This window comes from Stegodyphus dumicola, chromosome 3 (genome assembly GCF_044657685.1).
Source record: "Stegodyphus dumicola isolate Sdum_Otavi_A_Nest chromosome 3, ASM4465768v1".
NCBI lineage: Eukaryota > Metazoa > Arthropoda > Arachnida > Araneae > Eresidae > Stegodyphus > Stegodyphus dumicola.
This window is the reverse complement of record NC_140770.1, coordinates 226048467-226192645: the sequence shown is the minus strand read 5'-3', so window position 1 is coordinate 226192645 and position 144179 is coordinate 226048467. Positions and strand designations below refer to the sequence as shown.

Here is a 144179-nt window from a genome sequence, read left to right as displayed (position 1 = left end):
TGAAATAGCCAGTTCAGCGGCAGAAGGCGCAATGCTCAGAAAGCCCGCAAACCGTGACAGGTACAATATGTAGGCAGCTAGCTGATAAGAGGGAGGAGACCAAGATAAGAGAAGCCTTTTGATAAGGGATTATCTTTCATTGATTTTTCAGCGGTAATTTCCTCTTAATGAAATTTTTATATGTTGAAACTTACATTTTTCTTCATATTCTGGCTATTTTACTACATGCATAATGTTTAATTCCTATGTTCCCTAAACAATTTCTGCTCTTGCATTTGACATTCATTGCTTATTCGCAAATTGAACGTTACTTAATTTTAGGTGTATTTTTTTATGTTTACCTTATATTTTAAGCTTTATAAATAGTTTCTTATGTATTCTTAATTTAACTTATCTCTTACATTTTCAGTTTATAACAACATATTTATTTTCCGTAATCTTAATTGCATATTAGATTTTATTGTGCATTTCACTACACACAGAAATGTTTTCATACTTTTTAAATAACATAATGTCAATTTTATCTTACGTCTTATACTTTCTGATCATATACATAACTTTATTTAACTTTAAATGTAATTTTTAATTTTTTTCATACTTTTAGCGTTTGCAACTTTTAACATATTCTAAATTTTTAATTAATTTGTTATATTTTCTTAACTTATACTCGACCGTTTTAATTTTAGGTGCAATTTTTACCTTCTATCGCATTTTTCAACCTTCAACATATTCTATTCTTCAATTATTTATTATACAGAGTGCTCACAAATTAAAATCACCGGGTAACAAATTAAATTGAAACATAATTTTACAAGTAACCGGAAATAATTTATATAGATATAATCAATAGTCAATTTATATCGATATAGTAAAGGAACTTGATTTGTTCAAATTTTTGGGAATGGCAAGAGGGAACTTGTTTGTTTACAAATAAAATGTCATCATGCGGTGCAAAAACAATGAACGTTCTCTGGTTATGGGAAACGAAATCACCGAAAATAGTTCAAAGCGATTTCGACATGATTTTAATAAACCTGCATAAGAGGAACAATTAATTAAAAGATGGTTAAAACTGTTGCTAGCGCCCAGACATGTTTTATGGAAGGGAGACCAAAAGTCAGTGATGAAAAGTTTTCTGCAATTCCGAGATCTGCTTGTGCGCAGTCGCAGTAAATCTATTCACCATGCCAGCCTACAAATAGGAATTCTCAAGCCAACTGTACGCAAAATTATTCTTGAATGGTTGAAACTGACTGCGTATAAATTGGTTGCGAAGAATTTTCTGTAAACATGCTTGGCCGTATCAATAATGATGATCATTTTCTTCAAAACATCGTACTCAGTGACAAAGCAACCTTTCGTGTTTGTAAACATAAAAAATACACCTAAAATTAACTTAACTGTAGGATTTGGGAATCAGACAGCCAAACTGTATAGGGAAAATTGAGTGAGCTAGCCCTAAACTTAACGTTTGGCGTGCACTAACTCATAATAAAGTATTTTGTCCCTTCTTTTTCTCCGTGTCATCAAGTAATTTCGACATTTACATAGACGCTGAGATTCATTGCTGCACCACTACTAGAAAAACTTTTTTCCAACGAAATGGGACCCCCTGTTATTGGGCTACACATTTGCATGATTTCCTTGATGAAATAATCCCAGATCGTGCGATTGGTAGACATACACCAATTTCAGGGCACCCCGTTTTCACACTACTCGCCTTCTTTCCTGGAAATATCCGAAACCTGATGAATCCCTTTCGGAGTATTTAATTGCAATGTGATAAATAGCCAGTCGTGGTTCTGTTGACGATTCATCCATTCTTGATTATGTAATAAATGGAATACCTGATCCAATTAGCAAAATTATTTTCCATGGGTGTAAAACTATTTATGAATTTAAAGAGAAAATAAAAATTTATGAGAAAATTCAAGCTTCAGATATAAAGCTTAAGGGTTATTTAGGTACTAACAATATAAAGCAAGAGCTCGACCTATAGTAAGAGTAAAGAACCAAGGTGTTATAATTGTGGATCATAAATCGAACTCAAGTAACAATAAGAGTAAAAGATTTAAGTGCTTTAAATGTAACTTATTTTGACACAAAACTTTGGATTGTTCCAAAAAGTCTCCTGAAAATATCCAAAATGCCAAAACTGTAACTCCTATTACTCAGACTTGTCAGAAAGAAATGCATAAAACTGTTAATTTAGGTAATTTGCGTCGGGCAAAAACCCGTTCAAGAACTATGGTCCAGTGCAAGGTCAAATAATTAAAATAATTACAAGGCTAAGGACGTAAAATCAATCTAACGTTTATTAAGGAGAAAATAGTATGAATATATTTACATTTTAAAAATAGTGGCGACCGGTCAGCCTTATATCTGAAGAAACAACTGAAGTTTACATACCTTCTTTACAAATTTAACAATTCACATTTCCCATTTGAGAGGCATCAAACAAAATTTTGGGTACTTGATACAGGCGAAAAACTCAGATGGACACTGTCACGATGCATGTAATAACAATTAACGTTTGGTAGATACGGGAAAAAAAAAACAATATGAGAATTAATAATGTGCCACCCTTTTGGAGGGCAGGCTTTCCACCCTAAGCCGCTTCCAACCGGTAGGACTCCGGTCTTCCCCGAAACGCCGGCCATACTGAAGTCAGTCAAACTCAGGAATTCTTGATTGAATATGCCTTCCTTCTGTGTAGGTAGTATAATCGTTCATCTCACCAGGAACTCCCGACTGCTGGTCTCCGCTCTGCATCTTAGAAGTCACCTCTCGTTCCTTTTCTTCGAGAAAGTTTCCTTGGTTCCGTCAGAAAGAAAAGCGTGTAATCGAAAATGTTTTCCTCCTCTCTCCTCTCGAAAACACTGCGCAGCCACTTTAATAGCTGGCGCGTTTTTTGAAAATTTGGCGTAGAAGGGGATCAGCAGGAAGCCAAGTCCAGCAACCCAAACAGAAAAATCTTCACGAGAAGGGCTTTCCCGACTACCAGAAGAGCCAGTTAGCGCAGTTCAATCATTCGGCCTCCAAGACTACACCAATGTGTCAACAATCTCCGCAGACAAAAACAAGGGGGGATATTCTAGCCTCGCATCGAGGTCCAAGTCGACCATGTAGAGCTTCCTACCCAACGATTATTTGCCCCTCCTCATAATACGCTGTAGAAACTTTCCCTGCTCGCCTGACCAGCAAAACAGGGTCCTTTTTTCGGGAAACTCCAGATGGTGTATACATCCAACACGTCACCCGCACATATGATTTTTCTTTTGGGCGAAAGAATTTTCGGGGTGCAGTAAATCCTCTGATAAGGTATTCCGAGAATGAATTTCAAGCCGACGGTTGGGGTGTGCAAATTTTCACAACCAAGTCAACACAAATGACTTTGGGAAATTAAAACTAAACTACTAATTACACAACAATATAATTTACAAAAAAAAGTCAGCACTATATAAATTGTTTCTTCAGCAGGATTTTAAGTATACACGCTTATTATGCAGACTGAGTTTCAATTACAATTGATTTACCTTACCACCAGTCAGAAAATTTGAATTCGATTATCTTTAATAGAAAGAGGGATAAAAATTAAGTTACCTTAAGTTAAGAAACATTTAACACACCAAAAGTGCAGCAACAAGGCTTTAAAATAATTAGAGTTAAAAGTTAAACAACCTTAAGGGTCAAACAACAGCATACAAAAACCAAAAATCTTAAGTCCCTAAATTCAAATTAAAATTAAACAACTTCAACTCAAGAAAACTTTAAAGCAACCAAACCTAAATTTTAAAGTTTACAAAAGTTACAGTTTAAACTTACAGCCAATTTTAAACAACTAAAGCAAAAAAAATTTAGAACTTCAATTAAAGATCAAAACTGAAATAGTAAGCAAAACATAAGCTTGAAAATAATAGCGATTAATACATAACACTTTAATAGATAACCGTAGTCAAGTAACGTTAATCCGAAAAGATGTACTTAAGAATGCAGGTTTCTCTGAACTTGAATGGGAAAATCTACAGTTAACGGTATCTACAGTTAATGAGAAAAGTACACCTACAGGGAGATTTGAAGGTGACTTCAAAACTGATGTTATTCATTTAGACCAATTATTTGTGTTATCGCAGAAAGCGAAATGTTTTTACAAGGTATCATTGATGCTCATGTTCCAAGGCAAGGACAGTTAATTTAAAATGGGAAAAAAGTCAAAATTAAAATATGGAGTCAGAAAACTATTTGATGCGCTTTTGTGATATATATAATGACGAGTAAATCGATTTAAATCCCATTAAAAACGGGGTACATCCAGATGAAATACTGGCAATTATTAACAACTTATAAGCCGAATAAAATAAAAACATGATGAGACTGAATATGAGACTAATGTTGGTAGACAAACTTCTGGTTCATTGCACGCAGAGGCACTCCCCCCGGCAGAACAACATGAAATTGATAAACAATTTTCTGAGAGGTTGATAAACAAATCATAAAACCAAGCTGTTCCGATTAAAGTAACGTTGTGTTAAGCGGACAGAAGATGATTTATACCGACTATATGTGGATTATAGACGCCTGGATAAAAAAACCATTCGTGATCGCTTTCCACTATCATTAATTGGTGATGTCACTGAAAATTTAGAGTCGGCTATGGTATACACTACTGCTGCGTTTGTACGGGTTAGTTTAATGCGCACAGAACTGATGATAACTTGATAAAATTTATTTTGCCAAAAGAAATACTTCACATTTCTGGAACTTTCCATAGAAATAGACGTACAGCTCTTCACAGTATCGCAGATTACATTCAGTAGTTCTAAGAACGTTAAACACAACACAATGCAAAGCGCATTTTAGAGAAATTAATTACAATTATTCAATTACAATATCCATTACAGTTTTACAGGACCGAACCAAAATATCGCGTAAGTTTCGCGACTTTTGACGATTTCTCGCTAACTTTGGTAACAAAAATTAGTCTCCAAAACCGTTGCCAGCTTGGTGATATCTCGCTAAATTAGTGAAATAGCCATTTACGCAATGTTAAATAGACTTGCCCCTGTAATCTTATTTTTCTTGCAGAGCATAGTTTCTCTCAGATTTTCATGTTACATTATGCAGAAAAAGACAACAATTTCACATATAATTTCATTAAAATTATCAATGTATGTAGAAATTTCGTAACACTACATTAGACTTGATTTTTTTTTTCTTTTGAAGTAGACAAAGTACACATCTTCCGTTACTCAAAACTTGCAGTTAGAGTTTTTGAAAGTCCCATTTGGTTTTGCAAACAGCTTAAGCGTTTTCCATATACATACATATATATATGCGATGCATTTCGTAATCTTTCAAAAGATAACATTGTACTAATATATATGGAGGATATCATTATTCTTTTCGAAAACTCAAGGAATCCAAATTTGAAACGCGTGTTACAGAATGTTACGTGTTACGTGCATCAGAATATGAACTAGAACTAAACATTAAGAAATGTCAGTTTTCAAACGTGAAATCGAATTTTTAGGTCACAGAATCAAAAATGGGAAATTGTATCCTTCTTCTTCTGAAACTAAAGCAATAATTAACTTTCTGGACCCTAATTGTGTAAAAGATGTTCAATGCTATTTAGGCTTAACGGATTATTTCAGAATATTCGTACCTAATTATTCATTAATAACAAAAACACTTAGTAATTTACTGAAGAAAGGTTCTAAATATTAATTCGAAAATAAAGAACTTTATACTTTTAACGAATTGAAACCGAAAGCAAAAAACGAAATGCACCCCTATGTTAGTGCTGACGGTTACGGTTCATTTCTGCTATAGAAACCCTTAATTGATAACCAGATACATCCATTTTATTACAGGAGTAGGAAGACGACGGATACTGAGCGTAAATGTTCGAGCTATGAGTTAGAAGTTAAATCAGTGGTAGAAGCTCTAAAAATATTCAGGGTGTAGGTATGTACTTGGCATTCCGTTTAAAATCGTGACAGATTGTAATGCAATCAAAGAAACTATGAGCAAGAAAGCCATTTGTACTAAAATATCTAGATGGACATTAATGTTACAAGATTACGATTACACAATCGAATACAGATCTGGTACCCGCATGCAAAGTGTCGACGCTTTGAGTAGAAACCCTGTATGTATGGCAATTCAAGATGGTACAACATTTAAGGTAATACATGCTCAAGAAACTGATGAAAATATAAAAGATAAGCTGAAGTTTTGAAATCTAAGCCGTGTGAAGATTATTATTACGAAATGACATGCTTTACAAAATGGTGGATGTAAGTGAAGTATTAGTAGTACCGTAAATTATGCAAATTGAAGTAATTAAAGACGCGCATGAACGAGGCCATTATGTTACCAAATGAACCGAAGAACATGTGAAACAACATTTTTATATTCCTAAGTTGCAGGAGAAACTCTTTAAATGTATCGAAAATTGTATTACTTATATATTGGCCAATCGAAAATCTGAGAAAAAAAGAAGTGTTATTACATCTTTTATCTAAAGTATATAATTCCCTTAACACTTATCACGTAGATAATTTAGGACCTTTAGAAAGTTCTAGCAATAATTATACATATATTTTCGCAGTTGCTGATTCGTATACAAAATTTGTTTGCTTATATCCGACTAAAGTCACCTCTAGTAAAGAAGTAATAACTAAACTTGAAATTCAGAAATCATTGTTGGGAAAACCCTGCAGTATTATGGCTGATAGAGGAATGGCATTTACTTCTCAAGAATTTGCTAATGCATGCACTAAGGAAAATATTCGTTTATCTTTAATCACAAGAGGATTACCAAGAGCCAACGGACAAGTAGAACGCTTAAATTTCAGTATCATATCAGTTATTTCTAAATAGGCCGTAGATGACCCTACGAAATAGTATAAGTATGTAAATGATGTCGAATAAATTATTAATTAAACTTTTCAGAGAAACATAAATTCGACACCTTTCGAACATTTGTTTGGTACGAAAACGAACACAAATAACGACAGAAAGATCAAGCAGAAGCTGAAATCCAGAATGACTTCATCGAATCTAGAAATAATCTACGTAAAGAAGCGAAAAAGCGGATTCAGAGGATCCAAGAAGAAAATCGAAAATTCCCTCGTAGATACAAAATCAATTATATGGTAGCTATAAAATGCACCCAGTTAGGCCAGGTATAGAGCTAAAATCTAAGTTTTTAGGTTCATACAAAAATTATCAGATTGAAACCTAATGACACATACGACGTGGAGAAGGTTGAATTTACCAAAAGACCTTTGAAGAATAGCACCTGAACTGAATGCCTGGAACCATGGTCAGATGATCTTTAATAACACGATACCGATTTTGATGATTCCTGATTTAGGTTTTTTCCAGACTTGAAACATTTCTCCTAATTTGATTAAAGGCCTATTGTTTTAAAGACGTGAACTATTTGAAGAAGAATAAAAATTGGTGTCTAAGGATGAAATACAGCAAAGAAGACTGTTTAAAGAAAACGATGTTTGAGAAGAAAACGATGTTAAAAGACGTAACCAGGCGATATTTAAGAAGACGTAGGTACAAAAACGAATTCAGCGGACTCATACAGACGACAGTGAAAAGAAGATTCCATGACAATGACATTTTGAGACCACCATGACAATGAGATTCCAAGATGACGACGACGACTGAAGGAAAACTCAGCGAAACTCAACGCTCGGTAAAATTTAAAATTTTCTTTTTCTATCTGTTTTTTTATTTTATTTTATTTTTTATTTTTTTTATTTTTATTATTATTATTATTATTATTATATAGATAGATAGATAGATAGATAGATAAATAGATAGATAGATAGATTTTTGCATATTCCTAGATGATGATGACATTTTTCCAGCACGCGACGGCGCATGACAACAGAGGGATGCCGGGATGTGAGGATGTGAGGGATGCCGTCTTTCACGACCGACAGATGGCGCTGCACACCGTTGGATGGAACTATTTTTGTGAAATAAAAAACGCAGACGAAGCTACCATAATGTCCTGAAGAGACATGTACGCTTTCTAAAGATTAAAGAACTCTTTTCTATTTTTCTTTATTATGACAATTTTTCCTGTTAATATATTCATGTTCCTGTCATCAATTTGCACAAGATCTAAAACTTATGGATATCTCCATTAAATGTTCAAGTTAAATGGCAAATTGTCAAGTTATTATTTTCTTCAAGATATTAAATTCTTCAGCCATTTATGAAGTAAGTTTATAGACGGCAAGAATAGTACGTATCTAGACCTATACAGAGGCTGGACCAAAATGTCAGCAAATAGTCGCCAAGCAGGGGACTTTCTTGCGAAACTTGGAGACAAAATTTGTCACCAAAACCATCGCCAGCTTGGCTATATCTTGCCCATTTAGTGAGACAGCCATTTACTCAATGTTAAATAGACTTGCCCCCTGTAATTTTATTTTTCCGGCACAGCTCTGTCTCTCTCAAGCATTTGACGTTGCATTATAGAAAAAATACTACAGTTTCACATAAAATTCCACTAAAATTATTTAAGTACAAAATTCGCAACAATACGGTAATAATTACGAAAACGGAAGCAAATCCGATTCGATATTTAATATAAAACTGAATTTTTTATTAACTGAATTTTAATTAATCATATTTTTATTGGACTCGGCTTTTTAATTGCCTCCCTGTGGAATGGTGCTTGCTACACCAGGGTGCCTGAGCCTAGGCTCTGCCCCTTGTAGAACAGTTAGTAGCTTCGAAGGTTGATATATGATTAACCTATCAATTAAGGATATATTTATTATTATTAATAATAATTAACTTAAAATTGACATGATCAAAGGAAAATTAAAGACTAACAAGTATGAGCTGGAAATTTGATGAGCTGTTGATTAGATTAAGCACATAGGCTGTCGATCTGGTGAGAATGGTATAAAAACATACGGTGTAGGGTTTTTCTTAATTTGCATAACAAATTTTATTTTAAGTTTTCCTGTTCTCAACTTCTCAAACTTCCCCTCATATTCTCTCGCCAGAATGTAAATTTAAAGTTAAGTGAAGTACTATTTAAACGTGTGATTATCTCAGTTTATTCAGAGCGTGTTTCGCTAGCCTAGCGCAAGTTTCGTTGTTATTTCGCGGTCACTCGAGTAAGCCCTTTGGCCTCATCAGTTTAGTATCGCGACGGTTAGATTTCTGTGAGTCCATCTCGTAGGAGTAATTTTGAAATGCGTTCTTGCACTCATTTATTTTTCAGATTTGATTTCGTATTCTTGTCTACGTTTAAGTTATCGCCGCAAGTGAACGGTGATTTTGTAACGCACGAAGCCCGTGCTGTCTATTATTTTAGTTTGAGTTAATAAAGGGTTATTTTGCACCCTTCTACTGTGCTGGTATTTATTTGTGAGAATTCGCCAGGTTCATTGTAGGATCTAAGTCAGTGAATGTGGAAAAGTAGAGATATATCTTACAACGGTAAGTTATGCAAATACTAGTAGCCTGAATCCATATTAATAAATAATATGAAAAGATTATACAACGCAAAATGCATGATAGAAACTAATAACTAACTTTATATATATGCATACACAAGTACCTACATATAATACAGGGATACAGCAAAATGATGGTACTTAGCAACTAGTGGCATAAAGGGGAAAAGGTGAGGCATAATTCCGGTATTTAACTGGGTCAGGGGGCCTGTCCATATTGTTTAAATCGTTATAATCATAATTAAAGAATTTTATGCTGGTGTTGTCAATAATTTGCTGTCTATTAGGAAAGTTTTTAACAAGTTTATAATAATGAGTCCTAAGCAACTCCATGTCAAGTTTATTGACAGTTATTGACTTGTTAGAAATGTGTTTATTATGTTTATTTAAGCTATATGGCTGCGTAAGGAAAAACATGTATGATAATTATAAAATATACAAACACAAGCATTATTTTGTATTACAAAATATAGAAAACAAAGATGCAATATTTCTATCATTACATATATAAATAATCAGATTATTTCCGTTCATGAAAATTCTCTGTGAGCACAAAAAGTAATTCATTCAATAATGAAATTCTAATTTGCTTCCAGGATACAGATGATAGATACATATAACTACTAGTTAGCTTATAAACGTATTATAATATTGTTTTATTAAAAAAATCTGATGTGTACACTACATGAATTCTTTGCACGGAATATTAAATTATATTCATTTTTTCTTGCATGTCATTTAAACTTATCGGATTGAATTAAATCTACTTCATCGATAGCGCATAAACCACAATAAAATAAATGCACTCTTTAAAATTCACTGTATTTGTTTACCATAGCGACATTCTGGCGCTAGATTCACTTAACAGAGTTACATATTGTCCATATTAAAACTTATTACTTATGACTTGCTTTTTTCTGGTAATTAACTACTAAAGAGTTTTCGCCAGTAGGATCGCATTAAAGTGCACTAAGCAAAGATATTTCCAAATAAATGGTACTAGGGAAGTACTAACACCCGTGGGCGAAGAAAATTCAGCTGCGTAAGCAGGCATATTTTAATACTTACGAAAGTAGGCGTTCATATTATAACTCAGAATGCATATAAATTTATAGCATTTGAAGAATTCTCTAATCGTTACCACATGGTCTATTCAAATACTATAATAAATCTAAAACGATGTATAAAAGAAATTAAGCAAACAAAACAAAAAAGAAATAGTTTTTCACAGACGACTCAGTATTTCTCATTCAATTAATTTAGTTCTCACTTCCCGACAAAGAAAAAATACATAAAAACTCAAAATATTTATATTAAAAATTACGAATTCCAGAATAGATTAAACATGATTTAATTCGCACTAATAAAAGAAGGCGTTATCTTTGTTGTTGGGAAGCTTAGTTTCTCTTGATTGGCAACTAATCCGCTATTTTGCCAAACTTTAAAATGTAAACAAACATGTCAGCCATCGCAAAATTCATTAGGCATAACTGCACTTAAACAAATTTTGAATTGTTGATAACTCCACAAATATTCCATGCAGATTTACTAAAGGCATAAAAACCTTAACCGGAAGATAAGAACAACATATTTCAATCATTTTTAAAGCAAAAAAGTACAATTTACAAACATATAAGAATAAAGAAATTGAGCTCACTGAGCCGAGTAACAGAGTGGATATATATATATATATCTATATATATATACTTTTGGTGAGGCCGATTGCAACCAAAATACGAGGTGCACATCAACATGTTATAGCAGTCCTACGTACAAAATTTCGACGTTCTTGAGGCTACTCGTTTTTGAGTTATGCCAGATACGTATGTACGTACATACGTACGCACAGACACCATGAAAAATTCTCTTCAGAATTCATTTTAAATCAGTTTTATAATTTTTTGGGGGGAGAGGAAAAAGAGTCCTTTATTCTGTCCTTACTTGAGGATGTCACGCAAAAACATCATTAAATTGCAATGGGTAGCGGTCAAAATCGATATTTTCGTTGAAATATGATACCCGAAATTTTTTGCGATTACAATACTTCAGTTTTACTTCGTACAAGGAAGTAAAAGTAGCAGATATGAAGGAAGAAATATTTATCTGTCACTATTGAAGCTACAATAATTAATAGAAATAATAAAATGAATTACACACAAGCTTCAAATTCCAAACGTAAATAAAACAGTTAAAAGAAGGGTATATTGTGTCATTAACTTCAGGTAATGCGCAGCTCATCCAATATAACAAACTTCATTTGGCAAACGCAGAGCAGACAAAATAAAAACAGTAAATTAGTCATTTCAGAGTTAGTTTTAGAGTTTCAAAGTTAGTGCCTCTACCATAAGAAATTTTACAAATGACAGGAACGAAACTGGGTGTGGTTAGGTTCTGCCTCAAAGGCTGAAGAACGAGTCAGTCTTTCTAAAAGCCACGACTACTAAGGGCTTGCTTTAGCCCCTTTTGGGCTTCCCTTGGACTACGCAGAAAGCATCTCCACGTATTCTAACCTCCTTGAGCGTGAGTACTTTGGTGTGTAGGTCGCAGACCCTCTTTCGTCGTGAAGTGATCGGCCTTTAAAAGGCCTCGACTTCAATATAATCTCGCACTTCCATATGCATTCAAAAATAAAAGCAGAGTCAGTAGAACAGAAAAAAACATCAAAAGGTGTATACAGAAAAATAGTCCTTTATTTTTAAGGTCAGGAGATTCAGTTCCGAATTCGAACACAGAAAGTCCATAAGTGGAATTCGAACCCTTGATCCCTAGTTCAGCAGTTCGGGGCGTTAATGTGCGGCTAAGATGTTTACATGGCAGATTAGTATAAAAATGAATAAGTAAGTAATAAAATCTTGATTAAGTTCATGATTAAATGAAAATAGAATAAATGGAAACTGTACACTATATACAGGTTACGATGTACGTGGGCGTTTAAAAAGTTGTTCGAGAGTGTAATTGTAGTTTCCCAATTTTTTAAGGATTTCATCATAATGAGCTTCACAATTTTTATAGAATTTTGCTGTGTGGACTGGAATTTATGATCAATGGGTTTTATTTTTAGACTATTATGGATGACCGAATTTCGTACGAACCATGGCGAATTGAGTATCATTCTGAGATCTGAAGGTATGATCTGAAGTTTATTTCTATTTATTTTTGCTGTGGCTGCAGAGGCAAGAGCGGCGTGGAGCATAATTGGACTCATAGATTGGACGTATAAAATACGTTTGATATTGATAGAATGATTAGATTTTCTTCCGATCATAGAATAAATAGCCATTAAAGCTTTAAAAGCTTTATTTCTTATATTTGGGTATGGAGCTTGAAGTTTAATCTTTCATTCAATGTGACTTCAAGATATTTAGCATTTGTGTCACGTGGTATTATTTCGTCATTCGTGTGAAAATCATCAATGGGAGTTCCTGTTTCATTTTTTCCGAAATAGATGATGGCGCTTTCTTAAGCATTAATTTTAATTTTCCAGGTGGTGAACCATCTGGCTATATGATTAACGAAGTGGTGTAATTTATTTCTTGCGTGTTTAGGATTTAGAGATTTGGTTAAGATAGCCGTATCATCGGCATAACAAGCAGTAAGAAAATCATCTTTAGTAGGCATATCATTGATACACAAGGTGAACATTAAGGGGAAAAGGATGAAGCCTTGAAAGACGTCACGATTAATATGCCGAACAGAAGGAATACATTTATTAACTTTTCCTTGAAATGTTCTCTCTGTGAGGAAGTTATGAATAAAGATTATGACTAGGTCCAGGAGAATACTGGCAACAGGTTTTTATCAAAACTTTCTCCAGTGTATTCGACTAGTCTTGAGATTTAAAGAATTGTAGAATAGCCTTTTCTGAAGCTGAACTGGTACTTGCATGAACTATTGTTGTCTTGAACATCTTTATGTAATCTTTTAATTAGAATACGTTCGAAAAGCTTCGCACAGTCTGGTAGAAGGCTAATAGGCCGATAAATCGTGGCACGTCTACCATCTCCACGCGGTTTTTTTAAATACGATGATAGCAGCGTGCTTCCATTTTTGGGGAAAATAATTATTTTTAAGACAAACATTCAATAGTTTGGTAGGCAGGACTATTACTTTGTTGAGCAGCTCCATGATTGTCTTGCTAGAGATGCAATCACATCCTGAAGCTTTCTTGGGATTAAGTGTTCTGATTTCATCTTTGATTTCTCTAGGATTGGTGGGAGGACTGAAGGAGTAGTAATTTTGACTGATGAAGACGAAGATCGTATTATATTCTAGAGTGTCAAGATGTAAAAACATCTTCTTGCTCGGCTTCTGACAACCAATCTAGAAAACAAAAGAAGAATAGTGTAGTAGGAGGGGGTGAAAAGAGAATCTTGTCTACTTGTAAGTATGGGGCGGTGTCTACTACGAATAGGGAATGAGGTCAGTGACGCTACAAGAAGAAGAAGCGGGTGTAAACCATTCAATTAAGTATGAATGAATCAATTGCGGTTACTGTTGTTATGTGGGTAGGATGTCACATGGTACCGATATTTTTCTCTTGGGTGCGGAGAATGTCTGAGAGTGCTAATAAGGCTATTATTGTGGGATTGTACTGAGTAAAAGAAGTTGACCCCTAAGCGTTTAATATAGTCTTGTATAGGTTCTATTTGTAGGTCTCTGTGAAAGTAAGTGTTTGAAATATACCAAGGAGCATTGATAATTTCTCGTAAGATTTTATTTGTTACTACTTACAATTGTTTTATATTGTTTTTAGCTGCATGTTCCTAGATCGGAGCTGCATAAAGGAGAGCTGAACAAAGTATGGAGCGATATAAAATTAATTTTTTTCTTGTAGATAAGTTGCTTCTTCTACCAAGAAGAGGTCACACAGTAGCAGAGGTTATTTTATATTTTTGTGCTACTGAACGGAGGTGAGTTCTGAAGGTAAGTTTTTGATCCAGGGTTACTCCAAGGTATTTGGTTTCATTAATCCAGTCTATTTCTTCGTCAAATATTTCAGGAGGTGAAGGGAAATAGTTTATGTTTCCCTTACGAAAAATCATTGCCTTGGTTTTTATGTTTATTTTAATTCTCCAAAGTGTGAGCTATTTTTCCAGTTTTATGAGATAGTTTTAAAGTTAGTTTCTCGCGGCTATTGCTTTGCATGCTTTAATAAGAATGGCGGTGTCATCGGCAAACAGTGCAAGATGAACAGAAGGGTCTTTAGGGATGTCTTGCGTATATATATATATTAAAAAGGTATTGCGAAAGTTCCGACCCCTGAGGGACACTAGCTTTGATTACTCTGGTAGTTGAGAATGCATTTCCAATTTTGATTCTGAATATTCTGTTTCTGAGAAAAGAGGCTATTAAGCAAATAGAACGATCTGGAAAATCGAGTGTGATTAATCTGTAAATGAGGACGCGATGCCATACTCTGTCAAAAGCAATTTTGACTGAAATTATTAACATGGTTGAGGACGTTTAAACCGTTGGGAACTGTGAATTTTTCTACGAAAGTATCTGCAAATGCATTAGTGATATCTTCCGGATTTCGAATCCTGCTGCTGTCATGTAAAAAGACAGTCGAGTACTTTGCCATAACCAAATAAACATTTATCCATAACATGCTTCAAATATTTTTATGTTGAAAAGTGCATGCGCCAAAGTTGGCCCCCGTTGAATGAAATATGTTGTTTATTTTTTCTTTCTTTTTTATAACAACAATGTCCTTGTTTTCAGAATCTGAATCATCAATAAAATTCTTTTAATAATATGCGATTCTATATTGTTTTTTGTTTAATGAAAAATTAATTTAAGCGACAAATTTCTTACATTTAGAAAAATTTTTAATTTTCGAAACGAGTTGCTGTCAAAAGCGCATCTTCTCGTTGCTGCATATATTTATTTATCCCTTTAACTGCTTAAGACGTGTTTAAACGTTTTTGGAATTTCCTTTAAAAATGCTTAAGACGTCTTTACACGAATTTCAAATCGCACGAAAAATGCTTAAGACGTGTATACACGAAGCCCGAATTTCACGAAGATCGCTTAAGACCTGTTTAGACGATGCGATCTGGTCTTCCTTCCCTTACCTTTTTGCAGGCGGCTGTCAGTTGACACAAAGGTCTTAATAGGGTGTGAAGTCTCTTTGAAAAGAGCACTTTACGAAAAAGTCCTTAGAGTGAAGTATCATTGTCAGACAGCAGGTATGTATTATCTGTGTGCCGACTAAAAGTTTGCGAAAGAAGGTAAATCGTTTTACAACTGTTTGCCTTGTGGTACTTTATACAAATGAAAGTCAAACAGGATCCGACATTGTTATAGTACATTGCCGAATTTTAGTAGAAACAAGAAAAAATGAGAATTGTAACGGAGGACGCCTTTATACCTATATGTTATAGAATCAAATATTTTATTTTTGCATTGAAAAATGATTACAATTTCTGATTTGTCAGGAAAAAATATAAAATGTTGCAACCAGCTTTCTTGTTTTGCCCTCGTATTTCAAATGAGCGTTATTATAATGGTATATTCTTCTTTTTACATTCTTAAATGTTAAAACTGTGCTTTCAGCATGCCTGAGTTTTGTACTCGTATGTGTGTCTCTGTGCTCCGTAGAAATGGCGAACTGACATATAAAAATTATATGAATGTTGAAAGGAAGATATTCTACTCGAAACTTCAACTAAATGGAATAAATGAATACGCCGAAGGAATTTCAAGAAATATCTGTTTTAAAAATTTTATTATTAAGATTTTAAATCCAAAATGTTTTAAAATCTAAAGGAAAAAATATGTATTCCTTGAAACATTTTTGGAAAGAAATCTATCGATATAAAATATCTTAAAATTAATGGAGTGTAAATTAATTAAAACAGTTAGTGTACGGAAGGGTTAGATATACTCCGCGCAAAAAAATTACAGTCAGAAGATCAATTATTTAAAGAATTAAATTAATTACATTAAAAGAATTTAAAATAAATTAACATCTGTCCAAATGTCAATGCTAACAGCAATAGCACGAATGAAAGTTATTCTTTAAATTCCGAACTTAATTCATCCGTCGGTACGCAATGATTGTGTCTTGGCGATTACTTTTCTTATAGATACTACAAAAGGCCGCCCACGAAGTAGCGATAAAAACGTTGAATACTAATAGTTTAAAGCGGGTTCAAATCCTGACGAATGGATTGCCTGCATAAAAGTTTTAGCGAATTTTTGCTGCCCATGTTTAATGTGAATATGAGCCAATTTCAGTTTCATGATGACGTGCCTTGACTACGAGTCCTCGCTCGTGTTGTGTTTGGTTTGGCTTGTTAGATTATTAAGCACGTGAAGGCGATCTGTATAAGGGAAGGTATGCTTTCGTGACAGATTTTCTAAGGGAAACAATCTCGCACTACAAAAAGTTAAAACCATAAAAACGCCCATGAATCAGCTTGTTCACGGGGGTTTGAATGCAGGTCAAACTACCAGTATGTTAAGAGAAGAGATTTCAAGAATGTTTAATTATTTTATTTAGTTTGTCATAAGCTAAATAAAATAATTAAACATTCTTGAAATCTCTTCGCATTACTGAAATGGCAATAACTTCGAATTATACTATGCTACCACTTTTCCTCTAATAGGAAATTTTGAACTTTTCCGTTATCGGACAGCCCACCAGCGACTGAGCGGAGTCTAACGGAACAACTGGTGGTTCTGTCCGGGGTTCGAATCCCGGCAAACGAGCTGGTTGCCAGGATGATATTCTTAGTTTTTCATATGTGTAACATGTATTCAAGCCAATTTCCGTTAGGCAGTCCTCGAACGAAGGCATCGTTCACCTTAGGCAAATAACCATCGAGTACTTTGCCACAATCAAATAAACCTTTATCCATAACATGCTTCAAATATTTTTATGTTGAAAAGTGCATGCGCCAAAGTTGGCCCCCGTTGAATGAAATATGTTGTTTATTTTTTCTTTGTTTTTTATAACAACAATGTTCTTGTTTTCAGAATCTGAATTATCAATAAAATTCTTTTAATAATATGCGATTCTATATTGTTTTTTGTTTAATGAAAAATTAATTTAAGCGACAAATTTCTTACATTTAGAAAATATTTTTATTTTCGAAACGAGTTGCTGTCAAAAGCGCATCTTCTCGTTGCTGCATATATTTATTTAAAGCAAACTGCTTGGCTCGTGTGCTTTTATATTTGAAAAGTCCAGAGAATTTTCAACAGGGAAATAAAGTTATTAATTTTACTGACTTTTGTGGATTCTTTGTGTTTTGAGGTAAAAGTCAAACCATCAGATATGTCATAACCTTAAAATAAGGGTATATATAATCAGGATTTTGCGGCCAGACATTCCCAGCGAAATATATTACAAAAAATTATCTATGTAGAATTAATGTATATTCCGTTTAGTATTTGAATTTATTAGTGTTATTACACATCAGTTTATCAGTGTAAGTTATATCGAGATTTAATTGTGTTCGATATAGGAATTTTATTTGGTTTATATAAATACGATTCGTTTAATAATATTATATTTATTAAATACTATTTATTAGGTTTCCAAATCTGTCAAACCCAATCAATGGTCTACTGGCTAAGATTTCTGATTATCGCTATTTCGACTCATATTCGAACCCAAACAAACGAACTGGTTGCATGGTTGAATTTTGTGATTTTCCCTATGTGTAACATGAACATGAGTACGTTTTACTTAAGAAGGTCGTCCATGGAGACATTCATTTCCTTCGGCTGATAGATCTCGTTTCCTTTGCCATACTCAAAAAATCTAAAAATTTTTCAAAAAGACTAACAGATGCATATAACGAAATAAAATTAAGTAAATGCATATAAGAAAATAAAATTAAGTAAATGCATATAAAAAAACTAAAGTAAATGTATATAACGAAAAAAAAAAGAGGTAAAAACTAATTTTTAATAATTTTTCAATACAGTAGTTTTTAAATTGCTTGTTTTCCAATTTTGTTTCATTTTTATGTATGTACTAATATACAGTTTATGTGTGCGAAAGTGTGCTTGTTCGGCATATCCATACATATTAATTAAATAAATCTGATTTGAAAATGCATGCACTAACGCGCTACTCTCGTAATTTGAAAAACACTAAAGTATTGTCTGAGAAAAATATTTATAAAGAAAGTTAAATTTCGTCTCCTTACTCGGTGCTGTGTAAAACATTTAAATAAGCTTATTAATTTTTTTCTTCTTTATTAAAAACAAATTAGTTTCTTTTCATCTATATATGAAAAATAACAAAATCTTGCTGTCAGACTGGAAATTCTTAAAAATATAAAACTCGTTTTTTTCGAACAGAAGTTTCTGAGAAATTTCTCTAGGTCATAAGGTAATAACAGGACCACTGACTGCTTTGTTTGAAAAACCCGATGAAGTGGATGATTTTACACCCAAAAGGTTTTCTTTAACAAAGCAGATGTGGTCCAAATAGCTTTCCTGAGAAGAGTTCGTATTTGAATAGCTAGAAACTTGAGTTGTAAGACTTATTGTTCCCGAAGCAATCAGTCAAACAGCAATAAAATTTGTTATAGATATTTCTATCTCTCTCTCTCTCTGTGAGTTCTTGAAATCTTGGAATGGGGGAAAGTTTATTTTGTTTTACATATATAAGAAAACTGCATGTAAAGCAAAATAATTCAAGGCACCCATTGTATGTTAATCATTGTACGTCCCCTCAGCTCTTCGTTTGGGTATTAAGAAAAATTCCTATACTGCTTTTGTATTACTTGTATAGTGAAAGATTTGGAAAAAAAATAGCTTCATATGAAAACTTTTTCTCTGATGAACGAATACAGCTGAAACATGTTTCTGTCTTCAAGAATATCCACAAAACATGAAATAGTATTGTACTTTTTTGTGTTGTATTGCATTTTTATATTACTTCGTGGTAAATTTTTTGATTCTTAAATTTCTCTCTCTCTTTTCTTATAATACACAAGTACTCTTTCAAATATGGCTGACCTATGAACCTAAATTTTTATACTATAAAATTTTATATAAAAATTAGCCGTAATCATTAGACACAGCTTTGTGTATATTATATTCTTGAATACATGCCTGCAATTAATACTAAGAATACTATTGATAAAATTCGTGATATAATTAATAATGAAAATACTGTTTAAGCTAAAAACCGATTTGAATCTTATTTTCATTATAGGGTAACATGAGCCAAACAATTTTCGTTAGAAATATACAATTATGCTAACTTGACACACCAAAGCAATGACAAAGCTTGACATAGCAAATATTTTGTCGTCATCATCGGCTATGATAAAAGATTTTTACGCTTAAAATTTTGGATTATGATAAAGCACACAGGACCTATTTGTCTAAGGGAAAGAAAGTCTTCATGGTAGATTTTTTTTTTTTTTTTTTTTTTTGTTTGTTTGTGGGGAAACAAACTGTTAATTCACAATCAATTGTACTTGTGAAAAACCCCTAAACCTCCCATGCAGCCGCTAGAATTTACCGATGCACAGCTATCTTACCGCTTGGAGAGTAGTTGGCTTTCTGAACTTACGCAATATCTATCTGAATTTGAATATTTGCGTAAAAAACGAGCAAAATAAAATGACACTATAAATAGTACATTTTACTGAAATCAAACTTTCTTTGAAAAAGGAAAATTAATTGTAAGGAATAAGATGGATGCATTTAATTAAATGGCGCGCAATAACAGCGCTGATCATATGTTTCGTATAGGAAATAATTTTCTTCGTGTTATCGTATAACGCAAAATATCCACAGATTATATTTTACAGTTAATGAGAAGTTATACAGTTAATTAAGAAGTCATGGGTTATCTGCTTTAAGAGAACACCTTCGTGGGTAATTTTCTAAATAAAATTGGCTTGATTCACGTTACGCATCGGGAAAATCATAAAGACCACAAGCAGCTAAACTGTTCGGTTGCCAACAACAAACTACCAACATCCAGCAATCTTATTCACTCAACTATAGTGAACTTAAATTAATGTTTGTATATTATTAGTAGTATTAAAATAACGAAAATATTTATTCTAATAAAAATTTTTGTTTGAATATCCTCCCTAGTAAGGTATTTCCTTTGGTTGGAGATTTGTCAATAATAAATGCTATGTTCAGACAAGACATTTATTTAGAGCATAATGCTTCAAAAATATATGCTGGGATCCTTAGAAAAAAAATATCGCCGGAAAATATATCTCCGAAAAAATATTTAATTATTCATATTCTTATGATTAATTATTAAATAAGTAATAGCTTTTATAATTATTAAATGCAATGCTTTGTACAGCAACACTCTTTCTTTACAAAAATACCATATTGAATAAATTATATTGTAAGCTTAGAAGTAACAACATTGCTTTGTTTAATTAAGATACAATAACTAGCCGAACAAACATTAAATTGGAAGTCACACAACAAAAATCAGCGTTATATTTTCAAATTTTCACAATCTAATTTTCATTATATTTTATCTCGTTCATTTACGCTTTTGCAGCTGAGGATGATGGTTCGGAAAAAGCATCGAAACTAATCCTGTGAAAATTTGAAAATATAACGCTGATTTTTGTTCTTTGACTTCCAAATTAATTGCTTTGTTTGTTACTAATATGTCTCATCTTTTCTATTTCAGATAAAGTTTACTAGTGTTTCTTGGACAGGAAAGCAAGAATTTTTAATTTGAATCAATAAATTTATGATACACTGAAAACGGTTTCAAGTTATAATTCCCTTTCTGAATATCTTGAATGTATATAAAAAAGTAAAATGCAAATTTAATAGTAATATTATCACCCTTAAAAAACACCCAAATGTTTCGTTTATTACTCTTAAAACTACGTAATAATTAAGGCAAAAAGAAATTATTAAAAATAATTATTATTTGCATGCAGTTAAAGAATATAGGAAAAGGCTGAAAGTTTTAAAGATTTTTAATTAATTCCAAAAATACAGAAAGTCTGTTGCGTGCGTACGGGTTCGTTATGAAATGAATGCACAAGTCCGATGAAAAATGAACAAAAATTTATTATTATCACAACAAAAATGCTTAAATTTTCTCAAATTATCATGCAGTATTACAATATCTCACAGTAGTTATCTTTTAACTACTCAAATGTCCAATAGAACGTAATTCAAAACAGCTAAAGAACGCTAATCCGCGAATTCGCTACAATCAACAAGAGCAGTTTTCTAAACAACAACAAACTAAGCAACTACTACAAACTGAGATGTTTTCCTCCTTTTATAAGATTTTAAAATCACGCGCTAGAATTTTCCACTACTTTCTCGAAATCAAAAAGAGATATTTATTTATTTAATGCACGCGTTCTTGTATTTTCAATTGTCCGGCTTAGCTTTCTTTTAATATTCGTCACACGCTGCACTGCGCGAGAAATAAAACCTTTAATTTATAATTGAACTAACATTATCTTTTTAAATACCAAATTCGTAACCATACGAAATGTTTCAGCAATATCTCAGAAGGAATGAAAGTTGCATCAGATATTTGTCAGAATAGAATTTTAGTGATAGCAGTTTAATCAGTCTGCATTGAAATTCCAGTGATAATCAGTGACATACAGATTTAGGTTACTTAGGTTAAAAATGCGTAATAATTAAAAATTTAACCGGGTAAATTTTAAAACCAATTTATTTGAAAACTAGCAGCTTCGCTGCCAGCCTTCGTCTGGCTTTTAAATGTACCGGGAAAATGGCTGAAGAGAACACCAAACGTTAAATTTAAAAACTGCGTAGAATTTTACTCTGCAGAACAACTTCATAAAAAAAGTTATTACGTATAACAAAATTACAATGAAATAAGCAATATCCCTTAATACAAATATTAATTATCCTAATAAATAAATTAACCAACTTTCCTTTACAAAATCTTAACAAGTCAAATGGTATAAAGGAGGTTAAGAACTTTGTTTCCTAACAAAATCAGTCAAAACTTTTCAATATCTTAAAAACAGTAAAATGAGTAATAAATAAAATAAAGGAATGCAAAAAACAAAAAATTCTGAAAAGCAAAGAATAATTAATGATATTTTATCTTATATTTTCAAGGGAAAAAAATTACAATGAAATAAGCTATATCTCTTAATACAAATATTAATTACCCTAATTAAAAAATTAGCCAACTTTCCGTTGAAGAAAAAAAATCATGCAAAACTTTTCAATATCTTATAAACAGTGAAATAAGCAAAAAATAACATGAAAGCAACTCAAAAAACATAAAATTCCGCACAGAATTTTACTCTGCAGAACAACTTTATCAAAAAAATATCAATAAAAATGTATTATATTTATATAAAAATGACAATGAAATATGCCAATCTCTTAAAAACAGTGACACAAGAAATACGATGAAAAATTGTTGCCAAACCCATATTTCTAAAAGAATGAAACTATTCAAAATGATGCGATTTCATCAAAAATCTATCAACAACAATAAGACAGGAAAATTGTTGCCAAAATCACATTTTTAAAGATGTGAGATGTGAGAAGTGTACTCGGAAGCTTCATTTAAAAAATCTTTTAAAAATACAAAATATTATCATTTTTCCAAAATTCTTTTTGTGAAAGCATTCGCAAGGATGAAAGTTTAACGTGTCCAAAAATCAAAGAAAAATAAACTGTACATTTTTAAAAATAAACTTCTTTAGAAAAAATCCCATTGAAAAAATGTTAAGCTCCCTGTGTTAAATAAATTCGTATTGAATCGATTTATTGAAACACGAAATTTATTTTAAGTTCGTGAAATAGCTAAGTGCCTACGTTTCGTGACGATGTGAAAATGGAGTGTGTAGAGTAAAATCTCGCTTTACTATAGTTCATTAAGTTTCAAAATGACGCGATTTCGTCACAAAACATAAAATAAAAAAAAAATTCGAATTCGAAAAAATCGCTTCGAAGTGCACTGGCTCTTGTGTAGATGTACCTATGTACCAAATTTCGTAGCCGTGGGTCTATTAGCTTACGCGCAGCGCGAACGAAAGACACACACACAGACAGACTCTTTCTTTTATTATATGTAGAGAAGATATGTAAAGATAATTAATTAATTTTACTACTCACTCCTGCGAATCAACGCAACTGTGGGAAACCTGTTTTTCTCTCCCTCGTCGGGGGGGGGGGAGACTTCTTCCGTATTAGGCGGAGGAAGAGGTTTGAGCGGACCGGTCGTTATTGGCCCTTAAGTGGTTTTGAATCCACTTGAACACTTGGTTTTTGCCCCTCCGTTTCAGGCGGGAGGGTGCTGCAACCCGTTTGTGCGTAGTTGAATTGGCCCTTTTGGTACTTAGTCTTTGTGGGTGCCGTCATGTAGTAATTTGCCTTGCGGCTGAACATCGTATCTTCGAGGGCCTTTGCGGCGAAATCTCCAAAGCTCACCACCATAGTGCGTCTCAGTGACTGGAAGATTTGTCGGGAGTATTGATCTCACCAACAAATAGTTTTATTTGAGGATCGCAGTCAAGATCCTCTTAAGTTTACTTTTAACTTTATTCTTACTATTTTCAAAAATACAAAGATAAAAATACAGAGTTAAATATTTACATATATACAGTGCTAATGAGAATACATGAGTCGTAGATCAGACATTGAATGAGGGTATCATGCTGCCATGACATCCTTTACAAACATTGTATTATTATCCATTATAAATTTTATGAGCTTGCGGATCCCTTTTAGACCTGCTGGGTATTTTACCAGATGGGCTAAGCCCAGCGAGGAGAAGGAACTTAGAAAAATTTCTGTCCTTAGACTTTGGAGCTTCGGACATCTCGTTATATAATGCGAAGCATTTGCTGTATTGCACTCGTGCCGCAGGCACATTTAACTTGTTTCTTGAAGAACCTGTTTAAGTAGCTTGGGAACTTGCCATGGTTCGTTAAGGCTTGGACTTCGTAGAAGTCTGTTCTTATTCTTTTGAGGGAGACTGTAGGGAATAACCCGTGTGTCCATCTACCTGTTGTTTCGGAGTCCCATCGTTCCTGCCACTGCTTTAGTAGTTCTTGTTTTAACCTTTGCTTTGCTGCTAGTTCCGACAAAGGAACCGCCAAATCTATTGTATGCTTTTCGGTAGCCTTTTTGGCTTCCTCGTCTGCCCTTTCATTTCCTTTTGTCCCTTCGTGGCCTTTTACCCAACTGAGGGTTATATTGTGTGTATCTTGGAGGGTACAAATAATCTCCTTAAACGCTTATATGCTTGTAGTTGTAATCTTTATTTTATTGAGGCTTTGGGGGGGAGCTCTCACTATCCGTAAAAATTTTGATAGGGATATTTATGTCTGCATTGTGTTTTAGCCACTTACACACTTCTTTCAGAGCCGCAACTTCCGCTTGGAAGACTGTTGCTTCATTATTTAATCTTATTTGTTTGCTAATGATTTCCTGAGAGTTGTCAAAGATGACAAAGGCTGCTCCTACTCTGTTATCCTTTTTGGATCCGTCGGTGAACGCTTCTAGTCCTTTATCCTCGGAGGGGGGGTCTTTGTGCCATTTAACTTTATGGGATAGTGCTGGGTGTTCCCTAATTGTTGGTAGTCTTTCTTCTACATCTTGTGCCCAAATGATCTCATCTCCTATTTGGAGATTCTCTTTATAGTGATGTAATCGGTATATGCCTGCCTCCATTTTCGCTTTTAAATCTAATGGGAGGACTCCTGCTAATACTTAATAATATAATAATACTTAATAATAAGGCCGACGTTGGTGCCGTTGAAAAGGCCTTTGTGATGCACAGTAGTGCTATTCTTTGTATTTGGCTTAGCTTTTGTTTTTGCTTCTCGTTTCCTGTGTACCATATGGCACACCCATATAATATCATTCTTTCTACCGCTTGAAGGTAGAGGGTCTTTAACAATTTTCCCTTTAGGTTCCATTTATGTGTGACCATTCTATTAAGACTGTTTATTAAACTCAATGTCTTTTCTCTTATTTCTCCCAGACGAGGAATCCCAGTTAGTTTCTGATCTAATGTGAACCCTAGATATTTTAGAGTTTCACATCGAGGAAGTGAGATATTGTTCCATTTAATCTTTGGGGGCGATCTGTGGAGCTTATTCCCTTTGGGGAACAGCATTAATTTAGTTTTCTCGATGCTAAATTTTAATTTATAATTCTCACTCCATTTTTGAATAACGTCTAGTGCTTTATGGGCTCTATCTTCCAATCTTAGTCTATTTCCTCCTGCTATGACTATGATGAAGTCATCCGCGTAGGCTTGTATTTCTACCCCTTCATCAAATTGTAATTTTAAGGCTGAGTCTGCTACTACATTCCAAAGAATGGGGCCTAGGTTGGAGCCTTGGGGTGCTCCCTTTTTCATACTTGTGGGTAATGTACACCCCATCCCTTCTATATTCTATCGTTCTATTTTGGAGGTAGCTCTTTATGATATTAAATAAATTTCTTGGGCATTCTAAGTCTAACAGTCTTTCTAAGACGCCCGGCCACCATAGGTTGTTAAAGGCCGAGGCGACATCTAATGAGATGACGCACGTGTGCATATCTCTTCTTTTGTTTTCATTAATGATTTTAACTAGCCTGTCCATGGCATGTATTGTACTCCTGTCTGGAAGGAAACCAAATTGTTTGTCATTCAGCTTCTGATGTGCTACCAGATGATGTGTTAATCTCTTAGCTAAGAGCTTGTCCAATACCTTTCCCCATGCCGACAATAGGCATATGGGGCGGTATGCACTTGGACTTGTTGGATCTTTTCTCTCTTTCTTAAACGTCACCTGTCTTCCACTCTTCTGGGAAGTAGCCCTTTGTTAGACATGTGTTTAGTATCTTTGTGAATTTTGGGCTGTCCGCCAAGAATAGCTCTTCTACAATTTCTATTGAAAGGCCGTCCTTTCCCGTGGCTTTCCCTTTGTTTGTGGTCGTTATTATTATTGCGATCTCTTCTTCTGTTAACAGAAGATCATCCTCTGTGTGTTGCGTGCCCTGTGATCTTTGACGCACCCATTCTTGGAAGGGTGTGTCGTCATTCCTTTTGTCTTGTGGGAAATGATAGCTTATTATGGCTTTTATTGTATCTTCTATGTTTGTTGTCCACCTCCCATTTAAGTCCTTTACTTTGCATAATTTTAGGCACTGCGTCACTTGTATATATTCCCTGACGTTTTTCCTCGTCCAGAAAAGATTTAACTTTTTAGTTTTAATAATCATTTTAAAAGCTGTGGGGTTTACTGAGCACACCCAGTGCTTTCCATATCTACCATTCATATTAAATTTGACTTCTAATTCCTTTAAGTCTATATCTGGATTTTGCGTAACTAAAGTCTCTTTTAGGGTCTCTGCCTCTATTCCTTCCTTGACATTATATATTATTATTCGGGGGTTAAAGATTATTGGTCTTTGAGGTTCTACTAAGTCCTTAAGTTTTTCGTTTTCTTTTATAGCCTCTTCTAAAATTTTAATATCGTCTTCTTTAACTGATTCGATTAAGACGCTATCTTTACGAACATTCTTTACACTTTTAACACCTATCTTTAAATTATTTGGGTTGATATTTTTCACTAATTGTTCTTTTGCGTCTTGCGAGGTCGCACCCTCGTCTTTGGGGAACACTAAGAGTTTATGTTCTTTTCTTTTAATTGATCGCGATCTGGATCTTTGTCTTTGAACTTTAGTTTTAACTTTATCAGCATAAGTCTCTTTTTGCGTTTTAGTCTCTACCACACCTTGAATATAGTCCTCAATATTCTGCGTATTTTCTACAAGTCCTTCAAGATACGCCATGCGTAAATTTTGCTTGGTCATTAACATCAATAAAGATGTAAATTGGTCCTTAATGGACTTTTCTAATTTCTTAGAGATTTTCTCATTGTTCAGTATTCCATCAAGAGTGTTTAACCCATTAACGGTTTCACCCGGATTTTCTCGTTCTTTTATGCAGGTCTCTTAACGGTTCGTTACGGATTATTGTTAGTTTAAATGTACCCTCGAAAACGGACAGTCCCGTGTTTTTGTATTATCGAAAAAACACGCCAAAAAGGACTAGCCCGCATTTTTGTATGTCTTCCAACCCCCAATGCCTAAGGGGACAAGGGTGGATGCAATCCTGACGACAATGGGTAATGGCTATCATTAGCGTGGGGAGAAATCTTCTTGATGTTTTGGGATAAAGGCCTTACACTGACTCTAAAGAAACAAATTTATTACCAGTTACAAAGTGGATGCATATATAAAGGGATTTAAGAATTTCCGTTTTACAGCAGTTATTGAATAAAAAATAGAATTTTTTACAAAATGAACGTTTACTTATAAGAGCATTAATGAATTAAAACGAGAAAAATAAAAGTAATAAATGCAAACATAAAAATCTGAAAATGCAAATCTTTCAGATTTTACATTACGCCCAAAGGGCGTTTTTTTAACGTTTGTGGGTTACCTTTATTTTTAAATATCATGTTCTTCGCACTTAAACCATAAAACTTCAGTTAAACAGCAATACCGCAAAATAAATTTTAAATGAACATATCTTTAGAATTTCCGAAACACAGTCTCGCCCGTTGAAGATAATTTTTTATATTATTATTTTAATACAGTGTTGCCTTTGCTCGCTTTAAAATCGTTGAGTTTCTTAATAACAAATTCATTGAAGTTTTACGAAATATGAAAAATCTCGGCTTCGAGATGCCCATATTCGGGTGGAAATGTACGTTTTTCAAAATTGGATGGGTCTAGGTACCCTTGTTTTATCACAATGCGAGAAACATACATATATTTATGCAGATTATTCATTATTTAATTTCAAGGCAGATAGCCCTCGAGTGCTCTGCCGTAATCTAATAAACCAAAACCATTATTTAATTTCTTTAAATATAATACAGGGCTGTAATATGTGGTAGCAACAGTTTGAAAAGTGAACTGACAGAGTTTTCAACGGAAAATGAAAAAATGAAGTTAATAGACCTTCTCGGCTAAGCCCTTTGTTTTAAAAATAATGTATCGTGTAATTTAATGGGAATACGAGATTAAATAATTCTCTTTAAAAAATTCTTCTACAAATTTATATCACGAATAATAAAAACGTGAGGCTGTCTTGATAAATTTATAAATATTATACATCTGACAATGCGATTCAATTATTTGATTTCGTAATTTAAGAACCTATGATTCTTCTTATAAAACTGTACAGGAATTTAGCAAAGAAGCTATTAAGTAATCTCTTATTACCATTAATCTATGCGATAAATTATTATTATTATTATTACTTTTGGTTCAGTCTTTTTCTTCCAAGTATCCTTTTACCTCAAATAATCGAAAAAATATATAAATTTAAAACAAAATTCGCCCCCAAATCAGAAATTAGGTTACAAATTTCATGCAAATTTTATTTCAAAAGCTATTTTACGCTCTGTAAAATGATGCAAACTTAAAAATTTAAGATTTTTAGTTTATTCTTAAATGGAAATATGCGCAAAAAATTTCTTCGACATTAAATTTTAAAAACTCTAAATCGAGTTATTATCATCCGTAAACGTAATTGTACAAAATCTGAATTCAATAGCTTATCGATAAGCAGTTCAAAAATCGACGACGAGCTTTTGATTAAACACCGTGAATGAACTGAATACAATTTTTGGAACAGCTCTATTTTTAAGCACTTTGGAAAGATCGGTAAGTTGTTGATATAGCATAACCGTTATTTTTATAACATTCTTGGCATTATGAAACGTGTAAGTGACATTCATAAGCGATTCCCGACAGTTCTGTTCATTTGTCAAAGTGGCTGCTTTTGAAAATATTGTGAAGCTCACTCGATGTGCTCCACTATCTATGATACTCATTAAAGATATTTAATAATGTTTTATTTCTATACAGAAATACTGGTAAAATTAAGAGGTCAAATATTTAATTATTTGAGTTATATAACTACTTATACTGTCTCAAGAAATTTTGAGTCATTTTGTAAAAATAATCTTTTCTTTAAAATTCCTTTTTCCTCCCTACCCCCTATGCTTCATGACTTTATTACTATTCTGATGAATGGAAGGTTTGTAGAGACATTACATTGTTTTTAACAGCAAGAGACATGAAAAATGAGCAATGCCTTACCCGGGACGCGAACCACGGACTTCTCGAATGCGCGCCGAGCGTACTGAGACCACGAAGGCATGCTAAAAGGGAGAGAGAAAATACCGTATATTCACTCACTCCCTCTTTTAAAGGGCGACTGGGGATTAGGGGACCGAATCGCCAAATCCTTGCGGCGGAGAATCATCATCCACCACCTTTTTTGGTTTGGGTGCCACTATAGAAACATTAGGTTATTTCGAAGCAGGACATGTGAAATAGGAGCAATGCCTTCGCCGGTACTCGAACCACCAACCTCTCGAATACACGCCGTGCGTGCTGACCATTACACCACGAAGGTATGCTAAGAAGGCGGGAGAAAATACCTTATAGGTTACAAAAGTTGAGTAGGTAGTCACAAATCTAACTAATAAATGCTCTACAAATACAACTTTTAATATTTTAGCAGAATTTTTTGGAAACGTATTTATATAGATTGTTTTAGAAATCGACACAGTTTGATGCCAGTTTAGAGGAGGGGTTGTTTATGAGCGTATTAAAAATGCTTTTCCCACTCAAAATGTTAACTACTTTAAAATAATAATTCATAATCGCACTGAAGCTGATGTTTACAATTATTTCCCTTGAGATTTCTTTAAAAAGAAAGAATTACAATTGTGTTTAATGCAGAAAATTTAATGGAATTGGCATCTGCGCAAGAGGACGGAAACTATCAGGGAGGACTTTCTAAGGAAAACTAGATTTCCTTCACATTGAACGTAGAAAACTTTCACCGAACAAACGTGTTCACCAGGATTTGAACTTATGTAGGATTACCAGTACTCAGCGGTTTTAGCGCTTGGCCACTGGGGCCCGCAGGCCGATTAAAAATCTTGTTTAGAAACCTTTAATCTTGATTTAGTGTGACAGGTGCCGTAGTTTGAAGGTTAGGATTACTTGAATACAGCAAAACACACGAGGACTATCTGCTTTTAAGGAAAGAGATGCCTTCGTAGAGGACTTTTTAACGAGAAAAGTCTCATATTCATGTTATATATAGGGAAAAACATGGAAAAATACCATTCAGCCATCGTATTCGTTCGTCAGGGTGTAAATCGAACTAACAGTATTTACCGGCCACTAATATGGCCGTAGTTGAATAGGGGAAATAACTGTTGGATTGTAAGGCATCTAAATTAAGAAATAAAAAAAAAATCACTTCTGAGGTAATCTTAAACCCAAATTAAGTTTTTTATTATAATTATGAAAGAGTTCAACTCATTTGTTAATTTTCAGATCGTTAAAATTAGTGTGGCTTTAATGAATGATTATTTAGACCTGTTACAAGAAACAAATACATCAAAAGTTTCCTTTAAAATATCAGGAATTATTGAAAAATCTTCTGTAATTTATAAACGAGAAAACGTATTTAACCAGATTTTACATGTGTGAAAAAATAATGAATTTTGATCTTTCCTAGTAGAGACATTTGTAATTATATTTCTAGTTCCAAATTCAAAGTGAGAAATCTAGGTGCCTGAAGCCAGAGAACACTATCGATTCTTCTTGGCTTCTATTTTCAGCGACGAAATAGATCAACTGCATGGAATTTTTATGATTTTTCTCAACATGTAAACTAAATGCGTGTAAGTGTTTCTTAGAAAGCTCATCGGAAGTAGAATACCTTTATCTTGGTAGATAGATATCGTGTGCTTTAGCAAATTTAGCAAATCTAAACACAGGGCCGACAGTACTATGTTTGAGGCCTTTCTCTAACATAGTCGAATAGTGTATCGAATAGTCGAACAATGAAATCACCCTACATCGCCCTCTTTTACTTACTTTTATACTTTTATCTCAATATTATATATTGCATCCACAAAAATTTCTCTAAATTAATGTTATTTGGATTCGAAAACCATTTTATGCTTAAATACATCTTTCCAGATGTTTGTCTTTTACTCACTGAGAGTCAATGCTTCTTGAAGAAGTCAATTCATGAATGAAAAATTATTTCTTGCTTTTCCGGTTTCCCCTAACCGTTCCCACAAAGGCCGAACCTTTGGGCAAAAACAGCCCTCCTATGATGTTAATTCCTCAGTAAAAGAGAAAGCACTGAACGGGGTAAAGTAGTAGAAATCTTGACTTTCCTTTTCACTCAAAATTCAAGCATTCCCAAAATCTACTATAAAAGATATACTCCCTAAGGTATAAAATTTTTGTGTAATGAAATTATAAAAAGCAATATATATATATATATGCATTATAATATACACATATGCTAAAATATGAATGCATATATATATATATATCATTGATGACATATATATATATATATATATCAATTAAACCTTTAGACACACTCACACACATACATAATCAGATATATTACATATATAGAATCACATAGTATCAGTAGGTGAAAGAAGAAAATAAATCCTACTGGTGAAAGATTGCTGAAGAAATTCAAAGCATAATGAAAGTTTCTTTTATCTTGGAATCAAAGAACTTTTTTATCGCTTTAGTTTTTGGGAGACTATTAGATTAAAATGTAATAAATAAATAAGTATATGGAAGAAAAATAAATCTTTAAAGGAAGAAAAAGGAAAAATAGAACCAAAAAATCAAATCGTTTTCAACATTAAAACCAATTTTAAAAGCGACAGTATATTTTCCTGCCGATACGAAAACTTAAGAAAATAGACAGAAATCTGCATTGTTTCACCTATCAATATACGACAAATGGAATAACGATACAAGAAAAAGTAAATTTGAAAAATTTGCGAAAGCGGAATAATTTCGAATGCTGCACAAACAGAAAGATACCATGCAGAGACATTGGATTTTTTTCGAAGCAAGAAATGCGAAAATTCAGCAGTGCCCTCATTGTGCTTCTAATGAGGAGGTCTTCCAAATTCTAGCTGGAAGGACTTCCATTTATAACAAGATAGTGAGAATGGCATAATTCCTTATTATTTGTTTTCATTTAAAGGGCGAGAGAGAAGAAGCACGAGACACTGTCGGAATAATTCATGTGTTAACGAATTATCGTCTGACATGTTTTCGTTGGGGTGCCATTGAAGAGACATAGCGTTTTTATGAGAAAAAAAGAAAACACGAAAAATCCGTTATCCTATCAGCGGAATACGAACCACAGGCGTTCCGACTGATAGTCCGATCTACTATCACTTACATCTCGAGTTCAAATTCTAGCTGGAAGAAGCTCCATTGAGCAATTTCCAGCTCAAAGAAGGATGAGATAATTTCTCATAATCAATACGGATATATAACTGATGATTCTAAAATTTTATTATCATTAAGACTGGAAAAAATACACGATTTAATTCATTTTCATACATTTTAAAAGAAGTTAAATTTTTCAGAGAGTTACTATAAAATATTTATTAGAATGTCAAATTTAAGCATTTCAATTATTTATATAATAAAGGATAAATTTTATATTTATATAATAAAGAAAAATCGTTAATAATATCACTCTGATTTTAGTGGAGATATTTTAAGAAATAAATAAGTGAAAGCTGGAGGAAGAAATACTATTTCAAGTTATATGTTTATCTTAAAAGTAACGAGAGAAACACTATGTTAAAAGAAAAGGCACGCATATCGAAATTGTTTCCTGTACTGCTGACAAATTGTTATATGGCATGCATACTATAATGTTCATGAATAATTGATTGCTACTAGATTAATACAGGCATAGCATATTTCTAGGGACTGATTTGCTGTAATTTCCAATTTGATTTTTGCATACTTTTATATTTAGGACACTAATTGCATCACATGCAATAATTCCATTGCAGTTTTATAGAAATTTATAAAATTTTCAGTTTCAATAAACAAATATATAATATTTCGATGACTTAGCAGGTAACATAATTTATTATCTTTCAAGTTTTTTTCGAAAACACCTCGGCAGATATAGAATTAACAAGCGGCAGTATCTGAGTGTTCACATTTCTGTTTATAACTGCAATAAGAACAAGTATAAGTTTGAAAAGTTTACCAATGGCTATGTGGATAAAAGAGATGATCATAAGTATTTTGACCTGGTTTTGGTTTCTGGTCAATACGTTGGCTGTAGGGAAGATTTCGTGATTTTTTCCATGTGAACTAGTTTTCTTTATAAATTCCTCTAAGTCTTTCGTTAAGTACATACAAAGTTGCTACATTAAACATTAGTAAGTGTTTACATAGGTAAACATTTTAAAAGCGACTAGCGTAAAGAAAGATGATTTAAATTATGTTTTTTAAAATGCAAATTCAGAACACTGAAAACCAAACAGTAAACATTATAAGACTAATTTAATAATCTTTGGTTTGGTTTACTTGAAAACTTTACTTAAAAAACGTTGAAATTTACAATGTTTACAACAAACTATTATTCTGCCATATTTATCGATTGCGTTAATCAAAATCTAAAATTATTTAACATAAAATGTAATTATCCGAAAATTGTGTAAAATGAGAATTTTTTCCCACTATATCTGTAGTTTACTATGGCTAGAAAAAAAGATAGGTCTAGATAATGAGTATTTCTAGAATGAAAAAACTCTATTGACTAGAAATAGTCTTTGGAGACCTTAGTGTCAGTTAGCCTGCGGAGGTCAGGTTCCCTTCCAAAAAAAAAGTAAAACTGTTTAAAATGCATATAGTTTAACGCTTCCTGTTTTATTTGGAATAATATTTCAAAAATAAAACTCGTGTTGGTTACGAACTAAGCAATTCTTAACGGGATAAAGAGCCGTACTTTGATAATGCTAGGATCATGCATTCAGTTTTAGTCGTTTTAATAAAATCCATTATGATACTTATGCTGGTAATTATAAACTGCATTTACGGATACAGAAGTATGATTAATACACTAATATCACAGAATATAAGCTTTTTATGCTCTGACAAGTTTTGTCAAGATACCAATTTTTAGTTCATATACAAGTCGTAAATTCCCTAGCCAGATTCCTTTTTTATATAAATAGATGCATAGAGGAGAAAATGGAACAGTTAATTATATTTTTTATTCTTTTTCAAAATTTAATTCTTTTAAATATAATTTTTAACGATAAAAGATATTCTGCTAAGTTATAATACAAAAATTATTACTAATAATAATTTATATCCTAATTTAATAATATTTATATCACTCAAAACAGAATTGGAAAACTCATTCAAATCATATTTAATCAAAACATTTTACGAAGTTATGGGAAAAAGGAATTTTGGGGTTTGTTTGATTTTTAACGGTGAATTCAATCATTAAAACATTTTTACCGTGTTTCCTCATTCATAAAACATTAGCAAAATAATTTACTAAATAATTCTTAGATGTAATAGTATTCTTGTTTATCTTTTGTTATATGACTAAAAATAAATAAAAAAGCGGCTGGTATTCAATATTATTTTATTTAATTACAAATACTTAGCTATTGGTACTCAAGACATAGTCTTTCCATTATTATCACTTTTCTATTAGGCCTTGAAATTATGTTAACGACCTAATAGAATTCGGAAAATCCTATGATTGCATAAAACTGCGGGAGGTGCTAATAATGACAAATTTTAAATGAAAATAGAAATTTATTTAAATAAATTTATTTAAATTCTATTTGTGAGTGTCTGCTTTATGCATTTAATGTATCAAATGCAGAAAAGTGAGAAAAATCCATCCAACACAGAGAAATAATTCTTTCTAGTCTGTGGTGAGATTGTATCAAATTCATTTAAACTTCCGTTTAAATTCGAAATGCGATCTCTCAAATCAACGAAGGAATACATTTTTGGCTTTAAATTCCACATTAGTAGCAACTGTATAATAGCTAAACTTACCAAAATATTTGTAGAAAACCGCCAAAATTCTAGAAATTGCTATAAAATCCCGAAAAATATTAGGAAGATTATGCTTGCCAATTCCACGCTGAAAAGACGAAGATGAGCTCGACAGTTAACGAACAACTTGTGGAAAATTTCAACGCTAAAATATAAATGGTTATGCCAAATTTTCCAAAAATTTCTGATAAATATTGTACTCTCATCGTAAATATATATGGACTTATAATGTGATGAAAACTGAGTCCGTAAAAGAATGGATAATTTCCCAAAATAAATTGGTCTACTAAAACTAAATAAAATAGATAAGTAAATAGTAAAAAAATTGTGTAACAAAATAAATAATGATCTTTCTTAAAATACTGCCCAATAAAACATGTCGAATAATTGAAAGTTCACAAGCTTGGAAGCTAAAATTCTAAAAAGATTTTGGAAAATTCGGCTGTCACATGTTAAAAGAAACAAGTCTACAGGCTACTAGTACAAAGAAAGAGGAGGGAGACAAAACTAAATGGAACAACTACTTCTTGCCATTCAATAGCGGGGAGGCAATTTTATGGCTTATCCATCACACTAAGGGAAAGCAAACATACTGCCTTAGGCTGGGCCATCTTAGAGAGATTTCAGAAAACGAAAGCGATATTTTTTGGAGGGGTTTGTTGTCTGACAACGCGACCGTTTTCGAAGCATTTCGTTCCGAGAGGCGGGCTCGTTGATGGGTTAAACACTCATATGCTTCATCTATTAATTGTTCTGCATTACCACTATTCACATTACTTGAATTTTGACTATTTACATTCTTTACACTTTCACTTTCACTTTCACTATCTGTTGCATTGTTTGATGCACTACTATTTTGTTTTTCAGTCTTAGCCAGGTCCTTCCGGTTCCTGGGGCCTATTGGCCTCTCTGACTCGTGTTCTTTCGAAGCGGCCATTGTGCGTGAGATTTGTAATTGTTATACGCACTCTGGTCGTGTGGGGAGTGTAGCCTACTCGGGAACCACCGCGAGCACCGTAAGGGGTGCAACAAGTGCGGTGGGTGCTCTTCGCGGTGACCGGTACCCTGGGGTTCTCACCGATCACCACTACTAGGCTGTGGAATTAGTTGGACCCTCTTGTGAGGGAGCCCCCAGACCACGGCAAGGTCAATTCCACTGGAAAGCGATTTAGCAAACAGATCACCCGTTGACGACGTTTAGACTCAGATAGTACTGGACGGCACCCGACGTTCTTTCTGAGATGCGTCAACAGGCTCAAAGACTTCAACGTTTCCGTATCAATCAAAACTACTATAATCGCTTCCCCCTGGGGGATGTAGAGATAAGATTGTTTAAGGGAAGGAAACTTTTAAGTTTCGCAACTGTACCCTGCGGCATTAAGACGGTCGTCACGGAGAGTCTAGCCTTTTGCAATTCTCTTGAGAGCTCACATCTACCAAACAATATCTAGTAATCAATCTGACTTAGTGGAATCATTGAAGTAAAATTCTGGGAGGGATGGGAAATAACAAAAGAACTGCTTGACAATTTTCAGAGGTTTAGGGTTATTTTCGCGACATTTTACGGGAAGTTCGGTCCAAAACTAGCGACAGTTTTAAAGGGATTCGCAGAAAATCACTCGACAGGCTAAGGGATAGAGCCCATGTTGTGATTGTCTTACTTTAGGGTGTTAGCTATTTTCCCCACCGAGTTATCGAGATGGAAGAGGCTTTCCATGAAGGAATTCCAGCTGCTGCCTTTATGTTCCATGCAAAGACTTTTGAGTTCTCTAATTAATTGGTTAAATTTAAGTTTAATTTTAGGATCTTGACTGCGTTGATAAAGTTCAAGAATCCGGTGATGTTTTATTTAGTCAAGAATGTGCCGTGGGGTGCAGATAACATCTTTCGTTAGAGTATATTTTGCAGTAGTGATTGCACTTTGAATCTTGAGATTTAAATCAGTGACTGCATTTTTATATTAGATTTCGTGCGGAATTGCAGTGATAATGCTACGGAGATTTTGTTTGAAAATATTCCAATTTGCAAAAGTTTTAGCAGGCAGCGTATAATGACGCAGTCCATATAGAGTGAATCTGGCCGGGAGATGGTCAGAAAGGAGATCATGAGCAACGTATAAATGTAGAGAATAAGATGAGGAGACTAGTGATGACATTATTCAGAACATCCGGAATATGGCTAGCGTTGTAGGAGAGAAATAATAGATTATAATGACTTTGAGATTTAAACCTGGCAGTTGAATGCTGTTATGTAGCAGTTGAATGCTCTACCGCTTTCTCAAAAAATCTCCCGGGTGACAAATTCTGATATTCAGAATGTTTTGCAGTGCGAGCGTTTTGATTGATTTTCAAGATTGCTACACCTGAAAACAATGCGTTACACTAGCTGTCTATCGCTAACCGTGTAAGGTGCACTTAGTTAAGCTTCAGAATCGTAATATTTTGCAGCTGCTAGACTCTGCAATATCTTGTATTTAACTAGTATTTCCCTTTAATGGCGGGCGCTTTATTCAATAGCCATTAGCCACTACAGGGGCCGAAAGTAGTGGCCTTTCGGATATTATGTGACGCAGCAGGTTCTTGGGAATCTCCCCTACTCTGTGTTTAACAGCGTTGGATGTTGTGCATAACGTTTTCTTCGCATAGCATAATAAGTGGCCAGTTAGTTATGGAAGCACTTAACAGGTGACCACAGTTGCCTCCTACGTTACACAACCATGCTTTCTCCGTGTTTCGAACCCGGACAAATCGCTACGGTAGTCAGGAGCACCAACCACTATATCGGCTCTTGCGCGACTAAGATTATCAACTATACACTAGACATACAGGGGTTGGACAAAAATATGGAAACACCTTTAAAAAAACATGTTTCTTTGCTTAATATGGTGTGGGAAACCCGTTGGCATCCAAAACAGCTTGTAGTCTTCTCGGAATGGATAAATACAGTTCCTGTATGTTTGCCAAGGGAATATTATACCATTCTTCCTGCAAAACGGTGGCAAGTTCAGATAACGATGTTGGCGGTGGATAACGAGAACGCACTTTCCGTTCCAATGTAGACCACAAAGGTTCGATAACATTCAGGTCTGGTGACTGTGGTGGCCAGGGGAGATGGGACAACTCATCCTCGTGCTCAGAAAACCAGTCCTGGACAATGGGAGCTGTGTGAACAGGGGCTTTGTCATCTTGGAAGACACCATCACCATCGGAGAACAAAGTTTGTACCATGGGATGAACTTGATCGGCCAAAATGTTCACATAAGTCTTGGCAGTCATGTGCCCTGACACAGTTATCATGGGGCTAGCAGAGAGCCAGGATATGGCTGCCGAAACCATAACAGAACCCCCACCATGTTTCACTCTTGGCAACAAGTAGTCTGTATTATAGGCTTGAGATGGCGTTCTCCAGACGTAAACTCGGCCAGAAGTGGGAAACAATGTGAAAGAAGACTCGTCAGACCATATTACTCGCTTCCACTGCTCTATAGTCCAGGCTTTATGACTTAAACACCACCTTTTCCTGTTACGGGCATTAGCATCACTGATGAGTGGCTTCTCAATTGCAGCACGGCCAGCAATTCCCTGTTTATGAAGCTCCCTTCTAATTGTTTTGGTACTCACAGGGTTCGGTAACACAACATTCATTTCAGCAGTAACTTTTGCAGCTGTGGTCTTCTTATTTTTCGTCAGAATTGCCCTTAATGATCGTCTGTCACGATCACTCAGGACACACTTTCGTCCGCGCTGTGATTTAGCAGATGATGCTTTTCCTTATGCTTTCCTTTTCAAATATGCGGAATAAATCTTCGATACAGTACCTCTTGAAACACTACACACCTCGGCTACCTTGCTAACGGAAGCACCTACCATACGTGCTCCAACAATTTGTCCACGTTCGAAGTCTGCTAACTCTGACATAATGCAATGACAACCTCACATAACAATACTCCGACAACAACTGAACTGTTTATCACATTTACGAAGTTGTATAGGTGGCGTCAGTAGTCAAAAACGCCAACGCCACCTACATATTTCATTAAAATCAATCTTTCTTTTCAAACATGCAGTTCACAAGGTGTTTCCATATTTTTGTTCATCCACTGTAGCTATGGGTAGAAAAGGTAATCGCTTGACCATTTAACCATGCTTTCTCCGGGTTTCGAACCGGGACTAATCGTTACGGCAGTCAGGAGCACCAACCACTATGTAGGCTGTAGCGCGAATAAGATTGTCAACTGTACACTAGACATAGCTATGGGTAGAAAAGGTTATCGCTTGACTATTTATGGGCAGTATTATAGAGTAATAAATATAATAATAAAAAATCAACACATAGAGAGGGCTCAAAGCGCCACCTAGTTTCGCATGAATTCGATGAAAAATGAAGAACAGAATTTGAAAAATAGTCAGACCTTGCCGACACCCGGCAGTGAGTACCGAACCTCGATGTAAAAGGAAAAGTATGGCTGTGAATAAAAAGTCTGCTTTATTTGTATGCTTAGGTAATATTTTCATGTCTAAACTATTATCAATGTATGATTCGGAATGCTCGAGAAGACATTCATTTTTACAACTTAATTCCTAATCTAAATGCTTTACTTATGATTATGCTTGAAGACCCTGTCTTATCATTTTGAATGCTGACTTGTTTTTGTAATCATATAAACAGTGCATGATTTACATATAAGCTACACAAGCTATAGCTTAGGGCCTTATCAAGTCTAAATCTGGCTCTGCATATAAACGAAAATTTCATGGGTAATTTTGCCCTGAGATAAGTATTTTGCCGGTTTCGTTATACTATTATATGTAGTTAGATTCATTAATTTTACATTGTATTTACCGGTACATATGGGTGATGTGAGAAAACTTGTTAAAAGGACTAGTTCATGCATTAACTTAACAGAATAAAGAGTATTCGTTGGAAATTCTTAAGCATAGGCATAATTATAGCTTCAATTATTACAGGTAATATATGCCGTTCCCCTATTGCTGAAGCTGTTTTCTCTCATTATGTAAGAGAGCGGGGATTATCTGATAAGGTAAAATTTTTCTTATTACAAACTTAAGTCATATGTTTTCATTTATGACATAACTTACTATAAAGATATTAAAACAAATGAAAATTATGTGGTTCGTATTATTTTATTTCAGTGCATCTTGTAATTAGGTACTTTTCCATTTCGCCGGCGTAAATCTCGCCAAGCAGACTTTATTGGCGACAACATACAATGTCGAATTTTTTATTTTGAAGGCATAAACATTTTAATGTCGCTTAAAATTTTGTAAAAAGCTAATATATAAAGATACTAAATTTATGAAAAGACGTTAGTTTAAGAATATACTATGCTTTCATGGTTCAGCATCCTGATTTGCCAGTTCATATCACTTGACCCCAAGTGATCTCATCTCACATAAACTATGTTACAAAAATCTAATTCTCTCAGTAATTATCTACATTAATTTTAAGTTAATTCTACTTCGCTAGTGCATACTCATTAGAATTGATGAATTTAACTCTTGACTTTGCCTGTTCTATATTTTCGCCTTCGGGTGAGTGGTGTGATTGCATCCTAATTGACTTAATTACCGCGAATGGCCTTAGGGCATAAAATTGAACTATCTGGTAAGAATTCTATGTAATTGTATGCCAGTATTGAAAGAAACAATCAGTCTGATAAGAAATGGCTGCGACTTATTTTGAAAGTGAGACGTAAAAGATTACCAGCGAGGATATTTTGTTTGGCATCAATTGTATCACTACTGGCAGCTTTATCGCCTGCACCAGCAAAACGGAAAAGTACCTTTAATTATATATTTACCTAAGTTCAGTTTTGCAGTGTTCCGTAAAATGTTACATAAAGTTTTTGTTTTATCTTTGCACAGTCTTGAAATTAAAATTCGCTGTGATAAAAATTCCAGTTTTACATGACTGATTTTTTTTAAATTATATTTTAGATATCTAATTTTATCAATTTTTATAAAAATATGCGTAAAGTTTTATTATAATATGATTATCTAGAAATGATGAAATTGTTTTTATATAGCTTTAGCCATTGAACATGTTTTCTCCCTTTATTATTATTAGTATGTATATGTATTACATTTTTAAAACTTACGTTGTTATTATTAAAAATAAACTGTTTTGTTTTCAGTTTTAAGCTTGTGTCTGCTTAGTGTGGAAAATTTTTATTTTAAACAGCTATAATTAATGAAAATTATTTTGAAATCTTTTATTTAGTGCTCTGTGCCTTTATTGTAATTTTAAATTCTAACAGATTGTCCAGGAGACCTGGATGATTTGAAATTGATGTGTTTGATATTTTAGAGCAGTTAATGTGCTGACTTTAGCTAATATTTAATTATATATATTTTTTCAAAGGCCCCGCCAAGTGGTAAAGTCGCTGAATACTGGTAGTTCAGTCCGAGGTTCTAATCCCGCGAACGGGCTTGCTACATGGGCGTTTTCGTGGTTTTCCTCATGTGTAAGGTGTATACAAGCCAGTTTCCCTCAAAGTCCTCCACGAAGACATCCTTCCCCTTAAGCAGAAAGCCCTCAAGGTTTTGCCATAATAATAATAAAAAATATATATATATTTTTTCAAAATTTAAGAATTTTGTTTAATGAAAATACTTCATTTTGATCCATATTCGTAAGATTAAATGCAAGATTTTCATCATTCCATGGCTTTATAATTTAAAACGTTTATATTATTAAAGGACCTTTTCTGTTAATGGGACCAGATTCAGATATCGCCACATAATTGCTTTAAATTTATTTTCAAAGTGATCACTTGGAAATTTCTACCAGAATGAAAGAAACAAAAATCTTGTTTAGAAATAAGTTTAATGATTGATTCTAAGGATGTATACATATATAGATATACATATATATCCTTTTGTTTTTGCATTAAAAATGTGAGTGAAATGCAGAATCACCCACTCATTCCCTGTCTTTATCGATGTGTACATGGACAAGTCAAGGGAGTGCACAATGCTGAGTTTGTGCGATTCTCTGATTTTTTTCAAGTGAAAATAGGTTGATGTGTACGTGGATACCGAGTTTGTGTAATTCTTTGATTTGTTATTTTCAAGTTGCCGATTTTGAAAAACTCACCAAGCAGTGGTTCACTTTCCCCCAAAATTTTTGCATCTCAATTGAATTTGCTTTTCACAACTTGAAAGACAAGTGCTAGTGCTTGAAAGACAATTTTTTTTAATTTCATTTTTCACTTCAGTTTTTTTTCCAGTATTTAAAATTTAATTTCAAAATTTTTCATTTATTTTTTTATATTTTTTAATTTCTATTGTTTTCTTATTTTGTACATTTAGGATTTGGTACTTTAATGACTTGGTTGATTGGAATTGATATTGACTTCAAATTGTTAATTCCTGGTTTTTTACTTAATTGGCATTTTTGATAGGTGTATTCTCATTTTGTTAATTTGATTATATATTTAATTTTTAATTCTAAATTGTTACACTTCTATAAAAGATTGGCACATTATGTCAAGGTTGTTCTGCTAATTTTGGGTTGGTGCTTAAGTCTGTGCTATTCTTCATTGGATTGCCATTTTTTACCATAACTTGATTTTATTAATATAAAATACACTACAATATAATACACAATAACAAGATGTGCAGTGTCATAAATCAATATTCACTCACCCATTCAATCAGTGATGTAATCACTGTCTTTGTTAATGACTACCTGCAGCATTCAGATAGGATTTCTCTTCCTCTCCTGTAGAACGGTTGAGGTTTTTGATTTGAAGAAATCTGTAAGCCAGCTGCTAAGAGAAGCTTCATCGTAAAACACTTGACCCTAGTTGTTGTTAGAAAGAGCACGTGAAAAGATGGTAGTCAGAAGGACCAATAATGAGTCGGGTGTGTTCATTTTTCTCTACTTACCACTCCATATTGATTAGCTTTGAAAATGGCCAAAACGAGCTGTTAGCAACATGTAAGCTCCTGTTCGCCACAGATTGCAAACTGAAGACAAAAAATTGATTAACGAAACACGAAGGCTTTGCAATGCAGTGTTATTGCCAACCCAGATAAGAATGGCATGGTCTTATTCATCGATCCAATGTGTGTTAATAATAAAATGTAATATCATCATATTACCTGAAACATTTCTTCCTATTCAGAAACTGTTTTACTACTTTAAAATAATATAAATGTAGTGAAACTTTTCAAGGTAATAACATCCCTGAGAAAACTACCTCTAAAAATGTAACCTGTATAAATATTTCTGAGAGGGTAAATAACACCAGTGTTGAACATAACCATTTCCACAGAAGGCAAAATCGTGCAGAAGTATAAATGCTCATTTTAGATAAAATTCTGTGTATCTAGTTTGTATTCTTCAGTTTTTCAGAATTATAATGTATGGTTCCTGCTGACATGAAGTTTGGTCATTTCTGATATATATAGCATGTACTGTGTTAGTGTGTATGAAGGTATAAAAAATATGAGTTTTGTATGTAGAGTGAAAGTGAACAGAAATTTTTCAGATAGCTAACTGAATTCTAAAATTATGATTTTTATTATGAAAATGGAAATGTTATAAATGTTTCATTGGTAAAAGATTAATTTGATTAGCCTATATTTAAGGGTGCCCTTTGGATTATCGCAAAGTTGTTGTTTAATTTATAGTAACCTGAGTAGTTGAATGTTCTCGAAACCCTATTATGACGTGATTGGTTGTGTGATTGCAGTGAATTTGAATGATGGGAAAATATTTGTTGGATGTCAGCGAGGAAGTATGTCGCGTATTGTGTCCTGTGCTTCATAAAATGGCTGCCTATGGTAAAGTGGGTGTTTGGTGGTATAGAACGAGAGAGCGGAAGGTTGTTTTTTCTTTTTTCTTTGAAATGGTTGAAGACAGAAGAAAAGAAACTTTATTGGATGTAATTCAGCGGAATTATAAGTGTCCAGTTTGTACGAAGGAAATGCATATGGTAGAATGTAAAGATCGTTCAGATGGCTTTGAAAGAGTTTGTCGCAAAAAAAGTTCAAATGCTCACCATATAAAGTGTTTCATTAGAAAGGGAACATGATTTGAGGAAAGGTTTTTAATGCTGTTAAGGAATTTTGTGTGCCACAAACTGAAGGCACGGAAATTTCTAAATCAGCTAAGTAGATATTTCATTTGTGTAGTGCTTAGATGCTAAAGATGAATTTCCTTTTTTATGTTATTTTATTGTTTGATCTAAAATGTAGTTTATTGAGATTATATATTTTTTCTTTGGCTCGAGTGTAGAATTGGGTCCTTTGACTTTTTAAGTGAAATTAGATTGATGTGTACATGAACAAAGTTCAAGGGAGTGCGCAGTGCTGAGTCTGTGCAATCCTCTGATTTTTTAAGTGAAAATAGGTCAATGTGTACATGGATACTAAGTTTGTGCAGTTCTTTGACTTGTTATTTTGGTTACACAAAGGTGTAACGACCAAACCAAAATAATAAGTCAAAGAATTGCACAAACTCGGTGTCCATGTACCACAAGTTTTCAGCAAGGGGCACCCATAAATATATTTTTGCCATTAATTTTTCAGAAAATATTATCATTTTAAAAATATTTGCTAAATTTTTAAATTTTTTTTTTTTTTTTTTTTTTTTTTTTTTTAATTGCAGTGGCATATTGATAGTGCTGCAACTTCAGATTATCATACTGGCAAAAACCCTGATAGAAGAGCTAGGCAGTGTATGGAAAAGCATTCTATACCCATGCAACATAAAGCAAGACAAATTACTGCTGATGATTTCAAAACATTTGATTTCATCTTTGGTATGGATGAAAATAATATAAAGTAATTTATTATTATTTTATACTTTATTTATTGTTGAGTGTTGGTAAACATAAAAAATATATATTGTAATGTTCCATATTTATTTTCACTGTGCTTTTTATCATATGTTTCATAAATTTATCTGGTAATTATGCATTTAGGAATATGAAAAATTTCCCGCCTAAGATAATTTTTTATCAAAATTTTAAAATGATGAAATATTATTTTAGACATCAACACTTACCTTAATGAAATATTTATCATAAAAAAGGTACTATTCTGTTAGAGTGCTGTCAGCTAAAAATGAAGAAAAAATGAGAAGAAAACAATGCTACCACAACATGCCAAGTATTGTGGCTTGAGATTTCCAATTTTTGTTTGAAATATCATCACACATTATTTTTTTTTGGCCATATTTTGCCATTTTTTTTTAGTACGATGGACTGCACAATTACCCACTGATGAAGAGGCTGCTGGAAGATTCCTTCAGGGCAAAGGAATTATTGACTTTGCTTTCATAATCATTCGATGAAGTTTACTTTTGACTCAAACAAAACTGTTATATGGCGTTGTTACATACGTTCTTGCTGTGGAAAAAAAAAGGATTGAGAACCAAAACATGGTTTGAAGGCTCGCGTCATTCTTTTCTCGGTGCCATTCATTTTATCTATCTGTAGTGTCAGGAATTGATGTCAGTTTAATTTTGCTAGCTTCAGTTAGAAATCAGCTATAATAGGACAGTAGATTGAAATAACTACTTAAGGTAGATATGTGCAAATACTTTGATGTCTCGTAAAACAGGATTGCCACTTAAACAGGAGAATGAAATTCCCTGACTTTTCCAGGTGTGTTTTGAGAAAATTCCAGTCTATCTGCATAATGCACGTTAGCTGTCCTAAGAGGTAAATTAATTAGTACAGTAGAAGTCCAGAAATCCGCAAAGTTCGGGACCAGACGTTGTGCGGATTTTAGGATTTTGCGGATTTCGGGATAGAAAAGATAAATCATAATATTCAGGCTAAAAGTGCAAAAATAAATAAGGCATATTAGATAATTTAATTAAATTATTATATGCATTAAATTATTATAACATATAAATTGATTATATATAGGCCCCTCTATTTTTAAATCAGCATGAATCTGCTTCCCCTTCTTCTCAGGAGCAGTCCTGAAATTGGTACCCTGTCACTCGAGCTGCTGCCGGAACCACTCGTACGAGACGGCATCGAGGTTTGCGGATTTTGCCTCGTGTAAAGATTTCCGGTTTTGGATTCTGGTGTTACAGTAACTATTGCTGTAAAATTTTAACAGCTTTTCTTTATTTTTCTGTATATTGTGCACGGTCTGTGTCACAATTCCATACGATTCTGCTATAAACCGAGGAGTAGCACCTCCTTTCATCTTTTGCAGAATTTCCACTTTTTGTATTACCGTCAATGCAACGTGATTACGTTTTTCAACATTGCAAGCAGTAAAATGAGTGCATTTCTTATCTGTCATGGTATTAAAAAGCACTGAAATTTATAATATTCTTAATTTATCCACAAAATATCTGGATAAAAAAAAAGAGCAGCACTAAACAATGCCATCAAATAACAAAGCTCAGAAAGTACAACAACGTGAATTGTGTACTTGAAGGAAGAGTTAAGTGAATCATCTACTTTCTTACCTATATGCAGACTGGAGTAGAAAAACTCTTATCATGATGTCAGTAATTTGGTATTTCCATTATGACTCATTTTATTCGGTAATTATGATGTCATTATCCGCTAAGTACTTTTTTTTTGATATTTTGTACTTCGCGTTGTGGTTTCCGAAACCTATAAACTGAATGTTTTGAGAGGCAACGCGGATTTTCGGTATTTGACTGTATTACTTGAAAACACAAAAATTTGCCAATTTCATATGAGTTATATATATGTATAAGCATTACTATTATAACTATTATAGTTTTTTTCCATATTTCGCCTTTTTTTTAGTACGATGGACTACACAATTTGAAAATTACGCATTAACGAAGAGGCTGCTGGAAGATTCCTTCAGGGAAATTACTATTATAACTATAATAACCCAAAGCATTACTATTATAACTATAATAGTTATTTTCTCCACTGAAGATTGAGATTAGAATTTGCCCAATCTGGATTTTAAAAAAAATCTTTTTTTTGCAGACATTTTGCAGCTAAATGAAAGAAAGAAATCTATTTAATGATATGTTTAAAAAATTCAGGTATTTTATATTTTTTTAACAACGTACATAAGCAAAAATCTGTGCATTAAATTTCATGATGGGTATGTCATCATACTGCTAGAATTAATTTCAGGATTATGCCAGACGAAATTTCTTGAAATTTAAAAGTATTACTGTATTTGACGGCATATAAGACGCACTTTTTTCCTAAATTTGGTCTCATAAAAGTTACCTGTGTCTTATACGTGAAGGGCACAGGTTAACTTTCAATACTGAATGCTATTTTTAGCCCGGATAAAGGTCTAGACACGCATAACTTTTTCTACATCTGCCATAAATATTTTGCGCATGCATGAAATATTTGTCGCCAAAAAGTGCCAAAGCTCGAAGCTGATGTCGAAGTTCGAACAGGTTCGACGGTCACATTATGTCTATGGAGCCTTTCCTTATTTACATAGACTTTGACTCAGCCAACACACGTGTCGGTATCGGTGCTACTCTGTATAAATGTGTCGCTACCGGTGCTCAAAACTATTTGTTTAAAAAAATACCCTGGAAAATATGACTACAGGAAACAAGAGATTAAGCTATACAATTCAGTATAGTGTGTGTTAAACTACACTTGGAGTGTTAAACTACGCCAAAGTGCATGGAAACAGCGCAGCAGCAAGGCATTTTGGTCCACCACCTACCGAAAAAATGATACCTACTTGGCGACTGCAGGAAGATCAACCAAAGACTGCTAAAAAACAAAAACATAACCTTCGATGCTCAGCTCCTTCTTGGCCTGAACTTGAAAATGCCGTAAAAATGTGGGTGATAGATAAGAGGAAATCTGGGATAAGTGTTTCAACCAAAATGATAATCAATGAGGCCAAAGGATTTGCAGAAAAACATGGGAATCAAAACTTTTCAGGGTGTGAGGGCTCGTGCTACAGGTTCATGAAAAGGCAAGGCTTATCAATGCACACAAAAACAACTATTGCACAGATAATGCCAGCAGATTATGAAGAAAAAATTCTAGCATTTCATAGGTTTGTTATAAATGCACGTAAGAAAACTTCTTTTGAGCTCGGTCAAATAGGAAATATGGATGAAATTTCACTCACATTTGATGTACAATCCAACAAGACTGTGACTATTAAAGGGTCTAAATCAATAACCATAAGAACCACAGGTCATGAAAAAACCCGATATACGATAGTTCTAACATGTTGTGCTGATGGCAGAAAACTACCGCTGCTTTTCATATTCAAAAGAAAAACTCATCCGAAAGAAAAAACTTCCAATGGGTGTAATTGTTCATGTTCATCTGAAAGGCTGGATGGATGAAGTTGGAATGAAACTGTGGTTACAGAACGTATGGGCGAGGCGACCTGGTGGACTCTTAAGAAAACCCTCTCTTTTGGTTTTGGATCAGTTTAGCGCCCATAGAACTGAAACCATAAAGAATAAAGCGAGAGAATTAAAAACCCAGATAGCTGTCATTCCTGATGGACCGACTAGCCAATTGCAGCTGTTACATGTATCGGTGAATAAGCCATTTAAGGAAAAAGTGTGAGAATGATGGAACAAGTGGATAGGAGAACCACATCACATCCTCAGGTAGAATGAAGCGGCCTTCTATTTCACAAGTGTGTGAGTGAATAAAAAGATCTTGGGAGGACGTAAAGGCTGAAATAATTGTTAAGTCCTTTAAGAAATGCGAAATCAGTAATGCCCTTGACTGAACAGACGACGACGCATTATTCAAAGAAGGTGATACTAGTGATGACGAAAACAGTAGTGATGACGATATTATTGTTTTCGATGATGATGATAGTGAAAAGGATTTTTATGGTTTTGAAAGTGATTAAAGTCTAATTTCATGAAAGGCAACGTTTTCCTTGAATCTGTGTTTTTTGTTGTTTCTGCTTTATTTTGTATTATGTTTGATTGCTTGCCATTCATTTATTCATTATTGAAATTTACATATTATGTTCAAAATAGTTTGTTGTTTGTTAATTTTCCTTAATAAAAATATGTTTGGTAATTGCATTCAATGATTTTTTATTTGGCTTTTACAAAACAGCGCGGACTAATGAAAATTTTTTTTCCTTGTGTGTGGCCTTCTAAATAAGGTAGCGTCTTATATGCCATCAAATACGGTATTTACTAATAATAAATAAATTTAGAGGGAAGAAGCAACATTAAATGATGCGAATAACATAAAAATAAAAATAATTACTTAAAAATTGAATTAGAATAATCAACGATATTTTAGCGAATATAGTTATATTAAATGGTTACCCCAAATGGCTGATTACTATTTTTTTATTTATTTTTTTATTTTTTTTTATTTTACTGCAAAATGACAAATAAGGCATTTATTATAAAAAAAAAAAAAAAAAAGGTTTAAAAAATTTTGGGGTCAAATTCTAGTATACGGTAAGGCCTTGGCACAATTTTGAAAATGGTCGCCAACAACAAATGACCTGTTTACTACTCATCATAATGTCGCCAAATCTCGTGTGTATCATACATTAAAAAAAAAAGTTTAAAAGATTTTTGGTAAAATCCTAGTATATGCTAAGGCCTTAGTACGATCTAGAAAATTGTCGCTGACACCAAAATAATCCGTTTACTGCTCATCCCAATTTTGCCAAATCCCATGTGTACTGTACGTAGAGGTTAGAATAGAATACATGAAGGTTATTGTAACCAAAGAATGTCTATGTAAAGAAGGAAAGGTTCCATAGACGTAATGCTATTACACCGCTGAAAAGTGGAGGGAAAATTCACCAAGGGATTTGGCAGCCAGAATTTCCCTCTCTGTAATGTGTACAGGAAATTGAGGAACTCGTGTTAAGAAGAAATGTTCTTTGACAAAACGTTTCTTCTTTGATTTTTCGCAATAATTTAAACACAGATTTTCGTAGGTCCGCCCCTTTCAAAATAAGTAATCCATTAATTAATTTTCTTGTGCGAAAAAATATTTTCTTTTCCTTTTAAAGTTTAAAGAAATTTTAAACGATATTCATTTTATGAACTCTTGGTAACGTGACCTTTGAACTTCAACACGGGCTTCGAGCTTTGGCGACAGATATTTCTCACATGCGCAGCTGTTTCCCTCTACATTGCAATGGAGGCACTCTTGTTGCAGAGTTTTCCTTCTTAACAATACGTATTCTTTGATTCTAACCTCCATAGTACCATATACTAGGATTAAACCAATTTTGTTTTATACGAGAATAAATATTTTGTTTAGTTCAACATGCATTGCACATGCGCATGCGATTTTTGAGGTTATTGGAAAGCAAAGCTGCTGGAAACTTCCTTTGCCTTTCCAAAAGACAATCTAATTGGAGCTGTGAAAATTGGCTATATGCCAGCTGCTCCAATGACGCTCATGTGATACACATTTCACCAAGAAAGTGGTCTCTTCCAACGTTGGTGCAAAACTCGTTTTTTTGGGGGTGGGATCACCACATGAAATTCCCTGACTTTTCCAGGTAGTGTGACAACCCTGGTAAAAGAAATAAAATCGATGGAGCCAACAAAATCATAGAAATAGACGAGTCTTTTCACAAAAAGTAAAAACAACATTGGATATGTTCTGGAAAAACGGGCATTCGGGGGTTTATGGCAGGAAAGCAAAGAATGCTTTCTAGTTGCCATTCCTGATCGTTGTGCTACAACATTGATTACTGCCATTCAGGAAAACATCACGGATGGCAGCATTATATTTTCAGACTGCTAAAAAGGATATAAGAAAGAGGAATTAAGAAATGCTGAACATTTCACTGTGAATCACAGTTATAAACTTATAGACCCCGAAACCTAATGCCATACCCAAACTGTGGAGCAATTGTGAGGCAGTGCTAAATGTAAAAATAAGTTTCAGCAGGGCACTGCTTGCCACCATTTAGAGTCATGTTTGATAGAATTTATGTGGTGCTGGTTATATTTTAAAACTGAAAACTAGAGATTAAGCCAAATGAAACCTTAATTTAAAAACTGTGCATCTCTCATTTCTATTCTAAATTGTTTATAATATTTTTTCTGTACTGCATTTTCTGTTTCATGCTTCCTTATGTAATCCTCCAGCATTGCAACAACTCAGATCCAATCATAGATCCTGAATCTAAATAAAGAAATCAAGTCTATAATTACCACTGCAGCCCTTTTTCTCTACTTCACTTGCTGCTAGCCAACATGCATCTCTTGCCTTTACCGTTTATTACTGTAAGATTAAAAAAACTGATAGAACCGCCAAGTATACAAATTTTGCCAAATGTGGACTTTGGCACAGAAGCGCAGTAAAAGAACTTCATGAAGATCAGAAGTTGAGAAAGAAGAGGTGTGGAAGTGTGTGTGGTGAACCGGCATATTCTGCTGACGTCCTACTATGTAAATTCACTTATAATATTTTTTTATTTTTGTGTGTAAAATAAAATCACATTATCGTGAAGGTGTCTTCATTCTGGCATTTGATCAACCTTTTATCACGAATTATCAAGTTTTTCTAGATAATGGAATATGCAGTTTAAAAACGAAAGTCTAGTTTCGTTCTTCAAGTGGAAAGTGTTATGATTTCAAAAATTCAGAAGTGTTCTTAAAAAGTATAGTGAAAGTGTTATGATCATCGTTTTCAGGATAATGAAAAGGTAAACTTTACTATCACCATTGTCTAAAGAGGTATAAAGCTGTGTAAAATTGTGAAATGCATAGTGCAACCATAACGATTATGTGTGAATCTAGTAATTATGAAATAAAACTGTTAAATCAACACCACCTCAGCTAAAGCTTTTCTTCACCTTATGTCATCTTAAGTATCTACACATCTGCTTTTCTAAGATATGTATAATATTGTAATAAGTATATATGTAATATTGTAATGATTATGGGAATTTTCAAAATTTTAGTAATTTTGAGCAAATATACCAGGTAATAATGTTATTTCAATACTTCAAAGTGATTTTGACTTAAATAAAAAATGTAAATATAAGTTCATGTTTGGATAAGGTTTCATATTTAAAACAATATAAACAGGGGGGGCAAACCCTACAGGATTGGATTAATATTGGTATAGAATATATGAAGTAAGTGTTAATGTTCCAAGCATGTTGAGAGAATCATGTAGTTTTGCTAATATTTGAAAATATACTCTTTATATAGGAGAGAATATTTTCATTACAGGGCTTTGTTAGAGAAAATTGAAAGCCGAGATTAAAATATAATATAAACCAAATATAATTTGAATATTCCCTTTGAAGGATTTTTAGAAAAGGTACAAAATTGTTTTCAAAGTACACAACTGGAAAATTTTCACCGTCTTTGCATCTCCCTAACAATATAAAAGATTTTATTGAGTTTTAGTCTTCTTCCAACAATTAAATATCCCTCACTCGAACCAAAAATATCTCGCCACTTTATAATATGTAGATTTAGATCATGTATCATAAATTTAATTGTATCAAAATTTTAATGAAATTTTTTAATAATTTTATATATTGCTAACATATGTATTAGGAATTTTCATGCATTATACATTATTCTTTTTACATTGTATTTATATTTATCTTTCTATATTGTATTTATATTTTGGTTTTTGAGAGGCACTGAAAAATCTAAGAATACTGTATGGAAATATTCTGTGTGGCTTTCAGAAAATCTTTTAAATTGATATTATTAGCTTTTATTTTATGGAAAAATAATTTTTAATATATGCATTTTATTTTCTGTAGAGATCTAAAACGACTAGCTCCTAAAAACAGCACAGCAAAAATAGAATTATTAGGAGATTATGACCCTGAAGGCCCATGCATAATTCGTGACCCCTATTATGTAAGTAATATTATAATCCTTTATTATAATATGAATGTATAAAAATGCCTAAAACATATTATTATAATTTCATGTTAGTTATCCGTGCTATGTTAAACTCAATTCTGGCTGTTAACTGGAAATTTTTTGTTAATTGTATCCAGAATATTGTCTGTATTTCCCCCCCCCCAAGACAATATTTAGGTGCAAATTTAATTTCTTGAGCATTTTGTATTCATTTAATTTCTTAAATAATGCTCTCTAAATGAATTCATACACATCATTAGGTGGGTGGTTTTGTGTCCACAAATCTTTCTTCTTTTTTTTTAGTTCCATATAAAAGTACTGTTGCACAATGCAACTTTGTCATGTGAACTGCGTATGAAATTTTCTGGAATTGCACATAGAGATTTTGTAATATATAACTTAATGGCAGCAATGTAAGAATAATGCTTCATAGCAAAATAATTCCAAAACAAGGCTATTTTGTGAGACTTTGTAATGCAGCATTGTCTGTATGTGGTGTAAAAAATTCAGTTTTAAAATCATGTCTTTGTTCAACCTTGCATTCAAGAAAATTTCACTTAATGTAGCTAATTGTTTCATCAACTACAGTACAAAGTTCGTAATCCGGACCTCAAAGCCACAAACTTACGCATACGTGTAAAGCCCGTTTGATGTGCGCGTAAAGCCAGTTTACACATGCGCGCTTCCGATAGTGAGGAAAGTAATGGAGAACGTTATTAAAAACGAAAAAATTTCGATTGGCAAGTTAGTTGGTATTCTTGACACAGCAATTACAGGACTTAAACAGTGGAACTTTGTAACTGAACAAGAAATTATGTCTGTTTATAGAATTAAAGAGAAAGTATTAGCACAAAAAACGAAGCAACTTACATTGAAAGAAATGTTTACTAAAGTAAACAAATATTAAGCTGTTTTTTTTTTTAAATTGTGATACTCTTTTAGATCATAGTTTCTCTTTATTTCATAAATTACGGTTTCATATTTTTTATTGTATAATTTCTTCATGCCAGCTTACCAGACTTAAATTGATGATCTATAATCCGTAAAAACCTCTAATCCGGAATCGCCGAAGTCCCGACAAGTCCGGATTACGGACTTTGTACTGTAATATGTACATTAAGCAAAATCACACTACGTGAATACATTAAACTATATGAATAATTATAGCCCATTCATTTCGTAGAATAATTCTTCAAAAATTGCGAAAAAAATATTTCCGAGGAATTATATATATGGATGTGTGTCACATTAGATATCAGTTACTTAATTTTTTTAACATCTTAACATTTAATTAATATGCTTTTTTTTTTTTTTTTTTTTTTTTTTTTTACATGATTTCAAATCAGAATCAGCATAAAAACAATTTCTTTAGAGTACTCAGTGTGACTGAAAACTAAACGATAATTTAGACTGACCGTTGTTTTAACATTTTAAATGAAAAATTCTATGTATGTAGGGTTTTTCCAATAAAGGTTTACAATTCCAATAATTTGAAAAAAAAAGTGTGAAAGTCATTGTTACATGGCAAAGCTGATAAATTTCTGTACCAGAGGAGACATTTGTTTTCAGAATTCAGCAAAACATTCTTAAATAGAAGTTTATGGTCTGTACAAATTTATGAACAGGGATAAGTCCTGGATGACTCTGCATTCCTAGAGAATAAATTTAAAATGCCACAAAGGCTTTCTACAAAATCCAAAGAAATCAACAATGAGGTTTAAGTCTTAAACTTCAGATTCTACACCTTATGGTTTAAGATATTTTGTGAAAGCAGTTAAAATTCACTCCAAATTGAAATTATCTAAGCTAGCTTGATGAAAAACAAAAAGCAATTTTCACTACAATCATGGTTACTATTTTAGTGGAAATGTCTATAATTTTCATTGTCCTTTTTTCCATAGCTAATTGAAACCATACACATCTTTTGTAATAACTATGTATGTTATAAATATTAATGTTAGTACCGTGTATTTTCAATGCAATTTCAATCTTCCTACTTATTTTGACATACTGCTAGGTTTAAAAAAATATTGCTGGAAAGTGATATTAAAATTTTTATTGTGCGTTAAAACAAAATTAAACTTCTTAATTACTCACCTATATTTCATAGTGAAATATTACCAAGATTAAATGTTCTCTAATTTTATAAAAATTCCAGGCATGCTAACATTAGGAAAAAAATTCAGCAACTTACAATGACGTTAATTTCATTATTTTTGGAGTTTGCTGATGTACTATCTACATTCAATTTATTTCAATTTTATTTTAAATTTTTTATTTCAAAATATGAAATTAAAAAATGCCCTTTTTTACTATCCATATTTTTATCTTGAAATTATAAAAATATTCAAAATATGGTTAAATAATTAAGATAATTTATATGTTATACAAATGTAAACTGTATATAAAATGCTATGTAGTGTAACATCACCTTCGCAAATATAATGTAGGTGCATGTTTTTGGCTCCTAATCATTTGTTAAACGTATTATCTCAAACGTGCTGAGTCATAGAATTAAATAATTTACCAGTTCACTATTCATGAATTTTTAAATAAACATAAAATCCATATATATTATGATTTAAATACAGCAGGGTTATCTGCCTCGGAAAAAAGACTGTTGTATATGGGAGACTTTAAAAACAGAATTAGCTTATACATACTTTACATGAATCACATTTTTGTACATTCAAGTTCATTATACCAACCAATGGCTAAGTAAGATTGTTGAACACTAGAAGTTCAATGCGAGTTCAAATCCCAGTGAAATGAACTGGCTGCATGAGAAATTTCTCTTAATGTAACACAAATAGGAACCAGTTTCTCTAAGAAAGTCTCCCTGAAAGCATCTCTCCTCTTGGTAGATAATCCTCTTGTGATTTGTTAGGTCTGATTAACTAGCAAAGAAAAGGTTCATTACCTAAAGAATAAGCAAATGTGGAGGAATGTATCACTTTTTATGCTAGTGATTATTTGCATTTAAATTAAGAAATGCATTACATATCATTAAAGCTTGGTCAAAAAGTGTAGCAAAATGTAATCTGAAATCTCTGCTTTTTTACAATTCAGTCAAAAATTACTTAAATTTTTCAAGTTAAAACATTCTATTATTATCTGTAATGTACTTAATACTTATGTCTTCCATAATCCAGTGATTTTATGAATTATCAAAAAACGTACGCTTGGTGATGGAGAGGGATAAATTTTACATGCTTTTTGTTATAAAAAATTTGTTTTTTTACAGGATGATGATGATGAAGGGTTTGAAGAAGTCTATCAACAGTGTGCAAGATGTTGTAAAGCGTTTTTAGATAAGGAATCCTGATTTCAAGATAGCATATAAATCCATATTAAAAAAATAATAAAATTTAAAAGAATAAATAAAACATAAACATATTTTTAGATGTATAAATATGTACAATTCTATCTAGATACTGTATTCTAATTTTGCTGCACATTTATAATTAATCATAATCACAAATTGTTCAGTAGTGAATAATAAAATCACTTCCAAGAAAATTTTCAGAAAGGTTTCCAAATTTTTAATTCTGTGGCATATTTCTATCTTTATCTATTATTTTTTCCTTATGATTCATTCAAACCAAGTTTTAGAAGCTGATTTTGTAGACTTTTTCATTTATTTATAATCTTCCTTTAAATTTTAATTTTTTAACCACTTTAACTCAATAATTTTTTTAAATTCTTAAAAATTGTTGTTTTTTTAATTTAGAAATTGCAAGAGAATTGCATTTTTATATAATACATCATAAAAATTACTTGGTAGCCAAACATAAAATAGACTGAAAGATAAATAAAAATTACCATTACTCCTTTTAATATTTCATTCAAATCAGAATGAGCATTAAATTAATTTTGAATAGTTTGACATATTTTCTTCATAAAAATGGTTGCAAGCCTGCTGACAAAATACTAGTTAAGCATAATATTAGTTTCACACAATACCATATTTTATCAGAAAAAACTGCTTCAATATTTTCTACCTAAAAATAGATACAAGCCATTTCATTCATATGATCAGTATAAAAGATATTACTTTCCAAAACTACCATCTATATAACTGACATCATCAAAAATTATAAAATATTATAGAATTCCATAGGATCAACTCATTCACATGGAGTAACAAAAAAAAAAAAAAAAAAATTCCTGTTTTGTTGTTTCATAGATACTAATGGCCCTATCACTTCTATGGACGCACGCGCTTACCCAGGACAATTCCGAGAAACGAGATTCTAGTAGCACGGCTTTAAGCGGCAGGCTTCCGAGAAATGTTTCATCTAGCTAGGAGGAACCTGTCCCGTCTACGAGCAACATTTTAAAATTTGTCCGAAACTGTTCCAGCTGGAGACGTGTTCCTCGAACGTTAAACCAATCAGACGAAAGTTCTGCTTCTGAAGGATCACGGGTAACTTTCAATATGGCGATGGCTCTCACTGTGAAGTGATGGACATTGGAAATAGAGGCCGATTTAATTATTGCTGTTTTGTTGTAATACAACTGCCTGAGTCGTTTTTTAAAAGTGTATATATTCATTAAATATATAATTGTGGAAATTTCAGAGTTGACGGTATTTTACGACGTTCTTGCAATTCGGATTTGTTTACAAATTGTTAGTCACCAAATTTGTCATATTTCATGCTGATCGTGTATTATCACTGTTATATAAAAGAATTTTATTTCTTAAATTTAAGTTGAATAATTTTTTTAAATCTGTTTGTATATGCACGGCTTTTCTCCTAATTACTTGTCTTTTAAATTGTTAATTGCATAATCAGTGACACATTTTAAACAGCGTAAAAGATGCATAAAAAAAGAAAAGCATAGCTTATGTAATAATGAGAATACTCATTAAATTTGTCTATTATTTTCATGTTATTAATGAAATACTTTTCGAATTATAAATACATTAGAAACTATACTTTTATTGTAAATGCTACATATTGAAACATTGGAAATTTATGGATTTATTATTATGCATAATGAAAAACATTTGTATATACATTCATTAATATAAATCTTATTCATTACATTAATACTAATAAAAATATATTAACTTTTAAACCATCGCATCTCTCTATCTGTATGTAAATATATGACTTATTAGATGTGTATATATATATATGTATGTATGAATACAAAAATGAACATTGCCAAGAAGTTTATTTGAAGTTGCTTTTAATTCAGATAACGATTATGTAATTTGCAGCAACTATAGTTATCAGTTCTTTGCAAATTATTATGGGTATGTAATAATCAGTTGAAAAATAATTGATGAGTATTTGAGTACTAAAGAGTGTGCACATTTTGTTATTTGGTTAATTAATAATTATATCATAAGTATGATCTACGTAATAAAAATGTGACTAATAAATAATAAGAAATGTAACAGCTGTGCATTTATAACATTTGATTATTTAAAACAGTGCACAACTGATTATCACCTTTATGTCTGTTTACATAATGAATTGCACTTTCCAATTAAGTGCGCGGGCCTACTAGTGGCCGAAGCGTCGTTGAACACTGGTAGTTCTGTCTCAGGTTAGAATGCCGCAAACGAGCTGGCTACATGACGTTTCCTTGGTTTGGCCCATTTGTAACTGGTATACGAGCCAGTTTTAAAAAATCTTCAACAAAGGGATCCCTCTTGTTAGGCAGATATCCCTCGAGGCTTTGCCGTAATCACATAAAACAAACTCATGATGTGCACCACCTAATTTCTAGAGTTGGTATAATTAATGTGTTTTAGGTGTATTACCGAGTGTTCTATGGGACAGTAAACAACTCGCACATGTTTGATTGCTCATGTATTCATATGCTTTTTGATCTTCATTTTGCTGAATGGTATCTGCTGGCTGTGAGGATGTAAATATCAGCCATATAGACTTTTGTCATAAAAGGTCTTTTTTATCCCCTCCTTTTTTTTTTTTTTTTTTTTTGTTTTGTTTGTTTGAATGGATTATCAGTTCTTTGCAAATTATTATGGGTATGTAATAATCAGTTGAAAAATAATTGATGAGTATTTGAGTACTAAAGAGTGTACACATTTTGTTATTGGGTTAATTCATAATTATATCATAGGTATGATCTACGTAATAAAAACGTGACTAATAAATAATAAGAAATGTAACAGCTGTGCATTTATAACATTTGATTACTTAAAACAGTGCACAACTGATTATCACCTATTTATCCAGCACACGTTTTAAACTATTTTTAGTGTATACAGAATTTGGCTATTACTGATGTAATTGATTACTATAACCAGAAGTGTGTTTATCTGTTACTTGAAGTGCCAGAGTGGAGATCAAAGTGATTAACTTGATAGCAATCACTTTTCTATTATCTTCCATTACTAACAATAAAGTTTAAAACGAAAAGCACGTGAGTGATACGAAACAAAACGAAGAAGTGAATGTCACTTTCGCCAATCTGAGCGATAACTGATTCTTGTTTGGCTTTCAGCCTGTTTACCAAGTGAAGATGGTAACCCTATTTCGCCAAAGCGCGTTTCTCAGAACTGTTGCTGCAAACGTTTTGTTCCGGCAACAAATATCGTATGTGATAAGGGTTTAAGGATAAAACTTCTACAGTCACTACTGTCACAATAAGAATCATCCATTTCTAGCACAAAAAATTTAATTATATATACTATATTAAATAAAATTTAAATCTTCAGTCTTCCACTATAACTCTACTATCGTGACAACCTCTTGATCAGGGAGGAGCCACTTCGTGAAGTAATCGGTGACAATGAGGATGTATCTGTAGTTCATGGCAGAATATACAAGGCAATGCGTTCAAAAGATGCTTCTACATTGTAACTTCACTCAGCTGCATTTTTTCAGTCTTTTCTGACCCTCAAAAGCATTGCATGATTGACATCACTTCTGCACGTCAACCCTTGCATTACTCCATAGAAACCTTCTTGAACTCTATGCAGTGTCTTCATTATTCCAAAGTAGCCTCCTGTTAGACTGCTATATAGTTTAAGGACATTTCAGGATCTTGAAAGTATCAGCAGTCATCAGAACACCTTTCCATCATCCAATTCGGAACTTCCGATACAAGATGCTATATCGAATATGGAGCGAGTCCCAGAGAACCCAATCTTGTTTTGGCATAGGAGTATAGATCGATATGTCCTGCCATGTAGGTTTCCTTTTGAAGACTCCATTAAGTCAATTGATTATGGGTTTAATGTGTCTGTCTTCCAACTGGTCTTTCCTGCCTTCGACGCTCCACTGGTCTCAATCAGCCAATGTTGAAATTGTAATTTGTCATGCAACCGGATTAAGCAGTTCATATTTTGCTTCGACTCACAATATCAGCAGCTTTTTCTGGTTAGGGTCTTCTAGACATCGAAGTTTCCATATGATCATGGATAGTTGTGCTATATTCCTGGAGTATCTGTATCCACCTGGCTATTTGGTCGTCAGGATTCTTGACATTTAAGAGCCAGGTCAGCAATGCATGATCTGTGCAGAGAAGGAATTTTCTGTCGTAAAGATAGTGATGAAAATGTTCTACAGCTGTAACTATAGCACGCAACTCTTTCCTTGTGACACAGTAATTCCTCTCTGGTTTAGATAGACACTTGCTCCAGTATGCCATGACACATTCTTAACCATTTATTTCTTGGGATAAAAACAGCACCAACACTCTCATTGCTTGCATCCATGTCAAAGAAAAAGGCTTGTCAAGCTCAGGATACGTCATGATTGTAGCAGATATTAAAATCTCTTTCAGTTTGTTAAATGTACACTCACATTCTTTTATCCACAAAAACTTTTGCTTGCTTTCTGTCAGCTTGTGAAGAGGTCTTGCAATGAAAGAAAAGTCCTTCAAATCTCCTGTAGTAAGTGCAAAGCCCTATGAAACTTCTCAGCTGATGGATATTTTGGGGGCATCTCCAGTCTTTAACTGCTGTCCGTACACACACATTCAGCAAAGATGGCAAGTCCGAAGGAAGTAACTTCCTGTCTGAATAATTTACATTTACCGAGACTTAACTTTATATTGGCTTCCTTATGTTTCTGAAGCACCTTTCTAAGATTTTCTAGATGCTCTTCAAAACTCTTCCCAACAATGATGTTATCCAGGTATATCAGACAGGCTTTGTAGGAAAGACCTTTCGAAACAGTTTTCATGAAGCATTCGAATGTTGCCAGCACATTACATAGTCCTAACAGCATTACCTTGAAATGCCACAGTCTTTGTTAGGTAGTAAATGCCGTCTTTTCTTAATCATCAAGATATATCTCTATCTGCCAATATCTTCTCTTTAAACCAAGCATGGAAAACCACTTGCTTCCAGAAAGTGTCCAGAATGTCATCAGTTCTAGGGAGAGGATACCTGACTTCCTTCATAACTTCGTTCAACTGGTGATACTAAAATCTAGTTGAACCCTCTTTCTTTCCTACCAGGATGATGGGAGAGGCCCAAGGACTTGCTGAAGGTTCGATAACATCGCTTTCTCGCATGCCCTTTAGAAGTTTCCCTACCTCTTTCTGTTTAGTAATTGAGAGACGTCTTGGATATTTGATTTGTGGATGATCAGTATGATGCTGTGTCCTACTGGTTCAATCCACATCAGAAGATGAGTGAGAGAAAACTTCCTTCATAGCCTTGTTCAACTGGTGATACTAAAATCTAGTTAAACCCTCTTTCTTTCCTACCAGGATGATGGGAGAGGCCCAAGGACTTGCTGAAGGTTCGATAACATCGCTTTCTCGCATGCCCTTTAGAAGTTTTCCTACCTCTTTCTGTTTAGTAATTGAGAGACGTCTTGGATATTTGATTTGTGGATGATCAGTATGATGCTGTGTCCTACTGGTTCAATCCACATCAGAAGATGAGTGAGAGAAAACATCTTGAAATTCTTGAATGACATGTTTGGCAGCACTCCTCTCTTCGCCTCTTAATAGTGCATCCTCCAATGTAATGCTGTCTGAAGAAATGGATTCTGGAAAGTTACTATTTTTGTTTAATGCTGGTCGCTGGAGTACATGCTGCAACCACTTTACCTTTCGTAATGATTTTCGGTTTATGATTCTTATTAGCAACTCTCACTGGGATAACTGTCCTCGATAAGTTGACGAGAGCCAAGGCTACTAGTACTGCATATGGGGTGTTACAGTTCTTGAGATATTCCATTACACTGAAAAAAATTTCTATTTTTGGCTATAGATCCAGGAAGTAAAAATTATGTTCTTGTTGGTATTGTGATATTGTCTTGAGCTGTGATTTCAAGGACAGATTTAACTCTTTTATTATTAATACTGAACAAGGCTATGTCATCAGAGGTGAAATGCAGTTTGTTACTTTTTAAGTCAGAAAAATTATATTTTCATAGAAAGCCTAATCAAAGTATGCAAGAGTAGATAATAATTGCTGCATGAGCTGTGTGTGATGGCAGGTGGCATTCCCAAACATGATATTAATGTTTCACTTTTCAAGTTTTGATTTTATCACCAGACACAATCTGAAAGGTAATGCAGGGTGGTTTTCAAATGAGTTTACCTTCCAACTATTGTGCTAAACCTTTCCAGATGATATCATTGACTCCAGTATCGATGGTCATATTGCAAGGAAATCCATTGATATGTCCCATGATGAAAAGTCCATTACTGCTCCCACTTGCTGCAGAAATCTGAACTGCTTTAAAACGGGGCTTCTCATTATCTGTCAAGTTCCATACCATGAGATAGCCACTAATTAGATTCCCTCCTTTTAGCTTCCATGCCTTGATGTGTTCTACAGTTCCTTCATACATGGCATTCAGGACCACAGTAATTGTCTAGACAAGCAGTCGTCAGTTGATCTACTGGCTCTTGAACATGAGCAGTTCTTATTGGGTGAAGGTCTCTATAAGTTGCTCTCTCGGCTGTTTCAAATTTCATCGCATACACTAAAAAAACTTTAAAGAGCTCTTTAAATCCTTGACATCTACCATTCACAAGGCTTTCTGTATCTCAGAATATCAGATAGCATCGATGAAGTACTACAGGGACAGGTTTTCCAAGTCGAAATGAGAGCGCCTTTCAATATCTGTGGCGAGCTCCTGGAATGTTTCTGTTGGTGGGATTTTAACTGAAGTGTTTAAGACTATAGTGTAACTATAGTGTTTTAAGACACTTCTGTCCAAAGTGACAGAGTTTCAGTCAGCATCTGCTGTTTGGGTCTTGAAGGATATCTGCTGTGTCTGCTCTCACTGGAGTGGTAGAATGACATGCCTAAATTTGGGAATCCTATTCATTTGCATCTGCCACTACAGAAAATTTATACTAATAAACTTGCCAGATCTTACCATCATATGTGGATAGCTTTAGAGAGAGACGAGACGGCATGGGCAAAAATTTTAAAACTATCAGAATTGCTTCTTGCTGTCGCTATGAATTTCTTTAAGGTATCAAGTTCTTTGGTGACAGCAGAAACTCTCTCTTCAATTTGTTCCTTGACAAAAGAAACTCTTCAGTTTCTCCAACTTTGTTTTCAATTATATCTATTCTTCCTTCCATAGCTTCAAATTTGTTTTCTATTATGGTACTGACCTGCTTCAAACTTTCCTTGAACTGACTTAACAGCCTCTTTCATCTCTCCCTGGCCAGCTTTCATTTCTTTAATGGACTTGATGGCCCATTTCATCTTTTCTTCGCCTCTTTAACAGATTCTTCTCTTCATTGAATGCAATTAGGACAGCTGATGGCAGCTGTCTTAATTGCTTCTTCATTGCTCTTATCACCGGCATTTAGTCCCACTTCTGACACCAAACATTGTTGTATTCGTAAAGATTGAATGCATACAAAACTGTTGATAAAATTATCAAAAGAAAACTTAAGAGTTCTGGAACTTTCTACAAAAATACTTGTACAGTTCTTCAGAGTATCACAGAGTTCAATGAGTAGTTACAGTTCAACTACTAACAGCGTTAAATGCGAAGCTGTCACAGATATCTCAATACTGTGGCTCTTAACTAACAACTACTAGGAAACTGATGCTCAATCTCTGATCTAGTTTCTCCCCAACCACCATGAAAATCTGTAGTATTTCTCAAAATTACTGGAAAGCATATGAGAGCCAGATATGTTTACAAGTATTTATAGCATCAATTACAGTTACTCAATTATAATACCCATACATAGGCAATGGTTACATAGGCAATGGACCAAAATGTCGCCAAGTTTGGTGATAAAAATTAGTTGCCAAAACCATCACCAGCTTGCAGATATCTAACCAATTTAGCAAGATAGACATTTACTCAATATTAAAAAGACTTGCCCTGTATTCTTACTTTTCTGGCAAGCTTCGCTTCTTTAGATTTTTCATATTACATTATACAAAAGAAATACAACAATTAAACTGTATACCTATAAAATTCATAACAATAGTTTACATAGATCTTTCAGCAAAACAATAAAAGAAATATAAGTTGAACAATAGATACAGCTTCTGCTAAAGTACAGATTTCTTGAAAGTCATATAATAGCCTTATCTTCCGAAAGAAATGGATAAATTTTTTAAGATGTAGACCACATTTGCACTTTTGTAGCCTATCTAAGTTGATACATGAACAGAAAAAAAAAATAATATGCAATCATAAATCTTAACTCAAAAATGAGTTTTTAAATGTAAAATTTAATGTAATGTAAATGTAAAAAATATGGAATTTTTTCCCCTTAAATAAAAATATCTTACTCTATATTTCAATTTTAAAACTTCTGATATTTGTTTCTGCTTCTTTTGGGGAGAATGGGTTAATGTAAAATGTAGTTAAGAAAAAAAATGTACAATTTTAACATAATAAAGTACATGAGAAATTTTTTCTGGAAATATATTTTATTTGCTAGGAGAGGTCATTAATGCTTCATGGTGTATATTTCTTCTGGGATCTGGCACCATCAATTTAATGTTCGATGGAATTGAATAAACCTTGAAGACTGAAACCTGATGTGGATGTTCTTTCCTTTGATAAAACTGATCACAGGAAGCATTAATTTTACCAAAGCATATTACTTTGTGAATAAAACTTTAAAAAGAAAAATGTGTAGAGTATTGCAATCTGTATGCTATAGCATAATTTCAACATCACCATTCTGTTTTAATTTGGATGCACAGATTAACTGTGTGCAAAAGACAGGTTGAAATTTTGCTATTAACCTATTATAGGATCTAGGAAGCCACTCTTATGGTGCTATATAATGTTTGTTCCATATGTAAGAAGTAAGGATAAAATAATTTTTTTAATTATTCACTTTTTTAGGGTGATGAGCAAAACACTTTTATAAATAAAAGGTTTATGCATCATCTATCGACAATTAATCATGGTTCTTAACTTTATGAGATAGGATTTCATTTATACCTAGATACAATAACACATCTTCAAAGTGCTTACAAAAACTGGTGTAGCTTGTTTTATTTAAAGGAATGTGGTAAGCCTAATAATATGGTAAAATCAAAAATCTATGATATATTTATAAACATAAATAAATTATGTTAGTCATACAGAGTTAATTTCATTTGGAAGTATATTTTTACACTTATCTGATAATGCAAAGACAGAAATATGACGATTAGTTCAATCATTAACCTGTTAACTGTTGCACCCAGCTTATATATAGGTAGTGATTTTAATATTGATGCATCTTCTGAGCCTGCTTTTTATGATATGAATCAGCAAAAATTTATGTAATAAAAATTCATTACAGTACAACTCCCATTATCTGACTATCCGACTCAGTTCAAAATTTTTTAGAATCAACTGAAGAAGAGAAAGAAAAGGAGAAAAAGGAAAAGAAGCTGAAGAAAAGGAAAGGGAAGAAACATGAGAATATGAGGACATGTCACTTGAGGAATTAAGAAACATTCTTTTGAAAATTCCTGGATGATCAGAAGTTAATGCTGAGGATACAGCAGAATGGATGATGTGTGATTCGTCAGACCCTGGATTTCAAATTCTAAATGATAATGAACTTATTGAAAGTGTTGAAGAAGAAGAAAACCTTAATTTCGAAGTTGAAGCAGACACAGGACCATCAGTGAAGTTAGTGAAAGGTTTGCCGACCTTGAAACTGCGTTGAAGTGGATGGAGCATCAGCACGAGTGTGACCACAATGCAACTTCTCGCTATCAAGCGGATGCGCAACTTGACTGCTCGAAAATGGATGAAGACAGTCAAACAGCTTACTTTGACCGAAATATTCAGCAAGCAATGAATTTCAGCACTTGTAAGTACTGTACAGTACATATATAACATGTAAGTAAAAGTGTTGCCTTTTCATTTTAATAAATTAAAACCACTTTTTCTTTAAGTTTTTTTCCAATTTTTAATATACAGTAATTAATTAAAGTCTACGTTAGACATTTTCTTTGAACAAAAATCCAATTATCTGAATGGGAGGAGGCTGATCCCAATTGATAATGAGTTCTACTGTATTTGTTTTTATCAGGCCCATAACCATTTTAAATGCACAACTAATAATCGATAGATGAGAGCACTATTTCTGGAAATTTAATTTCATTTGACAATTTTTTGCTATAGAACAAGACATGATTTGTGTACTTTTTTTATTATTTTATGACATTTTTATAACTTTCTAGTTATCAAATGGCATGAATAAATATTATTTTGTCTTTTGAACAAAGATTTCTCAATGCTTTCAAAATTTGTTATAAAGAAGGTAATACAGAAAATTGGATCTAAAGGGTAAAATGATATAATACATAAAACGCTGAAAAATATTTATTTTAGTACTTTTTTTTTTTTTTTTTTTAATTATACTGCCTATCAGAGGGGGTATTCTAATAGCAGATGTGAAATATAAGCATGCAAAGAAAATTCATATAAAAAAGGACTAGACACGGTGATTAAGATAAGAAATGGTACAGTTGTCAGAATCCTTAATACTAGACTATACATATCATTTCAGCATTTACATACACAGAGAAAATTTTTTAAAGTTAATTATTTATGAGCCAGTATGCAATTTTGTGCGAATAAGACCATCATTTTAAAATAGCAGCATAAATTACTTTTGTCATACACATAGTTTTGTCATGTAAATTGTACCTGCATTGCTTTTCCTATTCCAGTATACTGTCTTACCACAAGAACACTTCTCAGCAGAATGTCTGCAGCTATCTGTGGCCACAGAAACAAGCCCTAACTCATTTTTTATAGGAGTGTCTTGAAAAAATACATTTAAGTTTACCTTCTTGATGCATTTAATGATGAGATGGTAATACATGCTTTTTGCTTTATGTATTTTTATTAAAAATATATTTGTTAAAAATTGCTTTATTTTTCCTATGGGCAATATTTGCCAATAACAAAACATCTGACCCATGCTTATTTGAAATGTATAAGGTCTGTTATTGTAGTGACTGCCTTATTGTAAATATACTGCTGAGAGTAGTTCTCATGATTAACAGTAAGCACATGAAGAAAGCCAAAAAAGCATCTTAGAAATTTGATGAAAGCTATGCTGCTAATAATATAAATAATCAATTCAGATTTTTGCAACAGTGCAAGTTTTTAGGCTACTTTAATCTTTTATGCAAAAATGATAACAACAGATCTGTGTATCCCAAACATAGATCACTCTGATATAATGGTTATTAATTTTGCTATTATATTTAATTTATCATTTCATTGACAACATGGCTTATTATGTAAATTTTCACTAGGTCACTAAATAACTGATATTGAGATTCTATTAATGCTTAACATTTAAGAACATTGAATCATATTCTGGAATATAAAATTTAATAAAAGAATTCAACTGCATAATACATATGAAAACAGGCCTGCAATATTACATGAACTTAATATTAAGCTAATATCTATTTATAAAACTACATTTTTTATTACCCATTATAATTAATGATTTTTTTAAATCTTATTTTTGATAAGTACTGCAAATTTTAATTGCACTAACTACACATATGATTTTAATATATTTAAGTGCTTCAATTTTTTGTAAATTCCCTACTACAATATAATTAATTATTTGATATCCTAGAATTTCATAATTCATTTAATTATATTGATACTGTTATTATTATACAAATATTTTCAACACTACAGATATTAAAGCATGAGGAAAAGGTTTTATTAGGCACTTAAAATTGAAATAAATATGAAAAGAACACTTCAGATGTTCCAAAATTTGATTAATTAAAACATCCAGAATTTTTTACCAACATTTACCAAAAATTAATAAGCTTTTTAGATATCTCAAACTGTCATTATCAAGAGTGAAAAGGCATTTATATTAACCTGAAACTAAATACAAGTAGCTTTATTATTCATAAAATATATAAACTTATCAAACAATCTTGTGAGATTATTCATAATGTAATGTTCGAAACAATTATCACACTGGAACTCCATTACAACCTAAAGAAAAGGTTATACATTTACAGATGTCAACAAATGTATGATTTAAAATAAGTAACACATTTAGAAAAAGCATCCTATTTACAAACAGCAAAATACACACAATAAATCATATTTTTATTCACATCTTAAAGTGCTAGAGTATCTTTAATTAACCTACGAACTGCTGCTCCTACTGAAGGATTTGTGGGTCCTGATGTTTCATGTGAAATCTATAAAAAAAATTTTTAAAAAAATATATTAGCCATTATCAATAGATTATAATTTATGAATATTAAATGCATAGAATAATACAAAAAAGTTGTGTAAGAAGGTTAAAATAATTTTAGTAAAAAGAAAACATTATATTAAATTGGAATCAAAATAGCCAATATCCCTGCATTTTATGAACTGCATATTCCGAGAGTCGTTGATAGCAAAAATGAAATAAAAACTGTTCCAATCAGATATTCTGCATCTTAAAAATTGAGGCATAATGCATCAAGAATAAAATATTGAAACAGAATAATTGAAATTATTTTACAAATTACATTTGTATAGATAATTTTGAATTACATTCATGTTTCTTTTGATCCATTATGGCATTTGTAAATTTATGATTAGAGTTTCAATGAATGAAATACTGTAACTGCTGTTCCATTACATCCAATTAACCCTCTGAATGACAAGGCCTTTTTGAACCTGCTCACGAAGCCCTGTATTTAGCATTACGAGCAGCCCAGGTTTTTGGATCTGTCATGAAGACCTGTATTTAAAGAGCCTTTATTAGCTAAATATGTATATTTACCTATTTTACTCTCTATTTCCATAAACTTACATTCATCAAGATGACATTCATATTATTAATGAAAGAAAGCAAAATATCTTAAATTATAAGCTAATATATAACAAGTGACAGAAAATCTCATGACTGGGTAAAGCTGGTCGTGGCGCTTAGAGGGTTAAATAGAATTTACTAGCTAAATTTGTATAATTACTTTAGTCCTTGTTTTCATAAACTTCCATTCATAAAGATATTTACATCATTAAAGAAGGCAAGAAAGCAAATTATTTTAAATTATATGCTAATATATGCAAAGCAACCAAAAACTCATATTAAATAAAGGTGGTCATGTCCCTCAGTTGGAGGGGCTGGCATATGGTACAATCTTAGAGGGACGGCGTATGAAGTATGCCAGGTCATTTTTCGAGCCTCTGCTTCATGTTTGAAACTATTTAATCTCATACATGGCATTAATAAGGTAATTCGTCATAGTAAAAATGATATAAGAAAAAGAATAACAGAAAAAAAGCAGTAAAGATGGAAACTACGAATTTTTAATTAATTCAAAAAGTGGATGCACTGGAAATGTAATTTAAAGTTAAATAGTATTCTGCATTATTTTCTGTATGAAAATTATAAGAACATAAATCAAAATTACAAATTATAAATATTCCGTAAAGAAAAGTTCGGTAAGTAATAAATTTCACAAATGAGAAATTTGAAAACCTTTTGCTATTTTAATCCTCTTCCGATTGTCCCTGTTCACTGCAGCAGGGTTTGCAAAATTGTACTGTCTTGCCCAGATGATTTTTGCAGGTAAACTTAGAACACTCGAAACATTTTATGGTAGTGTAGTTATTCTTCATTCTACCGTACTCAGCGCAGCGTCCCTTGATCTTTTTTGCAGGTGGTTCCTTGTCCCTTTCGGCCGTCTTGTCCGCTTCTGTTGTTACCAGCCTTCTAATAATAGCTTTGGAATGCGACAGGAGAAATGGCATTTTCAGACGATTCTGAAGATGTGGTTTCAACAAAGATGTAGTAGATTTTTCAAAAAATATCTTCTAAACTTGATGGTTGCATCAGGTTTGGAGAGGTTCAAGAGCACTTGCAAATTTATGCCCACTACGTTGAGTAGTGCAATAAATATTGCCATTGTCCACCTCTTGGTTTTTCGGGCGACAGTGAAATTACTACAAAGTTAGTCTACGGTATCAACTCCGCCTTTATATTTGTTATAATTGAAGATTATTTGAGGTTTATTCGTTTCCTGGTCAATTTTGTCATCATCGTGTAAAGTACTGAGCAGTATTACACACTTCTTTTTTTCGTTGAATATGAAACAATTGTCATATCCTTTTGAAAACCAAACAGTGAACTGCCGACTTCTCTGGCTTTTGAAGGCTGGAATTCATTTGGAATTTCCTTTTTATTTTTTTTTCAGCGTGCCCACAAGTGTTATACCTTTGGTAAGAAGATATTGAGCTAGCGGGTAGCTTGCATACCAATTATCGGTCGTCAGGTTACGGTTGGAACCTTCGTATGCACCAATTAGCCTTTTGACAATGTCAATACTTGAATTAGGAGCCTCTTAAGGTCCTGGGGTTTGATTACCACATTAAAGTTCAAGCTTCAATGTATAAAACGTTCGTGAGTCAACAACTGCAAAAATTTTCAGACTATACTTTGCGGGCTTGTTGGGGATGAACTGAATAAAAGAGCACCTCCCGCGAAAGGGTTCCAACTTCTCGTCGATTGTGAGTTCATCACCTGGTGTATAAAAGTTTTGACAGTTCTGATTGAAAGATTAAAAAAATTCTCTTAGAGAAGCAAGCTTATCAGTTTTTCTTCGCACATACCTTGTGCCTTTATCATCGAATCTAATAGCACCACACAGGTTTCTGAATCGCTTGAGACCCATGACTCCTTGCAAAATTTCAATTCCACAGGGTTCGTAGCAGTCCTTATAAGTGATTATAAGTCCTTATGTTCGAAAATAAAATATAAAGGCCCTTATAGGTGCTTACTTTTTCTTTAAAGCCCTTATTTTTTAAATGAACGCGCAATTATTCCCCGTACCAAAGCGAAACTAAATAAACAACTTTTCTTCCTAATGTGGAATGTCAGATGGTGAATCATACACCTGGAAATAGCTTTTCCCCCTTTCTCTGCATTAACATAACCTCTGGTGTGCGCGGAGAGTACAGGTAAAGAATATGTATTGTTCTTTGGTACAGGCAGGTGCCCGTCATTCTGTTGGTCAAAGAATTGCGAAAGCAGTAGAAAATTCCGATACATTTGGCATTCTTTTCCTCCCACCCACATATTACACACGTTTGAATTTCTATTAAGATCTTAATAATTTGCATTCTCGTTCCACTTGGTCAGTTCATATTCGTGTTTATTATGAACGTTATGCTTATATTATGAGCATATGTATGAATGTTTATAATAACATAGTTGCAGTAACTGCTGAAGTATAGTAAACTTCCAAAAATGGTTGTGTTTTGACACAGATTAGCTTTCTAATTAATAATATTCGGAATGGCGTAAATAAAGGGAAAGTAATCGAATAGTCAAAATAATTTCATTTTCTGGCCAATACATTATACAATACGAACGTTGGGAGGTTCTGCCTTTTCTCCACAAAATCTCGAATATTGAAACTGTTACAGTTCGTTGTAAAACAAGCAACTTTTTTTTTTTTTTTTTTTTGTCACTTTCCAATCTGGATTGAATAGGACTAAAAGTTCTGCGGTCTACCAACCCAAGCGAAGAATGATTCTATTCCAGAAATTTAACGCAGTCTGTTGAAAATTAGAATGAAAAAAACCCCAAGTTCCTTGATTTAGTTCTTTATTCTCCCAATATAGGCAGCTGTTGAATCCAATTGTGTAATATCATGTAGGGAAGAATTACGGCGCACGTATTGTGCAATAACGTTTGCGATATTTTGCAGAGGTATGATGTTCGGTCCGAGATTTGTTTATGAACACTTAAAAGAGTTTTTGCTGAGCAGAATATTTTTCTGTTCCATTGGTTTGTTTTATATGATGCACATATCAAAATGTCAAAAGCATTTATTTAGCGGAAAAATCTAAAGAACGGCTACAGTCTATCCCCCCCCTCTGCTCCTCTTTTTGAAGTTACACTCGACTGTCCGAATATTTGCCAATTTTCAAGTATGCTGTGGAAAAATCCCCCAAATGATTTATGTATCGCCGTTAGAGGGCGCTTCGCTTCTGAAAAAGAATGTTAGTTTTTAGTTTGCGACGTAGTTAGTTAGCAGTGAACCTTCGATGCAATCCAAGTTGCTTTGTAAATAAAATGATTATTTTCGTAGATTGTTGAAGTATTTCACTTCATTTAGAATTAGAACCACCTTTCGCATTATGGTGCATCGGCCGGGAACCTTTGGCCAATTTAGAAGTTTGTGTTTTTTAATTTTGGATATCATTTTATGCGAAGACAGCCAAGGTAAGCCTGTATTTTCTATTTTTATATAATATGGAAGATCTTATTGCTAAACTGAAATCGAAACGAAAGGTATTGAGGACCGGAGTGTCCAAGATATTAAAGAAAATTGAAACCGAACTGAATAAAGATGATAGTAGTATAAATGTAAATGTATTAGAAGAAGTTTTAGACCAGTTAAACGAAAAATCAAAATCCTTGAGCAATTTAGACGCTGAAATAGAACGAGAATTAAAAGTCGAAGAAGACGAATTTGAACTTGGAAATCTCATCCGCTTTGGAATATGAAGAGAAAATTCAAGTGTGGCAGTTTAGAGGAAAGAAAAAGTTAAAAGAGTTGAATAAGTTGGAAAATTCGGACAATGCAAATAGAGACATTTCTAATGAAACCGTTACAGAATCCCAAAACGAAAGTAACAAATTCACTCGTCTTCCAAAATTAACGATTTCTAAATTTTATGGTGATTCTTCGGATTGGTTAGAATTCATAGGTCAGTTTGAAAATGCAATTGATAAAAATCTGAATTTATCAAAAATAGAAAAAATAATTTACTTAAAAAGCTTTCTTGGTGGCTCAGCCGCCAAAGCTATTTCTGGTTTCGCTCTCATCGAAAATAATTACGAAGCTGCTCTTGAACTGTTACGTTCCAGATTTGGTCAAAAGAACATCTTAATTAATTTGCATTTAGGACAACTCTTAAGTACTTCACCTGTTAGAAATCCTAATGATATAAACGGATTAAGAAAACTTCTAGATCACGCCAAAGTACAGATAAGAAATCTTGAAGCATTAAAAATAGACTCTGATACCTACGGAAATCTCTTAATGCCTTTAATTTTGAAATTACTTCCTAATGAATTCGTTCTTGATTATAGCCGAAAAATTAAAGACGAAAATTGGGATTTAAAAGGTTTGTTAGCCTTTTTGAGGAACGAAGTATTCAGTAGAGAACGTGCGGCTTCTGTTAATTATAATTCTAGAGAAAAATATTCACGATTGGAAAAGCATTTGCCCTTCAAACATAAACATTCTCCAGCCATAACGAGCAAGCCGTCTACAGTTGAGTTATTAGCGGCGTCATCCGAATCGCAGTGTCTGTTCTGCGGGAACACAAATCATAAATCTGTGGATTGCGAAATTTTAAGTGTAGAAAAGAAAAAAGAGATCTTAAACCGTGAATCGTGGTGTTTTTTATGTTTAGGTCGGTTTCATCGGATTCAAAATTGTAAACAAAAAATAAACTGTGCCTTCTGCTTTAATAAACACTCGAAAGCCATTTGTTATTCATTCCATCAGAAAAAAGATAATGAAAAACCTGAAAAGAAAACGTCGGATTCGAGCGTTATTTCCGCTGTTTCGTCATATAATTCTGATGAAAATAGATCTAATAAAATATTATTACAAACGGCTTCTGCATTGATCCGAAATAATGATAAATCTGAAAATGTCAGAATTCCTTTTGATAATGGCTCAATGAGATCTTTCATAACTAAAGATGTATCTACTAAAATGGAACTTCCGATTGTTAGAAAAGAATCACTTTCTGTTTATTCCTTTGGTGATAAAAGTGCGTTAGAAAAAACCTTTAATGTTGTTAGAGCAAAACTAGAAAATGTAAACGATCCTAATCTTAATATATATATTGAGCTTCTTGAAACTGAAAATATATCCAATACTGTTATCTCTCCTCCAGATTTGAACTTTGCTAAGAAAAATAAAATTTTACAAAATTTACAATTAGCAGATTGTTGTAGAAAAAGTGACAAAATTGATATTCTCATAGGGGTAGATTTCTACTATTCTATAATTACTGGTAAAATTAAAAGAATTTCAAGAAATGTAGTAGCCACTGAATCTTTATTTGGGTGGTGTTTGCAGGGTAAAGTAAATAATGATCATAGTGAATTATTAACTATGAAAGTAATTGTAAATGAAAACTTGATATCAGATCAGTTACAACAGTTTTGGAAGCTAGAAAACTTGGGTTTGGAAAGTGATACTCAAAACGACAAAACTGTTGATTTAGAAATTATGAAATCTTTCGAATCTGATATCAGATATAAGAACTGCAGATACCAAGTAAAATTACCTTGGAAACCGAATTCAAAACATTTAATGGAAGATAATAGGGATATAGCACTTGAAAGATTTAAGAAATTGAGTAACAAATTTAAAATTGATAACTCTTTGTTTGTTCAATACACAGAGGTTTTAAAGAATTACGAGTTAAAACATATTATTGAACCAGCTCAAGAAGACAATCAAAATGATAAAACCCTATTTTATTTACCTCATAGAGCAGTCATCAGAAATGATAGAGCAACAAGCAAACTAAGAATAGTTTATGATGCTTCAGCCCATAAACCAAAAACACTCTCTCTAAATGACTGTTTATATACTGGTCCGAACCTATATCCTGATATTTTTGATTTATTGATAAAATTTAGACAAAATTCGATAGCCTTTACAGCGGACATTACACAAGCATTCTTACAGATAGAGTTAAATGAAGAAGACAGGGACGTTACACGATTCTTTTGGAAAGATGATCCCGGTGATAACAATGAAAGTTTGAAAACCTTTAGATTTACAAGAGTTTTGTTTGGAGTAAAATCTAGTCCCTTTCTCCTAGCTGCTACTATTAAGCATCACCTTAAAAAATATTCAGAAATATATCCTGAAACAGTAGAACTCTTAAACAACTACCTGTATGTTGATGACATTATTGCTGGTCACCAAAATTTAGAACAAGCCCTGAAAACAAGTTTAGAAATTGTGAACATTTTTAATGAAGCTAGCATGTCACTACATAAGTGGCATACTAATTCCAAAGAACTCAAAGATATTTGGCATCGCAAAGAATTTTCGATGCAAGAATCTCCTGAAGTTGTCCCGATCAAAGTGTTAGGAATTAACTGGGATACGGATAATGATAATTTTTATTTTGACACTCAGCACTTGACAAATTTTATTTCCTCTTCAATCAACTCAAAACGTTTTCTATTGCAAACCGCAGGCCGTATTTTTGATCCTGTCGGATTTTATGGCCCTTTCACTATAAGAATAAAGTGTCTGATTCAGGAAATCTGGTCTGCCAAAATTGATTGGGACGATGAACTGCCACCTGATCTTAGTTATAAATGGAAAGCCTGGTACGAAGAAATTGAAGAACTGAACCACCTCAGAATTCCCCGCTACTATTTAGAAGGAATATTAGATGCAGATGTGAAACAAATAGAATCCATAGCTTTTCTGATGCTAGTTTGAAAGCTTATGGATGCGTGGTATATCTAAGAATAGTTTTGAACAATGGAACTTTTCAAACAGTTTTTGTTGCTTCCAAGAGTAGAGTTGCTCCTCTGAAATCCCTTACACTTCCTAAATTGGAGCTTTTAGGTGCGCTTTTATCCGCTAGATTGAGTGATAAAATCGCAAAATGTTTAAAATACGAAGTAATCCCCTTCCACTGGACTGATTCTCAAATAACGTATTTTTGGATTTCGGGATCTCCCGAAAAATTTAAATCTTTCATCAAAAACAGAGTTTATGAAATTCAGAAACTAACTGAAAGCAATACTTGGCATTATTGCCGTGGGAAAGATAACCCCTCTGACCTCATATCACGAGGAACTACTGTTGCTAATTTAAGAAATTGTTCACTTTGGTGGTTTGGACCAGAATGGTTGCAAAACAAACGTATAGACTGGCCAGTTCAACCAAAGTTTGACGTGGGAAACGATAAGCAACTAGAACTCCGTAGTAAGATATCTGTTTATGACATTGTTGTAAAAAGAGATGATCAACTATTGGATATAACAAAATTCAGTAATGTGCTGAAATATCTCAGAATTATGGCATGGGTTAGACGTTTCGTTGCTAAGGCAAGAAAACTGCCTGCTAATAGTGGAACATTAAGTGCTTTTGAAATTCAGGAAACTGAAATTTTTTGTGTTCGTAAATCCCAGATGGATTTCTTCACACCTGAAATTAAGGCTCTTCAATCTAACAAGTCAATTTCTCCAAGCTCTGATATATTCAGCTTGGCACCGTTTCTTGATGAAAATAAAATTCTCCGAATTAAGGGAAGATTAGAAGAAACCGAATATACAGTTGACGAGAAGCATCCAGTTCTTCTTCCTAAAGATTCCAAATTTACTGAATTAATTGTAAAAAGTGAACATAATAACGTTCTGCATGCAGGAGTTGCAGCAACTTTAGCCAAACTAAGACAGAAATTTTGGATTCCTAAAGGCCGTCAGTTGGTAAAGAAAGTCTTAGGGAACTGTTTAATTTGTCGGAAATACGCAGTAAAACCAGCGAAACAAATGACAGCTCAGTTACCTAAAGATCGAATTGTTGAAACTCCACCTTTCTATGTTACAGGCGTGGATTTCACAGGTCCAGTTTACATCAGGTCTGGAAACGACATTCAGAAATCATACATCGTATTGTTTACGTGCGCTGTTACACGAGCGTTACATCTAGAACTCATTTCCAATATGTCTGCAAACAAATTCATTTTGGCTCTCAGACGTTTCATTTCGAGAAGAGGAAACTGTCGCACTTTTTATTCAGATAACGCAAAAACTTTCAAATATGCTGTCAAAGATTTACAGTATTTTTACAGCATAATTAAAGGTACAGACGTTCAAAATTTTCTAGCAAATGAAGGCTTGACTTGGAAATTTATCGTCGAGCTAGCTCCATGGTGGGGAGCTTTTTATGAACGCCTTATGAAAACCATAAAGGAACCGTTGAAAAAGATATTAGGCAGAGCTCAAATGAATTTTGAAGAATTTATGACTGTGATGACAAAGGTCGAAAATATTGTGAATAGACGTCCTTTGACCTACGTTTACAATGATTTACATGAACCTGAACCGCTTGCACCGGCTGATTTTCTATTGATCGGACATAAGGATGAATATCCATACAACTTTGCTGAGATCCTGAATAACTCTCCAACAAGAAAGAGTTTAATAAAACGAAAAGAATATCAGACAACACTTATAAAACAGTTCTGGAAAAAATGGAAAAATCAGTATCTTCTTGAGTTGAGAAATGCTCACTTCTTCGGTACACCAGAAGCCAAAAAAAATCTTAAAATTGGTGATATAGTTTTACTTGAAGAAACAACTAAATCTAAGTTCCTCTGGGATTTAGGTCGAGTAATTCAAGTCTTTAAAGGACGTGATGGTCTTGTACGATCATGTGTGGTAAAAAGTAAAAAAGGGGACCTTAAGAGACCTGTACAACTGATTTACCCCCTTGAACTACAGACTGAAAATGAACTAAATTTGTAACCTTTTAATTTTACTTCTTGTATTTCATATTCACTAACATTAATTTTAGATAATTAGTTTAGTTATTACTAATAATTTACTGTTTGTAATTTGAATTAATATTTACATATTGAGTAACATTTGAGTTGATGCAGTTAACTATATTTGTTTATTTTATAGAATTTCCTTTTGCAGTTTATATTTACATCAGTTGAATGTATTTGATATGTAAGTTGCTTTCTTATATTTTATTATTTGTATGCTGAAATAGTGATAATTTTTGCAAAAATTATCAGGTGGGGAGTGTGGAAAAATCCCCCAAATGATTTATGTATCGCCGTTACAGGGCGCTTCGCTTCTGAAAAAGAATGTTAGTTTTTAGTTTGCGACGTAGTTAGTTAGCAGTGAACCTTCGATGCAATCCAAGTTGCTTTGTAAATAAAATGATTATTTTCGTAGATTGTTGAAGTATTTCACTTCATTTAGAATTAGAACCACCTTTCGCATTATATGCGGGTAGTTAAGCTTTTACTGTTAAAGGATGACTGCATGAAGCAAATTTCTGTCTTCTGATTTCAGAAATGTTCCTCCTTTTTACTTAAATTACTTTGCTTGCAATATCTGTTAAGAGAAAAGTGATATACGATGAAAATTTAGAAAATGTTCAGAATTTAGATTTAAATTATTTAAATATAAATATGAGTGGAAAAATAAATTGCATTTATTATTAAGTTCCAAGCGAATAGATTAAATATGCCTTATTATTATTTATTTCCTCTATTTTGAACTGAAATTTCATCAATTAATCTTGTAATATAGTTTAGTTGTGCATATTTTTTTCCCTCTCATTGTAAACTAGTTCTGTAAATTGAACTGTTATTTAAAATTTTAAAAAAAAAGTAATTATTTTCCATAGTTGAGGTTCCATGCTTATTCTCTCTTAATAAATACTGCATTTCTCATATTTTAAATTACAAGTCTAATTTTTGAAGTTATGCAGTTTTGTATAATGTAATTAGACAGGTGCTTATTTTTTTTTCTTAAAATGTGCTTGAAAAGTGCTTATATGTGCTTATTTTTTTAACTAAAATGTGGCTATGAACCCTGATTCCAGTACCGTCTTTTTCCCATGCTTCCTCCAAATTGAGTTTTGACATTTTTTTGCACCCTAATAAGAATAAAATTCCTAAAAAGGCCAACATTTCTGCTCTATTAGTATCATACATACTTCTCTTTGAGATGCTTTGGAGATTATCTGCAGCCCTGTTACATTTGAGATAAATATTTGTATATTGTACGATAGCATCAATCATATTTGTATTTATGATTTTCTGAAAAGCAGAAAGCTCATCATTCATATCGTCACATGTTTTGTCACTTGGGCATATTTTTTTCATCAAATTTTTTCGAGGCGTTCTGGTGAATTTGCTCTTGAGGGGAACTTTATTCCACTTATAAGTTTCCTTTTCTTCTTTCAGAAACTTTCCTCCAACTTTCTTCTTTTTGTAAATTGTTTTTACAAAAATGTCCTCATATTTTAAATCACTCATGTCATTTTCAATATCACTAAAATCGTCATTTGTTGGGGAAACATCATTTGAGGAAGGAAAATAAGGATATTAGAAACATTTCCCTCAATTTCTGAGTCATTTTCATGATCAGAATGTTCGATGACTTCCGATTCATCGACATCAGATGCGTTATCCAAATTGTCGGAGTCTTCATCAACCGAGACTTCTTCTAAATCGCGCAAATAATCTTCAGGAGGTACAATATTCTTTCTGTACATACTTGGAGGAGCGGCGTACTGCATTCACCTACGCGACATGTTCATTACTAAAATTTTTTTTATCGCTATGGAAATTATTTATGGCAGAAATATATGCTCAAGCAGTAAGAATTCCAATCCCTTTTTTACTGTCTAATGATCTTAATTTTGTCTTTCTACTAATTTTTAATCATGATAACTTTTGTAAATGCTAAACCAAAGTTACATTTTCTGATAAGCAAATAACAGCCTTTCTAGAATTTTCAAACAAAACTATACAACTCAAATAAAATAATTTATTTTAAAATATAATTTCTTACCTTAAATAAATATGGTTGAACATCAGTATATGAAGTATCAAAATATAAATCAATATCAGCTTGACTAGGAATTTTTGGAACAAAATCATACTTGTTCATAGCTGAAACTATGTCAAACACTTTTTCTGCTAATACATCACCCATTTTTTCACGGTATACTTGTCTCTCTGTAGTACAAAAAAGAAACAAAAAACATAAGGAACTAAGGTTGCTTATTCCACAAAACCAAACTACTAGAATTATATATATATATATATATATATATACATACCATGTTCATTTGGTAAGCATATAACATTCACTTTCAGAGTCCAGACTTCCCACGGTGAGCACTCCGGTGGAAAAGGCCAGTGCGTTCTTTTTTTCTGATAGAATTCAAGGGAAATCTATGAATAGAAAGCATATTTATCATAACTAAATAAATATTTAGAATCATTTGAATGAAAATTTTTAAGCAATTCACAATAAGTTATAATAATATAATAAAAGAGAAATAAAACTATGTTGTCCACCAGCTGCTGATGCAATAATTTGAGTCATCCAGCACGGGGATTAACTAGCAAATCCCATGACTTAAGGACAATCCAGGAGAATCAGAGAAACTATTATTCTAATTTAACTTATTTTGTAAGTATATTCGCTCCAAATGGTGCAAGCATTTTCATAATCATGCTTGTGTCTCTCACGGTCAAACAATATATTCAAACTATTCATTCATTGCACAGCTTTGACTACACATGTAAATAAAAGGAAAAGTATCGCCTCTCAATTTATCTATTCAGCATTAAAAATTCAGATCATAAAAAGTGTTAATTCTACTCTCAGCAATTAGATAATGAACATAATGTACACATATCTGGGTCGATTAACGAATTCAACTAGCGTTTTTCATGCCTTAAAATATGCATTACATTTATATATATAAATATCAATATGCATGTTTTAAAATATGTATTTTGACACAAAATTGGACTTTTTCTGAAATGATATGCCAATTTTTTTCCCATATTTCGATTCTATGATTCAAATTATGCCTAAATGCCAAATTTTGTATGAAACTTATGGAGAAATTTGAAAATTTGTTTTGCCACACTTTTTTTTTCAGTTTGTGCCAAGAATAATTCACTTAGCAAAATTTTTTAATTTATAGTAACCAATTTCACTTTCCCTTTCATTGTGCACAAACAGGAAAAAGGTGTATAGTTTATTCTTTCAAATATTTTACTTTATATTATATTTTTTAAACATACGTGTTATTTTTAGATAATTTTTTCCTTTTTTGAATTTAAATTAATTGTTTGAGTGGCATGATTGAACTATAAGGGGTGTTCAAATGAAAAAGGTACGAAACGTCGTAACAAGCAATCTGGTTGAAACTTGAATATGCTGGTTGAAATTTGAATTGAATCCAATAGAAATCTGATATTTGTCTCACTATATTATTTGACATAGTGAGACGTCTAGGAACATGAATGTAGTTCCATTGTAGTTATGTGAATGTGCAGGCACCCGCAAGTAATGTAGGAGAGAAGCAGGCAGCTGTGTGTTCTGTCCAGTTGGTATGGCAGTGCGTGTGAGGACATCACAGCATTCATATTAAAAAATTCGATGACTGAGGAGCAGCAAGGTACTATCACGTTTCTGGCCTCTGACAGGGTTAGAGGTGGCCATACACAGGGAAAACTGTATGTCCAACAAGTCAGTGAGAAAATGCAGTGCCTGTTTTCATGAAGGCTGGGTGTATCTGAGAGATGACTTGAGACGTGACCAGGCAAACATGGTTATCACCAGCAAACTCTTCGAAAAGGTGAACAATTTAGTGAGAAGCGATCAGCATGTCACAATGTGAATATTGGCAGTGATGGTGAGGCCAGTGATGGTGAGGCCAGCGTTGGAACAGTGTGGACAAATAAGCAGACAGGTTAGTTTACTGGAAAGTGTGCGCACAATGGGTTATGAAGAAGGTCAGTGAATCGCAAAAGGTACTGCATACTGTACTAAAACTGTGACACTTGTTCCAATAACATGAAGACCCTACTTTCATAGAACAGATCATCACCAGTGAAAAGAGGTGGTGCTATCACTTCAAGCCAAACTGGAACAGCATGCAATAGGAGCATGCATCATCACCTCCCCCTAAAAAATTCAAAGCTGTGCTCTCAGCAAGCAAGGTGATGCTCACCATCTCTTTCGACATCCAAGGTCACTTGTCGAATTCCTTGAGCACAGGAAAACCATTAATGGTGATGTGTGCTGCGAGACACTCCATAGCTTACGCAAGACCATGAAGAGCAAACGGCCTGGCTGCTCACGGTAGGAGTGATTCTGCTCCACAATAACATGCATCCGCACATAAGTTGCATGCATTGCTTCATACAGTTCTATTATTGTGCCTCTGCTTTATACAATTTTATCACCCTTTTTTTAGTTTCTTAAAATATTAGTCATATTTTAGTCAAATATTTTATTTTTTAAATCACAAGAATCAAACAATATAAAGATTTAAAAAATTTTAATTAAAAAAAATAGTAAATTTTAAACATAAAATTATTTTTTCGTTTTAATGCCATGTATTTTTTCAGGTATTCTGCAAATACATTAAAAATCATTCATCTTTTATCTGTTCTCTGTATATCAAAAACATGACACTTCTTGGTATTTCTGACTTCATATAAGTGAAGGTATCACCTTCTATTTCCTCAGTATTTGGTCAGAGTAAAAGAGAGAAGTGACTTGATACTGAACCCCTTTAGGGACTAGGAATGCTGAAGGAATAAGATGAAAGAAAAGACTGGTTCCATCAATATGGAAAACATTTTTAGATGATAACCATACACATCCTTCAATAAATTCTTGGATCTTAAACTAATTCATCTTGATTCTCCATTTATGATATGATATGATGTTCTATGATATTTGATCCACTGCATTACGTGAAAAACATGCTATTCGAGAGTGTGGTTTGTTACAAAATGGAGCACTCACACATCACAGCAACTTACACATCCAATCATATTCAAGTGATTATATATTGTACTTTTAGGAATATTTAGTATGTTAGTTCCTAAACTTTATAGCTTGAATTTTCAGTCATAATTTCTTTCAATAGATTTTTGCAAAAGTTGTTTGTCCAGAAAGGACATCATCTTTGAGGCTAAAATTTCCACTTTTAAACTTCTCAAACCACCTTCAAGCTGTGGACTACGACCAGCACTTTGCCCATATATAGCAGAAATTCTGCATACAGTCTGACTATTTTTTTTTTTTTTTTAATAAAAGAGCATAATATTCAAAAAATGAACTTGCGGCTCCTCTATTCTCAACAGTGCAATGAAAAAAAAAAAAAAATCATGCCACAATGCATGCTATAATTATACAGTATGAATGGAAAAGACCCATTTGCTTCAATCAAGGTCACTCCTAATCAGAAGTAGCATAATAATAATAAGAAAATATCTCAATCTATGCAGAACTTTCTAGCAGACTCAATATTAAAGTTTTAATAAAATTTAATATAAATGTCCTTTTTTAAGTTATAACCAATAATTTCACAATTAGCCATCATATTTCTTAATAAGAAACATTTTGTAATAAAAAAAGCTATTAAGAAAAGTAACTGGTACACAAATGTAAATGAATTTTTTTTTAAAAATTTAAGCAACTTTGCATAATAAATGATATTAAATAAATTTATAGTTTTTTAAAATTAAAATATTAAAAATTTATTCTGCATAATTATGAATAAATAACTTGGAACATCTAAAGGTATAACGGTAAATGAGTTATTAAACTTTAATGATAGAATGTTTAAAAAAAAAAACTAAAAACGTGCAAGATGTTTATATTGTTGCATTCTCTTCTTCTGACATCAGTTGTTACGTTATTTTCTTCCTTCACGTTCGTATGGGGTTTCTGTGGATTTGGAGTGAATAACGATGACACTACTTGATGAAGTATCAAAACACACTTTATTGGCCAGTATTGTCAGGAAAGCTCCAAAACATGTTTTACAGTCATCGATGAACTACTATAAACACGCTGACACAATCAGCGACACAGCCTTCAGGTTATCAGTCTATCACGTTGGAGACAGCTTCACTGCAAAGCACCAGAGTACAGCTCCTGACTCTGCTCAGTCGTTCTTGGGACTCCACGTACTCTCAAGACTCTCCACGCTACAACTTGCGATGCACTCGACGACACACAGAGCACGGCTCCCAACTCTTCGATTCAGTCGTTCCCGGAGCTCAACACGCTCTCTCGACAATGCACTAACCACGATATACTAAGAGACTCCTTCGGTGAACTTGACGACCCACTTGGCACTCACTGCCCAACTGTCAACTCGATCAACTCCGCAGGGATTGACTCGCTAGACAAGACACCAACTCGATACTGACTAACTCGCACTCTATGTGAGGCACACACGCTCGTCCTCTCGACAAGGCACACTAACTGACTGCGGACCAGCAGGGTTTATATAGCTTTCGGCTTGTGTTCGAAAACATTCTGGGCTAAACCAGTAAGAATTCGCTCCATAAGGTTCTCCCTCCATCCATCCATGGCATATCGCCAATTTTGTCGCCAAATGTGGCAATGCTGCCTTCCCTTGCCATTTTATGACAACCTTAAAACTGCTTTGCGGGGAAGCTACCTTACCGCGCCTTAACATTTCGTAACAATATATTTTTATAATCAGAGTTGCTAGATCAATATTTTAAGTCAACGAAAATTTGGCTCTTTACATTGGTTTACATGAGAAAATCAATTTGTCTTTTTGACTCTTTTTCAACCCAAAATTATTTAAATGAATATTATATGCGCTGTTTTATAATCACTCCTGAAATTTTATATTTTCAATAAATTTATTTAATTTTACAAAAAGTGCACAGTATTGGGTTGATTTATTTAATTCTGGCGGAGTGCTCATGGACTATCTGCCTATTGGGAGCCTTCATGAAGGGTTTTTAAGCAAAACTGGCTCATACACACATTACACATGGGAAAAGCAATGAAAACGATCCTGCAGTCAGCCCGTTCACTGGGATTCAAACCCTGGACCACACTACTGGCTGGCGGTTCATGGACTAATCAGGAGGCAATTCTGGATTTCAGATTTTTCAGACAGGTATTAGATCGTCAGTTTAAATCTAAAAACATAACATGTAGGAATTTTAAATTACAATACGAATTAGTGGTTTAAAAATAATAAAACATTGAAGACTTTAGAAATATCAAAAATTTACCAAAAAAAATGAATATATGTTTGCTTTATTAAATATTTCATTCAACGCAAGTTGCTTTTTTTTTATGTTAGAACTTTTTCTTTACTTCTATATATAAGCATAATTTCTTGTTCAGTTAGAAAGTTACATTCTTAACAGCCCATATTTGCAGTGTCAAAAATTCCCACTAAATTGTCAATAAAAATGTTTTCACTCTCAAGCACCTATCTGTCACTTTCTTCACTATTCATAGTATTTCCTAAACTTAAAACCAAACATACATCAGATTTCTCCATCCATTAGTTGATTAATGATTGAAGCATTGTCATCACAATCAAATGTTTTGTTATATCATCTTTATTAATTACCACTTTTTCATATTTCTTTAAAAAAATCATTAATTGAAAAATCTGAATATCTTTAATTTCGTGGCAATCACCATAAAGCTTAGTATCATAAAGCTGGCGATGTATCATGAGATTGCTGACTAAAGACATGTTCCGCTAAATTTTGTCTTGCTTTTAATGCACACTGACAAGGTTAAGCTTGAATTATATTAGTTATTTATTATACTTAGAACCACGGCCGATCCTAGTTGAGGGGCAAGATTATGCACAGCACAAGGGCAACCAGTTTTATGGGCAACGAAATGATTATTAATTTGAAAAGTTAAAACATAAGGTTTATAAAAAAAAAGAGTGCCCAATATTATTCTGCACATGAACAGCTGAAGGTCTAGGATCAGCATTGCTTACACGTACTTCAGACACGATTATGGCTTATCCGACTCCTGAATAAATAAATTCCAACATATACTTAAGGTTTATTCAGGGCCATAGGGCCATAACTAGACAATTTGCATCCAGTGTAGTCTCTGCATGTCCTAAATTATGTTGCCACGTGCCTCTTCAGTCATCAAATTATGACAATGCTTAATTTTGTTCCTTAATGTTTCTTTACATCCTAAAAAATTTGTCTTCTGCAAATTCTATTACCCAGTGTTGCAGCACCAGCTCAGGCACAAGTCTTGGGCTCACCTGAATAACAAATAAGTTTCCTCAATTCAAATAATACAAAATGTAATCTATTGGCCTATGAGTAACATTTACAAAATCTGTATTTAAATTTCTCTTCACCAACACACTCATTAGCTGAAGTCTATAATCATCACCAAGCATAATGTCAACATAAAGAGTTGCCTTGCTTTTTGGTATTGACTTACTAATACATTTTTTAAAAACTGTTTAGACATCACCGCATGAACCATTTCTCAAGCTGCCACGTGTTGATAGTCATGCCGCGATTAAAGTAAAAAATAAGATAGAATGATTTGCCAGATTAGTATCAGGGATATGAATTATTCAGCAGGTGTAAAATCAACTTGTCTGTAAAATGTCTTGATTTAGTGTGTTTTGGTTTGAGATGTATGATAAGCAAAAAGGCAGCTATGTAGCAAATTGCTGATCATATGGGTTTATGCTACAAAATGATTTTTTCTTCAATATGGAGGTATTTTAACACTGAAGTGAAATTAAGAATCAGGACTTTCTACTTGTTTTATTATGAAAAAAATATTAAATGTGCATTCATAAAGCATATAAAAAAAATGTTTATCTGGTTTCTAATTTTGAGAATACTTATTTTATACTGCTTAAATGTTAAACAGTATTATTTGTTTTAAGTTATGTTGAAGTAGATTAAACCATGATTTATTAAAAATACTATTTTTTTTTAATTTATTTTAATGCATTTGTATTTGTATTGTAAAAAAAATTTAATTTAATTTGTTCTTTATTTTGCACACTTACTTTTGATTTATTTCATGAATTTATAACCATCCAGGTATAACACAGAATGTGGTTCTGTTGAAAACTTTTTGCTGTTCCTTAAAAAAGACCAAGGAATTTTCAACTATTTGCTTTTTTTATTTTTCTTTTTCTTTTTATTACGTTATTGAGGTTTATTTGGGAGGCGGGGGGTCGAATTTTGTTGCACGTTCTTCCAATTATAATGTTAACCATCAATTTTGATTTAATTATTACATTTTGATTATTTAATTCTTTTTGCTGCTTATAATTATTGTCCCAATTTTGAAATTTCTTAATCTTGTTTATATATATGTATTGCTCAGTTATGCATGCAAGCAATTTTACCTTCTGAACAAAATATTTGCAAAAAGATAACTTCATAGTCTCCAAGTATTTTGCCTTTTTAAGGAAGCAAAATAAAATTCGGATTCTAAGTTACCTCTAGCAAACAATAATTCATACAAGTCTAGGCTTACCATATTTTTTTTTATTCAACCCAGGACATATTTTTGAAACTACTTAAAACTCTTAACAGTTTACTGAAACATTAAAGTTTATTTATTCAGTTGTATTTTTCACTAGACAAGATATTTTAGAAATGGTTTGTTTAATTACACCAAAAAATTCATAAGAAGAAAGTTCTGAATTAATTTTAATATTTAGCAGATCTTTCATAGTAGACACTAAAAGTTTAACCCTTTCTACAGGCCAAATGTTCCCTGTTTCTATAATTGAAAAAAACTCTCTCGACTGGACCAGATGTTCCAGGCACAGGTATCATAAACTCAACCATTTCAGAAACATTGCAACATGAAATATCCAATCTTTTAAAAGACCTAAAAAATTGCTTTCCACTTCAACAGTACTTGGTACTTTTTCAAAACCTGAACCACATACTACCTCTTGATTTTGAATTATCTGGTTCGACAATGAACATTCATCAAATAGGTCATCAATATTTATGGAATCTTTTGTAATTTCATCAACAATTTGTGCACTATCTTCTGCATCAGAGCAGATATTTTCAGTTCATAAATTTATCCAATGAAACTTACTAACTTTATCAAAACTGGTACTCCACAACTTTAAAGTACTGGACACAAGAATTATAAAAACTGTCTATGCTTGAGAAGAATTTTTGTTCCTTAACATCAAGCAATTCTTCGGCAGAAGATGGTATAAATTTGTGGCTTTTTTCATTCCCGAAGTTGACAAATTAATTCAGAGTATGTCTAAAATGCTTCTATTGCTGTAACAGAATTAGCTTCCACTTTCAGAACTACATTATTAAATAACTGTAGAGTACCATATAAAAATTTCAAAATCAATTCGCTTTATGGATTTTATAAAAAGTCAAATAATAACTCTGAGCATTTATCACAAGATAAAAAACATTATTTTTAGACATAAAAAATGGAAAGATTTCTGTTTATTGTGGGTAATAAACTAAGGAACCTTGTGCTATGAGATAATGCTTTTCTAGAATTGGTTTCCACAAATTTATCAAACTCTAAGTTTCACTACTCTAACTGTATATGTGTGAAAATATTTATGAACTTTTATAACAATAACGTCTACATTGAAAAGTAGAGAATTAAATGCTGTTTGCAGTGAATTGTGTATAATGTGGGCTGAACAACCAATTACTAAAGTGTTGGCATTATAAGCAGTACAGCAAGACAACTTTTCTTCAAGTTTGTAGTTTTCACATGCTGCAAAAGAAACTGATTCCAAACTTCTGCAGTTTCATCTGACACATCATCAAAATTTTAAAATGTAATCGAATTCCCTCCTCTGGATTGAAATATCTCCCAGCAATTGGGACAAGTTTTATTTCACTTCACCCATCATTATTGTTAATATAATTAATATTTTCCAAGGAAACAACACATTATCAAATACAAATTATAAATGGTGAAATAATGTTAAAGTATACTACCTCAATTTTGATTCTAGCTGATGAAAATTGTGAGTCATATAACTTTTTAACCAGTTCAGATGTGCAGTCTGATGCTTTGAAACTCAGTTCATGTCTGGAAGTGCAGTATCAAATTGTAGCTTCTTTAGTAGCACACTCCAGATCACTGCATTGTTATTCCTGCCTTTGGGTTAAAGAAAAATCCCTTATGTTTGATGAAGCAGTAGCATTAATAGCACTCCTTTGTTTAGCTCTTTTCACATGGTCTTCAATATGACCATTCTTTTATGTGCAACAGAAAATTCTTCAGTACATAATGTGTAATAAACATGTTCATTGTTACTCTCATTATATGATTTCCAAAATTTGCATTCCTGTTGCAGGTTAACATTAAACACACACTTTCTTTCGGATACTGCTAAATGATGAGATAAAAATGAACAGAGATAAAATAATCAAAAATATGTAGATGAGTTACTTCACACACGAAAACACACCCCTTTTGTGGGAGGTGTTTTCATGTGTGAACAACACTGCCCTTGTTGTGCTGCCAAATGACTGAGTAAAAAGTTGTGGTGAGACCAGTAGCCATGGCTCCGTCAAAATCAACAGCATTGTTCCAAGGTCGGCTGAGAGATGCATGACCGTAAGGGAATGTTTAAAAATGTGAAGTCTATACAGGATTAAAATTTTAAAAAATCCTCAAATCATAGACATGTTTGCAACCCCAAAAAGCACTAAAAAACAAGGACTGCCCATGCTCATCCTGGATGCATGATAAGTTTATTTATATTTGACATGAAATACACTTTTTGACATTTTTGCCTTCATTTGTCCAGTCCTGTTTGTAATGGAACAATCAAGAGAATCTTTTGTATTCACACTTTTTCTGGTTTAAAAACAACCAAAAATTGAATGTATCTGAACCTCCTTCTACTATTTACTATAGGAATCTGGGCATTACATTACTAACAAACTAATTCTACCTTTAAAAGAGGCATAAAACTTTACACCGGACATTTCAAAGCATATTCATTGCAAAAGGAGTGACAGTGATGATTTACATCTAAAATTTTACATATAATAATAGCAAAACAAGGAAGCTTAAAAAAATACATTAACATCTGAAAGAGGTGTTTTGCTAAAAGTCCAATCCCTGTAAAACATGAAAAATTCATATTATGTAAGATTTAATTTACCTTTCAAATTATTGCAATCCATTTCTTATTAGTATAATAAAGTGATTAATTAAAAAACTATATGTAATTTTAACAATAACTGATACTTTTTGATGGGAACATATTTTAATAATATAATATTAGTATGACTCAGAAAAAAAATTTGTATCATCACATATTATATACCTCAACTAAAAAAGCTGTTTTGAATTTCAGGAAAAGATGGTCACATTGTTGCATTAAATATCTCATTTGTGCATTGAGAAACAAAAAAATTCAAATGACATTATACCTGACCACTATAAGGACCTTCTTGACTTCTTAGGGCAGCACAAAATGAATTGATTTCCCTAGACACATAATTATCTAACTCTTCCGAAGCACAGCGTACCTACATATATTAAAAAAAAAATGTTGAAATAACAGTGAAAAACAGCTCCATGTAACATGTGTCATATGAGCTCAAAATGATTTCAAGTAAATTTAATGACATTGTTAACCCCTATGCAGAATGTGCTAAGTGTATCACAATAAGATCTTGCTGCAGAATAATCAAGGAAAAAATACACTACCCCCCAATAGAAATAATTATGTGGCCCAATCCATAAAATGATTTACCTCAAATTAATGTAACATTTCTTATCTCTGTATGTATATGTGTTTAAGTACTTTATTAAATTTTTCCTATATTCATTTATAAAAAATGTATACTTTTAAAAATTTCAAAAAGTTCAAAAACAAGGACTATGACATTAAAGGAGCAGAGCGCTCTGGTTGGTCTACTGATGAGTCCCGGCTGCAAAAACTTAAGGAAGAAGATCAGTATGCAACCACTCAAGAGCTTGCTTAAGAGTTAGATGTCAGTGCCATGTTCATTAGTCATGCCATACATAGCATAGAGTTAAGACTGCTGGGTACCGCATGAGCTGACTAAAGCAGATAAGGCCAGATGTATTCGGTCCTGCACTAATTTGCTCGAATATCAATGCAATGACAAAATTCTGGACTAGATAGTCACTTGTGATGAAAAGTGGATTTACTTCAACAATACAAGCCAAAAAGGGGGTTGGGCTGCTTTCGGTGAGCCCACCAGCAACATCGCGAAGTGCAATTTGACTAACATTAAGCTCAGGCTTTGTATTTGGTGAGATTGCCGGGGTATTATATACAAAGGGTATTTGGAAAATGGTAAAACCCTTGACGGTAAGGTGTACAACGAGATGCTAGTCCGTGTTGACATTGCTATCAAGGAATAATGTCAAAGTGAGTTCCAACGCAAAAAAGATAATGTTCCATCAAGATAATGCAAGACCACAGCTGGTGTCTGCATTCACCAGCTGGACTCTGTACATACTTGAATGGGATCTTTTGTTACACCCTGCATCTAGTCCCAAATATCACTCCTTCAGATTTCTACCTTTTTTTACACTTGCAGCTACATCTTGCTGATGTTATCTTTCATTCTGCTCAGGATGTATGAAATCAGATTGATGTTTTTGGAGTCACAGCTACCAAGTTTCTGGGCTGAAGGCTTTCAAAAACTATCAAAAACGTTGGCAGAAAAATTATAGATTTCGGTGGTGATTACTACCTGCACTAAACATCCTGCTTTCAAGTTCCTTTTTTTCCCTAACTTTATTAAGAATATTTTTCGGTGGAAAACTTTCATTACCACCAGATACATAGTAGCACTTTTTGTAAGGGACTCTTCTATTTAAAAGACAATACTGTTAGTCCCAGTCATTCTGAATAGAGACCTTACCTCTCATTATGGGACATTCTATTTAAGAGATACTAAAAAAGTTTCAAAAACGAGACAGAAGTAGAGAAATGAATAAAAATAGAAATACTCTTTGCAAGTACCGTATATATCCGCATATAAGTTGAGATATTTTCGACAAAAAAAAAGACTTCAATGTGGGGGGGGGGTCGACTTATATGCGGGGCCATAAAAAATTTAAAGAATCGTTAAATATTAATTAAAGGACGTTGAAGGAAGTTCAAAAGTTTCTTTATATAATGCAGTTGTTTTCTTCCCACACTCAAATTGGACGACTTATCAAATAAGTCACTTACTTGAAGTAATTTCATGACTTAAATTATGTGACGAACTAATCACAGAGTTTCATACTTTAACTAGAGTAAGTTTCGATTAAACCAAAGAATTTTTGGCACCCGAACAACCGATCAATATCGAGCAATAAAAAAGTTTCGCCAACACGCCAAGAAAAGAGAAATGCAGATAGTTTTTACATACGTATAAGTCTTTATAACAGTTATTGTTCATTCATGAAATACTTTTGTTGAAATGATTATAAAATCATGTAAAAAATGTTGTATTAGCAACGAACTAGACGGCACGGAAGATGATGCTGTTTTTGAAAGTGAAAATGACGACGAAGGCTCTAGTAGTGATTGTAACAATACAGAGTTAGAGACTGAAAATATGTATGATGACGAGCCAATGACGACAGAAGAGCTCTATGAAATGTTTGACGAATCTGACCATGAATCGGACGTTGAAGGATTTTGATTTTGTTTATTTACCAAGGTATTTTTTATCATATATTTACTTTTTTTTCTCAGACGATTTTGAATAAATGTAGTACTTAAAAAAAAAATTTTTCGAAGTTTCTCGATCGATTTCGGAAGTGGGGAGTCGTCTTATATGCGGGTTTCTTATTTTCTACGAATTTTTTATGTTGAAGTGGGGGGTCGCCTTATACGCGGGTATATACAATAATCTCCCAAGGTTTCAAAGGTAAATTTGTGCTCCGTGAAAGATAGTTTTATGACAAGATAATAATAAAATGGAAAAGTTAATCCCTCTCTTTTGAAAATTACTTTTCAGTAGTCGAAAGGAGAACAATAAACTGGGAAAAAGTAAGCTGTGGTGCACAATCAAAAGAATATTTCACATTCATAGAATTGAAAATCCAGTTATTCTTGCTGCCAGTAAGGGGGGGGGGACAGTATAAGCAAGTTGTCCTCAAAAACAGGAAATAATGAGAAAGAAACTGTGGTGAGATGACTGCCCACTTGCCAAGGCACAAAGATCTCACAATGTAAGTAAAGTCACAATGTAAGAAGAGTAAAAACTTCAATCATTGTTATCTCTTGCTAGGACTGGGGAGGATTAAAAGATGCAGTTTTGTACTTGTGTTTTATTTTTACATGTTTACCTAGCATAGCTTCAAGGAGGAAACAGTTAAAATTAAAACAAAAAGTTGATACAATTTATCAAGCAGAAATTTAAAACTTTATTTTAAGAGATTTAGGGTAGAAATTTTAAATAAGTAAAAACCAAGTAAGTCATGTGTTGCAGGAAGAGAAAAAATAAAATATTATGGATTACTAATTCAAGTTAATATCCCAAGACAATAAAATTTAGCAAAACTGAAGCATGTGAAATTGATAAATACAGCAGTGTTCAACTAGTTTTGTTCTGTAAGAGCAAACAATGTTTCTTAAGCAGAATATTATTGTAAGAAAAGGCAAAAAAAATTTTGGGGGAAGTATGTACCTCCAGAACTTCAAAGCATCAAATAGTTAGTTAGGCATAACATTACTTTTAAGACTGTGTGGTGAAGAAAAGTCAGTAGATATGCAACATGTAACAGATTGGATAAAAAAGGCTGAATAAAATTGGTGAAGGATATGAAACTAAAAACATCCACAAAGCAGATGAAACTGGATTATTTTATAGAATTTTCTAACAAAACTCTATACTTCAAAGGATAAAAGTACTCTGGTGGTAAAAGCTCCAAGGAATGTCTCACTGTGTTTGTCAAAACATAAAATGAGAGTTTGGGCAAACACTTGCAATTGGCACAGCTAAAACAATCAGGATGCTTCAAACACATCAATCGAAAATATTTATCGATCCACTGGCATCACAATAAAAAGTCACAGATGAGGAAAAGCATAATGTCAGAATGGTTGATTGAGCCTATTTTCTTGACAATTCGCCAGCTTACCCACTAAATCTAAAACTGAAGCCAATGAAATTAGTGTTTTTCCCACTTAATACAACATCAGTATTACAGATTTTGGATTAAGGGATATTATTCACGGTTCATTACAGAAAAATGTTTTTATGGCATATTCTTCGTCAACAGCAATGAGCTTGCAAAATGTGTTAATGTATTATTGAATGTCATTCCGTGGATACCAAAGGGTGTTAAATCCATACCACAATGTTGTGTTCAGCACTGTTTCAATAAAGCAATTCCACTTTGCCATGCAATCAGTGAAAATATACTGATGAAAAAGAACTTAACAAAATCAATTGCTGTGTTCAAATGCAAGAATATTTATAAATTGATGAAACCTTGTGTACTGAACATACCAATTACAATATAAACTCTCTTATTTCAACAGTAACTGATGATAAGATTTAACAAAAATAGCTTGGAAAGTAGTGAAAAAGATAGAGAGCCAGATGAAAAGTGTGACATAAAAATCTACATAGATGCCTTAAAATACATCTCCCAATTAAAAAAAAAAATCATGATAACTGTTGGTGATAATGAAGAAAGACCATCAGTCACTTTAATATCCACATGGAAACAAATGCCTGCAATGCAGACTTTCAAACATGTAATGGATTATTTTCAATAAATTTCTACTGTTCATTTCATATGTTTTTTGCAAAAATTAAGCTTTTCTATTTAAGGATTTTTATTTTTCATTAACTTCAAATTCAAATAAATACCTGTGACTGTCACCCTAATTTCCGGAAGAAAGGCCGCATCAGCATAAATGCCGCACTCGAGAAAAATGGTGGGGAAAAAATTAAAATTACACAGAAACGCCGCAATAGATTAAATTGTGCGTGACATCGTTGTGGGCCGTATAGATGCAAAAACTCAACATAAGTGCTGATATATGACATACCATCTCCCTTTCGAATAGTCTTTCGTTTAAAAATGATCACCGGCTTTAGCTTGTCACCGTTTGCGGCACAAGCTAACACACATGTAAATGACGTTCTTTCATGCCCCGTCATAAACATAGATACAGTTTTTGCACCAGTTCCATCAACAGTTCTGTTTGCAGGAGAGTCGAAAGCTAACAGCGTTTCATCCATATTTATTATCTGCGACCGAAGAAGTTTTTTTTTTTGTCAATAATAGCTGTTACATATTTTAGAAAAGATGACTTTTTATCCTGCCAGTCCATTGGTAATTGATGCCCGACTGTTGTTCTAGTACGTACAGAAATATTTTTTCTTTTCATAAATCTGCTACACCTCCTTTGAAATCATTTATGTTCATTCGTTTTGCTATAAATTTTGCTTGTAAGCGAATTTTTACAGTCGAAATTGCCATTCCCTTTCCTCGTTGCTCCTTTATCCAGTTTGCAAGGTCGTCTTCTAGATTTGGCCACCTTACAGTACCACTTCTTTTGGCTCGTTTCTGTTGTGGCTTATTTTTAAGAAGTTCTTTTTCAGTTCTCCACCGTCGAATACATCTGTCATCCACTTCAAACTCTCGAGCTGCTGCTCGATTTCCAATTTGTTCAGCACGTGAAATTACATTAAGCTTAAAACCAGCAGTATAGCTTCTGTGGCGTTTAGGGACATTTTCAAAAATTTTCCACTCCCTTCTTACTTAAAAACTATCCAGCAAGTACTTGTACCCAAACTGATGGGATCTGTATCTGGCAGAATGCCAAGAAAAATCCATTCTGAAGGGGAAATATGTCAGAGTTCATTATTGTCAGAGTTCGTTATTGCGAGGCAGGTGGAGTCGTGTCCCCCTTTGAAAAAAATTGCAGAAAAGGCAGGGGTGGGGAAAGGATGGGTCCTGGAAGATTCATCGAATGGCAGAGGAGAGAGACTATTCGAACTGATGAGAATGTTGATTTGAAAGGGGGAAGAATGTTATTGTTCTGAGATCTCATTTAGGGTGAATAAGGCATGCATCAAGGGAAAGAATGTAAACAAAATAACGTTCGCGCAGTGGTCTTTTGTGTGGGAACAGCACCAGTCTATGCACAATGACAAGGCCATCCAAACTATGTACAATGACCATCATAGGAAATATTTTATTATTAGTGCACCTAAACGCCGCACCCGCTGAAAATTTAAGTTTTAAACACGTAAACGGCGCGGCGTTTCTTCCGGAAATTATGGTACTTATTTATGCAGTCAAAAGTCGTTAATTTGGACACCCATAATCCGGAATGATCTATAATCTGAGCCTCACGTTGAGCATAATCACACGTACTCCCCGTTCTTGTTTTAATGTCATATATTTTAACCGTAACTGTCTTATACTTTTGCTTAGGTTGATCATCAGCCTCTGATTCACCTTTTTTAAATCTTTACAGCAGAGCGTGGTTCTGATATTGAACACGCTAGAGATGAAGCATTTATATTTGTTTTGTGGAACTTATTTGTTTGGAACAGAATCGCGCGTTAAGTGAAATTTGAAATGGCAGCATGTGATGAGAACACAAAGTATTATGTTGAGCCGTTTAATGGTAAAAACTTTTCTCTGTTTAAGCGTTGTGTTGAAGCTGTGTTTGCAGCTAAAAACTTGATAAATATTTAGACGTTGAAGCGGATGAAACGAAAGTTGCTGAAATCAAAGGTGCAAAAAAGGCTTACGCATTGCTGCTAACCCTTCTAGATGATGCCATATTGGCGACCATGTCGAATGAATCTTCTGCATGTGAAATTTGGAGCAGTTTAAAGAATAAATACCGTAAGGTGAATGCAGTTAGTCAAATATTAGTACGAAAGAAATTATCGACACTGAAGAAACGCCGAGATTGCAGTATGCAGTCACATATTAATAAACTGTTGGCGATCGTAAATGAACTACGGCTCTCGGGTGCTGAAGTCAAAGATATGGATGTGATTATTTATTTGTTGATGTCGCTACCTTCTGAGTACGACATTATTAAATCAACAATTGAGAACCAGCCAAATGAAATGATTACGCTGGACTTTGTTATGCAAAGGCTCTTGAATGCTGAAGAATTGCAAGGTGAGAGAAATTTTTACGATTCTCGTATTTCTGGCTCAAGTAATAACGTAGCTTTTAGCGCTGATAAGCGTGATATTATCTGCCACAAATGTAAAAGTAAAGGTCATACTGCCAAGCTTTGCAAGAAAAAATTAGTTTGTTTTGGATGTGGACGTCCAGGGCATTACAGGAAGAATTGCAGATTTAAGCATAAATCAGATTATAGAGAATCGGCTGCAGTAACATTCATGGTTGGTGAGCCTGTTGGAAATTTCATTCTGGATTCTGGAGCATCTACACACATGTGTAATAAAGGTGAGTGGTTTGAAGAAATTAAACCTTTTTCTGGAACTGTTGCATGTGCTTCGAAAAATGAAGTTTTAAAGGTAGAAGGTATTGGTACAGTACCTGGAACATTAAATGGAAGAGAAATATTACTTAAAGATGTGTTATATGTGCCTGAGTTGAGTGGTCAATTAATATCTGTGAAGAATATTCAAAAAGCAGGTTACAGTGTAATTTTTAAGAATGATGTGGCTGTTATTGAAAAGAGGAATGAAAAATTTGAGTTTGCTAAACTCAATGAGAAAGGACAGTATGTGAGTCAATTTGAACCTGTAAAAGCTTCAACATACATTGCAAATCATAGTGCAGAACTATGGCACAAGAGCATGGAGCACTCATCTGATAAAATATTAAAAGAAATGGGTTTGCCAGTATCTGAGTCACCTTCAAGCTTTTGTGAAGAGTGTGTACTAGCAACACATTCCAACACTCCTATGAACAAAGGTCCTAGAAGCAGAGAGCATGTGCCAATGAGAATGGTACACACTGACATATGTGGTCCCATTGATCCACCCACTAGGGAAGGTGAAAAGTATTTTGCTACAATCATAGACGATTTTTCTAGATTTACTGAAGTGCATCTCTTAAAGCACAAGAGTGACATAAATGAAGTGTTTAAATTGTTCCTAAAGCAGAATCCTGATCTCTACAAAATCCGGTGTGATAATGCCAAGGAATACGTGTCTGGTGAACTATGGACCATTTAAAGGAGGTGAATATGGAGGAAGATCCTGCTCCTCCACATTCACCTCCTTTAAATGGTGTGGCTGAGAGAGCCAACAGATATCTTTTAGAGAAGGCCCGAGCTCTAATATGTGAAGCAAAGCTTTCTAAATCCTTCTGGGGCTATGCTGTACAGACAGCTGTATATCTCAAGAATAGAATCCAAATCAGACTGTTGAAAATGTACCCTATGAGCTCAAATATGGGAAGCTGCCAGATTTGAATATTATTAAGGTGTTTGGATCTGATGCACACATGAGAGTTCCTAATAACTTAAGAAAGAAATTGGATCCAAAATCAAAAAAGATGATTTTTATTGGATACTCTACCATGGGTTATCGTTTACTGGACCCAGTCACAAATCATGTTGTGGTTTCTCGAAATGTGTTGTTTAATGAAGAGAAAAAGAAATGTATCTCAGTTCAAGATGATTTTTCCATAGAAAGTAAAGATGAAGTAGTACATGATTCAAGTGATGTAGAATCCAGAAATCTTAAAGAAAGTCATGAAGAAATTACTAGGCAAAGAAGAAATATAAAATTACCTGTAAAGTTGAATGATTACTTTGTGTATGAAGCTAATTTGGCAACTCTTGATACAGTAACATATGAGGATATAACATCATTGCCAAAAGAAGAGCAAGTCCTATGGAGGAAAGCCATGGATGAGGAAATAGCTTCTCTTAATAAAAATAAAGTGTGGGAGTTAGTCAACTTGCCAAAGGATGAAAAGCCAATATCCTGTAAATGGGTGTTGCGCATCAAACGAAACAATGTTTACAAAGCTAGATTGGTTGCTCGTGGCTTTGAACAGAACCTAGGTATTGATTACTTTGAGACCTATTCTCCTGTAATTAGTACATCATCACTTCGACTTGTGCTGCCTATCATTGTTCAAAAGAATCTTGAAATCTATGCATTAGATGTAAAGACTGCATTTCTGAATGGTGATCTCCAAGAAACAATCTACATGGAACAACCAATGGGCTACAGTGACAACAGTGGTCGTGTGTGCAAGCTTCTTAAGAGTCTTTATGGACTTAGGCAAGCACTGAGGCAGTGGTTCAAGAAATTTACTGATTTTATAATTCTGTTAAACTTCCAACAACTTAACTGTGAAGCATGTACTTTTGTAAGAACTAAACAGAGTGAAATATTTATTGTGCTGCATGTGGATGACTTGCTAATTGCTGGTTCTAATGATTCAGAGGTAAAAATTGTGATTGAACTACTTAGAAATGAATTTGAGATGTCCAAGGCTGAAGTTGCAAATGAATTTCTAGGAATAAGTTTTAAATATTCACAGAACAAACTTACTTTAGGCCAAAAGTCTTATGTTGAAAAATTGTTAAATAGATTTAGAATGTTAGATTGTAAGCCATCTGATACTCCTCTAGTGCCAAAGTCAACTTCATCAAATTTTGTGAATGGTGAAAGATTTCATGGCCCTTATCGTGAACTTGTAGGTGCTTTGCTATATCTGTCTATGACAACTCGTCCTGATATTCTGTTTCCTGTGAACTGTCTGAGTCAGATACAAGAACAACCCACTAACAGTGCTTGGGCTGGTCTGAAGCAAATTCTTCTATATTTAAAAGGGACATCTGAACTGAAATTATTATTTTGTAAATCTAATAGTGTTGATATTATGATAAATGTTTATGTTGATGCTGATTGGGGGTCACATACAAATGACAGAAAATCTATTTCAGGGTACATTATTTTCTTTAATGATTGTCCTGTAACTTGGTCTGTTAAAAAGCAAACATCTATTGCTCTGTCCTCTACTGAGGCAGAAATTTTGGCTTTAGCAAAAGCTATTCAAGACCTAACTGTATTTTATAATGTATCTAAAGAAATTTTAGGAGTCGACAATATTAAAGTTTCAGTTTATGAGGATAATCAATCTGTAATTAAAGCAATATTGAATGAAAGTAATTGTGCTAGACTAAAACATTTGGACATTAAATTAAAGTATATTAGGGATATTGTAAAATTGTATGATATAAATCTTGTATATGTTTTTAGTGAAAATCAGTTAGCTGATTTGTTTACAAAATGCTTGCCTAAACCAAGATTATGTTATTTAAGAGATAAATATAAAATAATATGTGATTAAGGGAGGGTGTTGAGAATAATCACACGTACTCCCCGTTCTTGTTTTAATGTCATGTATTTTAACCGTAACTGTTTTATACTTTTGCTTAGGTTGATCTGGCAACAGTTGTAGTAGTCCTTGGTCATGGTTTGATATGTAGAAACGTGTTGTTCCATGTGCGTGAAATTCCATCATTTAATAAAGCCTCTACTTAATTATCATCGGCCTCTGATTCACCTTTTTTAAATCTTTACACCTCAAAGCTAAAAACATTCTGCGCATGCTCAGCGTTGACACATGCAGATAGGCGTTTACTACTGTGCATATGCATGTGCGCGAGCGCAGAATACGTTTACGCATGCGCGTTTAATGTATAACGGACGGTATAAGCTAAAATTATCTAATTAGCTATTTCAGTTAATGTTGACCATTGCGTTGTTCCTTAACCTTCGAATTAGATCCGGCTTATTATTTTTGGCAGACTGTAAGAGCAATTTTATAAAAGTAAGCTTGAACTTTCGATTATGGCAAATAGAATTTTCGATGCTGGAGCTCCCAAAAGATCTACAAAACGAAAGTAAGTTCCGATGTCCATCAAACAAAAAGTAGAATTGCTGCAAAAAATGGATAAAGGTATGAAGAAAGTGACAGAGTGGTGATTTGTTTCTCTAATCATTCCGAAATCTGTTTATCAATTTCACGCTGCTCAGCGGGGATGGGGGAGGGCATCGCAGCACGCAATGAACTGGAAGTTGATCTGTCAGCACTATCCTTATCTTCAGGGCAGATGTTTTTATTTTATTCTGCTTATAATTCCTTACTAAATGTAGTATTTCATCTCGTTGTACTCCGTCTTTGATATGATTTAAATCAAATTCCTCGTCATTATAAATATCACAAATACACATCAAATAGTTTTCTGGTAGCAATTTTCTAATTTTGACTATGCGTAATGTACGCTTTACGTATGTGCGCGTTGAAAGAAATGCTTAATAAAGTAAACAAATAAGTATAAAGCTTTTTTTTTTTTTTTTTTTTTTTTTTTTTTTTGTGTGTGTGTGTGTGTGTGTGTGTGTGTGTGTGTAAATTTTGATACCCTTTAGATCATAATTGCTCTTTATTTCATAAATTACGATTTCATATTTTTAATTTTATAATTTCTCCATGCCATCTTACCAGATTTAAACTGATGATCTATATTCCGGAAAAACCGATAATCCGGAATCGCCGTAGTCTTGACGAGTCCGGATTAAAGACTTTTGACTGTATTAATTTTGTATTATATTTAAAGAAATTAAATAATGAAGAATCTGCATAAATGTATGTATGTATGTTTCTCGCATTGTGATAAAACAATGGTTGGTACCTAGAGCCATCATATTTTAAATAACATATGTTTCTACCCGAATATGAGCATCTGTAGGCCTGAATTTGTTTTACTATCTATTTCATATTTTGTAAAACTTTAAGGAATTTTTGATTAAGAAACTCATTTCAAAGTGAGCAATGGCAAACCTGTACAAATAAGAAAAAAGAAAAAAACTATCTCCAGCGCATGAGACTGTGTATTGGAAATTCTTAAGATAAATAAAGATTCTTAAGATGATTTTCACTTTAAAATGATTTTGCGATATTGCTGTTCAACTGAATTTTATGTTTTTAATGCAAAGAACATGATATTTAATAAATAAAGGTAATATGCAAAGCATTAAAAAAAAATGCCCCTTTGGACGGAATGTAAAATTTTATATTTATTTTTTTAGTCCAAAGGGGCAATTTGCCCTGAAGGACTATTAATTTCGTTTTGGCATTTTGCTTTGAAAACTTTAAAAGGCTGTATCACTTTTCAAATTGTTGCCACCATATATTATCGCACTGTCTTATATTTAAAGAAATTAAATAATTAAAAATCTGCATAAATGTATGTATGTTTCTCGCATTGTTATAAAACAATGGTACCTAGAGCCATCAAAATTTGAATAACATAAAGTTCCATAGAATATGTACATGTAGAAGCCCTAATTTGAATTTGAAATTTGTTTTATTATCGATTTCATGTTTTGTAACACTTCAACGAATTTTTTATTAAAAAAAAAGATTTCAAAACTAGCAATGGCAACATCGTATGAAAAAATTTTTTATCTCCAGCCCGTGAGACTCTGTATCAGAAATTTTAAAGATATTCTCATTTTAAAATTAATTTGCAATATTGCTGTTGAACTTAATTTTATAGTTTGAGTACATAGTTAATTTTATTTTTTTTAGAGGGGGAAGGACACTACATTTTTAAAACAGCAATAAATCTTCTTTCATTGAAAGCAAACACTATATTTCCATAGAGATAACTGTATGTATAAATGAAAGAAATGCGGTATTATAAAAGCAATAAATATTCATGACCATATATAGAGTACAGAGTCTGATATCCAGGCTTGTTGGGATCTCGGCGATTCTGGACATGGGATTTTTCCACGTATAATATTAATTTAAATCCAGTATGACAACATATAGAAATTATAAAATTAAAAATATGGAACAGTAATTTCTGAAAGAATAAATCATTTATGAACTTCGAGAATCAAAATTTAACATCCCAAAAAAACCCTCAATATTTTTTGGCTTTATTAAACACTTCTTTCACTGTAAGTTATTTAATTTGCTTCATTTTTGTTCTAATAATTTTTCTTTAATGCCATACCTGCCAACCTCTAAAGATAAAAATTCAGATTTCTCCCCCAAATTCAGAACACGAAGAATTAATATCATGCTTTGATATTAAAAAATGAACAATTTTATACAAATAGAAAAAAGAAAATTGTACTTACATTAGTAAATCTCAATTAAATAGTAACTAAAAAATTTATTAGGAAACATAAAACAAGAACTTAATGTTACACAAAAAAGTTATTGCAATGAATTTAGAGTGCATTTTTTGGCTTTAGCAAAAATTCTTTGGAAAATTTCCTGTCATAAAAATTAGTTTCCTCATAACATTTAGCAATTAAAATGTTTTGGTGAAATTTTTTGGTGAAATTGAAGAACGAAACATAGTTTTGTTTTTCTTTACAACACTGAAGACTCTCTCGCACTCAGCATTACTGTGTGGAATTACGAGAATAGCACATAAAACTCTTGCTAGTCTATCATATTTTGGTGTTCCATCAGCTCTTTTTATTCTTTTTAAAGTACCAACGAGGACATCAAGTCTATCTTCTCCAGAACTGCAAAGTCTTCAAACTGTGCAGCAGAAAATTGGTTCCGTAGTTCATCTAAAGCATCATTATTGCATTCATTTTCTTTAATTGCTAACAAATATGGAAATTTATCAATAAAAAAACTAATCTTTTGAAAAGATGAATTTTCAATTTGTTTCAAATTTGCCACTTCAGCATCTAAAAGAACTTCATTTTGCAAAGGAAACTTCCTTACAATGTAATCACAGGCTGAGGAAAAGTACTTTCTAAAACATTGAAAAAAATTTTTTTTCTCATGATCTTTCAAAGAATTTACAAGTTCCCTGGTTTGATTTCCAATTGTAAGATCATTGTCATCCTTTTGATTTGCCAAACTATTATAGGCAACACGAATCAACACACTGTTTTTCACAACGGACGGTTTTACAAACTTAGTATAAAGTTCTTTCAAAAGATCATCAAGAATTTGGATAAGCAGGGAAGATTTTGGCGAAGATGATTGTAGAAGGGTATTTACACTTTCAAAAATCTTAATGGTACTTAACACAAAACTACAATATGCTTTGTTCAAATCCGAAGAAAGAAGATAGAAAATCCTTTCCTCCCAGCTAATAGAAGACTGTTTCTTCTTCCCTTCAACTTCTTTAATAAAGTTGACCTTTGAGGAGTCTTCTAAGCATTTTCTTTTTAAAGGGTTTGATTCTGTGTGTTGGCTTTTCCCTTTTAAAGCATTTTGATTAGAAGCAAAGTTGATTTTCGGAATCTTATATGCCAACAAATTTGATGGGATCTATGGTTTCGTTTTGGTCTCTTCGTGGAAATATTTTAGCAATGCATCCCACTGTTCAATAAACCTTCCTAGCACTCTGCCTAAGGATAACCATCTCGTGCATACATGTTTCAGAATTTTTCTCGTTTCACCAGAGCACAGTTCTTCGAAATTCTTTAGGTTTTCTTTCCTTTTTACACTTTTTTCCAGATATAAAAACACATCAATCAGAAGCTGGTCAATATTTAATGGTAAAGCAGCTGCAGCTTTTTCTGCTGTCAAATTAATTAAGTGGCATGGGCATCCAATAACAATTAATTCATTTTGTTCTTTTTTGAGGAAAGAGGCTACACCCTTTTTGTCACCCACCATGACATGAGCATTATCTGCATCAAATGAAATGCAGTTTGATATTGGGATGTTAAGTTGTTTCAACTCATTAATTACCAAGGAGGCAATTTCCCCCGTAGTGTCTCCATTTAACAAAAGAATTGGAAGATGCAAAAGATGAGTTTTCATTTCATTAGAAACATCACAGAAATATGTGACAACGATGGGGTAAAGCTTCCATTCGCTGTCGTTGTTGCCATCGATTGACACCGAAAATGCTGAATTCTGGAGTGCAGCTGTTGTTTTACTTTGTGCATTGCAAGCAATTTCGTTCACAATAGAAGATGTTTTTGTGCGAGCACAAGCATATTTCTGAGCAATCTTGGGGTCGGGAAACATCCGTCTGAAAAGTTGACCGGCGTGATCGGCAACGCTTAGCGGCACGTTGTGTTCGATGAGGAATGCAGTAAACAAACACTCTGCCAAAATGACATCGGCATCTGAATTCGTAGCCGAATTTGAAAAAAAATCATCCACTTTCTTTGATGTTGTCGACGCCGAAGCATTAACTTCATGCTTCTTAGACTTAACATGCTTCACAATGTCACTTCTTCCAACGTGACTTATTATGAAGTCACACACTCACACGTTGCAAAATGCATAGTTATTTCCTTTGAAGGATTCTTTAATTGTTGGAAATTCGGCTTTCTAGGTAGGCCGAAAATATTGAAAATATGGTTTTCTTGAAATCATTTCGTAACAACGACGTATTAAGAAAATTCGTAGCATGTGCAAACAAAAAAAATGCGACAATCCATGCTCGCTGAGTCCGAGCTGAGTAATTCCCTTGCTGTTGAAACAAACGCGAAAAAAAATAATCTGGCGCCCACAAAGAAAACAGTGGGAGAAACAAGTTCAGCGCATTGGATTGGCTGGTTAAGTGGCGAGTTGGGAGATACTGCAGGTTACTGGATTCGAAGTTGTCAGTAGTTGGCGGTAAAACACGATGCAATTGGCGAAAATCGCTGAATTGGTGAAAAATTCTAAAATTTCGACATAAATCACTAAAAACACTTGAAAAAGGAAAAAAATCGTAAAAAATGGATTACAATCGTAAAATCTTAAAGACAAACGCTTTTCCGTAAAAATTATGAAAAATTCGTAATGCTATAGATGCATATATTTTCTTGTTCAATTACAAAGTTTCCTTGTTCAAGTTCTGTAATTGCAGTGTCAAGAATTCCCACTAAATTGTCAACAGAAACCTTTTCATTCACAACAACCTCTCTATAATGTTGTTCACTATCGGTAGAGATATTTTCTGGATTTAGAACCATACCATAAATTTCAATATCTATTAGTTGATAAATGATTAGGGCATTGTCATCACAGTGAAAAACTTCTGTTTTTTATTACCACTTTTTCATTTTAATTTAAAAATTCCATCAATTAGAAAATTTCACTTTTTGGGGGGAGGGGAATATCGGAACATCTAATTCACGGCAATTATCATAAAGCTTAACTAGCGCCATTACACTACTGGTGGTGTTCATGAGCTTGGCGACTAAAAATATGTTCTGCTGAATTTTGTCTTCCTTCTGTCGCACACTGATGAACTTAATCTTGAATTATATTAATTATTTCTTATACTTAAGCCTATTTCTCGCACATGCTTAAGGCTTATCCGAGTCACAAATAAATAAATTTTCACATATACTTAAAGCTTATCCAGGGGCGGTGCTAGATATTTTGCAGCTCACTGTAATCTATGCTAGTCCAAAATTCTGCAGCTTCCTAAAATTCTCAAAATTTTGCCATCCCTTAATTTTGTTGCTCAGTGCTACACTAAATTCTAAAAATTTTTCCTTCCCTAACTCTATTGCCTCATGTGAGTGTACCAACTCTGACACTGATCTAGGTCAACAAATTCAGTTTCCCCAATTCAAGTAGTACAAAAAGTAATCTTTTGACCTATTTGTATCATTCACAAAATCTATATTTGCCCATGGAAAGAAATTCCTGCTGATTTTCTCCTTGTCAGCACACTTAGCACTTTGCACCAGAGTTAGCTGAAGTCAGTAATTATCATGAACTGTAATGACAAAATAAAAGGTTTCCATATTCTTTGATATTCATTTACTTAAAAACAATTAGACATCACTGCATGAGTCATTTCTCAAGCTGTTGTGTGTTGATAATAACGCAATAATGCAAGTAAAAAATATTAAATAATGATTTGACATGTTGACTTCAATGCCAAATTGAAATTAAGAAATGAAACATGTTTTATTATGAAAAAATATCAAATTCACAAGCATAAAGGATAAAAAATATGTTTAAAAAAAGATTGCTAATGGTCCAGAGATTCGTATTTTAGATCATTCTCGATATTGAACATCCAGATATCAGACTTTGTACTGTATATATAATTTTAAATTTTGGAATAAATAAATATATTAACTTACATAAGTAAAATCAACAAAGTCACAAGTTACATCTTCAAAATTCATCGTACGAACAGTGTAGTTATTGCCTTCATTCTTGAAATGACACTAAAAATGAAAAAGTATGCATCAAATTTTTTTAACATACATAATCAATTGTTACTATTTAATACATTAATAAGAAGCATAATACATCAGTGAGAAGTATGACAGTTAAAAAATGTTGTCAGAACAGCAGTGGCTGTTGTTAGCAGACATTTAAAATTGATCTGAACACAACATTCACTTATATTTTTAAATAAAATCAAGAACATAACATGTTATTTGGTATATATTATGGCAATCATCTTGGCAGAAGTCACCAAATTTTCTCAGAATGTGCAAACTCTGACAACCATGCTCATAAATGTCTTTCAGTCAAGCAACATTACCATTTTCATATGCTTTCTTTGTGTTGTATTATTTTATAGACAAATCGTGATATTTTTTTGCCTTTAACTCAATCTTAAAATATTGTTTGCGAAATTTGCTAGCAATGGAAAAATCAGCGGTAAAAGTTCTGCAGGAATATTTTGCTAAACTGCTAAAAGGAACAATGATTAGATACAATTGGTAGATAGCCAGTGCAAAATGCCGAGTCTGTGGAATTCTCTGATGCTATTTAAAAAAAAAAAAAAAAAAAAAAATACTAATATGATTTTAAAAAATACTAATGAGTATATGGAGAGAAGAACAGCACCAAAAAATTGCATAACTTCATGAAAAATATCTTTCATTTTTTTAATGTCTGGTATAATCTTTATTTAATAATTAAAATTTGTACTATTAAAATTTTTTAAATATTTTGAGATTATTTGCTGACTTACGATAACTATCGATACTTTGAAAATATTTTTTTTTTAAATGTTGTGAAAATCACTAACTTGCATCTGATAAGTAATTTCTATCTTTTCATCTGTAAAAGATGCATCGTGCATTGCGCCAAGGTTACATTAATACATAGGTGCCAAAAAGGTTCAATAATTTAAATTGAGCATTATTTCTAACCAACAAACAGTAGAATATAATATATCTGGATATATTTTTATAAGCACACATAATAAGATCCAAAAAGTCATTTCACATGTAATTTACTAATTACTATTATCACTAAAAAGCATCAGAAAGCTGCAGAGACTCATCTTCGTGAAACCCTTAGCAATATCAGCTATCTAGCAAAGGCATTTCATTGTTGTTCTCTTTAGAAAAATTTCAGAAAAATTCTCTACTCTGGCGGAAAATTTACTGTGATTTCTTCCATTGCTGGCAATTCCAAAAGCTCATATTTTAAAACTTAGTTTAAGAGGAAAAATATCACGATTTGTTTACAAAAATTGTTTGAACCTAGAATACAACAAAAAAGAGCACTGCTTGAATGAAGCATGAGTGGCAGAGTGAGGTGCATTCTGAAAAATTTGGCGACTTCTCCTAAGGTGGTTGCATTAATACGTAAGTACCTACAAATTATTCGGTGTCGCCACTATTGAGAAAGCATACATTTTCATCTTTCTATTTTTCATTCATGATATCTTAATAAATAATATTTAAATTTATGGCTACTGCAGGCAATATAAACTATGTTTTTACTGTTTTCCCACATTTTTCTCATACTGATCTCTTGTAATTGTAGCATATATATGCACTTCTCTTTTTACTACATTTCCCAATTTGGTATTGCACACAAAATTTTTATTTTTATTCTTCACCAGAAACTTGTGGAACAGAGAATGAAATACATTTGGTAGGCATATATTTACTTCAAAATTTTTTTAAAAAGTGCAGTAAAAATTTCTTATGGGAACTGTGCTTCCCTCAATTTCTTTGTATCCAAGCACTGACTGCAGCCATCCAAAGTATTATAAAGCATTAGCTATCTGATCTTCCAAGTTTTATTGAAGAGTTTCTACCTATTTAGCCAAGAACATCAATACCATACTTTGCAGACTTATAAAATGGTACATTTTAGGCAATTTCTTACTGTTATCTGTAACATCAAGAGTTTGAAAAAGAGTGCTTAGTACGAACACTATTTTGTTCTTCAACTGATAGATAGCAAATTACTATCATTGTGCTGGTAAGCATAAATTGAATAAAGCAGACAATTGGATCACTGAAGTCTCTTAGAATTTGTCAAATCTCGTTATTCTTATTATATCTTTGAATCTATCATGTGGCAGTATATCTTGAAAAAATGGAAATCGCATCACATCCTTTTTGCACAACATGCTCTCTGAGCACATAAATGAGCCAACAGGGCATCAAATTCATCTAGTAACATTGATCAGTAGTCATTCTAAAGTTGCCGATAAGATTCTATTTCAGGTCAGTAGTCATTCTAAAGTTGCCGATAAGATTCTATTTCAGTACATACTTTTATTATCTCATCAGTTTATCCACACATAACTACCACGAACTTGTAACTTTTTCATTTTTCACATTTCTGTTTCCGTATGGTATTATTAATCTAGATTTAGATAATATATTTAGACAATAAAAATGTTTGACTATTAATGCGCATATATGTTTCAATCTATATGTATGAAAATTTAGAGAATGTTTGAGCTATTGTTAGATACCAAGACTTAAAAGAGAAGGGCTTGTTTATAAACCTTTCCCCCCCCCCGTAACAAGAAATGAGGAGTGATGACGTAGTCCTGCTGACACTGACTGCAAAGATGCAATTCACAGCAAAGAAATAAACATTTTAAATTTGAAAAAACAACCTTAAAAAAACTGTGCGTAAAAAATAGCTTAGAAGAGAAGATATTATTATTGTATGCACTTATAACATTTTAAAAGACAAAACTTATCTATTGATTTTAAAATAATAGATAAAACATGCTACATCTTCTTAAAAGTTAAAAGTTTTTTCCCTGTGCATTTATTATTAAATCAGGAAGATAAAAACTATAGCATTCAGTATCTTTTCTTCATCTGCATACTAAGGGGGAGAATTCTATTACTTTTTCTAAAGTAATAACAGCTTTTTAAAGTCAGGCAAAAAAAAAAAAAAAATTAGTTTGGCATAGTTTTGAATATATATGTCATTTTTTTTTTTTTTTAATCTGCAGCTAAAGAAAATGAACTTATGTTTGACTGCCCTTGAAATTAATAGTTTTATTTAAAATTTAATCTCATCTAAGATTGCTCTTTTGACCTAATTATAAATTTTACACTGGCTTTAATTCCGATTTGACATAACAACAGATATTTTTTAAATAATTGTCTAACTTATACTCACATTTATACATGTACATTTCAATAAATACATGATTGTTGTCTTCAGTTTGACAAAACAACTTTGTTCACAGCATCTAAAGAGAATTACTTAATCTTTCAAAAGAGGGGCAAAAGAGGATGATCTTTTATGCGAAATTACTTTGATGTTTCATACAATTATAAATTACCTAAAATATTGAGCTAGCTTTTTTTTTTTTTTTTTTTTTTTTTTTTTTTTTTTTTTTGCAAATTATCAATGCATTTTTGTTTATTTTTACAGTTAGGACATTCAGCAATATCTTTACATCACTTGTGAGTTTTATTTTAAAATCATCATATCTGATTTATTTCTCCTATCATAATTTTTGTAATCGGTCTCAAAACGAATTTTCTTCAAACTTAATCCATGTAATCTTTCAAAAGCAGTCAGCATTTTTTTTTTTTTTTTTTTTTTTTTTCTTTGAACAGAATTGGATTTTAACATTTCCTTTGTGGTAATCCAAGCAAGTGATTTTTCATGTCATTTTCACAACCCTTGCACGGAAAATGTTCACTGCAAATTCTTGCGTTCTTCACATTAATAGAATCTTGTCTTCCGCACATCTATCCTTTTTTTTTTTCACCAAAAGCAAATTGTCCTTTGGAAAAATATGAAATATGATATCCATATCTATCTCATTTCTAGCACTTTTCTACAACACAAATACATAAATGATACTTTAACCACAGTGGTCTCAAATTTACATTGCATACGGGCCAATGCACAATCTGAAAGTAGCTGACAGGCAGCAATTACAAAAAAAAGGGGGGGAGGGACTTTATATTAGATATTGTAGAAACATATAAATAAAAATAATGCAAGAAAAATATCAAATTTATACATATATTTTTGCTGAAAAGTTGGTATCTGCAAAAAATTTTTGTTGGTTACAATTTGAAATAAGACAGATAAATATTAAAATTTTCAGACTGGCATTTATTAAACTAATTGTAATATATTGAACTACTATGTAATTTACTTTTGATTTAAACTAAAAAGAAATATATGAAAACTTCCCAAGAGGGTGAAAACTTGACAATAAATAATGACAACTAATTCTCTTTCTTTTAATTATTAGATTTTTCTATGACGCAAAACAGAAAAAATAATATTTGTACGTAAATTAGTGTAAACGTCTTTGTTTTTTACTACACTTTTCAACATCTCATAATGTTTCAATTTTCATGACGTTTGTAATCTTGGAGGGAAATTACTAAAAAGTATCATCACAAATTGCAGATATTCATCAGAAGTCTGGTTCTTTTCACAGACTTATTATTTTTCAACTATGAAAAACTGTTCTCATGTAAATGTACTCAAAAACAAAGGGAGTATTCTTATTGTGAAAATTTTAAGTTAAAATATTTAACTTAAAAAGTACTAATAAAAGTTAATCAAATTTGTAGCTAAAAAAATCTTTGAACAAGGTTTATATCATAGAATAAATTACTTAGCTATATTTTCCGAGGAGTTACTTTCATTTTTGGTAATGAAAATAACTTAAAATTGGACTGCAAGCCATTAAAATCTTAAAACATTTTTTCAAATTCTTATCATAATAATTTCACAGGCATCATCAAATTACTTTGAGGGCTGTGTTTGAGCTTGCCACTGCTTTACTAGCAAACAATATATGTGATAAAAATTAATTTGTGATGTCCACATTGCTGGAACATCGTTTTACAGCAGAATGCAACTACAGTCTTAAACAGGCGAAGTCAGAGCAGATGGAACGTAGCGACATCAGTCTACTTCCTGTTAACTCCCCTTATGAGGATCGTGTCAGCAAAGACTCAAACAATAGAATGGGCTAGCCCTTTTCGTTAACTCTAGGTAGGTATATATGTTCATATTCTGCCATTTCTTGCAACTTCTTCCTTCTTCGAAAATGTCTCATTAGAACTATTTTGAAATGTCAAGTTCCTTTCAGCTGTTTTCTATTTTTGTTTATTCTGTGTACACTTGCAAGTTTATGTTTTAGCAAGTTTCTTAATAAAACCAATGTTTATATTTGTTATGTTTTTCATTTCCTAAACCATTCAAATCATTACATTTTCATTTTTTGAACAATAATCTATATATTTTCTCAAAACAGTAAAATCAAAATAACTTTAACTTTTCGAGCGTACAGAAGTGCTTGACAAACAATTTAAAGCCTGTAACACATTATTAAATTTGAAGTGCACTTTAATTTCTTTCTTTCATCTAACATTAAATCAAAACTTAGAAATCAGAAATAGATGAAAAAAACTGCACAAGCAATTATAGAGCTGTAAATTGTTTATTCATATTATTTATATAGCAAAGGTATGCAATGTTTTTAATTTAGTTATGCATGTTTATAGGTAATTCTGGTTTATTTGAATTATAAATATATATTTTGATAAAATTGGTAAGAACAGAAGTAGGGTGAGCAATTTATCTGAAAAAAAAATAATAAGTCACAACATCATTTTATTATTCATATAAGGAAAAATATAAGCTTGATTTGTAAAGTTTCATTTTGAGAAAGCAAATTAAAGACTTAACTGTATTCATAAACAACCAATTTAGTTACAGATGTGCAAGCCCTGAATGTACAAAAAAAAAAAAAAAAAAAAAAAAAAAAAATCAGGAAAATATTTTTTTTTTTCTTTTTACCTTTCCCAAAGTTCTGTGAAAAAGAAGGGTATGAAAAATAGATGATACTATTTCCTGAACCTGACGTCCTTCCACAGACTAGAGGGAAAACCAAATTTATTATTATATAAAAATAGCAAATATTTCACAATGATTATTATTATAACTATTAATTATTTCTATGAAAGTGTTACAAAATTTTACACAAACATTTCATAGCATTATTTTTAGGCATTTTATTCCTAAAATTGAGATCACTGCATTCTTATTTAATAACGCATTTCAAAATAAATGAAAAAGTTACATCTACAAAAATTATTTAAATTTACTTTTTTACTATTATTTTATGCATTAACTATACATTAAGAATAGCAACTGCATTCACCATATTGTTGCATACGTATGGGTTCATAATGGAATGAATGCACAAGTCTGATAATAGGTTAATAAAATTTATTTTTATCACAACCAATATTTCAGAACTGGAATTTGGTGACTTTTGGTGATTTCTCGCCAAATTTGGAGATTTAACTGGTCGCCAAAAACTGTTGTCAGCTTGCCGACATCTCGCCAAATTATCGAGATACACATTTACTCAATGTTAAATGCACTTGCCCCTGAATTCTTACTTTTCCAGCATAGCTTTCTCTTAAAATTTATCTTGAGCTACATTACACAGAAAAATACAACATTTACTTAATTCTACTAAAATTATCTAAGTACAAAATTCGTAACAATATATGCATTGACTACAATTACCAAGAAATAGCTTTCATACACCTTATTTGTGGCGTATAAGACACACAGGCAATAAGATGCACCCCCTTTTTTATATACATTTTTGAAGGATAAAACTTTATTACTGATCATTATAATGAACTTACAGTATTTTAAATATAAAGTAATACAAATACAAAGTAATACATTCTGAAAATACCCAATCTATCTGGGAAAGAACACCTTTTAATCTTCTTTGTCAAAACCCACACACTCATTGAGCTAAATAAAGAGTCACTTGAAACCTTTGAGCTAAATAAAGAGTCACTAAATCAGCATTTGAGCCCTCATACAACAAACTCCATCCAGTGCATTACTAATGCCAAAATGATTTAACTACTGTCTCTGTTTTCACAGCATCCCATGAAGCTTTGATACATTCACAAACTTGCAAAATACCAGGCCTCTTCCTTCTTCCTGATGGTGTAACCTCGAAATTTGAAGACTGCATACAGTTGTTCCACTTCTGCTTCATAAATCCCTTAAATGAGTTATTAATGCAGACATTTAAAGGTTGAAGCTGACTAGTTGGGCCTCCTTAAATTACAGCTGAGTTTTCAATTCTTTATTTTTAACATCTTCTGTTCTGCAAGAATGAAATAGATCCCATAGAGCAGGTTTCTTCAACATTCTGCCAGGGCACCTCGACTAAATTTTATCTATCCATAACTTCATTACTCCTCCATACATCCAGCCTTTTGCGTGAATATGTTTAAACACTCCTTTAGGCACTTTTTCTTTAGTAGTGTCTTCCTTTTAAAAATCAACAGTGAGGGATATTCTGTCCCATCAGCACAGCAGGATAAAACACCTGTGAGTGAGGTTTTCGTGCCCTGAAGCTTTAACAGTAACATTTTTGTACCTTTGGAATCTACTGTTTTGTTTGAAGGCACACCAAAAGTCAGAGAAACCTCATCCGTGTTTCCTATTTGAGCACGTACAAAATTTTCTAATTTTCTTGCATTAATGATGAATCAATAAAATTCAATAATTTTTTCTCCATATTTGTCAGGCATCTTTTGCAATATTTTTGTTTTAGTTCACATACATAGTTTTAATAAAACATAATAATCATTTTTGTAGAGGCTGAAAGTCCCACTTTTCTGTCATCTAAAATCAAAGTATTCAGCTCTGTCTCAAGTTCATCCAATTGTGCAGTTAGTAGGTTATGTTTACTGTGAGTTGTTTTTTTAGATCCTCTTCTTGATTCTGCCAAGTTCTTATTTTCTCAGTTGGGGATGGCTTGAAATGTATCTCTACAGCTATTTCCATGTTCATTAGCATACACAATCACACGTAGCTTGTATGCTATGTTATAGCAATGCCAGTATAGTTTTTGAGCCATAACTTGCCAACAAATTTAAGAAAATTGAACAGGAGAAATTTCATACATTTAAAAGATGTTCATAAAAATTGGAAAGTTTAAACAAACTCAGCTATGATCGTCAATGACAGTGCATGCACGTTCACTGAACTCTACATAACTGTAATATTCCCACACCCACAAGGAGGGGGGAGGAATTGATAACTCTGAATAGGGGAAATTTCCAGAGAAATTAATGTAATAAAAACTCAGTATCAATGCATAAGATGCATTGTTGACATATAAGATGCACCCCGTTTTTCAGACCTATTTTCAAAGGAAAAAAAAAGTGCATCTTATACACCAGCAAATATGGTACTTTTTTTAATTGATATATACAGTACTTCATGTATTTTTCCTTCTTTTTAACTAATTTTATGGTTCAAAAATAAAAAGGGAAATCAATGCCAATACAGGCAGTTCTTGATTTTTACATATGGTTGGTTCCTAAAAATGTGTGCAAAAGTTTAATGTTCGAAAGAAAAAGGATATTAAAAAAAAAAACTGAATAGTATTTTAAGATGCTAATATGATGAAGTACTAATTTATCAAAAATGTTATTTATTTATCAATATTCATAATTAAGTTAACAAGGTGCATTTAAGTACTTTCAAATCTTTTCTTTATAAACCTGCCAAGAGTTAGTTGAATACTACCCATTAGCATTTCCTTCCTCACTTTCACTGTGTATTTCATTTAACTCTTATTGCTGAATTAAATATTCATTTGACAGAGGTACTCAGATTCAGTGAACTCATTAACTTCTTTGTTGTTGACATCAAAGTTCAGTTCATTCATTAGGGTAACTATTTTATCTGTCATAGTTCCACAGTTTCTTCAGAATTTATAAAATCGCTCACCATTTCTGGGCATAATTGTTTTCAGGAACCTTTCATTGTTGACTCAGCCCTGGAGTCAACAATATTGTTTGTTGCAATCCATATATTATAGTCTTCCACAAATCTCTTAATGTAGGCCCACCTTCCCTGCCAGCTGCCTTGATAGACTGATTAGTGTCATGCAATGCCATTTAAAAATATCTATCACTATTTGATCCATAGCTGTATAAGGCAGGTACTACAGGGAAGGAAAAACAAAAGGTATAACAGAGATTTTGAGTGTCTTGGAACATTGTCTAAGATTAATGATACTTTAAATTGTAAATTTTTATCTTCAAAATACTGTTTAAATTGCTCATACTTGATGAAATGTGAACTAATCTTTAAATTATTAATATAGTAACTAGTTTGGCAGCTTGTCTTCCTACTCTCTGGAGGCTTAATGGTGGTTGGGTCTCGAGTCTGAGAACTCTGTTGATGCACCACTCTCATCAATGTCAGAGTGACTGCATGGAAGTGAACAATTCCCGTAATATGGATAAAAATCTTTAAAAGTTTTAATCTGAAAAATTTTTGATTTAATGAATTGGGTGAAAGTTTTTCTAAAGCATGTAGTTACACATGCTTCTAGTTTTTCTAAAGCATGTAGTTTTTCTAAAGCATGTAGTTTTCTAAAGCATGTAGTAAGAACATAAGAAATTAAAAATAGTCATGAATAAACTCTAAATAACTATCATATTATTATTTCTTTAAAAAAACTATTTTTAGTAAGTATAGTACGATATCCAATAAGATATCTTCATTTCTACATCTCAGCAACTTGAATCTCATACGTTCTCATTGTTATCTCTCTTACGCCTTAGGCCTCAAATCATCCATAAAAAATTAGATAAGGTGAATGTGAAAACTGGTTCAACAAAATCGTAAGCTGAATGTGAATTTGCATTTGCTTCACTGTGATAACGTTCAACAGTTAGAAGGGAAAGTTTGGTGTGACTTTTGTAAGGAGTTTCTGGGGATTTGTCTTTCTTAGTAAGATGAAAAAATCACTATGGATGAATTTGTTTTAAAATTTGGGGAAGCTTGTTCTTTAAAGACACTGAGGGGAAAATCACGTAAACATTTTTTTAATTTTCAGAACCTGTGCTAAAATGCGGAGGAGAGACACACGAGGAAATAGAATACAATTTATCATGAGGAAATTAATACAACTTATCAATGAGGAAATACAATACAATTTATCAATGACACAACCAAGAAAATATAGATAAGAAAAATAAATGCTATTTAATTAAATTTTGAATATATATATAAATAAAAAATTTTCTCTCATTACATTTAGATAAAATTTTTAAAAAATAATATTTCAGGATAGTTCAAATTCAAACATAATTTGCTATTATGTGCTTCCAAAAAATTATCCCAAATTTCTCTGTGATGAAAATATTGTAATTTTCATCACAGAGAGGGGCTTAAAGTCTAATATAAAATGATTGGTTTCATTTACATTTGATAAGAACTTTCCCGCAAATAATTGGTAAAAATCCTTGCAATATACTTGGTAAGACCCGCCTAACGCTAGAGGGCGCTGAGAGCGCCATTGAGTGCATGCTGAGACTTGAAGGAAATTATTCAATGGATGATGTGCGATTTCTGAGATGAGATATTATTATATTTAATTAAATCAATTTATATTTTATTGATTAGTAATTATTGATTTTGATTTATTGATATGAGATGTGATATTATGTTTTGCTGAACCACCACACTTTCGACAAACTTGGATTACCACTGAATCTCAAAACCACCGATGCGCAATACTATTCATATCTTAATGTTGCATGCTATGTATTTCTAGAGACTTTCTTAATTACACCTAATGAACAACAAGAAACTGAAATTTTATCGAAAATAACTACTCATTTAGCAAAATAAGAAGCTATGAAACAGTCCAAGGTAAAAAACAGAGATAAGGCTAATTCACCTTTAAACTTGATAAATATATCACCAGAAGTACTGGCAGAGTAAGTCCTAAAGCACTAAGCAGGAGCTCAATACAGTCACAAGATTCTCAACTCAATGCCAATCATAGCCTCCTACTTAAGGACTTCTTCTGGAAGCTTTAAGAAAAATTGGTTCTAAATGTTCAAAAATGCATTTTTTAAAACTTCCAGAATGTTTTTAGGTTGGCAAGAAATTTCCAAATGTCACCAACTTCATGATAAAAATTACTGGCAACACTCAGTAGATGACTTTGGTAAAAATATATTTACAGGTGCCCCTTGACGAAAATTTTCGATTTTTGGCAGTACATGAACACCTTGTGCAATTCTTTGACTTGTTATTTTGGCCTTGTGTGGCAGCGATTCAGAAAACTGCACAAACTCGGCATTGTGCACTCCCTTGACTTTGTCCATGTACACTGCTCAAAATAAAAAATGGGACAGTGCTATAACTCCCGTTCTACTGGGGCGATTCACGAAATTCAAATTGCGTTCTTTATGTCTCGAAAGCGCGACTTAGGATATATATTAGATTTATATATAGCCCTATTCTAACATAGGTATTTTGACACAAAATCGGACTTTTTCTGAAATAACATACCATTTTTTTTACATATTTCGATTCTACGACTCAAATTATGCCAGAATACCAAATTTTGTAAAAATCGTACGAGTAGTTTTTGAAATATTAGCTCTCAAAATTTTAGTTCCTCAATGTTAATTGAATTTGGCAAATATTTATTTATATCTCTTTTTTTATTAAACTTTTTCGATTTTTCTCTCACATTTCGAAATTTAGGTTCATTCCAAATAAAATTTACCCATTTTTTGTGTTTTATTTTTTAAATTTCTATTTTTAAATAATTTTTATAAATTTTTCGAAAAAAATTTGGAATTATAACCTATAAAATTTTTACCATCATCTTAAAGTAGGTATATTTTTAAGCATATCTGCAAAAAATTAGACTTTTTTATTCAAAATTTTCTAAGATATACACAAATTTACATATTTTCGCGTTTTGAAATTTGGCATCTTTTTTTTGAGCGATAATAACGCCAAATGTGGTCTATGGATTTTTGTTACACTGTATTGCCACAGCTATTTTTAACTTTAAATTTCAAGTAAAATTTTACGGAGAATTAATTATATGACATTTTTTCCCTCAATGATGCATAATAAATATGTATTAATACTATATGAAAAGCTATTTTTTTAAATAAATTTTTTAATATTTTTTTTTAATTTCTATCTTTTTTTTTTTTTTTAAATTTAATAAGAGTAAATTTTTACCTTTATCGTCTGCTACTTTACTACCGTTTTATCGTTTGCTACTTTACTTCGTTTAAATCGAATTGTCTAAAACTGAGAATTTTCGTTTGATATTTATTTGAATTTTATGACATTAACTGCACAATTTATTTCTAAACAAATTTATTTCTAAATTAATTATATGACATTTTTTCCCTCAATGATGCGTAATAAATATTTATTAATACTATATGAAAGGCTATTTTTTTAAATTATAGATGATATTATTCAAATTTTTAACTATTTTTTTTTTTTTCTCTCGTATCTTTTCCTTTTTTAAAAAATTTAAGAGTAAGTTTTTGTAAGAGTAAATTCTTACCTTTGGCGTTTTATCGTATGCTACTTTACTTCGTTTAAATCAAATTGTCTGAAACTGAGAATTTTCGTTTGATATTTATTTGAATTTTATGACATTAACTGCATAATTTATTTCTAAACAAACTGTTGCTTTTGAAGTGGCTGAAAGAGCGGCTGGTACTATCATCCATATTTTTAAAGCACAGTATATTTTTATAGAAACATAAGATTTAGAATAATCATTTTTATAAAAGTCAAATTATGATATAAATATACAAACCTCTAGAGACTGAATTAATGTAAGTTCAATGGTTATGTAGAAATGATCTGCAGCTACTTAATCCCTGGATAAGTCAGCAGATTCCGTGGACAAGTAAGAATAATTATATAAACGACACCCAACATTCTGAATTCAATTAACAACGAGGATACGATGTTTATTAAATGAATTCAAGAAGTTTTAAAACATAAAAAATCAACTCATTTTTTATCCTAAAATGTATTTTTGTGCGTAGCGTATTTTCATTATTCTAATTTAAAATTCTAATAATTCTTAAAATTCTAATTTAGAATGTAATTGTCAAGAACTGATTCCTAATCATCAGTAATATATTAAGTAATTATTACAGTTATTAATAAATCCTTCTTATAAAGTAATTGCAAATATTTCAAAAAACTTTCTGTCTGAATGCAAATATTTTTAATTTTATATTAATCAAGATTGCACACGATATTATTTATTTGCACTTCAATTCTTAACGTCAGTTCTAGTAGAAGTTACAAATCAATTATATTTAATTAAGGATTGGATTGGATTATTTAATTATGGCAAAGCACACGAGGGCTATCGGCCTAAAGGGAGGGATGCCTTCGTGGAGGACTTTCTAAGGGAAACTGGCCTCATATACATGTTACACATCGGCAAAACCACGAAAACACCCATGCAACCAGCCCGTTCGCCGGATTCGAACCTCGGACCGAACTACGAGTGATCAGCGTCTTTACCGCTCGGCCGTTTGTGGGCCTTTATGAAATGGAAGGCGATAACTTTATTTAAAATGATTGTCAGAAATACCAAAATGTTTCGAAAAGTTGGATACTTTTTAATATACTTTCAGAATGCTTAAAGAAAAAGAGAAGAAAAATAAATTTTTTCATAAAATTTAGTATTTGTATTTTTTTTAATTTAAAACTTTTCAATGTTATGATATTTGATTCTTGCGATTTCAAAAATAAAATATTTGACGAAAATATGAATAACATTTTAAGAAACCAAATGTAGGATAAAATTGTGTAAAGCAATGGGCACAATGATAAAACTGTTTAAAGCAGTGTATGCAAGTCATCCTAAGTTAAAATGTCGGTTATACATCTCTCTTATTTATATATATCTTTTCTGAACGGAACATTTCTGAACAACACAAACAATTAAAAATAAAAGTATAAAAATTTAAAAATTACCTAAAATAATAACTATGACGAAAAATATATATAAAGAAAACTATTTGAAAAAAAATAAACGCTGCACCTTTATTTACGCAGTTCGAATAGGTAAATAGAAATTTTTAAAACAGTTATTCGAAAAAAAAAAAATGTGCAACTTAAACAATTAAAATGAAATTCGAAAAAGAAAAAAATACTTAAAATAATAAGTTATAATTAAAAATATAATATAAAGAATATTATTTGGAAAAAAGGAACGATGGTGACTTCTTTTCCTCTCATGGGAAAGGAAACTAGGTTGCCATATATTAAGAAGTTCGCCAAGTGAAGTATTCTTGGCGCAAACTGACAAAAAAGTGCCAACATAAATTTGTGAATTTCTCCGTAAATTTTGCTCCAAATTTTACAAAATTTCATATTTAGGCATAATTTGAGTCGTAGAATCGAAATATGTAAAAAAATTGGTATGTTATTTCAGAAAAAGTCCGATTTTGTGTCAAAATACCTACGTTAGAATAGTGCTATATATAAATCTAATATATATCCTAAGTCGCACTTTCTAGACATGAAGAACGCAATTTGAATTTTGTCAATCGCCCCAGTAGATCGGGAGATATAGGACTGTCCCATTTTTTTTTTTTTTTTTGAGCAGTGTACATATTGATCTAGTTTCATTTAAAAAGTCAAAGGAGTACCCAATTCTAAACTAGAGCTAAATAAAAATTATATAATCTCAATAAACTACATTTTAAATCTAACAATGAAATAACATAAAAAAGGAAATTCATTTTACAGCACTTATGCACTACACAAAGGAAATATCCACTTACCTTATTTAGAAATTTCTGCGTCTTCAGCCTGTGGCACACAAAATTTCTTAACAGCATCCAAAAACTTTCCTTAAACAATGTTCCCTTTCTAATGGAACACTTTATATGGTGAGCATTTGAACCTTTCTTGCGACAAACCCATTCAAAGCCATCTGAACAATCTTTACATTCTACCATACACATTTCCTTCATACAAACAGGACACTTATAATTCTGCTGAATTACATCCAACAAAGTTTTTTAAAAAGAACACCTTCCGCCTTTTTGTTCTATTTCACCAAACACCCACTTTACCACCAAGAGCCATTTTAAGATGCACAGTACACAATACGCGATATAATTCCTAACTGGCATTCAATAAACATTTTCCCATCAATCAAATTCACCGCAATCATGCAAACAATCACATCATAATACGGTTTCCATTACATTCAACTACTCAGGTTACCATAAATGAATTAATAACTTGGGGATAAATGAAACAAAAATTTGGTGATAAATGAAACAACTTCACGATAATCCAAAGGGCACCCTTAAATATATGCTAACCGGGAATTTCTGCACATATTCCCAATTCTATCTGAGCTATCTTCACAATTTAAATGTGGATCAATTTAGAATTAAAATATCTATAGTATAACACATGAAAAAATATTTATAAACATAATGAGTGACCACAGATTTGAGAGAATAAAAACACAATAAAGTTATTTTAAAAAATACAATACAGTCAAATGTCGTTAATCCGGACTCGTCGGGACTTCGGCGATTCCGGATTATCGATTTTTCCGGATTATAGATCATCAGTTTAAATCTGGTAAGATGGCATACAGAAATTATAAAATTAAAAATATGAAACCATAATTTATGAAATAAAGAACAATTATGATCTAAAGGATATCAAAATTTACAAAAAAAAGCTTAATATTTATTTGTTTACTTTATTAAACATTTCTTTCAATGTAAGTTGTTTCATTTTTTATGTGATAATACATTCTCTTTAATTCTATACACAGACATAATTTCTTGTTCAGATACAAAGTTCCGCTGTTCAAGTCCTATAATTGCTGTGTCGAGAATACCGACTAATTTGTCAATCGAAATTTTTTCGTTTTCAATAACCTCTGTCACTTTCTTTGCTATCGGAAGCGAATTATAATGACGAGGAATTTGATTTAAATCATATCAAAGACGAAGTACATCGAGATGAAATAATACATTTAGTAAGGAATTATAAGCCAAATAAAATAAAAACATCTGCCCTGAAGATAAGGATAGTGCTGACAGATCAACTTCCAATTCATTGCGCGCCCCAGTGTTAAAGATAAACAAAGTTTAGATAAACAAACGTTAAAGTTTAGATAAACAAAGGATATGCATTTATCCATTTTTTTGCAGCAATTCCACTTTTTGTTTGATGGACATCGGAACATGCTTTCGCTTTGTAGATCCTTTGATAGCTCGAGAATCGGAAATTCTTTTTTACATAATCGAAAGTTCAAGCTTACTTTTATAAAATTGCTCTAACAGTCTGCAAAAAATAATAAGCCCGATCTAATTAGAAGATTAAGGAACAGCGCAATCTGCAACATTAACTGAATTAGATAATTTTAGCTTAGCTTCTACCGTCCGTTATACATTAAACGCGCATTCGTAAACGTATTTTGCGCACGCGCACACGCCTATTCGCAGCTGTAAAGGTCTTATGCGCATGCATCAATGCGACGCATGCGCAGAAAGTTTGCAGCTTTGAGGTCCGAATTATAGATCATTACGGATTATGGGTGTCCGAAATAACGACTTTTGACTGTATATAAATAAATAAAAAGAATGCATAATTCTACAAAACTCTATAAATCCTAAATTACAAACAAATAAACATTCCTCTAATTATCTGCACCTCCTACCCTCATCATGGAAAACAAAAGGCAGCAATTTGGGGAAGCAACAAGCGGCAAAATTAAGGATTAGAAGTTTTTTATGATTTAGGGAAAGCACTGGGATGTAAAGTTTAGGTGCGGTGAAAATTTAGAACTTAGGAAGGTGCTTTGTAGCAAAATTTAGGACCCATAGAGACTGCACCATGCGGTATTTAGCGCTGGCCCTAGATAAAGGGTTAAGTATATGTGGGAGTTTATTCATTCAGGACTCGGATTAGTTTTAAGCATGTGCAAGAAATAAACGTAGATATAGTAAATAACTCAACTAATGCAATTCAGGCTTAATTCAGTACGCAATAGGAGCAAGACAAAAATTAGCGAAACAACTTGGCTTTCGTCGCCAATCTTGTGATACACAGCAAATAATGTATAACGGACGCTATTAAGCTAGGCTAAAATTATCTTTACTTATTTTAAGGCATTTCAATTAATGTAGCAGACTGCGCTGCTCCCTGATCTTCTAATTTATCCAGCTTAATTTTTTTTGCAGACTGTTATTATTACGGCAATTTTACTAAGCTTGAACTTTCGATTATGTCGAAAAGAGTTTCCAATTCGGAAGTTGCCAAAGGATCTACAAAGTGAAACCATGTTTCGATGTCCATTCAACAAAAAATTGAATTGCTGCAAAAAATGGATAAAGGCATGAAGAAAGTGACTGAGAGGTTAGTGAAAACGAAACAATTTCGATTGACAAGTTAGTCAGTATTCTCGGCACAGCAATTACAGGATTTGAACAGCAGAACTTCATAACCGAACAAGTAATTATGTCTGTTTATAGAATTAAAGAGAAAGTATTAGCACAAAAAACGAAGCAAGAAATAAATATTAAGCTTTTTTTTTTTTTAGTCCAAAGGGGCTTTGTCCTGAAGGACTATTGTTTTCGTTTTGCGATTTTGCGTCGGACTCATAAACGTCGGTTCACTTTTCAAACTGTTGCCACAAAATGTTAGAGTCCTGCATTATATTTGAAGAAATTAAATAAGGAAAAATCTGCATAAATGATTGTCTATTTCTCGCATTGTGATAAAACAATGGTACACTGCTAAAAAAAAAAAAATGGGACAGTCCTATATCTCCCGATCTACTGGGCCGATTGACAAAATTCAAATTGCGTTCTTCATGTCTCGAAAGCACGACTTAGGATATATATTAGATTTATATATAGCACTATTCTAACATAGGTATTTTTACACAAAATCGGACTTTTTCTGAAATAACATACCAATTTTTTTACATATTTCGATTCTACGACTCAAATTACGCCTAAATATGAAATTTTGTAAAATTTGAAGCGAAATTTACGGAGAAATTCACAAATTTATGTTGGCACTTTTTTGTCAGTTTGCACCAAGAATACTTCACTTGGCGAACTTCTTAATATATGGCAACCTAGTTTCCTTAGGAAAAAAAGTCACCATCGTTCCTTTTTTCCAAATAATATTCTTTATATTATATTTTTAATTATAACTTATTATTTTAAGTAATTTTTTCTTTTTCAAATTTCATTTTAATTGTTTAAGTTGCACGTTTTTTTTTTTTGTTTGTTTGTTTGTTTCTTTTTTTTTTTTTTTTTCGAATAACTGTTTTAAAAATTTCTATTTACCTATTCGAACTGCGTAAATAAAGGTGCAGCGTTTATTTTTTTTTCAAATAGTTTTCTTTATATATACTTTCCGTCATAGCTATTATTTTAGGTCATTTTTAAATTTTTATACTTTTATTTTAATTGTTTGTGTTGCATTGTCTCTTCAGATAATTGTTTTAAAATTTTATATTTATTCCTTCGAACTGAGCATTTTAAATATATTTATTAATATCAATTTTCCAGAATTTGATTTTATTTATTTGAACTGCGTTTTTTTCGGAAGAATACTTTGTAACCCAGACTACGATGCGTTTGAAAACTGCATACTATATTAAAAGAGCAAATGCAGTAAAGCACAGTTTTACACGCCTTTCAATGTTCCGTTCAGAAAAAATATATATAAATAAGAGAGATGTATAACCGATATTTTAACTTAGGATGACTTGCATACACTGCTTTAAACAGTTTTATCATTGTGCCCATTGCTTTACACAATTTTATCCTACATTTGGTTTCTTAAAATGTTATTCATATTTTAGTCAAATATTTTATTTTTGAAATCGCAAGAATCAAATATCATAAGATTGAAAAGTTTTAAATTTAAAAAAATACGAATACTAAATTTTACGAAAAAATTTATTTTTCTTCTCTGTTTCTTTACGCATTCTGAAAGTATATTGAAAAGTATCCAACTTTTCGAAACATTTTGGTATTTCTGACAATCATTTTAAATAAAGTTATCGCCTTCCATTTCATAAAGGCCCACAAACGTTCGAGCGGTAAAGTTGCTGAACACTGGTAGTTCACTCCGGGGTTCGAACCCCTGTAAACGGGCTGGTTGCATGGGCTTTTTCGTGGATTTTCTCATGTGTACCGCGTATGACAGCTGGTTTCCCTTAGAAAGTTCTTCACGAAGTATTTCGTCAGAGCCTTTATCAGTCTTTAGCGGCTAAACATTTTGAAGCTATGAGATGAAAGGAAAGACTGGTTTCATCAAAAGGTTTTGGTTTATTTTATTATGACAAAGCACACTATGGCTATCTATCTGCCTAAGGGGAGGGATGCCTTCTTGGAGGACTTTCTAAGGGAAACTGGCTCGCATACACGTTAAACATGGGGAAAACCACGAAAACGCCCATGCAGCCAGCCCGTTCGCGGGATTCGAACCTCGGACCGAACTACCAGTGTTCAGCGACTTTACCGCTCGGCCGCTGTTTCATTAGGAAGGGAAAAAAACATCTTTAAGTGACATCCACATACATCACTGGATAAACTCCTGAATCTTCAAATAATTCGACTTAGAAAATCATGGGATTCTCCATTTATGATACGATATGATGTTCTATAACGTAATTTACACAACCATATAGTTTAAAACTAGTCGCTCTTCTTTTTAATCTGCAATGATATCGTTTTGTCTTTTCTGTTAACACAAGCTCAATTGATGGTATTTGCTGGTGTACTCGTCCAAGTGTTTTCTCTTTGAACTCCTAAATTCTTTGAAGTATCCTGAAAGTCCAACTTTTTGAACATCTTGGTACATCTGACAGCCCAATTTCCCTGCAAATTTTTGCTTACTTTTCTCCCTAATTTTCTTCTTTCCTTCTACAGTTATTTTCAGTGCTCACACAAGAAAATTAAGATTTTTTGACTGCTAGACTTCCATACATTTTGCATTCTTGTCAATTTTTTAAAATATCAATTATATGAACAGCATTTCAGCTAAAGACAGCTTTTCATTTTCTAGTCATTTTAGCTATAAATAAAGTTTAAAGCGAAGTCCAAAAGATAAATATTTTAATTAAAAGATTTTTGCTAAATGACAAAGAAATAAAACAGTCCAGCAGGGTTTATTCTGTACCACAGAGTAACCCGATTCTTATATCGGCTGAAACAATCTAAATCATATTAAAGATCATGTTTTTTTATACAATCTATAACGCGAGAGAAAAATTAGCTTCTTAAAACATGCTTTCTAAGAGAATTAATATAAAAATTTATTTATATATATATTTTTTTTAAAGTTGGGACTTGAACCAAACTGTCAGACTTTTAAAGCTTATTTTACATGGTGGTTATTATTAAATTTCCACTTTGAAATGGTCATAAAAGGAAAACTACCGGACCAAATGTTATCAAACTTGGGAATCGTGTAAAGGAGGTTATGAGAATTTATTTTCGGCGGAAAAAAAAAAAAGAGTTTAAAAACTCACCATCAGGGGAAAAATGGCGCTGTATACAATATCGTTAAATGAAATAAGACACGAAAAATCTGTTTAAAATGTGTTTAATATTTTCCGAAACGTGTTACAAAGCATGTTCAATGTAGCGTCCAGCATTTTCCGAAAGCAAGTTAAATCATGTTTCTGCATTCTCAACAGCAGCTCTTAGCATATCAGGTTTGGTTTTGGTTTGGTTTATTAGATTACGGCAAAGCACTCGAGGGCTATCAGCCTTAAGGGAGGGATGCCTTCGTGGAGGACTTTTTAAGGGAAACTGGCTCGTATACACGTTACACATAGTATATCAGGAGGAATGTTATCAGTGTATCACATTTTTCATTTCTGCCAAATTGTTTAGATTATCACCATAAACAGTGCTTTTGAGATAACCTCATAGAGAAAAGTCACAGAGGTTGAGGTCTGGTGGGAAGAGGGGAAGTGTTGGCCTATAAGACGTTCATTCGTGAAATGTTGCCTAAGTAACTATGCGACACTCTTGAGGTGGTGCCCAGCCCTGCATAAAAATCGTAGTATCTAAAATGTCACGTTATTGCACTTCATGTATCACGAAACATTTTAATATTGGCTCTAAGTGAGCTGCAATCGCAGTGGCCCAGCTGTCGACTGCTCTTCAGAAAAAAATGGTTCAGTTATAAAACTAGCTGTCATTCAACAGTAAACAGTGTGAAATGACTGTTATGCAATCGAATGCAGTAGGAGAATGCAATGGAACTAGATAGATAACATAAGAGATTTCTTTGGCCCAAATCGATTAAAAGCGTTTTGAATCAGTATCTTTATGTTTTAGTACCGAATTCAGGCTTAAAAAATTACAAATTAGCGATCTGTAAGAAAACAATTTCCAGATTGTACGCACTTGTGAGAGTGATTTGCGATCTCACATTTTCTAATCGCTAATTCGTGGTTTTCACGGACGAAATTCTCACTTACAGGGATGGCGCACTCGACATTTATCGAATTTAACGTCTTTAAATGGTAATTTGCCTACTTCAAAGATTCTTAAGGGTATACAACATATTAAACCCGTTTAACAAAAGGTTAAGTTAGATTCCCACCCATATTTCATTTAACAATATTGCATACAGCGCCATTTCCCCCCTGGTGGTGAGGTTTCGAACTTTATTTTTTTCGCGGAAAATAAATTCCCATGACCTCCTTTACACGATTTCCAAGTTTGATAACATTTGATCCAGTAGTTTTCCTTTTATGACCGTTTCAATGTGGAAATTTAATTATAACCACTCTGTATATTATTAAATTTTAATTTGAAGCTATGCGTTATATGTATACCATGCTTAAAATTTTCAGTTTTATGGAAAAATAAAAAATCGAAGCAAATATACTTAGTATAATGGACCAAAACTGAAAACATTTCCCCTCCCTCCGAAAATAAAATATTGAAATTTCGAACTTGAATTTACTGGGTTATCGAAATATTTAATTTGACTTATCTTCTAAGTCCTAGTTCCGACAACAATTCCGTCAAAAATTCCGAATTACTTAAGCTAAAGTTAAAGATTTAGTATATATTCACTGTATGTTAATAAAGTAATCAGAGTGTAATAAAAATAGATTATAGAATTTACGCTGATGTAACTTTTTGTCTGACTGCACAACATGTAATGGAAGAGAAGGTTTGTAGAGATCTGTTTTTCACATGCCTCTAAAAGTAGATGTCATATTAATTTTGTCTCTTCAATGTCAAAAAACTTTCCTTTGAGAGACAACTTTAATTTTTGAGAAAGAAAAAAAATCAAAAAAAGACAAATTTGAAGAACATGCAGGACGATTGAATATACATACTTATTTTCCGAATACAAGCGGTTCTCCGACTGGTTATTGAATAATGAAAAGATGCATTGTCATGCAATACAAAACATTTGGAATACGTTTTCTGGCTGAATAACGTAAAATTAAAAGTCATCTGCTTAATTCACATCCATTTACAAGTCAACTACTCGGGCAATTGCAGAATCGTTTTGATCCTGAGCTCGTAAGACAAACCTAATATCACTGGATTTAAACACTTCTTTAATCTTCCGAGAACGTTCCTTCTTTAGCTCATATTCCAAGAATATTAAGTGAATACAATTATTGCCAAAGAAATTGAATATTTATTTGCACTACGGCTTGGTAGTTTACTAACAAGTTAACAAAACTTAAATTCTGCTTTTTGTGTCAAAGAATACAACAATATTTTAAATATTTACAAATAAAATATTAAATTGGAGCCTCATCAGTTGCCTAGCATTTGAAAAAGAAAAGATTGTTAAATACTAATTGTTTGCTGCTCAGTCTAACCCAGGCTGCATGGTTGGTTTTCGTAGTTTTTTAGGTTCTCTTTACAAAGATTCTCTATGAAAGCATCTTAATCAAATAGCTCCCATGTTCTTTCTATGTTCAAATGACCAACTAACCTAGTTTAAGCGCGATTTCCAAGTGAAGTTACTAGTAAAATCCGAATACTCATTAAAAATCATGTAGCTAGCCAATCGGGAGTAACATGAAAGATACGGAACCAATAATTGAAATAGTGTTACGGTACGCTGTTTCTTAACTTAGATGGTCATTCCTTAATTAAATAGCCCACCAACAGCCAAGCGGTAAAGACGCTGAACACTGGTAGTTCGGTTCGAGTTTCGCATCCCGCGAACGGGCTGGCTGCATGGGCGGTTTCGTGGTTTTCCCCGTGTGTAACGTGTATACGAGCCAGTTTCCCTTAGAAAGTCCTCCACGAAGGCATCCCTCCCTTTAGGCAGATAGCCCTCGTGTGCTTTGCCATAATTAAATAATCCAATTCAATCCTTAATTAAATATAATTGATTTGTAAATTCTACTAGAACTGACGGTAAGAATTGAAGTGGAAATAAGTAATATGGTGTGCAATCTTGATTAATATAAAATTAAAAATATTTGCATAGAAAAATGTTTGCATTCAGACAGAAAGTTTTTTGAAATATTTGCAATTACTTTCTAAGAAGGATTTATTAATAACAGTAATAATTACTTATTATATTACTGATGATTAGGATTCAGTTCTTGACAATTACATTCTAAATTAGAATTTTAAGGATATAATGAAAATACGCTACGCACAAAAATACATTTTAGGAAAAAAATGAGTTGATTTTTTATGTTTTAAAACTTCTTAAATTCATTTAGTAAACATCGTATCCTCGTTGTTTATTGAATCCAGAATGTTGGTGTCGTTTATATAATTATTCTTACTTGTCCACAGAATCTGCTGACTTATCCAGCCATTAAGTAGCTGCAGATCATTTCTACATAACCATTGAACTTCCATTAATTCAGTCTCTAGAGGGTTGTATGTTTATATCATAATTTGACTTTTATAAAAAATGATTATTCTAAATATTATGTTTCTATAAAAATATATTGTGCTTTAAAAATATGGATAATAGTATCAGTCGCCCTTTCAGCCACTTCAAAAGCAACAGTTTGTTTAGAAATAAATTATGCAGTTAATGTCATAAAATTCAAATAAATATCAAACGAAAATTCTCAGTTTTAGACAATTTGATTTAAACGAAGTAAAGTAGCAGACGATAAAACGCCGAAGGTAAGAATTTACTCTTACAAAAACTTACTCTTAAATTTTTTAAAAAAAGAAAAGATACGAGAGAAATTAAAAAAAAAAAATAGTTAAAAATTTGAATAATATCATCTATAATTTAAAAAAATAGCCTTTCATATAGTATTAATAAATATTTATTACGCATCATTGAGGGAAAAAATGTCATATAATTAATTCCCCGTAAAATTTTACTTGAAGTTTAAGGTTAAAAATAGCTGTGGCAATTCAGTGTAACAAAAATCCATAGACCACATTTGGCGTTATTATCGCTCAAAAAAAAGGTGCCAAATTTCAAAATGTGAAATTATGTAAATTCGTGTATATCTTAGACAATTTTGAGTAAAAAAGTCTAATTTTTTGCAGATATGCTTAAAAATACACCTACTTTAAGATGATGGTAAAAATTTTATAGGTTATAATTCAAAATTTTTTTTCGAAAAATCTATAGAAATTATTTAAAAATAAAAATTTAAAAAATAAAATGCAAAAAATGGGTAAATTTTATTTGGAATGAACCAAAATTTCGAAATATGAGAGAAAAAATCAAAAAAGTTTAATAAAAAAAAGAGATATTAATAAATATTTGTCAAATTCAATTAACATTGAGGAGCTAAAATTTTGAGAGCTAATATTTTAAAAACTATTCGTACGATTTTTACAAAACTTGGTATTCTGGCATAATTTGAGTCGTAGAATCAAAATATGTAAAAAATTTGGTATATTATTTCAGAAAAAGTCCGATTTTGTGTCAAAATACCTATGTTAGAATAGTACTATATATAAATCTAATATATATCCTAAGTCGCACTTTCGAGACATGAAAAACGTAGTTTGAATTTTGTCAATCGCCCCAGTAGAACGGGAGATATAGCACTGTCCCATTTTTTTTTTTTTTTTTTTTTTTTTTTTGAGCAGTGTACATAGAGCCATCGAATTTTGAATGACGAAATCCTACTGCGAATATGGGCATCTGAAATCCCAAATTTGGAATTTGTTTTATTATAGATTTTATATTTTGTAAAACTTTAACGAATTTTTGATTTACAAACTCAATGCTTTAAAAGCGAGAAATGGCAACGTTATATAGAAAAAAAATACTTTTATCTCCAGCTCGCGAGACTGTGTATATCGGAAATTCTAAAGATATGCTTAATTTAACATTATTTTGCGATATTGCTCTTGAACTGAATTTTATGGTTTAAGTGCAAAGAAGATGATATTTTATAAATAAAGGTAACACTCAAAACGTTAAAAAAACGCCCCTTTGGACGTAATTTAAAATTTGAAACATTTCAGACTTTTTTTTTTTTTTTTTTTTTGTAAATTGTGATACCCTTTATATCACAATTGTTCTTTATTTCATAAATTAAGATTTCATATTTTTAATTGTATAATTTCTGCATGCCATCTTACCAGATCTAAATTGATGATATAATATCTGGAAAAATCCCAAATTCGGAATCACCGAAATCCCGAGGAGTCTGGATTTCGGACTTTGTACTGTATTTAAAAATTTGAAGCCATTTCTGTACAATTATGAACATTGCCAATTGCCCTGATTCTTGTTGCCTCAGCAATTCCAATAATCAATGAAGATTAACGCACATTTTAGTACAATTTGATAGCTGCATATAACTCAAAATGTTATTGTTTTTCAGAAAATACTTGTACTCTACAATTTGTTTCTGCATGCTGTATTAAATTAAAGAAATCTGTCCTAAATTTAAAAATAATTTGGCACTGATTTTATCCATTAGGGGTTAGATTTACGAAACGATATATTATATTGGGTATTGCTAAATTAAAATTGGACTGTATCATCAATTACAAATCAAACATGTTTATTAACTTTCATATTCACTTTGCTTCACATTCATGTTTCCAGCAGAAATATAGGACATTCCATCACTAACATAGTAGGTATTTTTGGTACTATTCTGTTACTAGGGGGGGGGACTGGGTTCAGAAATGTAAGTATGTAGGCATGTAGTATGTGTTCATGTATGAATGTACATATGTAAGTACACGCATATATGCACACACATGCAAACACAGGTTCGTACATTTCTGAATCCAGTCCCAATAACAGAACAGTACCTTATTTTTTTCTGGAAAAAGTATATTTCAGTGTCCCCCTTGGAAAAAATTGGCGATTTTTTTGGTGCCATTTCTGTTTATGTGCAATGCCCTCCCAAGTAAAATGGAATCCAAAACATAATGCAATAAAGCATAAAAAAAAAATTATAATCTCAATAAACTGCATTTTAAATCAAAATAAAAACAGGAAATAACATAAAAATGGAAATGCATGTTATCTAATCTATGCAGTATGAAAAGGAAATATAGACTTAGAAACTGACCTACTTAAGAAATTTCTGTGTCTTCAGTGTGTGGCTTACAGAATTCCTTAACAGCATCCAAAAACTGCTTAAAATTATCTGAACTAGAATCTGTATACTGTTATCTGAACCGAAATTCACACAAGTAAGAATAAAAAATATCATCCGTTGTGCTGCAGTGTTGGTGGCATTTCTTTCAAAAATCCCTTTTTATTACACCTCACTTACCTTCGATAGTGTTAATATGAGCTCCAGTTTCCAGATCCTTAAATGTCACTGCGTGATTTACTGAGCGGTAAATGAACCCATTTAAACCTTCCTTTACTCACCAGTCAATCAATGCTTTCTTTCCGATTTGTTCCAAATTGCACAGAAACTTCAGGTTAATCTTACCACTAGCAGTCATTTTATGGTGTAAAGCACAAAATAAATAACATTCTTCCTAACCAATATCCAACAATATCCAAGTTCTGAGAAATATTTTCCCAGCAATCAAAATCAGCGTGATCACGCATTACAACTAATCATGTCATAACAGGCTCCAACTAATCACGTCATGATATGGTTTCCAAAACATACACTGTAAAATATTCAGGTTACCATAAATGAAACAACTTGGCGATTATCCAAGGGATACCCCCAAATATAGACTACCTTTTTTTTCCTTGTGTAAGAATTAAAACTGATCATTTATTTTACTTTGGTACAACTCTATACGCCCTAATTTCACCAAATGTGACGATATGTGTTCTGCGCTGGTTTTTTCGTGCGATTGCGTGTTCTATAGCAACCCTGTTGACGTTGAAAAATCTTTCGCTGGAGCTCATTGGTTCGCCTCTGTGTCTGAGAAGATGGGAGGGAAAGATAAAATGGTAGTTGTTGAATTGAAGTTCGGCAAAAGGAAATATGATTGTGGCTATCCTGTTGAGGGGTAGTGGGTATTTGGAAGTGTGGAAAGAGGGTCTGGGAGATTATTTTTAATGGCTGTGCATGATACAAGTAGGGATTTATGATTTCATTTATTTGTGAACCATAGTATAAATTTTCTAGATAGTGTGTCTGGCTGTCATGTAAATACGATAGTGATTACGTGGTGGCATGTTAAAGGCAGTATGAAATTTATATTTCTGCTATTCGAAAACGCATTAATTCATGGTAAGTGCATTTTATTTTATCCTTGTTCTTATTTTGTAGAATGTTATGTTCATTGGTTCTTTAGTATGAATTTCTGTCGTTATTGTTGTTTTTTTTAATTGTTTGAAATTTATTTTAGTTTATTTTGTTGTTTAGTGTCTAGACTGTACAATTCGTAGATGTTTTTTAAAGTTGAAACAGAACATGGTATCATTTGAAATTTATTGTTGTTATGTTATTTTATTAGAGCGAGGAGTGCGTAGATCGTAGATTCCTTCCTTGCCTAAATTGTACAATTCGTAGAATTTTTTTTAAGTTTAAACAGGATGCTGTGTACATGGTATTCTTTGAAATTTATTGTTGTTATGTTAATTTATTAAAGCGAGGTGTGCGTAGTTTGTAGATTTGTTCGTTGCCTACATTGCAATTCGCAGATGTTTTTTTAAGTTAAAACATGTCGCTGTGTACATGGATTCTTGTCAAATATTTTTGGTTAGAAACTTTACGTTTTTGCTATCTAAATTTTTTGTTTTTGTTTCGGATTTTTAGCTAAATTGTGTGTTCAAAACGTAATTTTTTCATGTGCGAAAACCGCGTTTTTGGAGACATTTTAGGCTAAAAGTTCAAAATGTAGACAAAAAATTTAGATAGTAATATGGCAGCGTGAAGTTTCTCGCCAAATATTTTTGGCGAGAAATTTGGCGACTTCAGGGCGCATATCAGAGTAGTTCCTTTACTTTTATTATGTTTCAACACTTCTTATACCCTTTAATAACTTCTATCATAAATGTAAGCAATAATTCCTGCCTCGTTTTGCTAAATATACTTATCTACATAGAATGTCAGGTTATTTTATGTGCAATATGAGAAGTCTCTACATTAACTCAATTTTTTTTCAAATGCTCAGTCCCTACCCAATTTTTTATTCATTGATTTGGCTGCATACTTAACCTAAAAAAAAGTTAAAATACTTGGGCTACCAGTTTTCTGAACAATTTAAAGAAATTTCTTTTTCAGGAATAAAATTTTGTTGCACAGTTTAAGCATTTTTAAGGTATGTCTAACCTTAAAAGAAATTTGAGAATCTTATTACTAAACTAAAGTGAATTGTCAAAATTTATATAAATATTTTATTATGTAGGCATTTATATATTTATTATACAGGCATTCTGATATTAATAACAAATGCAGGAAAATAATTTTTAATAAATTATTACAATATTGTTTATTCTCCTGCTTTTTTGATCAAACTGATTATCAATATCCAAACTTTGTGCAATGTTTTCTAGAACTACCACTCATCATTTACTTAAGAAACTCTAGTTTGTTTGACTAATTTGTTAGACCAGCTGATGAAAACCTACAAAAATTTATTTATTTTCATGCAAAAAAATTATTAGATAACACTAACTCCTAGTAATTTATATTATATAATCTACACAAAACAGTAAATTTAAGAACTGGTTAAAATTGGGATGAGTGATCAAATTTATAATTTTAACTGAAAGAGCAAGTTGCCTTTATAAGGTAATATTAAGGGAACTGTTATATTTATTTATCTTACAGAACATGAAAAAATCAAAATTCTTGCACAGCTTTATCTTCTTGAAACAAATCAAGTTTAGGATGATACAAGGATGTCTATTAATTTTATACCCATACCCACAGATAGGCTCTTAATAAAAAGTTATCACTAATTATAATTGTTTTCAATTTTGTCAAACAAGCTTATTAAAGAAATTTTTTTTTTTTACTTTTCTTTTAATGTAAATTTATAGCAGAAAATGAAGGATAAATGCAATACTTAAAATATCAGCAAAAATTGAGTTCTTGTCTTTGCATTAAATTATTCATACAAATAACCTGATGAATTAGTTTTGAATAGCTTTGTTAGATTCGCTTTTATTTTCAAAACTATTTTGATTTGTATACAGGCTTTTTAAAATACATTTTGTCACCATTTCTATTGCTAAATAACAGCACAGAGTATCGTGCACAAAAAACATTATACAAGGTCTTAGTTTGTGAAATGATATAAATGGATAAATTAATTTATGAATAAAACTAATGGGGAAACTAATTTCATAAACTAAGATTATCTTTGTTGCACCAAGATTGGCCAAGATTTTTTTTATTACCAGACTGGAAAATTAGTATCAAAATAACAAAGAATGTTTGTTAAATTCAAATAAATAATGCCGATATATTACGTTACTACTAAGCAATGAGTTTTTTTTTTTTTTTTTTTTTTTTTTTTTTTTTTTTGTTAAATATTATAAAGCATGCAGATCCAGAATTTTCACTGGAAAAAATACTAACACACATAAGCTTACAGCATGCAGAAACAAATTGTAGAGTACAAACACATAAGCTCAGTAAACAATTTCAAATATTAAAATAGGAAATGTCTACCAATTAAAAAGGAAAAACTTAATTCGAAAGGAATGGTGGCTATTAATAACTAGAAAAACATATTTTAATAAACACAAATAAATAAATCATCATATTTCTCCACAATTTTTCCATTTAAGAAATATCAATTAAACATACTTACAAATTCAAAAACCTGATACCGCGTATTCATTATTTTTAAAATTTAGAGAATGATATCCAACTAATATAAATAAATTAATACTAGGCATATACTATTTCATTTCACGAAAGAATTTACTCGCAATTTAGTTTTTTTTCAATAAATGTTCCTTAAAATCATTGCGTTCTTATTTAAAACCAATCTAATGTAATCGGAATGATTTTAAAAATCAAATAAACCTCATTCTAATTATAGGAAAATACTGCTTCATCTGAATTTAAAACTAATTTATTACAGAGCAGCGTTTCACAAGCACAGTAAGGCAACAAGTTTTGTTTATGTATTAGATGTAGTCGAAGTTATTATTTTCAAAGATACTATTTTGCAATAACTCAAATTTCAATGTAATTCCATATCTTAAATGTTTCATTTGAAGTTTTAAAACTTCTCTCAGAAATAAAATAATTTTTTCAAATGAAAATAAAAATTAAATCTTACTCATGCATTAATTTCAAATAATATTTTACTGAAGTGCATATTATATATTTTTTTCATTAATTAAGTCAATAACTACAACTTTTATCACAATAATATTGATGAAGTCTCCAAGCGAAGTCGTATATAGAGCATATCGTAAATATGGCAAAATATAGAGGTGATAAAGGAATTCTGAAAAGAGCCTTTGATTTGAGCGAATTGCCGAAAACTGTGGATTTGAACTCTCCACCTGTAAGTGGGCTTGATTATTTGTATAGAGTACGTTTAGAATCGAGAAAATGCCCAAAAATTGTAGTGTCAAATATTGACACCGCACAGTTCTTGCATCTTCAAAATGTAAAAGTTGATTTTTGCAATGGTTTTGTAGCTGCGAAACCAGGTTTCGCTCCTGATCCCAGATGGCAGAAAGAAGTACTTGAATTATTTATGCATTCTAAACAACGATTTTCAAAAAATCGAGTTATGCTGAAAACGAAATTCCCTCGACCAGATTTCCCAAAGTTGAGTAAACAAGAACAATGGTGCATTTTTTGTCTTGGGCCAAAAAAGCATGATGAATTGTATAATGTGTTATCAAAAACAGACTGCGAACCTTCTGCTAAAGGCAAAAAATTGCGTTTGAGTGAAAGCGGTAATGAACCGTTACTTAGTGTTGTTGCCCATTTAAATCAGCGATCTGTAATACGGTTATTATCATACCATATAGATTGGCTAGAAGATGGAAGTTTTACTCATGATCAAGGTGTTTGGATATATGCACTTCTTGTGTGTCTTGAAAAACCCCTAGAGCCAGATACTTGTGCTCTTCTACGTTCTTTATCAAGATGTTGTACCACTCACAGGGCTAAATTAAATAACCCTGAAGATACTGTTCTGAAATCTTTGAATTTAATTATTTCAATCATAGCAAATTATTTTGATCAAAAAGATATGAGTGATAAATTTACTACAGATTAATAGCTATCTTATTCTGGAGATGAATAATAATTATGCAAGTTCTTAATAACAGTAGACTGATTGGTTGATCTTTAGATTATGGTAATTTGGCGACCAACTCTGCTACAGCAACCCTCTTTTTTTTTTTTTTTTTTCCGCCGCCATTTGGTCTTAACGAAGTAAAGACATGTTTCTTTTCATTTACTGAACACTTTTTCCAACAATCTACTAGCCAAATTACATTCATACTAGAAATTTTATCTAACAAAACTGCTTAATCATGACAAATATTCACTGCAAAATTGGGAAAAGTGCACAATCGTAAACTCCTTACGCGTTTTTCACAATAACACATAAACCATGTACACGTCGACTTATTTTTACTTTAAAAAAATCCCAGAATTGCACAAAAATGGCATTGCGCACACTCTTCACTATATCCATGTACACTGCTTTTTTCTCATAAATTAGAAAAATTTCACAAAAATGCATGAAAATACTCAACGTATACTACTCAAACATATTCCAAAATACTACAAACATATAACTCACAAAATCACGATCATTAAATTAAAATATAATTAAATTAAAAAAACACTACTTAAAATATAAATAAGCACATACATTAAATTAATAAAAATTAGATTACAATCCTAGTTACTTTAAACTAAATCATTGCTAATAACAATTTTCAAATAATACCATTTTAATTTATTTACTCCTTACATTTAGAACAATGCATAAAAATAATATCCTCAAATGATTAAAAATACTAACTTATCTAATCTTCTTCAGAATCTTCATTACGTCCCTGCAGTACTACTGCTAATTTCTAAATCCTAAATCCAGTAGTCAACTGGAAGTCTATTCACCAAGTAATAAGAAATTAATAAAATTTCACCTATACTCAAACTACTTTCAGCAAACCACGTACCCTTCCTTACACTCCTTTTCACAAAATGTCCATTTTCACCATATTTCTTGCACCGCCATTTAAACTTGTAATATCCTTCTTTTCACACAATCTCAACTTATTATTATTATCAGATAAACGCATTAAAAATTTAGAATTCACTTTACATAGCGCCATGCAATCCGAAAATTAATCAACACTATTTCATGCAACACACAATGAAGCTTTTCCAAATTAACCTCCTTTTCCGATGAAACTGTAATTCGTCCATTAATGTCACGTTTCACACAACACAGAATATAGCTAAATACGAAATTTCCAGATTCCCCCCTTTTCCGATTAAACAATTGTAATTCGTCCATTAATGTCACATGACATATCTCATGATCTCTCATTTCCCTCGTACAAAATAATTCGTAATCGGAACTGAGTGCTTCTCACATTATTACCAAAGTCCTAGGTAGTAACCTTTATCGCCTCCAAAATGTCGCCAAACTACCAGTTACCATATTCCAAAGATCAGCCGACTGATTAAATAAATATTTATTTATATATTACTCTGCTAACCATTCATGAAAATTTAAGTGGTGCTGACCAGTCGTTTCTGCAGAATTCTAAAGGAAGTGGTCATCTGTAATTGCGCTACTTTGTTGCTTGATGGAATAATATGTGAATACCAAAAAACAAAATGTTCACTATTATGTATTTTATGCGAGACCCAAAAAAAGATTTTTTTTTTTTAATTTATGCTAGTGTTATATAGCCATAATCCATGTTGTTGTATAACATGAATCTTTTATAATAAAAGTGGTTTTTATCATATTTTTATGTCTATAAAAGCAACATAGTGTTTACATCTGCAAAGAACCCATTGGATACAGTGAATTGTTTTGTTGACAAGCTCACCAATGGTAATATATTTAGTGATATGTGGTTAAGTTTTGAAATAAAACACGATGTAAAGTATATATAAGTAAAATTTAGCATTTTAAACATGATACTTTGTGCATAGCACAAAATTAAGCATATGCAAGTTAAATTTAGCTACTATCTAAACATACTAAGTATATGTAAATCAAATTTAGCTTGTTAAACATGATTATTATTACAAATGAAGATAAAATCCTAGTCTATGGTATACCCTTGGTGTGATTTTGAAAATTGTCGCCAATAAGAAAATACAGCATTTACTGCTCATCGTAATGTCGGCAAATCCCACGTGTACCATACACTAGAATTAAACCGAAATAAATTCAAGTATGAAATTAAACATACGCAAGCAAAAATTAGCTAGTTAAACCTGATGTTATCTTCTCCATATTACATGGAACAATGGTTGCCAGAGCCTACTCCGAAGAGCAATTTTGAGGAAAAGCATCCGGGGGGGTTCCCTTTTCATCAATCCAAATGAGAGGAATTTCGGCTTGCTGCAAGTTTAGAATGCCGCACCGAACTCTATACATTTACAAACATCCATGTCTTCTCTGGGATTCGAACCCAAGCCCTTCAGTACAGTAGTAGGCTCCTCTAACCACTATACCCATCTGGACAATTCAACCTGATATGTAATGTGATTAAATTCAGGTTGGCAGGAAAGCTTAATGTTAAGTATATGTAAGTAAAAAGTAGCATTAAAATGTAAATTAAATGTTAGTATTATTTCATGTACATTTAGTTTTATTTTATACAGCTGAAGCAAACGCAAACTTCTAAATGTATGAAAATTGGGTATTTTCATTTGAAATTGTTTTGCACTTTCAGTATTTCTCAAGTTTTAACTGAAAAATAATGAATTGGGTAGAGTAGATTTTAAGGTACCCCTTCTATTATGGCGAAGTTGTTGTTTGATTTATTGCCAAATTGTTGAATGTTATGGAAACCCTATTGTGGCATAATGGGGTGCATGATTCTACGAAATTTTGAATCATGAATCTTGTTTTGTAAGCGTTTTTGTGGTGTGTGTTGGTTAGATTCTTTAGACAGTAGAATGGCCGAATGTAGTAAGATTAATTTTAAGTTTCTGTACGATTTGGAGCAAAAGGGGAAAAGAGCTTTAATTGACTGGTGTGTAAATGAAGGTTTACTTAGTAGCCATTATAAGTGTCCTGTATGTAGAAAGGATATGCGTCTAGTCGAACATAAAAACCATTTAGATGGGTTTGTAGGAAGAAAGGTTCAGATGGTCACTATGTGAAGTATTCGATCAGAAAGAGTACCTGGTTTGAAAAAAGTCATTTGAGTATGATTGATATTTTGATTTTTACATGGCTCTGGGCATACGAAGTGAACTCGAAAATCATGGTAAGTGAATATTTGCTTTTTGTAGTGCTTAAATGTATAACATATTTTTCCTTTTTTTATGTTATTTTATTGTTTGGTTTAAAATGTATTTTATTGAGATTATGTATTTTTTGTTTGCCTATATTGTAGAATTTGGTGCTTCTTTGACTTTTATAAATGAAAATATACAGTCAAAAGTCGTTAATTTGGACACCCATAATCTGGAAGGATCTATAATCCGGACCTCAAAGCTACAAACTTTCTGCGCATGCGTCGCGTTGACACATGCACGTAAGACTTTTATGGCTGCGAATATGCGTGTGCGCATGTGAGTAATACGTTTACGCTTAGGCGTTTAATGTATAACGGACGGTATAAGCTAAGCTAAAATTATCTAATTCAGTTAATGTTGCAGATTGCGTTGTTCCTGAACCTTTGAATTATATCCGGCTTATTATTTTTTGCAGACTGTTAAAGCAATTGGTGAATCTTTACATTATGGTAACTTGGTGATTTTGGGGGGAAAATTTGGCGACCAACCCTGCTACAGCAACCTACTAGTTTTGTTTTAACGAAATAAAGGCATTCTTTTTTTTTTCCCCCCTCAACATTTTTTCCAACAATCTGCTAGGCGAATTACGCTTATACTAGAACTTTTATGGAACAAAAATGCTTAATCATGACGAAGATTAAGTGCAAAATCGCAAACTGCTTGCCGCGTTTATTGCGACGTGCACATACACAGTATCCATGTGCACGTCGACCTATTTTCACTTCAAGAAACATCCCAGAATTGCACAAAACTAGCATTGCGCACACTCTTGACTTTATCTACATACACATCGACCTATTTTCACTTAAAAAGTCAAAGAAAATTGACAAAAATCCAATTCTTCTTACTCTTGTAAAAAGCGGCAAACAAATAAGTGGGCGATTCTGCACTTTAGTAGCGAGATTGTTTCTAAGTGCTTGTTAGCTAAAATCACGATCGGAATTTTCCGGAAAATGTCACATTACATGTTTCATCATCTCTCATTTCTCGGAGACAAAATAATCTGTGATTCAAACTGTGTACTTCTGAGATTATTGCTAAAGTCCTAGCTAGTAACCTTTATCACCTTACCAAAATGTCGCAAAACTACCCGTTACCATATTCTAAAGATTAGCTGAGCAATTTTATAAAAGTAAGCTTGAACTTTCGATTATGTCAAATAGAATTTCCGATATGTATTTACTAATATGTAAAGGATCTACAAAGCGAGAGTATGTTTAGAAGTCCATTAAACAAAAAGTGGAATTTCTGCAAAAAATGGATAAAGGCATATCCTTCGTTTCTCAAACCATTCCGAAATCTGTTTATCAATTTCACGCTGCTCTGCGCCCCGGGGGGGGGGAAATGCCGCGGCACACAATGAATTGGAAGTTAATCTGTCAGCACTATCCTTATCTTTAGGGCAGATGTTTTTATTTTATTTCGCTTATAATTCCTTAGTAAATGTAGTATTTCATCTCGATGTATTCCGTCTTTGATATGATTTAAATCAAATTCCTCGTCATTATAATTCGCTTCCGATAAAGAAGAAAGTGATACAGAGGTTATTGAAAATGAAAAAATTTCAATTGACAAATTAGTTGGTATTCTCGACATGGCAATTATAGGACTTTAACAGCGGAACTTTGTAACTGAAGAAGAAATTATGTCTGTTTATAGAATTAAAGAGAAGGTATTATCACATAAAACGAAGCATCTTAAACAACTTACATTGAAAGACATGTTTAATAAAGTAAACAAATAAATATTAAGCTTTTTTTTTTTTTTTTTTTGTAAATGTTGATACCCTTTAGATCATAATTGTTCTTTATTTCATAAATTACGGTTTCATATTTTTAATTTTATAATTTCTGCATGCCATCTTATCAGATTTAAACTGATGATCTATAAGCTGGAAAAATCCATAATCCGGAATTGCCGAAGTCCTGACGAGTCCGGATTAACGACTGTTGACTGTATCAATGTGTACATGGACAAAGTAAAGGGAGTGCGCAATGCAAGTTTGTGCAATTCTGGAATTTTTTTTTTAAGTGAAAGTAGGTCGTCATGTACATGGATAAACTTAAAAGAGTGCGCAATGCCATTTTTGTGCAATTTGGGGATTTTTTTTAAGTGAAAATAGGTCG

At 32.5% G+C, this 144179-nt stretch overlaps 3 protein-coding genes across 5 annotated transcripts; 2 read left to right on the top strand and 1 right to left on the bottom strand.

Annotated features, from left to right (window-relative positions):
• The first annotated feature begins 39733 nt into the window (after nt 1–39733).
• Nucleotides 39734–56717, top strand: LOC118194096 (low molecular weight phosphotyrosine protein phosphatase-like). The gene is made up of 5 exons (XM_035365288.2): nt 39734–39885; nt 40352–40425; nt 45021–45196; nt 53093–53192; nt 56443–56717. Exons 1-5 carry the CDS (start codon nt 39846–39848, stop codon nt 56521–56523), a joined length of 471 nt encoding a protein of 156 aa, XP_035221179.1. The 5' UTR covers nt 39734–39845; the 3' UTR covers nt 56524–56717.
• Nucleotides 56718–67743: 11026 nt separating this feature from the next.
• Atg101 (autophagy-related protein 101) lies at nt 67744–137715 on the bottom strand. 3 transcript variants are annotated; one of them, XM_085813871.1, is made up of 7 exons: nt 137396–137714; nt 113163–113240; nt 107246–107332; nt 90641–90739; nt 80491–80605; nt 80220–80386; nt 67744–68826 (listed from the first exon to the last, which is right to left on the bottom strand). In XM_085813871.1, exons 1-7 carry the CDS (start codon nt 137423–137425, stop codon nt 68743–68745), a joined length of 660 nt encoding a protein of 219 aa, XP_085669997.1. In that variant the 5' UTR covers nt 137426–137714; the 3' UTR covers nt 67744–68742. The 3 variants fall into 3 exon arrangements, with proteins under 3 accessions (XP_085669997.1, XP_085669999.1, XP_085669998.1); XM_085813873.1 differs by lacking the exon at nt 90641–90739 and having other exon boundaries at nt 137396–137715; XM_085813872.1 differs by lacking the exon at nt 113163–113240.
• Nucleotides 137716–137954: 239 nt separating this feature from the next.
• LOC118180606 (gem-associated protein 2-like) lies at nt 137955–140543 on the top strand. Its single transcript, XM_035349677.2, has one exon. It carries the CDS (start codon nt 138014–138016, stop codon nt 138827–138829), a length of 816 nt encoding a protein of 271 aa, XP_035205568.1. The 5' UTR covers nt 137955–138013; the 3' UTR covers nt 138830–140543.
• Nucleotides 140544–144179: the final 3636 nt, after the last annotated feature.

Excerpts from the sequence above, each read along its gene's own strand:
- Atg101 (XM_085813871.1), bottom strand. The coding sequence starts at position 137,425 with ATGAATACGCGGTATCAGGTTTTTGAATTT. Across the intron at positions 107,333-113,162 it reads TTCACAGAACTTTGGGAAAG|TGTCATTTCAAGAATGAAGG; the intron begins GTAAAAAGAAAA and ends TTTCATTTTTAG. Across the intron at positions 80,606-90,640 it reads AAGGTCCTTATAGTGGTCAG|ATTTCCCTTGAATTCTATCA; the intron begins GTATAATGTCAT and ends TTCTATTCATAG.
- LOC118180606 (XM_035349677.2), top strand. The coding sequence starts at position 138,014 with ATGGCAAAATATAGAGGTGATAAAGGAATTCTGAAAAGAGCCTTTGAT.
- LOC118194096 (XM_035365288.2), top strand. The coding sequence starts at position 39,846 with ATGGCTGTGAATAAAAAGTCTGCTTTATTTGTATGCTTAG. Across the intron at positions 40,426-45,020 it reads AGCGGGGATTATCTGATAAG|TGGCATATTGATAGTGCTGC; the intron begins GTAAAATTTTTC and ends TTTTAATTGCAG. Across the intron at positions 45,197-53,092 it reads ATGGATGAAAATAATATAAA|AGATCTAAAACGACTAGCTC; the intron begins GTAATTTATTAT and ends TATTTTCTGTAG.